At 42.2% G+C, this 123825-nt stretch overlaps 5 protein-coding genes across 6 annotated transcripts; 3 read left to right on the top strand and 2 right to left on the bottom strand.

The window, feature by feature from the left end:
- Window positions 1-41815: 41815 nt before the first annotated feature.
- LOC141014865 (protein NLRC3-like) lies at window positions 41816-76006 on the bottom strand. Its single transcript, XM_073488837.1, has 13 exons — window positions 75877-76006; window positions 62981-63117; window positions 61425-61566; window positions 61065-61128; window positions 59629-59754; window positions 59443-59496; window positions 53852-53941; window positions 46243-48139; window positions 45679-45852; window positions 44442-44582; window positions 43846-43878; window positions 43216-43262; window positions 41816-42981 (listed from the first exon to the last, which is right to left on the bottom strand). The coding sequence occupies exons 3-13, from the start codon at window positions 61479-61481 to the stop codon at window positions 42401-42403; spliced, it is 3264 nt and encodes a 1087-aa protein (XP_073344938.1). The 5' UTR covers window positions 61482-61566; window positions 62981-63117; window positions 75877-76006; the 3' UTR covers window positions 41816-42400.
- Window positions 76007-78219: 2213 nt separating this feature from the next.
- Window positions 78220-82032, top strand: LOC141014681 (E3 ubiquitin-protein ligase TRIM39-like). Its single transcript, XM_073488608.1, has 2 exons — window positions 78220-78285; window positions 79367-82032. The coding sequence occupies exon 2, from the start codon at window positions 79376-79378 to the stop codon at window positions 81020-81022; it is 1647 nt and encodes a 548-aa protein (XP_073344709.1). The 5' UTR covers window positions 78220-78285; window positions 79367-79375; the 3' UTR covers window positions 81023-82032.
- Window positions 82033-82380: 348 nt separating this feature from the next.
- On the top strand, window positions 82381-84666 carry LOC141014774 (E3 ubiquitin-protein ligase TRIM39-like). The gene is made up of 2 exons (XM_073488721.1): window positions 82381-82563; window positions 82694-84666. Exon 2 carries the CDS (start codon window positions 82703-82705, stop codon window positions 84332-84334), a length of 1632 nt encoding a protein of 543 aa, XP_073344822.1. The 5' UTR covers window positions 82381-82563; window positions 82694-82702; the 3' UTR covers window positions 84335-84666.
- Window positions 84667-85750: 1084 nt separating this feature from the next.
- On the top strand, window positions 85751-96891 carry gtpbp2b (GTP binding protein 2b). Of its 2 annotated transcripts, XM_073488418.1 has the most exons (12): window positions 85751-86117; window positions 87056-87082; window positions 87733-87917; window positions 89041-89152; window positions 90051-90248; window positions 90778-90952; window positions 91740-91959; window positions 92071-92206; window positions 92466-92524; window positions 93153-93324; window positions 94223-94387; window positions 94469-96891. In XM_073488418.1, exons 1-12 carry the CDS (start codon window positions 85926-85928, stop codon window positions 94661-94663), a joined length of 1836 nt encoding a protein of 611 aa, XP_073344519.1. In that variant the 5' UTR covers window positions 85751-85925; the 3' UTR covers window positions 94664-96891. The 2 variants fall into 2 exon arrangements, with proteins under 2 accessions (XP_073344519.1, XP_073344600.1); XM_073488499.1 differs by lacking the exon at window positions 94469-96891 and having other exon boundaries at window positions 85795-86117; window positions 93153-93319; window positions 94223-94363.
- A 1078-nt stretch (window positions 96892-97969) lies between these two features.
- Window positions 97970-121018, bottom strand: tp53bp2b (tumor protein p53 binding protein, 2b). The gene is made up of 18 exons (XM_073488297.1): window positions 120996-121018; window positions 110540-110687; window positions 110314-110427; window positions 108425-108495; window positions 107861-107962; window positions 106809-106989; window positions 105067-105263; window positions 104380-104544; window positions 103454-103673; window positions 103225-103347; window positions 102876-102982; window positions 102249-102645; window positions 101327-102114; window positions 100812-100949; window positions 100429-100562; window positions 100101-100267; window positions 99245-99444; window positions 97970-98704 (listed from the first exon to the last, which is right to left on the bottom strand). Exons 1-18 carry the CDS (start codon window positions 121002-121004, stop codon window positions 98663-98665), a joined length of 3303 nt encoding a protein of 1100 aa, XP_073344398.1. The 5' UTR covers window positions 121005-121018; the 3' UTR covers window positions 97970-98662.
- Between the last annotated feature and the right edge of the window lie 2807 nt (window positions 121019-123825).

Below are 123825 nucleotides of genomic sequence, written 5' to 3'. Positions count from 1 at the left end.
ATTGTCACCTGACACGCGTCTCCTCCTGTTTATTGTAATGTGCTCCACTGGCCACATGATGGAGACAGAGAACCACATATGGCTCCAACACAGGGTTGTAAATGAAATGAAAGTTTGTAAACTCCTTCATGCTTCACTAATTACAGAACATATATCCAGTTATTAATATAGAAATATACATAAACATGAAGAGCATCTTTTGACTCTATCAGATATCAGATATATCAGAGTTAGCCCACTTACAGTATGATCATGTATGTGTCTCACTGTGATGTGATCCTTAATAAACATCATTAATATGTAGAGTTTGTAATCACTGTGGCATCTTTGAGCGCACACACATTGAAGAGGCACTCGACAGTCAGTGTGAGTCAGTCAGTTACTTTGAGGCTGTCTGTAGCTTCATGGACCCACAAACAGACACAGACACAACAAGGTGGAGGATGGTGGAGGGTTATTAATAGAAACTGGAGGAGGTGACGCAGACATCAGGTATGTGGCAGGAAAAGTATAAATCATTCTCATTTTATATTGATACTGATGCACTTTAGAAATTGAGTAACACTATTTGTCAGCAGGAGCAGATTGAGTCATCTTGGGTCCAAATGCAAACAGAGTTACCTCCACATCCTGTTCCCCCTTTTTAAATCCTGATTAACACCCACCTGTAACGTCGTCTCTTCAAGCTGGATCTTCTCTTCACCGTCACTGACACAGCCGTCATGTCCGCACATCTGGAGCTGCATCTGTGAAACAAACCCAACAGAACATCTTCATTTTAACAAAGACAACCACTGTAACAAAGAAAAGATGTTCTGCTGTAGATTAAACCAGCCAACAGGATATAAAGGAGTTAAAATGAGCTCCACCTGAAACATCTACAGCAGTAAAATGACACATTCACATTAATGCAACAGGAATATTAATCCAAAAACATCAGATTGTAGCGTCCTCAACACATACATGAAATATTACTAAGCACTCGTTAGAAGGAGAACCACCTCTATTGATTAATTAATTAGGAGGAAAATTAATCACATCAAATGAATCAGTCTGTCAAAGTTGTAAATTCTGATTACATTGACCTGGGGCCGGCTCTTGACAGGCCATATAGGCAGTCTCCTGGAGTACCACATGCTGGAGGGGCATTGTCGATTGGGGTGTCGTGTCAGGTGAGCACTGACTGACCTGAAAGTGGGGGGGTTATTCTGAGGTCAGAGGAGAGAGAGGCAGGTTATAGGTTTCTAATTTTACATGTCAAGGTGCGAGGCCTTCAGATGTGCAATTTAGGAAATGGAGAAAAGAGGAGGAGGAAAATAAATCCCACTATAGAGATAGTCTTCTTTTATATCATTAAAAATAATACCATGTTGTATAAAGACGTTTCATTTGTACTAGCTAGCTTAAATTAAAGTAAAGCAAAACTAGCTAATAATGCTATATAACCTCTTTTATTTTACCAATGCATAATCACAAGTAGGTAATAATGTGTTATGTTGAACCACTGGTGTAAGTAGTAGTGTGCAGGCTGCAGCAGCTGTTTGTCCGTCTCTGTCTGCTGCAGCTACATGTTTTTGCTTGTACAGTAATAATCAGGCTGATCTACTCTATAACTGTCCAGATGCACTCAGGACAGCTGCTGGAGAAGGGTCTTCTAATGTGCCATCTACTCTCTGAAGCATGCAAGTTCAGAAAAATGAGTTGTGGTCTCTGATACACTGCAGTGTTATTATTTTTATTGTTGTTATTATTTTTATTATTGCTGAATGTTACAGTTCAACCGTGTTACTAATTAAATGCCGTCTTAGTTGAATTGAATAAAGCTTATTTGTACAGTCCTGACTTTATATGTGGTAGAATGACACAACAGACTGAATGCAGTGGTGTAACAGCATGGATGTACTGTATGTTTGAATACAGCTGCAGGTCAGGCAACAAACAGCAGCAGCAGCACCACATCCAGTACGCCACCTACCTTCAGTGAAACACAGACTTCTGTTAATTGTATGTTACTGTGGGCATTGTCAAGTGCGCTGTATTATTCAGTGTTTTTGTTTGAGAAGTAATTAAACTGTTGATGTTTCTGATGGCTATTGTCCGTATATTGTGGTGACAAATCCTAATCTAACCTAGGGCTCTGTCATAAAGGAATACACAAATACAACTACTTAATTCAATATATTTATTGAGCAACTAAGGGATATGGATGATGAATAAGGACCACTAAAAATACATACATACATACATGTACATATACATAACAAGAGTGGAAGAATGATAATGAATGGCAAATGTAGGTATTAAACTATTGCAGACAGAATCAATAAAAGCAAACATCATTTAAGAATTTGCTCTGCATCAACTCTCAGCCAGAACACATGAGGATGGTTATTTCCTACTTTTCTGTGGTGATGGATGAGCTGATGGTGAGGTGAACTTCCCGGAAAGCGCCGGAGCAGGCTAAGACAAGGCCTATCTGAGGCCACAGAGGAGACACACAGCATGTGTTCTCCGGTCAAATAATTAACTAACAATAAAGGAGGATTTCTTCAGCTCTCAGTAAAAGGTTAAAAACACAAGCCAACACCTGATCATGCCTGTTGTCTGTATTGCCAAGCAGGGGTGCAAGATGTAAGCCGTAAGAGACAAGAGGGCAGGACAGCATTTGTTGTGAAGTTTTATAGTGTAGGGGTGTGTTTTGGTAGTAATAAGATCCTTGGCGCTCTTTTCCCGATTACTAATGAATTCCTTTGTTTGGAAAAAGAACTGGCCTCTTCTTAAAGGGGAGTAATTTGATTGGTTTGACTAAATAATATTTGAATCATGCACGCTGGCAATTTGTAAACTGTCATCAATTTATGTGACATATCTAAGAACCAGTGTTGGGGAGACTTAAACTACATGTAGTTGAACTACATAGCTTAACTACAATTTGCTGTAACTTGCTGGTAGTTAAACTACATTCATATTTTGTGCTGCGTCAAGTATTTCAACTACTTTTTGGGTCATGTTTTGTAGTTTAACTACTCAATTTACAAACTACAATTTTGGCCAATAACATGAAATATTTTTTTAATTAAAAAAAGACCTATATAATATCAATTTTATTTTATTTTTCTTTGAAAAAAGGCATGAAACATGTCATGACATGCTAAGCCAACACTGCTTCTGATTGGCCCTGGCAGCACTCAAATGCTTCACAGAGTGGGTGGGTCTTTGTGCCAAGGAAGGCAGTGCTCATATGGCACAAGCACGTCATGGACAACCCTCCCGCTGCCTCCGATGCCCCCCGAACGTGCCATCCCAAACATGGCCATATTTGAGCATGTACATGTTGGATATAGATGGCTTTTTAGTGTTGGTAAAGATGTTTTTAGTGCCAAACGGAACGGGCTGTCTGATAAAAACTTTGAGAGACTGCTCATGTGTCGTGTGTAACCCACATTTGCCGCTATTGTAGCCGTAGTCAACTGCCTAGCCCATATTCATTACATGTGTGGCGAGCTAGCCAGGAGACTGTTATTGTGAATGTTTTTGTGTCTGTGTGTACTTACCGATGTGTTACACTTAAGAAAAAAAGGGTGAGTTGAAATATGGATCCCTTTGAGGAACTTGGTATCAATGTTGCTCATTCTGTTATCATTACTGATGTAACAAACACTCAAGCGGAAAATGAGATTATTGATCATTTACGTAGTTACAGTGAACTTAAAACATTGTTTACTGTTACAGAACGTGAAAGTCCATTTTACAAAAACCTGGCCGTCGAATTTATTAACGCTGCTGCCTTGGCACAGCTAAAACTGCATTTGCCATATACTTACACATCTCGTGTAGCTGCAGATGTTGAATTTGTTGTTTCATTACTTTCGAGTGAGCGCGCTGCCACAGTCACAGTGGGGACTACCCCATCCCCTGACTAACTCCAAAGAAGCAAATGTTAAAACTTCAGAGCCAGATGTCCGCCCTGCTGTCAAAGAACTCCACCTCTGCAAAACCAGAACATCAGCAGAAAAAACAAAAACCAAAACCTGGCCAAACCAACAAGCCAAAGCCCTGGTTTTGTTTCAAGTGCGGACAAGATGGTCACATCTCTCCCAACTGTTCCAGTCAGCCGAACCCTAGCCTGGCCGAAGAGAAACGTCGCCAGCTAAGACACAAGCAGCAAACCTGGGAAAACAGAAAGCCATCAAACTAGAAGCAGCTTCTGCCAAGGGACAAGTGGGAGCTGCGATCTATGAGTGTCCCCACACCAAGCACCCATCACCACGACCCCCATTGCCAAAGGGATTAGTGGGTACAAGAAGCACCGGTGAAGTAAAAATTAAAGGAACCAACTTCCACTGCCTTTTCGACACGGGTTCCCAAGTCGCGACAGTTTCACATTCTTTTTACAACACCTACCTGTCAGACCATGAAATAAAGCCATCAGATGATCTTCTGGAGGTAGAGGGCGCAAATGGACAGAGCGTGCCATACATCGGATATGTGAAACTCAGTTTGACTTTTCCACCGGAATTCATAGGAGAAGAAATGGACATTGACACCCTTGCCTTGGTTGTTCCTGACCTGTGATCTTCACAGCCCTCCGTTTTAATTGGCACGAACACTCTGGATGTTGTCTACGACTCGGATGTGCGAGAGAGCTAACGTGAGTACTAGCGAGATTATTAGACAAGAGGATATATAAAAATGGTGCGGATTTGCGATTATCCGGGTTGCAACAACAAAGATCACACCAAGTCACCGTATATATTTCACCGCTTTCCTGTCACGGACATTGCTATATGCTATATAGCAATGCTATGCTATGCTATATAGCAATTCTATGCTATATGCTATATGCTATATGCTACACCAGCATTCAGGATTGCGGGAAAGTCTTGATGATTTGTGATGCAGACAGAAGCTGGTACGCTGGCCTCCTCATCAATTGAGAGATCTTGCATCTGTGGCATGACAAGTTCCCATTCGTGGCAGCAGTAGCTCTCCACCTCCGTCGGCATTAATTCACACTTTGAACAAGTGCACCACCATTTCTCGCTCACTCTGTCTCTCATCCCTACAGCTGCAGGTCCAACTTCAGCTCGGACCGCTTCTCTGTCTCTCTCCTCTCTCTCTGCCCGTTCTAACTCCATTTGACGAAGCTCGGTGTCTGTGTATTCGGGTTCATAAAGATATCCCTTTGGCTCTGTGGTAAAAGGAATGTCTTCATCACTCGTTTTGTAGTCAGACATATTTACGTTTACCATCCGAGCATGTAAACACCGTGAAACAGCTGACGGAGCGGTGCCGTGTGTCAACAGGCGGAAGCGCGCAGTGATACGAAGGGAGGGTAGTGCTAGGTGATCGTGAGGTCTGACTTTTTGTCGTAAACGATTTTGTGATGTAAATGTTTTACTCTTTTGAACGGATATTGTTTTTTGAAGCAAAACGCTTTATCTTCGTGACCCCGCAAACTAGCCGTAACTACTTTCTTCAGCAACAACAGCGGGACAGACTTCGGCTCACAGGATGCAGTGGGGGGAAAGTCACTGCTGATGCACGACACTGATGGTGAGGATGTCATACAACTTCATGTCAAAAAATCCGAACTATCCCTTTAATGGTCCATCTAAGTGGATGTAGTCTCTGTCTAAAGAGTGAACGAATCCGTTTCGATCTGCTACACCTGAGATCCCAAACTGATGTGAAAAGACGTTATTTCAGTCAGGAGAGACACGTGAATGAGAAAGTCAAATGTTTATTCTGACAGATGATGTGAGATAATGAAGTGTTGACAGAAAGTCTTTGGCTCTTCGACTCTACAGGGAGATTTTGTAATGGAGGTCCGTCTGCACGTAGCAGCAGCTCTATCCACTCATATACACATATTTACAGATAATAACTCAAAGAAGACAAATGAGAAACTTCAATGATGAACCACAAATCAACTAAATAAAAGCTGTCTGAACAAAGATCATAATTATGATGATCTATATGCATGTGTGTGTGGAGCCTGATTTTATTGTATATACAGGCTGATTGTTGTGAGAAAACAATCAGATCACAAAGTTCAGAAAACTGAAATCTGAACGTTCAAAACATATTTAAAGAGATTTAAAACCACTGATGTGCAGCACATTGACCAAGAAGAGACAACACAACTAACCCATTTCTGTTACTGTGATTTACAGAGAGAGTGTGTGTGTGTGTGTGTGTGTGTGTGTGTGTGTGTGTGTGTGTGTGTGTGTGAGTGAGTGTGTGTGAGTGTGTGTGTGTGTGTGTGTGCGTGTGTGTGTGTGTGTGTGTGTGTGTGTGTGTGTGTGTGTGTGTGTCTCCTACAGAGACACTGAGGAACCACACCTGAACCAGAACCCAGGATAAAGAGGTTGAGTGAATGTGGTGTTGAAGGTGTGGAGGTGGATCAGTGAGTCAGAGGAGACTCTGTAGAAGGACAGAGTGCCAGCAGGACAGTCCACATACACTGCTACTCTGTTAGAGACAGAGGAGGAGGAGGAGGAGGAGGAGGAGGAGGAGGAGGAGGAGACGACTGTTCTTCTCTTATTGTGCCAGACAGAGTAACCATCATCATCAGAGCAGTTCAGAATCCAGGACTGATTATTCAGTCCAAACCAACAGTCCTCACTGTTTCCTCTCCTCCTGATTCCTCTGTAACTCACTGATATATGAACCCCTCCTCTCCACTCGACCTCCCAGTAACAGCGACCAGTCAGACCATTTCTACACAGCAGCTGAGTCCACCAGTCAAACCTCTCTGGATGATCAGGATATGGCTGCTTCTGTCTCACATGTGTCACCTTCCTGTTGTTGTCAGACAGTTTGAGGTCTCTGTGCACTGTGTTTGTGTCCACTGTGAGTTCACAGACATCTGATGGAGAGAACAAGACACAATACAGCAGCAGTTTATCATCTAACACAGCTGATGGTTTATTTGTTGCTTTATTAACAGACTGACTGTTAATTAGATCAAAACTTCACAATGACTCATCTTTTTGGATCTTCTTTCAAACTGACAGTTGAATGCAGATACACAAGCTTTAGATTTAAACTACTTTAACATGTGCTGCCTTGTTTTCATCAGTCAAAGTTAACACACACTTACACTTCCTCACACCAGGTTTCAGCCACTGCTCTCCACCATGTTCCACCCTGGAGGAAGAAACAAAGTCAGAATGAACCTTCAGAAGCTTCCTCATCAATGATCTTCATAAAGCTTCACTCAGATCACCATGAAGACAAAACAGCTGCATTTATAAAACACACTTCATACACACACTCAAACTTTACATCAATATATTCACAAACAACCACTAAATAACAAAATGGTTGGACCAAAGCAAACATCCAAAAGATAAAATTTTATTTACAGTGTTGAATGTAAAATCAAAAAAGTCAACTTCATTGATTTTGCCCAATATGACAAATAACAGTTTGTCTCCAGGCTCTTTACAATCTATTCAGCAGATGACTCCCTCTCTACTGAGAACCTTTTGACTTGAATTGTCAAACACAGTGTGTTATAGTGTCTTTAAATGATCAACAGCAGATGGAGGTGTGATGTTAGTCAGGAGGTCAGTCTCAGTGTGGACAGGGACTCTCAGCACATCAGTTACTGTCTTCACTGTTATCAGCAGTGCTGCTGGTTCAGACTGTGAACCAACAGAGAAACAGTGTGTGAGCTCTTGTTGTCTGTTTATACCTGAGAGTGTCCAGTTTCCAGTCTGGATCCTCAAGTCCAGCCGACAGCAGCTTCACTCCTGAGTCTCCTGGATGATTGTAGCTCAGGTCCAGCTCTCTCAGATGGGAGGGGTTGGATCTCAGAGCTGAGGCCAGAGAAGTACAGCCTTCCTCTGTGATCAGACAGCCTGACAGCCTGGAGACACACACACACACACACACACACACACACACACACACACACACACACAGATTTATATATCATTTATTTTCATCTACTATTTCCTTGTCAGAATTCCCACATTAAATTTTGACCAAGCATTGTGCTGTTACTGCTATCACCTCAGTTACTAAGGATATTATATCTGCTGTTGATAAAAGGAAATAATGTATGAAACACATATCTAACAAAAGCTTTTGATACTGTTGACCATGCTTTCCTGATACAGATGTTAAGTGATGTTGGTTTTGATTGTAATTTCTGTAATTGGTTCAAGGACTACCTGTGTGCCTGTGTGACAACAATGTGTAACTGTAGGAAATTATCGTTCTGTGTTTTTACCATTGTCTAAAGGGGTTCTGCAAGTTTCAATACTGGGTCCTTTCCTATTCATAATCTATATTAACAATATTACATCCTCTATAACAAATTGTAACGCCCATCTAAGCTGATGATACAGTCCTGTACTGCTGCGCTAAAACTGCACATAAAGCCATTACAATTCTCCAGCAAGCTTTTGACAGACTGAGAGATTCTCTTTTTAACCTGAAATTAGTCCTCAATGCAAACCAAACCAAATTCATGATATTATCAAGAGCCAGAGATATTGCAGACATTGGCCTACATGATACCAATCTAACAGGATACAGTATTGAAAGGGTTTCTGAATAAGAACATGTGGGTATCTGGTTGGATCAGAAACTCACATTTAACTTTCATATTAACACAGTTGTTTGCAAGTTAAGACAAAAAAAATGGTTATTTATTGCAGTTTCTTATCATTTTCAAGCAATTTTTTCCACTTTATATGCTCTGTTTATTCGCTCTGTGATTATGTTCATTGTTTCTGGTTGTTCACATTTTTGCACCTAATCTGCTTTTTTATTTGTGCTTTCGACTTCATTGAAAATGAGAGCTTGCCCTCAATGATTTTTCGGGACTTAAATAAAGGTTGAATGAAAAAAAGTTTTTCTCTGAGAAACTTTATGGAAAAAGAAAAGTTAAAGGACAGTAAAGCTCATTTGTGTTCTTGTATTGCATTTTTGTATTGTATTTTCTTTTTTTTGTGAAAAGTGTTTTTCACCCTATTTCACACAGAAAAACATGTTTTTAGAACTTAGAAAATATAGCAGAAATTTGGCTACAGACTGCAACAATCAATCGAGACAGTGTGAGTAAACTACCTAAAAACAAGTAGTGACGGGTCTCCAACTGATAATAAAACCCAGCCTTAATGGTTTTTTTGTGATAGAGTCAGTATCACAAGACTTAACAATATTTAAACACAGTTTAAACTTTAACATTTAAAGTGTTCTCTCTGAAACAAAAGCTGAATCCTGACCTGAGAGTCTCCAGTTTACAGTGTGGACTCTTCAGTCCAACAGACAGCGGCTTCACTCCTGAATCCTGCAGGTCGTTGTTACTCAGGTCCAGCTCTCTCAGACTAGAGGACTGGGAGCTGAGAACTGAGGACAGAGCTTCACAGCTTCTCTCTGACAGATTACAGCCACTCAGCCTGAAGGAGAGTTAGTGACAAAGACAAACACTGATACTGTTTCTGTCTTATACAATATAAAACACATCACATTTCTATGGTTTCCCTGAATATAGTTTCCAGTATGTTACTGGGATCTGTCAACAATTAATAACATGTCCTAAATTATACTCATATCTCTGGGATTGAGCCTGACATGAACTACAAATTGAGTTTCCTTCTATTTCATGGATGTATTAATCTGTAGAGGCACGATAAATCTAAAGGAACATTGTGCATGTTTTTCAACTGATCAATCTGATGTCTAAATCTTTGGACTCTTATTTGATTGATACTTGATATTAGGAGATTCAATAGTGGAGAAAAACCCTACATGTGTGATACAGTATTTGTTCACTTACAGAGCTTTGTTGGAGGCTTTGACCACTGGCAGCAGCCTCAGAAGAGCCTCCTCCGAAGCACAGTATTTCTTCAGGTCAAACACATCCAGATCTTCTTCTGATGACAGTAAGATGAAGACCAGAGCTGACCACTGAGCAGGAGACAGTTTATCTGTGGAGAGACTTCCTGATCTCAGGTACTGTTGGATCTCCTCCACTAGAGAACCATCATTCAGTTCATTCAGACAGTGGAACAGATTGATGCTTCTCTCTGGAGACAGATTCTCACTGATCTTCTTCTTGATGTACTTCACTGTTTCCTGATTGGTCTGTGAGATACTTCCTGTGTGTGTCATCAGACCTCGTAGGAGAGTCTGATTGGTCTGCAGTGAAAGACCCAGGAGGAAGCGGAGGAACAAGTCCAGGTGTCCATTTGGACTCTGTAAGGCCTCGTCCACAGCACTCTGGTAGAGATGTGTTGGTTCAGGTTTGTCTCTGAATAGTTTAGACCACCAGGAGGTTTGTTTTCCTTCTGCCAGCAGATTGACTCCAGAGTTGATGAACGTCAGATGGACATGAAGAGCAGCCAGAAACTCCTGAACACTCAGATGGATGAAGCAGAACACCTTGTCCTGGTACAGTCCTCTCTCCTCTTTAAAGATCTGTGTTAACACTCCTGAGTACACTGAGGCTGCTCTGATATCGATGCCACACGCTGTCAGGTCGGATTCATAGAAGATCAGATTTCCTTTCTGCAGCTGCTCAAAAGCTAGTTTTCCCAGAGACTCAATCATCTTCCTGCTCTTTTTATTCCAGTGTGGATCTGTCTCAGCTCCTCCATCATACTTGACCTTCTTCACTTTGGACTGAACCACCAGGAAGTGGATGTACATCTCAGTCAGGGTCTTGGGCAGCTCTCCTCCCTCTCTGGTCTTCAACACATCCTCCAGAACTGTAGCAGTGATCCAGCAGAAGACTGGGATGTGGCACATGATGTGGAGGCTTCGTGATGTCTTGATGTGGGAGATGATTCTGCTGGCCTGCTCCTCATCTCTGAATCTCTTCCTGAAGTACTCCTCCTTCTGTGGGTCAGTGAACCCTCTGACTTCTGTCACCATGTCAACACACTCAGGAGGGATCTGATTGGCTGCTGCAGGTCGTGTGGTTATCCAGAGGCGAGCAGAGGGAAGCAGTTTCCCCCTGATGAGGTTTGTCAGCAGCACATCCACTGAGGTGGACTCTGTAACATCAGTCAGGATCTCAGTGTTGTGGAAGTCCAGAGGAAGTCGACACTCATCCAGACCGTCAAAGATGAACACAACCTGGAACTCTTCAAAGCTGCAGATTTCTTTGGTTTCAGTGAAGAAGTGATGAACAAGCTCCACCAAGCTGAACTTTTTCTCTTTCAGCACATTCAGCTCTCTGAAAGTGAATGGAAATGTGAACTGTATGTCCTGGTTGGCTTTGTCTTCAGCCCAGTCCAGAGTGAACTTCTGTGTTAAGACTGTTTTCCCGATGCCAGCCACTCCCTTTGTCATCACTCTTCTTATTGGTTCGTCTCTTCCAGGTGAGGCTTTAAAGATGTCTTCTTGTCTGACTGTTGTTTGTGGTCTGTCTGGTTTCCTGGATGCTGCTTCAATCTGTCTGACCTCATGTTCATAATTGACCTCTGCAGTCCCTCCCTCTGTGATGTAGAGCTCTGTGTAGATCTGATTCAGAAGGGTTGGGTTTCCTGCTTTAGCGATCCCCTCAAACACACACTGGAACTTCTTCTGAAGGTTAGATTTGAGCTGACGTCGACAAACTGCAGCAACAGTTCCTGAATGAAACACAACACATCAGTGAGTGGATGTTAGTGTGAAGAAGAAAACAGTTTATTGAGGAAAATCCTCTTACTGCTCTGCAGACAGTCAGCCAGCTCCTCCTGCTTCATTCTCCTCAGGAAGTTCAGTGTGATCTTCAGAAATGCCTCTCTGCTGCTCCTCCTCTGCTCCTCCTCCTCACCGTCCAGCACCTCCTCATCCTCACTCTGCCTCTCTGAGCATTCTGGGTAATCTGGACTCAGAACCTTCTGGAACTTCTTCAGCTCGTTCTTCACAAAGGTGACAACGTTTTCCTCAAGATGCTGCAAAAGAGTAAAACTTCAAATGTAAAATGAGACATTTCATTTCATTTGCAGCTGAAGTAAAGTTGTTGTTGGACATTTACACACCTTAAATATGGAGTCCAGGTCTGTTGGATGCTGCTGGACAGACTGACCACTGAGAACCTGCTGAACTCTGCAGAGAGAACATAAAGTATGATGATTTCAACCATCAACAGCTTCACATTTTACATCATCTGTCTGCTTCTGGGGGCATTTGATGGATTGGGTGAAACAGTTTTCTGGTTTTAATGATGAAGCCTGAGTTTCTAGTCGTCTACCCTGTTATTTACGTTCCTACCTATAACATGGTGTAATATAGTAATAAAGACTGAAGACTTCTTCTGTGAACACAAAATAATTGTTTCTCACTTTTTGAGCACAAATTAGTTAAAATTGTGCTAGTGAGCTCTTCTCCTTTGTCATCTATCCACCTGACAGCTGTGGTATATGTCATGACTCTGTCTGTTTTGGTTTAATATTGTCATGATTCAGTGTTTTGTTTATTATTGTCATGATTTGCTGTCTGTTTGTTTATTACTGTCACGATTCAGTGTTTTGTTATTGTCATGATTCTGTGTCTGTTTGGTTTAGTTCCTGTTTTATTTTGAAATTGTTCCCTTGTGTGTCACAGTTACTTGTCACTTCCTCCTGTGTTTTTCCCACTGATTCCCTCACCTGTCCGTGTCCGTGCTGACTTCACCTGTACCTCGTCTCGTCATTAGTGTCTGTGTATATAGCCTTTGTTCACCCTAACGTCTTCGTCGGATCGTTTCGTTTCACTCCTGAGTCCATGTGCTTCATGTCTTGTGCTTCGATGTCCCGCTCCTGTTCCAGTGCCTTCGTTAAGTTAGCCTTCGTGTTTGTTTGTAGCTTGTGTTAGCCTGTTAGTCTTCCCCCGTGTTTGCCTCCCAATTTGGTCCTCAGTGTTTCCTCGTGTTTCCAGGTCCTCATGTTTCCAGTTTTGGTATGTTTGTAGTTTTGGTATGTTTGTAGTTTTGGTTTCTCTGTTGATTTTGTACTTTGCTTTTGTTTAAACTTTGCTTAGCCTTTTTGTTTGGTCTAGTGAGTTCCCCGTGTTTTTCTCTGTTGGTTTTTTGCATGCAGCTTATTTATTAAAGAAGCTCGCTTTTTGTTTCCCCTATTCTGCCTCCTGTGTGTGTCTGCATCTGGGTCCTCTCTTTAATAAATATCCCGTTAAAAAAACGTGACAGTATATCAGACTCTGATTAAACAGCATGATTACTGCACAGCTGTTCCTGAGACTGGTCACAATGAAAGGCTACACTAGTGCAGTTTGTATGAACCATCAAACATTAACACTAAAGCCCAGGACTCTTGACATTAACCATCCAACTTCCTCCCAACAGACTGAATCTATGGGCAACAACAAAATATGTTGTCATGGTCCACCTGCACTGATTCACACTTCCTCCAGTCAGAGTACTGAGTCCCAGGAGGAACCAGAGAGAGATCAACATCTTCAGTCCACAAATGATTTGAACAACTGATATCAAATCTGGAGGGAAATCATTTGCTCTCATTTGGTCACTTGCTTCATGTATTAACTGTTGATTCCTGGAAAATCTTGAATACTAAATGTTCCTCTTTGAAGAAAACATTAAATCAGTGGAGTGTGAAAGTTGAGACCAGCTGACAGATCATTTTATGTCAAGACTTGATAGAAGGAGAGCTGCAGAACAACAAACTCTTCTGGTTTACATTCTTACCTTTCTTCAGCAGAGTGGTCTCCATCCTTGAAGAAAATAGGCTGATTCATGGACCGGTCACTCTTCATGGACACTCTGCTGGGTGCAGGAGAGTCTGGTCTCTGCTGCTGAACCCTGATAGAAACAGACAGACAAACCAACGCACCTCTCAAACCTTCAACCACAAATTAATGTTCAAATGTATCAAAATCTAAAGTTAAAGAGAAGAAGTCCAGAAAAACCATCAGAGTTTGATGATCCAGTTTGGGACAATAACCAAAGTTCATATTATAAGTCAGATAAACTGGTTCTAGTAATCGTGTCATGTTGCTGATCATTCCTTCAGTTTGAAGCTACAACCCTTTTTAAAATGTGACATGATGAGATCAGAGGAAGTGGACAACATTACAGGATATTACTAAAGCACCTCTTGGTTCCTAAAACCCACTGGCACTTTCACATGTGTCCCCTGTAATCAATGTAATAATCAACAGAGACAAACCTTTGTGGATGTGTTCAGCCAAAAGACATTTCATTATCGAAGCTTCACTGATTCCAACAGTTACATATGTTGTCTTCAGACTTGAATGTGACTTTGGCTTCTTTTACATCAGCCGCACAAAACCTAAACTTCTGAAGAGATTGGCTGAATACAAATATGCCATCAGGACCCACGATCGCGAACTACCCCATGACATCACTACAATGTGACCACACCAACCTGAACACTTTAAGAGCCATGACCAGTGAGGTCATCCCAAAAGCCACACAGGGAGGTGACATTAAAACGTGTCCTGCAGTGGGAGAGCCTCTGGATATAAACCTTCAGGGTCACTTCCTTCTCAGGTCTAAACAAGGACACTGACTTCTCCCCCTTTCTATAACTTTTTCTGTTTTGTCTGGAGGTTGATGGTTTGTGATTTTCTACACTTAAGTTTCAACACGACGTTCCACGAGAAACACTGTGTCTTTAATATTGTGATGTTAAATCATACTGTCGTGAACTGCCTGACTTATTTTTTATACTGTGTTATTCAATTTCCATATACTATCATTATATCTTCATCTTCAACACAGAATATCATGTTTGTAGGAACTGTTAGTTCAGATTCATGACAGTGACAGTATTGCCACTTTTGGAGATATACTGTTGATTCTGAGAGTATAGATCCAAAGAGGCAGAATTAATGTGTCATGTGACAACTTGATGAGCTTTATTTAGAGGACCAGTCTTCATTCCTTGAAGAGCAGCTCATTTTTTACTTCTTTATTACTTTTTCTTTCTTCCTGACCCATTGCAGCACTCGCCATGTTGTATTTGAGATTTTTAAGTAATCGACTGTGAAATGTCAGAAACGACTTTTCATCACATTTGAGAAGATGGAACCAGAGAGAGATCAACATCTTTAGTCCACAAATGATTTGAACAGTTGATATCAAATCTGGAGGGAAATCATTTGCTCTCATTTGATCACTTGCTTCATGTATTAACTGTCGATTTCTTGAAAATCTTGAATACTAAATGTTCCTCTTTGCAGAAAACATTAAATCAGTGGAGTGTGAAAGTTGAGACCAGCTGACAGATCATTTTATGTCAGGACTTGATAGAAGGAGAGCTGCAGAACAACAAACTCTTCTGGTTTACATTCTTACCTTTCTTCAGCAGAGTGTTTGTCACTGAAGTCTAAAGGTAAAATCATGGACCGGTCACTCTTGATGGACACACAGCTGGGTCCATGTCCAGGTCCAGGTCCAGGTCCAGGTCCAGGTCCAGGTCCAGCAGAGTCTGGTCTCTGCTGCTCTGGGCTTCAACACAACACACACAGAGCTTTGAGTGTGAATCATGATGGTGGAGTGATTTGAGTGCTGAGCTGTGACATGGAGAAGAGTCATGGACAGTTAGAGATCCTCATCTCACCTCTGAGCTTTGGTCTGGCTGTCATGTTGCCCACACAGAGTGGTTTTAGAGGGAGGGCCTCCCTCCTCTGTCTCCTCACACTGATTCATAGCAGAGCCCACACCTTCACACAAACACAACAACATGATTTATCAGCATTCCTCTCAGTCACATGACAAACATACAGAGTCTGACTGGACACCAGATTCATACAAACACTAAATACATCCAAATCTGACTTCAGTCTACACGACAGACATGTTGACACTTTCAGCTGCAGTAAAACTGAATGTAATATTTTCAGCTCCTTTCAGACTGTTTAAAGATTTGAGTTGAATGATGCCAGTAAAAAGCCGCAAAATAACCCAGTTTAAACAACAAATAACTTGGGATGAGCTGAAACACTGGAAATGTTCAGTTTGTATCAAATAAAAGTGTCTGTCTCTTTAAAAAGGACCGTGTGGACTGAACTAGTTTACAGTAAAAACACCAAAACAAGAATAAACCATGATCACAATCATTTTGCTCCACATTAAACACTAAACTAAAACTCATGTTGAGTCCATGTTTGAATGGTTCAACAGAGAATCTGGTCCCTGCCTCTCAACTAGTTTCTTATTAATAAAGACAGAAGTTGTGTCCAAATGAATTCACTGTTTCTACACAACTAAATCTTTCCTGAGGAGACAAACGGGACGTTGAGTCTGACTGAACATTTTACAATTCACATGAAAATGTGAAAACAATGAAGAGCCTCGTTGTTCTTCCTTATTTGCACCGGTTGATCCTGTCGACCAACGAGCTCGACACCTCTCACACATTTCAACAGTTTTTACTGCGATGATTGTGTCAAACTAATGAAGACATAAACAGTCTGATAACACGAGTCTTTACAGGAGAAAACACACAAATCACACATGAAAAATTGACAGTAAAAACACACATTTACCTTTTTGTCTGGAGGCAGAAATCATGTGAGTCTCACCGAGACAGGAACTGAAAGTTAGAGAGAGTTAGTTAGTTACAGAGAGAGAAGAGAAGCTGGTTTACTGCCAGGGCTGTTTTCCTGAAGTCAGCAAAAGTTCTGTCTGTATAATCTTTTTTAGTTCCTTATTTTTTTTTTCGTCTGTAAAACAATTAAAGAGAAAAAAGTGTTTTTCATGAGTGAAAGTTTTGATTTCATACGATTTTTCTTTGTCCTGGAAAATAAAAATTCACTTGGAAAATAATTTAGATCAGACAGAAAATGGATCACCAGAAATAATAAATTAGCTGACTCCAGACACCAAAATTAAACTAAATGAATAATCTGAATATCTTAATGACAACATGAAGTGTAGTTCTTCATCCTCTGAACACCAGACGGTGGCGCTGCGACATACAAGCTGCAAAAAGAAGCCTTCACACGGGGCTGCAGTGAATTAAAAGGGTTTGAGTTAAGTGGGAACCAAAGGTGTCTGAGCTCCCATGAAAGTAGTAAAATCACACTAATACATCACCAACAACTGTTATTTTAATCACAAATAATGATTTTCTCAATGTAATGAGTATTCTTTATATTAATGATATAAACAGGTGAACAGAGACATTTTTCCAGAGGAACTACGCTCCATATTCTCTCTGGATGACAGAGACCACGTCAGTCTCTCTCCGAGCCGTCACACCTTTTCATGATTACATTAAACAACTGTTGTTGGTGGACTAAGAGACTGGACTGTCCGGCTGCACAACTCTTCAGATTAACAGAGAAAACATGTCAAATTCCCAGAACAATGAAAGACTCAGCAGTTAAATGTAAAATGAAAGCATGCAAGTTCAGAAAAATGATTTGTGGTCTCTGATACACTGCAGTGTTATTATTATTTTTATTGCTGTTATTATTTGTATTAATACTGAACTTAAACCTTGTAACTTAGATAAATTAGATAAAGCTTATTTGTACAGTCCTGACTTTATATGTGGTAGAATGACACAACAGACTGAATGCAGTGGTGTAACAGTATGGATGTACTGTATGTTTGAATACAGCTGCAGGTCAGGCAACAAACAGCAGCAGCACCACATCCAGTACGCCACCTACCTTCAGTGAAACACAGCCTGAAGCAGGTGACTTCTGTTAATTGTATGTTACTGTGGGCTTTGTCTAGTGCCCTGTATTATTTAGTGTTTTTGTTTGAAAAGTAATTAAACTGTTGATGTTTCTGATGGCTATTGTCGTATATAGTGGTGACAAATCCTAATCTAACCTAGGGCTCTGTCATAAAGGAATACACAAATACAACTACTTAATTCAAGATATATATTGAGCAACTAAGGGATATGGATGATGAATAAGGACCACTGAAATTACATACATACATGTACATAACAAGAGTGGAAGAATGATAATGAATGGCAAATGTAGGTATTAAACTATTGCTGACAGAAAAAAATAAAAGCAAACATTATTTAAGAATTTGCTCTGCATCAACTCTCAGCCAGAACACATAAGGATGGTTATTTCCTACTTTTCTGTGGTGATGGATGAGCTGATGATGAGGTGAACTTCCTGGAAAGCGCCGGAGCAGGCTAAGACAAGGCCTATCTGAGGCCACAGAGGAGACACACAGCATGTGTTCTCCGGCCAAATAATTAACTAACAATAAAGGAGGATTTCTTCAGCTCTCAGTAAAAGGTTAAAAACATAAGCCAACACCTGATTATGCCTGTTGTCTGTATTGCCAAGCAGGGGTGCAAGATGTAAGCCGTAAGAGACAAGAGGGCAGGACAGCATGTGTTGTGAAGTTTTATAGTGTAGGGGTGTGTTTTGGTAGTAATAAGATCCTTGGTGCTCTTTTCCTGATTACTAATGAATTCCTTTGTTTGGAAAGAGAACTGGCCTCTTCTTAAAGGGGAGTAATTTGATTGGTTTGACGAAATAATATTTGAATTATGCACGCTGGCAATTTGTAACCTGTCATCAATTAATGTGACATATCGAAGAACCAATGGAGGCTCTAAGAGCTTGTAAGATGAATTAATCAAATAACACAGAGTAACAAAATATAACAAATAAACATGTTCTTATCTGTAGCTAAGGATTATAGAACAGAGGAGCACATCTAAAATAATAAATGATAATAGAAATCAAACCATAAGTAAACCATACTGGTTAACATCAAATACACTCATGTGATACTGACATTATATCACTGTGTTAAAAGTTACTACCAAAACTCATCAGATAGCAAAGTGGAATCCTGTAAATCAGCAGATTTTAAAGCTGAGGTTCATGGATATCAAAATGATTAGATGATCTGAAACACAAGATAAATATATTTACACATTAGTAGATAGAAAGGGACCATTTCAGACACTTGTGGTGAGGAAAGGAGAGGAGCAGGACGAAACAACTTAAAGAGGAATGTTGGTCACCCCACAATTTACAGCCATAGAGAGGTTTAATGGTCCTTTTATGTGGATGTAGTCTCTGTCTAAAGAGTGAACAAATCCGCTTTGATCCTCTACACCTGAGATCCCAAACTGATGTGAAAAGATGTTATTTCAATCAGGAGAGACACGTGAATGAGAAAGTCAAATGTTTATTCTGACAGATGATGTGAGATAATGAAGTGTTGACAGAAAGTCTTTGGCTCTTCGACTCTACAGGGAGATTTTGTAATGGAGGTCCGTCTGCATGTAGCAGCAGCTCTATCCACTCATATACACATATTTACAGATAATAACTCAAAGAAGACAAATGAGAAACTTCAATGATGAACCACAAATCAACTAAATAAAAGCTGTCTGAACAAAGATCATAATTATGATGATCTATATGCATGTGTGTGTGTGGAGCCTGATTTTATTGTATATACAGGCTGATTGTTGTGAGAAAACAATCAGATCACAAAGTTCAGAAAACTGAAATCTGAACGTTCAAAACATATTTAAAGAGATTTAAAACCACTGATGTGCAGCACATTGACCAAGAAGAGACAACACAACTAACCCATTTCTGTTACTGTGATTTACAGAGAGTGTGTGTGAGTGTGTGTGTGTGTGTGTGTGTGAGAGTGTGTGTGTGTGTGTGTGTGTGTCCCTCCTACAGAGAAACTGAGGAACCAGACCAGAACCAGAACCCAAACCAGAACCCAGGATAAAGAGGTTGAGTGAATGTGGTATTGAAGGTGTGGAGGTGGATCAGTGAGTCAGAGGAGACTCTGTAGAAGGACAGAGTGCCAGCAGGACAGTCCACATACACTGCTACTCTGTTAGAGACAGAGGAGGAGGAGGAGGAGGAGGAGGAGGAGGAGGAGGAGGAGGAGGAGGAGGAGAGGACTGTTTCTCTCTTATTGTGCCAGACAGAGTAACGACCATCATCAGAGCAGTTCAGACTCCAGGACCGATTATTCCGTCCAAACAAACAGTCATCACCGTCTCCTCCCCTCATGATTCCTCTGTAACTCACTGATATATCAACCCATCCTCTCCACTCGACCTCCCAGTAACAGCGACCAGTCAGACCATTTCTACACAGCAGCTGACGCCAGAAGTCAAACCTCTCTGGATGATCAGGATATGGCTGCTTCTCTTTCACATGTGTCACCTTCCTGTTGTTGTCAGACAGTTTGAGGTCTCTGTTTACTGTGTTTGTGTCCACTGTGAGTTCACAGACATCTGATGGAGAGAACAAGACACAATACAGCAGCAGTTTATCATCTAACACAGCTGATGGTTTATTTGTTGCTTTATTAACAGACTGACTGTTAATTAGATCAAAACTTCACAAGGACTCATCTTTTTGGATCTTCTTTCAAACTGACAGTTGAATGCAGATACACAAGCTTTAGATTTAAACTACTTTAACATGTGCTGCCTTGTTTTCATCAGTCAAAGTGAACACACACTTACACTTCCTCAGACCAGGTTTCAGCCTCTGCTCTCCACCATGTTCCACCCTGGAGGAAGAAACAAAGTCAGAATGAACCTTCAGAAGCTTCCTCATCAATGATCTTCATAAAGCTTCACTCAGATCACCATGAAGACAAAACTGCTGCATTTATAAAACACACTTCATACACACACTCAGACTTTACATCAAATATTCACAAACAACAACTACATAATAAGTTATAATATAATAAAAAGTTGAGACAAAAAGAAAACATCGAAAAAAATCAAGACAATAAAATAGTAATAAAATCAGCAGAAGACTAACTATCTAACTAACTAATGAGAAGAAAAGGTATAAACGTCAGAAAGATTTTTTCTCTTCATTGTTTAGTGTGATGTCAGTGGCTGCTGTCAACACATCAGTTATTAACTGCAGTCAGCTTGTTTTAATATTATTGAGTATTTCACATGCTGTGGCTGAAATTGTCGTCTTGACTGAGACTGCTGTGATATCAAACTGAAATTCACTGCACAACAGATCAGACTGTCGGCATCTTCCAGATCCATGTTTTAATTTTTCCTTCTTAGCAGAACGCTGCCTCTCTCTCTCTTTCAGTCAACACTGAGGACGCAGCCGTCCTGTTTGAATCAACGTCATTATGGTTGTCATTGGATAAAACCGTTCAGTTTGAGCTGCAGGTCGATCGATTGATCCAAACAGAAGTCGTATGATTGAATGAAGGCTGATAAAACATGTGAATTGTTACATTTGAACTATTTTTGTGTTTTTTTGGGTGGTCTTTCTGTGCATATGAGTTTCAGAGGTACTGTGGAGTTGCTGGGCGTGGCTTTCTGGTGACCTGAGCCATGGCTGATCACACACCTGCAGCAGATTGAGACAATCAGAACCAGGTTAAAAGCTCTGGCCTCCTCTACTCACGCTGCCAGATTATTTCGTCAACCAGACATGGAATATGGTCTCCATATACCCACTGGTGAGCCTGACTTCTTCCCCATCTGGCTCTCTTCGTCATGTCAACCTCTCTGCCTCCCTCCTGTAGTCACATGAGTGCTGGTGGATTCTGGAGCTGATGACAGCTTAATTGATACAGCTCGAGTAGAGCAAGCTACAATCCCTGTCGAGCCCCTAGAGTCCTAAGACTGTTAATGCCCTTGACAGCAAACTGCTTGCGACCAGTGCCGGATTGGGAATACGGGCAAACCGGGCATTGTCCCGGTGGCCTGCGAGGCTTTCTGGCCTACTGGCCTACTGGCCTGCGTTATTTTTATTTATTTTATTTATTTTACGACGTGAAATATAATAACAATTTAACATACCGTTGTAGGCGAATGACGGTATATAAGCCCTCCTATTGGTGCATAAACTGGTAGCTCGGCCCATTGTTCATGACTGATGTAGCTGCTGGACCAATGAGCTGAGGGCAGGGTCTGCCCGGCAGGTCCCCTCCCTCTCGGGCTACAAGGTGCCTGTAAAAACAGCTAAGACCGAGCGTGATAAAAAGTAGTTTATAGTAGCTTATCTGACCATGGATGGCAAAAAGAGAAAGGGTGGCGCTGAAAGAGCTAGGGACCAAAAGAGAATGGCCCTCCAGGTGGATGCTGCAAAATGTAGAAAAATATTCGATATGTTTACATCTTCTGGACGCGGAGATTCAACATCTGCGGCAGCTTCAAGTGGCGGAGAAGGTCAACAGGTGGACCCGGGGAGCAGTACGGCCATGATCACTGTGAGTATAATTGATAAACTGCAACCTAACTGGTTCATAAATCAGATATCTGTGTAAGACAGAGATGGACATCTGTCACACCTGTCTCTGTCATCACTCAGATATGTATTATAATTGGATATTAATTTCATTGGTGCTAACTCTGCCAGTCATGTAACCTAGCCATTAAGCAATGCAACCTGGGCAAATGGTGTGCATGCTAGCTAGCAGGCAGGTTGTTTCATCATGGCTAGTTGGACTGGCAGTTTGATGGATTTATTTCGCCTCTGACCTGAAATTAAGTTCTCTCGCACATCTGTCATTAAGAGGGGGTGAAGTGTCGTCTACCGGGGTCACTCATACATCTGTCATTAAGATGGCAGAGGTGGGGGTGTTGGAATATTTGTACTTATGGCTGTGAAGTACTGTGTACTCATATCATTACTACTGTCTATAGTGAACATACCTACCATAGTACTATACTGTCAATACCCTAGTGCACTCATATCATTACTACTGTCTATACTGTACATACCTACCATAGTACTATACTGTAAATACCCCAGTGTACTCATATCATTACTACTGTCTATACTGTACATACCTACCATAGTACTATACTGTAAATACCCCAGTGTACTGTGACAGTAGTAATGACATGTATGGTATACAGTGTTAATATAGTACACATTATTATATAAATTTAATTTATGCTTACATTTAAGTAACCAGGCTGAATGAAAGGACTTATGTCTAAAAGTAATGTGACCTACTGCCAATAGATGACATCGCCATGTATTGGCGTTTTTGTGTATTGCAGTATCAAATTTCCACCTTTTGTTTCGAGCCATTTCTTGTTTTATGATGAATTGGATTGCAATTATATATCATTTATGGTATACAGTATTTATATATAACCAATGTTATTATATAATTTCTATTTATTCTTAGATGTAAGTATCGAAGCTGAATGAAATTACCCACCCCGAATAAATGAATGAAATAAATAAATAAATACCCCCCCCCCCCAAAAAAAAAAAAAAAAAAACAGGTGGTGGCCTGGCCTAAGTAAAAAATGCCCGGCCTAAAAAAATGGCCCAGTCCAGCCCTGCTTGCGACCATCATCCACCACACACTCCCTGTTACCCTGATCATCTCAGGTAATCACAGACAACAGATTCAACTTTTTGATATACCCTCTTCTACGTCCCCTGTTGTGCTCGGACTCCTGTGGCTAAAACTCCACAACCCACACATTGACTGGTCCGCAGCCTTCATTTCTGGTTGGAGCATTTTTTTGCCACTCCCACTGTCATCATTCTGCTGCTCCCATCCACAAGCCCCATGTTATCACCCCCTCTACACCACCAGGCCTATCTCTAGTGCCACGTGATTATCACAATATCACCCAGGTTTTCAGCAAAGAGTATCATCTAGCTGATTCTACAACCTGGCTTGCCCCGAGAGAGAGGCCATGGAGACCTACATTAATGACTCCCTCACTGCTGGGTGAATCAGACCATCATCTTCACCACTTGGAGCAGGCTTCTTCTTTGTGCCAAAGAGGGACAAGACCCTTTGTCCCTGAATCGATTATCGCGGTCTGAATGGCATCACCATTGAGAGTAAATATCCACTTCCTCTCATCGACCCATCCTTTGAACCCCTCTGTCATGCGAAATTCTTCACAAAGCTGGACCTGCGCAACGCCTAACACTTCACTTCGAGTACCTACTCATGTCTCATGTCCTTTTGACTCACTAATGACCTCAGCAGGTTTTCAGACCCTCATTAATGACATTTTCCAAACATGCTAAACCATTTTGTGTTTGTTTATCTGGATGATATTTTGATCTTCTCTCGCTCCATGGAGGACCACAGACAGCAGGTGCGGCTGGTGTTACCTCTCATACCTACGCTCTGCTAAACATCCTAACCCCGTTGGTCCCTATTTCTGAGCAGGTTCAACTACATCCTCTCCTTCCACTGTGTCACCCGTCATCCCTCCTCTCGGTGTTCCCATCTCCCCTGGATTGAAATACTCACATAACTCCCTCACCAGTGCAGCTACAGGTATGACACCTTTTATGGCAGCCAATGGCTTTCAACCCCCCCTTTTTCACGCTCAAGAGGTAGAGGTAGTGGTCCCCTCCATCCAGGCTCAGTATTGTTACATTCATTATGTGTTTCAGAGGTACTGTGGAGTTGCAGGGCGTGGCTTTATGGTGGCCTGAGCCATGGCTGATCACACAGACCTGCAGTGGATTGAGGCAATCAGCGCCAGGTTAAAAGCTCTGTCCTCCTCTACTCACGCTGCTAGATTATTTCGTCAACCAGATGTTGTACGTCTTCCAGTGCTAAGAGTCTTTTTTCTAGAGTTATGAGCGTCTTTGCCTTTTTGTCTCCAGTGAACCTAAACTGTTGTTTTCTTCATTTTCACCAGTGATCACTCTCCACCTGGATACTCTGGCCACACCACAACCCAGCCTCCCGCAACTATACCACTAGCTTGCATCACCATCTTCTATGCTCGCTGACCCGAGCCTCTACCTGTGCAGTCTTGGGTCACTCATCTCCCTGGCGGAGCCTCCAGTCACCTACTCAGCCCTCCTCCACTGCCATCTTCTCACTGTGTTAAATAAATGTCTTCTAACTCAAACCCCTGTTTCTGGTGTCTGCTATTGGGTCATATAACCTCCATCTACCAAGTGTAACATGAGTTCACACAATGTAAAGGATAAATAGAAACTTCTGCTGTCTGCTCAGCTTCAGTCTCTCTCTTCTCTCTCTCTCTCTCACACACACACACACACACACACACCTGTTACTACACAGGCATTTTCTAGAGAGCTCTGTCTCCCTCTGAATATGAGTTACTTTCTTTTTTTTTCTGTACTGCAGTTCAGGACATATCTGTACTACCTTTTCATCTGTTTTCAGCAAACTTAAGTTTATTCAGGTACTTCTATTTAAATGTGTTAAATAATAGGGATCAGGGTGATTTTTCATGAGTCTAGACATCATCTCATAATTTAAGACCATTCACAATTAAAAATCAGACTTTGTAAGGACCCATGGACATACTGAAGATGTCAGAAAGCTCCAGAACAACTTTTGTTTCCACGATCAAGAATCAACTTAAAACCTTTCATAAGTTTGTATTCTGGTTAATAAATAATGTGTTAAAGTGTCATCAAATGATCAACAGCAGATGGAGGTGTGATGTTAGTCAGGAGGTCAGTCTCAGTGTACACAGGGACTCTCAGCACATCAGCTACTGTCTTCACTGTTATCAGCAGTGCTGCTGGTTCACTGTGAACCAACAGTCCTCAGCTTGTCAGTGTGGCAGAGAAACAGTGTGTGAGTCTTGTTGTCTGTTCATACCTGAGAGTGTCCAGTCTCCAGTCTGGATCCTTGAGTCCAGCCGACAGCAGCTTCACTCCTGAGTCTCCTGGATGATTGTAGCTCAGGTCCAGCTCTCTCAGATGGGAGGGGTTGGATCTCAGAGCTGAGGCCAGAGAAGTACAGCCTTCCTCTGTGATCAGACAGCCTGACAGCCTGGAGACACGCACACACACACACACACACACAGAGAGAGAGAGAGAGAGAGAGAGAGAGAGAGAGAGACACACACACACACACACACACACAAGCTGTAACTCACATTGCATTAATCAAAATACATCATCCAAGGAAGAGCCACAAGAAGGAACTTGGCTCCAGACTGCGACCATCAATAGAGACAGTGCGACTAAACTAACTAAAAAACAAAACAAAAAATATCACTGTGAGACATCTACAGCATGTCTATCTGTCCTGGGAGAGGGATCCCTTCCTCTGTGGCTCTTCCTGAGGTTTCTTTTTTTTCACCCTGTTAAAAGTTTTTGTCTCTCAATATGGTGAGATTTTCTTCACTTGAATCAAGGGTCCAAGGACAGAAGATGTCGTTTCACTGTACATTTGTGGAGCCCACTGAGGGAAGTGAAGTGATTGTGATTTTGAGCTGTATAGATAAAATTGATTTGATTTGATTTGACATTTAAAGTTGTCTCTGAAACAGAGGCTGAATCCTGACCTGAGAGTCTCCAGTTTACAGTGTGGACTCTTCAGTCCAACAGACAGCGGCTTCACTCCTGAATCCTGCAGGTCGTTGTTACTCAGGTCCAGCTCTCTCAGACTAGAGGACTGGGAGCTGAGAACTGAGGACAGAGCTTCACAGCTTCTCTCTGACAGATTACAGCCACTCAGCCTGAAGAGAGTTAGTGACAAAGACAAACACTGATACTGTTTCTGTCTTATACAATATAAAACACATTTCTATGGAAGTCTTGACTGAGTCTTTATATTCTCAAGTACATAACTGGGATCTGACAACATTAATAAAATGTCCTACATTATACTTATGTATGTTTCCTTCTATTTCATGGATGCATTAATCTGTAGAGGTACAATCAAACTAAAGGAACAATATGCAAGTTTTTCAACTAATCAATCTGATGACTTAATCTTTGGACTCGTATTTGATTGATATTTGATATTAGGAGCTTCTTTAGTGGAGAAAAACCCTACATGGGTGATACAGTATCTGTTCACTTACAGAGCTTTGTTGGAGGCTTTGACCACTGGCAGCAGCCTCAGAAGAGCCTCCTCTGAAGCACAGTATTTCTTCAGGTCAAACACGTCCAGATCTTCTTCTGATAACAGTAAGATGAAGACCAGAGCTGACCACTGAGCAGGAGACAGTTTATCTGTGGAGAGACTTCCTGATGTCAGGTACTGTTGGATCTCCTCCACTAGAGAACCATCATTCAGTTCATTCAGACAGTGGAACAGATTGATGCTTCTCTCTGGAGACAGATTCTCACTGATCTTCTTCTTGATGTACTTCACTGTTTCCTGATTGGTCTGTGAGATACTTCCTGTGTGTGTAATCAGACCTCGTAGGAGAGTCTGATTGGTCTGCAGGGAAAGACCCAGGAGGAAGCGGAGGAACAAGTCCAGGTGTCCATTTGGACTCTGTAAGGCCTCGTCCACAGCACTCTGGTAGAAATATTGAATTTTAAATATTTTAGACCACCGGGAGGTTTGTTTTCCTTCTGCCAGCAGATTGACTCCAGAGTTGATAAATGTCAGATGGACATGAAGAGCAGCCAGAAACTCCTGAACACTCAGATGGACGAAGCAGAACACCTTGTCCTGGTACAGTCCTCTCTCCTCTTTAAAGATCTGTGTGAACACTCCTGAGTACACTGAGGCTGCTCTGATATCGATGCCACACTCTGTCAGGTCGGATTCATAGAAGATCAGGTTTCCTTTCTGCAGCTGCTCAAAAGCGAGTTTCCCCAGAGACTTAATCATCTTCCTGCTCTTTTTATTCCAGGGTGTATCTGTCTCAGCTCCTCCATCATACTTTACGTTCTTCACTTTGGACTGAACCACCAGGAAGTGGATGTACATCTCAGTCAGGGTCTTGGGCAGATCTCCTCCCTCTCTGGTCTTCAACACATCCTCCAGAACTGTAGCAGTGATCCAGCAGAAGACTGGGATGTGGCACATGATGTGGAGGCTTCGTGATGTCTTGATGTGGGAGATGATTCTGCTGGCCTGCTCCTCATCTCTGAATCTCTTCCTGAAGTACTCCTCCTTCTGTGGGTCAGTGAACCCTCTGACCTCTGTCACCATGTCAACACACTCAGGAGGGATCTGATTGGCTGCCGCAGGTCGTGTGGTTATCCAGAGGCGAGCAGAGGGAAGCAGTTTCCCCCTGATGAGGTTTGTCAGCAGCACATCCACTGAGGTGGACTCTGTAACATCAGTCAGGATCTCAGTGTTGTGGAAGTCCAGAGGAAGTCGACACTCATCCAGACCGTCAAAGATGAACACAACCTGGAACTCTTCAAAGCTGCAGATTTCTTTGGTTTCAGTGAAGAAGTGATGAACAAGCTCCACCAAGCTGAACTTTTTCTCTTTCAGCACATTCAGCTCTCTGAAAGTGAATGGAAATGTGAACTGTATGTCCTGGTTGGCTTTGTCTTCAGCCCAGTCCAGAGTGAACTTCTGTGTTAAGACTGTTTTCCCGATGCCAGCCACTCCCTTTGTCATCACTCTTCTGATTGGTTCGTCTCTTCCAGATGAGGCTTTAAAGATGTCTTCTTGTCTGATTGTTGTTTCTGGTCTGTCTGGTTTCCTGGATGCTGTTTCAATCTGTCTGACCTCATGTTCATCATTGACCTCTGCAGTCCCTCCCTCTGTGATGTAGAGCTCTGTGTAGATCTGATTCAGAAGGGTTGGGTTTCCTGCTTTAGCGATCCCCTCAAACACACACTGGAACTTCTTCTGAAGGTCAGATTTGAGTTGAGGTCGACAAACTGCAGCAGCAGTTCCTGAATGAAACACAACACATCAGTGAGTGGATGTTAGTGTGAAGAAGAAAACAGTTTATTGAGGAAAATCCTCTTACTGCTCTGCAGACAGTCAGCCAGCTCCTCCTGTTTCATTCTCCTCAGGAAGTTCAGTGTGATCTTCAGAAACGCCTCTCTGCTGCTCCTCCTCTGCTCCTCCTCCTCACCGTCCAACACCTCCTCATCCTCACTCTGCCTCTCTGAGCATTCTGGGTAATCTGGACTCAGAACCTTCTGGAACTTCTTCAGCTCGTTCTTCACAAAGGTGACAACGTTCTCCTCAAGATGCTGCAAAAGAGTAAAACTTCAAATGTAAAATGAGACATTTCATTTCATTTGCAGCTGAAGAAAAGTTGTTGTTGGACATTTACACACCTTAAATATGGAGTCCGGGTCTGTTGGATGCCGCTGGACAGACTGACCACTGAGAACCTGCTGAACTCTGTAGAGAGAACATAAAGTACGATGATTTCAACTATCAACAGCTTCACATTTTACATCATCTGTCTGCTTCTGGGGCCTTTTGATGGATTAGGTGAAACAGTTCTCTGTTATTCATGATGACACCTTTAGTTGATATAAAAACCTGCTCACCGTCATTTGTGAGACAGTTATCACATAATTCTTGGATTTTCATTGTTTTAAGACACTCTTTGAAGCAGGTAGCCCAGTTGTGGAGGAATTGCAAAATCCTGGCTGTGCCGGGCTGCTGAGCCAAGTCAAACTGAGTAGAGCCAGGCCGCCAGATGTAATGGAACAACGGCAAGAGTTCATAGTTTTTTGCTCGTCATTCACAGTCAAGGCTTCAGATCTGCCATTTGACATCCATCTTGATGGGCCAAAGTCGTCTCCATCTGCTGAGGAGACTGAGGTCCTTTGCAGGACACTGTTAAAAACTTTTTATGACTCTGTGGTAGCACGGGCGGCAATAGCTCAGTCCATAGGGACTTGGCTTGGGGACTCAAAGGTGGCCGGTCCCACTTGGACCAGAAAAACTGTGATGTGGACTAGTAATGGAGAATGCTAGTTCCTGGGCATTGCCGAGGTGCCCTTGAGCAAGGCACCGACCCGTAACACTGCTCGTTGGGCGCCGTGCATGTGGCAGCCCCTTCATTGATCTCCTCTATACTCTGCGTGTGTGTAATGTGAGTGATAAAGAGATTTTCCCCATTGACTAGAAGGGATCTTAAATTAAAAAAAAAAAAAACTCTGTGGAAGCTCAGAGAGGGACAGGAAGAGACTGGTCAAAAGGGCTGGTTCAGTCCTCTGGACTCCATTGAGGAGGTGGGTGAGAGGAGGATGTTAGCCAAGCTGACATCAATTATGGACAACCCCTCTCACCCCCTACATGAGACTGTGGAGACCTTCAGCAGCTCCTTCACCCACAGTGTAAAAAGGATGCTAGCGCAGGTCATTCATTCCATGACAGACTGTTCAACACCAACACCCTTAATGTAGCACCATAAGCACCTAATTATCTTGCACTACTTACCACTTCTACCTCCGCCATTTTGTGCAATTATCCTGTGCAATAATACCATTTTTTTTACATATTTATATTTTCTTTCTCTTATATAATTTTTTTTTAGTATTTTTAAATCTACTTGTTTAATGTTCCTTGTACTTATTGTATGTCTGTTCACCTGCTCTTGTACTTATTGTATGTCTGTCTACCTGCTACTGATTTCTATCATAAGCAAGCAAGTAACTTCTGCTGTGTTTAATGAGGTCGTCCACACGGCACATTAACATCCAGACTGTGGAGGTCAGACAGAAGTGATATGTTCATATTATCTTTTCTCTTTTTAATTTCAGAGCAGTGTTTGGAGAATGACTTACAAACTACCTTCATCTGTCAGAGGGGGAGACTGCCGACTGCAATTAACTCAAACATCTCTGCTTCCACTGTCTGTATGAATGGGTTCAGTTGAAGTCGGACTTCTCAGTAAAGGCGGCAGCATTTGAGAGACACAGTCATTGGACTGGTGTCAAAGATGCAGAGGGACTAATGAAACTTTAAATCTTAAACCCAGGACTCTTGACATTAACCATCCAACTTCCTCCCAACAGACTGAATCTATGGGCAACAACAAAATATGTTGTTATGGTCCACCTGCACTGATTCACACTTCCTCCAGTCAGAGTACTGAGTCCCAGGAGGAACCAGAGAGAGATCAACATCTTTAGTCCACAAATGATTTGAACAATTGATATCAAATCTGGAGGAAAATCATTTGCTCTCATTTGGTCACTTGCTTCATGTATTAACTGTCGATTTCTGGAAAATCTTGAATACTAAATGTTCCTCTTTGAAGAAAACAGTAAATCAGTGGAGTGTGAAAGTTGAGACCAGCTGACGGATCATTTTATGTCTGGACTTGATAGAAGGAGAGCTGCAGAACAACAAACTCTTCTGGTTTACATTCTTACCTTTCTTCAGCAGAGTGGTCTCCATCCTTGAAGTTATTAGGCAAAATCATGGACTGGTCACTCTTCATGGACACTCCGCTGGGTGCAGGAGAGTCTGGTCTCTGCTGCTGAACCCTGATAGAAACAGACAGACAAACCAACGCACCTCTCAAACCTTCAACCACAAATTAATGTTCAAATGTATCAAAGTCTAAAGTTGATTTAAAGTTCATATTATAAGTCAGATAAACTGGTTCTAGTAATCGTGTCATGTTGCTGATCATTCCTTCAGTTTGAAGCTACAACCCTTTTTAAAATGTGACATGATGAGATCAGAGGAGGTGGACAACATTACAGGAGACGTCTTTGAAATGATGAACATCAGTAAAACGTTGTCTGAATGTTACAGATGAAACGTTCCTACAACAATAACATTGTTAGAACATGTAGAGAACATGATGAAATGTTACAGGAACGTTCCTGCTGGCTGGGACTATGTTGACTTACTGAGTCTCTGAAGGACGTTTCCCTTTAAACGCTAATGGTGGATCCATGGACCAGTCACTCTTGATGGACACACAGCTGGGTCCAGGTCCAGGTCCAGGTCCAGGTCCAGGTCCAGGTCCAGCAGAGTCTGGTCTCTGCTGCTCTGGGCTTCAACACAACACACACAGAGCTTTGAGTGTGAATCATGATGGTGGAGTGATTTGAGTGCTGAGCTGTGACATGGAGAAGAGTCATGGACAGTTAGAGATCCTCATCTCACCTCTGAGCTTTGGTCTGGCTGTCATGTTGCCCACACAGAGTGGTTTTAGAGGGAGGGCCTCCCTCCTCTGTGTCCTCACACTGATTCATAGCAGAGCCCACACCTTCACACAAACACAACAACATGATTTATCAGCATTCCTCTCAGTCACATGACAAACATACAGAGTCTGACTGGAGGAAACTAATGAAGCTTTCTGACACCAAATGATAAAAACACAAATCTGACAGTTTAGAATGAAGTTTAAAGTGAAACCAGCTCAACATTTAGTTTCTGACCACAGAGACCACAAAGAGCAGTTAAGACACTTCAACAAGCCAAAATGAATATTTCAGCTCAGCAGAAGCTGCTGAATTCACGTCCACATCAAGTCACAGAGACTTTCTACCTTCATCTGTAGGAAACACTGGAGCAGAGCTCAGACTGTCAGTCCATTCATTGATCAGCTGATTGACAGATCATTACAGGACAGCAGTTTGAATGATTTACACTCATTTTTCCTGCAAAAATAACAAACATGAGCTTCAGACTTCTTCACTGTCTTTATAATTTAAACCTTTGTGCTGCTGGATGTCAGACTTATTAATAGTCGAGTCTAAACAGCTGATGGATTGTTAGAAAAACTGATGAAACTAAGTTGATAATGAAGATAATGGTCAGCAGAATCCTGAACTGAGAGAGAAGAAGCTTCTTATTGATCCATCAGGAAGAATCAATTGAGTGGAAGCTGCAGCCAGGAAGCCAATCACAGAGCAGCTGGTGTAGTTCTGCTGTCAGTCCACTAGATGTCCTCAGTCATCTACAGTCACTACAGAGCTGCTCAGTAAACACATAAATGTCTGCAGGAGGAGAAACTCTGATCTCTGTAAAATCCACTGACAGACAGAATGAGAGTGAAGATCTGGAGCTGAACTCACAGAAGTTTCTCACGTCACCACTCAGCTTCTTCACATTTACTCATGTAATTTGGACACAGCCACAGTTTCCCAGCAGCCTTCAGTCTGTACAGGAAGTCACAGAAACACTCACTTCCTGTTAGATCTGATTGTGATGTATTAAAATGTGATCAGACCCAGATATCAGATTATAAACAGTCTACGGTTGTTTTAATTATGACAGGGTCGTCTGTTTAAACACTTCACAGACAATCTGTGAGTCTGTTTGTGGTTCAACCTCCATTTTACATAAACTCTCATCATATCAGTGTTTTGCTGTTTATGAATCAGCTGAGCAGACATGTTGCTCCTAAACTACATCAATACATTGAACACATTAACAGTCAAACAGGAGAAAGAAGTACAAAACTTCATTATTGATCTGTCAGATCTTTAGACTGTCAGGGATTCACATCTGTGCACATGACATGTTGTATTTGATTCACTGTTGTGTGTGTAGATCAGAGAAGTCAGAGAATTAACAGCTGATCAAGGTTCAGTCAAAGAATAACAAGTTTGTTGTGACATAATAATAAAATCACAATCAGCTGATCAAACGTTGATGAGCACATGATTCTGGCTCGGTGTCTCTTGTTGAAACTAAATTTCTCTCCACAAACATGTCACATTTAGAATAATGAGGTCGTTCTCTACAAAAATGCATCTTTATTTTAAAACCTGCTTCAGAAATAATATCATTCTTGTTGGTGGACTAAGAGACTGGACTGTCTGGCTGCACAATTCTTCAGATTATTGGAGGAAACAGAACCATGAAAGAATCAGCAGTTGTTGATGTGATTCTTCTGGATCAGAACCCTGCTGAGGAGTATTAACCTCCCATGGCCGCTCACTCACACTGTCAGTTTGTCTCATACTGCTGTGGCTGCTTTGTGCTTTTCAGCAGAGCGTCTGGATCATAATAGAAACATCAGAGCTTCAGTTCTTCATGTGAGTCCATGTTTGAATGGTTCAACAGAGAATCTGGTCCCTGCCTCTCAACTAGTTTCTTATTAATAAAGACAGAAGTTGTGTCCAAATGAATTCACTGTTTCTACACAACTAAATCTTTCCTGAGGAGACAAACGGGACGTTGAGTCCGACTGAACATTTTACAATTCACATGAAAATGTGAAAACAATGAAGAGCCTTGTTGTTCTTCCTTATTTGCACCGGTTGATCCTGTTGACCAATGAGCTCAACACCTCTCACACATTTCAACAGGTGTTACTGCGATGATTGTGTCAAACTAATGAAGACACAAACAGTCTGATAACATAAGTCTTTACAGGAGAAAAGACACAAATCACACATGAAGAAGTCACGTTAAAAACACACATTTACCTTTTTGTTGAGGCAGAAATCATCTGCGTCACACCGAGACAGGAAGTAAAATGGAGAGAGAAGAGAAGCTGTGTGCGTGTGTGAAAGTCACGGACTAAGTAATGAAGTGAAGTCACTAGTAACGGCCATATCCCAGACTCCCTTAACAAAGATTTGAACTGATGTCATCTGTTAAACTAAATGTATTAAAGAATATAACACACTGACAGATAACATGTCACATTTTACAAATACAGTAAACAGTAACTAATACAGGCTACTGCTCTGCAGAGAGAAGAAAGTGGAGAAAGTCACCAGACTCCCTTAAAAAACACTCAATTCTGAGACTTGTGTCAGGAGAAACTGTATGAACTTTGTGAAACACTCCACAACACATTCTGAACTATTTGGGTCGACTTGTTCATTCTGCAAACGTCACACATGAAGATCTTTCTTTGTGTAATAAATACATTTCTTCCAGTGATGTCTGTATATTTGTATGTAGAGCAGGAAGTGAGATCAGACCTCAAGTGGTCACAAGACAAATGTCAAGACACGTTTAAGGTCAGGTGTGAACTGACGGGCCTGAAGCTGTTCACTAATGATCGGATCACTGAGGACGGAGGGTAAAACCAACCAGTCTGTCTCTCAGGACGCACCTGTCTGTCTGCGTCCTAACGTTGGTTAGAGTTAGTTCATCTAGAGACCAACAAAGCTCAGATTATAACTCGACCCCTGGGTCCACCCACTGAACTGTCCATGACAGGCAATGGATTACTCATAAAAAGGTACCTATCACGTTACATACATTGTAATATCCCTTTAACAAATTAAAAATATTTATTGTATTTGCAAAAATCCCCTTTTATAAACTCGGGCCTCTTTAAACTTGCTCTGCATGCCCTGGTCATGAGCAGAGGAAGTCATGTGACGGAGGAGGACAGTGTGGAACCACCACAGTTTAACACCAGAGGCAGCTGCTCACTTCCTGCTTCCTGTCAACAGTCAACCTCATATCCATATATAACATGACCCCCATCATTCACTGACCATGTAACCATGACGATAAAGCTCTTCTAAACTTAACAGAGTCATGTGAACCCAAAACCCAGAATGATCTCTAAGCTTCACCAGGTTGTTCTCGTGGTGTCACGTCAGGAGGCAGTTTGATTCCTGCAGCGGTCGTGGTCTGTAATGTCGTCTTGCTGAGCTTGTTTGTCAAAGCATTTTGTAAAGGTGATATATAAGTAAAGCTCATCATCTTCTTATTATTAAAGAAAGAAGCACAGTGTTTGGACTGGAAGTTGATTTCTTTTTGTTACATTAAAGCTGAGCAGACTCTCGGCTCAGGATGAAAATCCGTTCAAATACTTCTGACTGCACAAAGAAATCCACCTGGACTACAGCTGTTATTAAAACAAACTGGACTGAGATCAATCTGTAAAATACTGAGAAGAAATGATTGTTGGATGTCAACCGGCTGCTTTAAGCAGATATTACCAATCAAAAGAAACAGAAACAGAACAGAGACATAAAATGTCTCAGCTGTTTGTTTCCTGTGACTGAGCTGAACGTCGAGCTGCAGCCTCGTCTTTAGCAATGATTGTGTCAAACTAATGAAGACACAAACAGTCTGATAACACAAGTCTTTACAGGAGAAAAGACACAAATCACACATGATGAAGTGACATTAAAAACACACATTTACCTTTTTGTTGAGGCAGAAATCATGTGAGTCTCACCGAGACAGGAAGTGAAAGTTAGAGACAGAGAGAGAAGAGAAGCTGTGTACGTGTGTTAAAGTCACGGACTAGTTCATCTAGAGACCAACAAAGCTCAGATTATAACTCGACCCCTGGGTCCACCCACTGAACTGTCCATGACAGGCAATGGATTACTCATAAAAAGGTACCTATCACGTTACATACATTGTAATATCCCTTTAAGAAATTAAAAATATTTATTTAATACAGTAAACAGTAACTAATACAGACTACTCGACTTGTTCATTCTGCAAACGTCACACGTGAAGATCTTTCTTTGTGTAATAAATACATTTCTTCCAGTGATGTCTGTATATTTGTATGTAGAGCAGGAAGTGAGATCAGACCTCAAGTGGTCACAGCGTTTAAGGTCAGGTGTGAACTGACGGGCCTGAAGCTGTTCACTAATGATCGGATCAGTGAGGACGGAGGGTAAAACCAACCAGTCTGTCTCTCAGGACGCACCTGTCTGTCTGCGTCCTAACGTTGGTTAGAGTTAGTTCATCTAGAGACCAACAAAGCTCAGATTATAACTCGACCCCTGGGTCCACCCACTGAACTGTCCATGACAGGCAATGGATTACTCATAGAAAGGTACGTATCACATTACGTACCTTTTAATGTCCCTTTAACAAATATTTATTGAAGTATTTGCAAAAATCCCCTTTTATAAACTCTGGCCTCTTTAAGCTCTGCACACCGTGCTCATGAGCAGAGGAAGGGACGGAGCTTCCTACACTGGACACTGTTTATGCTGCCATGCTGAAGAAAAAAGCCCTCAGCATCTGTAAGGACTGTACACACCCCAGACACTCCCTATTCGAACCGCTGCCTTCAGGCAGACGGTTCAGGAAAATAAAATCCACCACCAACAGACTGAGAAACAGCTTCTACCCCAGAGCTGTGACCTCCATCCACCCCCATAATGAACAATCCCACCCACAGAAACTGGTGACACACTTGCACTATTTTGCACCACCACTGTTTTGCACAATTACACTGTCAAAGCTGCTACCTCTGTCTACTGTATACAGTATATATTTATATATTTTTATTCTGTTTTTCTTATTATTTTTTTACTGTATATATGAGTATATTTAACTATATATTTTATTTGGTATAGTTTACCTTTCTTACTTTGCACTATTTGTTTCTATTGACCTGAAGAGGATGCCACATACAATTTCATGTACATGTGTATAGTGACAATAAAGAATATTCTATCCTATTCTATTCTATTTTATTTATTTTGTTGGATGTCAACCGGCTCCTTTAAGCAGATATTACCAATCAAAAGAAACAGAAACAGACAGAGACAGAGACAGAAACAAGCTGCTGACACAGCTGGAGGATCTAAAATCTCTTCTCATTTAACTTCAGTGTAACTCAGAAGCAACAACAGGTCAGACTGAGAGGAAGCTGCAGTGCTGTAGATTTAAAATGTCTCGGCTGTTTGTTTCCTGACTGAGCTGAACGTCGAGCTGCAGCCTCGTCTTCAGCGATGATTGTGTCAAACTAATGAAGACACAAACAGTCTGATAACACGAGTCTTTACAGGAGAAAAGACACAAATCACACATGAAGAAGTCACATTAAAAACACACATTTACCTTTTTGTCTGGAGGCAGAAATCATGTGTGTCACACCAAGACAGGAAGTAAAAGTTAGAGACAGAGACACTGACACAGGAGGGCGAGACATGAAAACAAACGTCCTCCTGATTCCTTCGTACTAGAATGAAGCTTGTGAAATATATTGTATTCTGGATGCTGGTGTACACAGTCTGGTCTTAGTTTTCTGTCAGAAAAACTGCAGCTACTCCTGAGAGTTCAGTTATAATCCTTCTTTATTGTTTCCACACATGAACATGTACAGGATGTGTTGAGTTGTGGTTTCCTTTAAAAGTGAAAATAAACAACAATAATATTTTGGTATGATATACAAATAAAGTAATATGACTGTAAAGTAAACAGACACATACTTGAATGCAGGAAGATAACAACTGAGGTCAAATAATACTCTCTAATGGCCGCATGGGGGCGCCTCAGACCGCATCATTACAATCTAACACACAACTGTAATAAACGTAAATACAGTCAGATGCAAAACACATCCACAGCACCAAACTCTCAATCAAACAGTCTTATATGTTTAGAACATGTATATGAATGAAGACAAACATATTAACCAGCCCATCGCAACATATTTCACATAAACAATTCACAACATGGTGGCCGGTCCGAATCCACACAACATACATAGGCAAACAGCATAAACAACAAACAACCGATGCAAACTTACTTTGTACTCACGCACAACAGACACAAGGCGACAACGTGGACAGCCACGATCCAGCTCTGCTCAACAATGTCACAACCAAAGAGGATGTGCGCAGCACTCCACAGGTACTTAGCTGCCTTCGGGGCTGGTCTGTCGTTTCATCGGGACTACTCGGGTCTTTCCAGTGATGCTCGGCTCTCCCGGTACACAGCAACGCGGGGAAGTTTGCACAAAGCTCATGAACAACAGGTCCAGGGTTTGTTTCAGTGTAAATCTTTACTCAGGATTCAGCTCCTGACACACAACAATGACTCAATCTTTGGTTTTACAAGTTTTCATATCCATAAAAATCTACTTACAAAACTTTGATTATTTTTATTTTAACCTTTGTCTACAAGTTCAAAGAAACATTTAAAAGCTTCAAACCTTCTCAGAGTAAAATTCATATTTTTACTTTCACATTTATTTTAACATTTGTTTGTATTTGGCTCAACACACTGTTCCCTGATATTGTACCTTAACACAGAGGCTATATGTCCTTCTGACTGCTTGGAAACATATACTTACCTTTTTGTCCCTCAGAGGTACTCATAGTTACCTTGAGGTCACATAATAAGACTTGTGCAGGTACATTAGTGTAGATTTGGGGATCAGAAATGGACTGCACTTCTGACAGTCTATCTATCAATCTATTTCTTAAAAATAATCTTTGTATCTTATTATTGTGTTGTTTCTCATATTCTTGTATTTTGACTTCACAGTGGAAAGCAAAGGAAGAATATCAGCTACTTCCCGTGGAGAAAGCCTCCAGACTCCCTAAAAAAATCATTACATTTTGTGAATTGTTGACTTAAGAGAAATTTTATAAACTTTGTGAAAGGCAGTTTACAAAAAAATCTAAATCATTGGTTCCTTCTTGTAAATTCAGCATTAAATGAAAACATGAAGTTGTTTGTTTACGTATAAAAATTGTCAGTTTGTGGCAGCATGGCTGTAATAGTTTATAATTCTTACAACTTCTACTGAGCACTTTCAACTTGAATCGGTAGCGGCAATAGCAAATGGCTAAAAGTGGCAGTTAATGACCTAAAACACTTTGGTTAATCACATTGGTTATAAATTTGATTGATAAATCAATTCTCGCCACACTGCAATGTTTCTAAGTGCAAATCAACGTCTACTCCTGTAGTAGACTAGTGTGGTTAAAAGACTTTTGGCTAAAAGGTTCAAGATGTGAATCTCAAATTTTAGCAATGTCCAAATTATGCTGAAATTAATATTGCACATTTATGAGTGATTGCCAACAGTACACTGCCTTACACGGGGCACCATTAACATTGTGCTCCTCACACGGGGCACCATTATGTAGTGCTTCATGCAGCAGTAATAGAACCATCTCTATTGATTAATTAATTAGGAGGAAAATTAATCACATCAAATGAATAAGTATTATATGTGAAAGTTGTAAATTCTGATAACATTGACCTGGGGCCGGCTCTTGACATAGGTCATATAGGCGGTTGCTTGTAGCACCACGTGCTGGAGGGGCACAGCAGATTGGGGTGTTGTGTCACGTGAGCACTGACTGAGCTGAAAGTGGGGGGGTGCATCTGAGGTCAGAGGAGAGAGGCAGGTTATAGGTTTCTATTTTTACATTTCAAGGTGCGAGCCTTCAGGTGTGCAATTTAGAAAATGGAGTAAAGAGGAGGAGGAAAATAAATCCCAATATAGAGATATGACGTCTTTTATATCATTAAAAACAATACTGTGTTGTATAAAGTAATTAATTATAATTACTCATATTGTTGGGCATGTGTAACTAATTGTAGTGCAACCTCTTTTACCAACCGATCGACCTAACGACCGATCGTCCGACCATGCAGGCTGCAGCAGCTGTTTGTCCTTCTCTGTCTACTGCAGCTACATGTTTTTGCTTTACAGTAATGATCAGGCTGATCTACTCTATAACTGTCCAGATGCACTCAGGACAGCTGCTGGAGAAGGGCCTTCTAATGTGCCATCTACTCTCTGAAGCATGCAAGTTCAGAAAAATGAGTTGTGGTCTCTGATACACTGCAGTGTTATTATTAATTTTATTGTTGTTATTATTTTTATTATTACTGAATATTACAGTTCAACCTTGTTACCAATTAAATGCCATCTTAGTCGAATTAAATAAAGCTTATTTGTACAGTCCTGACTTTATATGTAGTAGAATGACACAACAGACTGAATGCAGTGGTGTAACAGCATGGATGTATTGTATGTTTGAATACAGCTGCAGGTCAGGCAACAAGCAGCAGCAGCACCACATCCAGTACGCCACCTACCTTCAGTGAAACACAGCCTGAAGCAGGTGACTTCTGTTAATTGTATGTTACTGTGGGCTTTGTCTAGTGCCCTGTATTATTCAGTGTTTTTGTTTGAAAAGTAATTAAACTGTTGATGTTTCTGATGGCTATTGTCGTATATAGTGGTGACAAATCCTAATCTAACCTAGGGCTCTGTCATAAAGGAATACACAAATACAACTACTTAATTCAAGATATTTATTGAGCAACTAAGGGATATGGATGATGAATAAGGACCACTGAAATTACATACATACATGTACATAACAAGAGTGGAAGAATGATAATGAATGGCAAATGTAGGTATTAAACTATTGCTGACAGAAAAAAATAAAAGCAAACATTATTTAAGAATTTGCTCTGCATCAACTCTCAGCCAGAACACATAAGGATGGTTATTTCCTACTTTTCTGTGGTGATGGATGAGCTGATGATGAGGTGAACTTCCTGGAAAGCGCCGGAGCAGGTTAAGACAAGGCCTATCTGAGGCCACAGAGGAGACACACAGCATGTGTTCTCCAGCCAAATAATTAACTAACAATAAAGGAGGATTTCTTCAGCTCTCAGTAAAAGGTTAAAAACATAAGCCAACACCTGATTATGCCTGTTGTCTGTATTGCCAAGCAGGGGTGCAAGATGTAAGCCGTAAGAGACAAGAGGGCAGGACAGCATGTGTTGTGAAGTTTTATAGTGTAGGGGTGTGTTTTGGTAGTAATAAGATCCTTGGTGCTCTTTTCCTGATTACTAATGAATTCCTTTGTTTGGAAAGAGAACTGGCCTCTTCTTAAAGGGGAGTAATTTGATTGGTTTGACGAAATAATATTTGAATTATGCACGCTGGCAATTTGTAACCTGTCATCAATTAATGTGACATATCGAAGAACCAATGGAGGCTCTAAGAGCTTGTAAGATGAATTAATCAAATAACACAGAGTAACAAAATATAACAAATAAACATGTTCTTATCTGTAGCTAAGGATTATAGAACAGAGGAGCACATCTAAAATAATAAATGATAATAGAAATCAAACCATAAGTAAACCATACTGGTTAACATCAAATACACTCATGTGATACTGACATTATATCACTGTGTTAAAAGTTACTACCAAAACTCATCAGATAGCAAAGTGGAATCCTGTAAATCAGCAGATTTTAAAGCTGAGGTTCATGGATATCAAAATGATTAGATGATCTGAAACACAAGATAAATATATTTACACATTAGTAGATAGAAAGGGACCATTTCAGAAACTTGTGGTGAGGAAAGGAGAGGAGCAGGACGAAACAACTTAAAGAGGAATGTTGGTCACCCCATAATTTACAGCCATAGAGAGGTTTAATGGTCCTTTTATGTGGATGTAGTCTCTGTCTAAAGACTGAACAAATCTGTTTTGATCCGCTAAACCTGAGATCCCAAACTGATGTGAAAAGATGTTATTTCAATCAGGAGAGACACGTGAATGAGAAAGTCAAATGTTTATTCTGACAGATGATGTGAGATAATGAAGTGTTGACAGAAAGTCTTTGGCTCTTCGACTCTACAGGGAGATTTTGTAATGGAGGTCCGTCTGCACGTAGCAGCAGCTCTATCCACTCATATACACATATTTACAGATAATAACTCAAAGAAGACAAATGAGAAACTTCAATGATGAACCACAAATCAACTAAATAAAAGCTGTCTGAACAAAGATCATAATTATGATGATCTATATGCATGTGTGTGTGGAGCCTGATTTTATTGTATATACAGGCTGATTGTTGTGAGAAAACAATCAGATCACAAAGTTCAGAAAACTGAAATCTGAACGTTCAAAACATATTTAAAGAGATTTAAAACCACTGATGTGCAGCACATTGACCAAGAAGAGACAACACAACTAACCCATTTCTGTTACTGTGATTTACAGAGAGAGAGTGTGTGTGTGTGTGTGTGTGTGTGTGTGTGTGTGTGTGTGTGTGTGTGTGTGTGAGTGTCTGTGTGTCTGTGTGTGTGTGTGTGTGTGTGTGTGTGTGTGTGTGTGTGTGTGTGTGTGTGTGTGTGTCCTACAGAGAACACAGAGACACTGAGGAACCAGGCCATAATCTGAACCCAGGATAAAGAGGTTGAGTGAATGTGGTGTTGAAGGTGTGGAGGTGGATCAGTGAGTCAGAGGAGACTCTGTAGAAGGACAGAGTGCCAGCAGGACAGTCCACATACACTGCTACTCTGTTAGAGACAGAGGAGGAGGAGGACAAGGACCAGGAGAAGAAGGAGGAGGAGGAGGAGGAGGAGGAGGAGGAGAGGTCTGTTATTCTGTCATTGTGACGGACAGAGTAACGACCATCATCAGAGCAGCTCAGACTCCAGGACTGATTATTCTGTCCAAACACACAGTCATCACTGTCTCCTCTCCTGCTGATTCCTCTGTAACTCACTGATATACGAACCCTTCCTCTGCACTCGACCTCCCAGTAACAGCGACCAGTCAGACCATTTCTACACAGCAGCTGAGTCCAGTACTCAAGCCTCTCTGGATGATCGGGATATGGCTGCTTCTCTCTCACATATGTCACCTTCCTGTTGTTGTCAGACAGTTTGAGGTCTGTGTTCACTGTGTTTGTGTCCACTGTGAGTTCCCAGACATCTGATGGAGAGAACAAGACACAATACAGCAGCAGTTTATCATCTAACACAGCTGATGGTTTATTTGTTGCTTTATTAACAGACTGACTGTTAATTAGATCAAAACTTCACAATGACTCATCTTTTTGGATCTTCTTTCAAACTGACAGTTGAACGCAGATACACAAGCTTTAGATTTAAACTACTTTAACATGTGCTGCCTTGTTTTCATCAGTCAAAGTGAACACACACTTACACTTCCTCACACCAGGTTTCAGCCTCTGCTCTCCACCATGTTCCACCCTGGAGGAAGAAACAAAGTCAGAATGAACCTTCAGAAGCTTCCTCATCAATGATCTTCATAAAGCTTCACTCAGATCACCATGAAGACAAAACAGCTGCATTTATAAAACACACTTCATACATACACTCAAACTTTACATCAAATATTCATAAACAACAACTACATAATAATAAGTTATAATAAAAAGTTCAGACAAAAAGAAAACATCCAAAAAAATCAAGACAATAAAATAGTAATAAAATCAGCAGAAGACTAACTATACTCAGACCCTCAATTCAGATCAGAAAAACTCCCTAAAAATCCTTTAATGAGAAGAAAAGGTAGAAACGTCAGAAAGAGTTTTTCTCTTCATTGTTCAGTGTGAAATCCTGTCAGTGGCTGCTGTCAACACATCAGTTATTAACTGCAGTCAGCTTGTTTTAATATTATTAAAACAATGCTTCACTCAGATCACCATGAAGACAAAACAGCTGCATTTATAAAACACACTTCATACACACACTCAGACTTTACATCAAATATTCACAAACAACAACTAAATAATTAAAGGTCAGCTCAATTAAACTACGTCCAGTCATCCACCTGAGTCTCTGGCTGCAGAAGTGTGGATCAGGTCTGTTGTTGATTATTTGGTTGAAATTGTGTCTACAGATAAAGCTGCTCTCAGGTGGAAATATTTTCTGGTCACAACAAATAAAGACTTTGTGGGACAGCCTACATTAAAGTATTAAAGATCAAATATTCCAGATGTTGACATTAATATAGCAGCAAACGGCTAATATCGATGTGAAGATATAGTTCCTTAATGGCGTCCTGGACAGAGAATGAAGTGACACTGCTCTGTATGTGTGTTGTGATCTGAGCTTCTTTGTTATTGTTTAAGTAGCCAATACTGCTGCCATGCATGTCGGTGCTTGTGAGCCCCTGTCCTCCCCGCATCCATTTTCAACATGGCTGCCTAGTAAGAAACTTGAGGGGAGAAACAGTCAATGCAGCAGAATATTGATACATATTTGATCAGTACTGCCTCGTTTTACTGTTAGATTTGATTTTCATGATCAGTGTTTGTTCAGATGACACTGTCTTTTAAATTTTCTCATTTTAATCACAGAACAGACATTAATTTAGACAAAGGTCGACCAGACAGATTCTCAAGAGCTCTTGTTGTCTGTTCATACCTGAAACAGTCCGGCAGCTTCACTCCTGAGTCTCCTGGATGATTGTAGCTCAGGTCCAGCTCTCTCAGATGGGAGGGGTTGGATCTCAGAGCTGAGGCCAGAGAAGTACAGCCTTCCTCTGTGATCAGACAGCCTGACAGCCTGGACACACATACACACACACACACACACACACACACACACACACACACACACACACACACACACACACACACACACAGAGAGAGAGAGAGAGAGAGAGAGAGAGAGAGAGAGAGATTTATATTTCATTAATTTTCATCTATTCTTCTCTTGTCAGAATTCCCACATTAAAATTTGATCACTCAGGCAGCACAGGAAGTTGTTAAACACAAAACCTCAACATTGAGGAAAAGAAAACCTACACACATTTGAATGGCAGAACACAGGAGGACCAACTCCTCAGGTCAAGACTGTGCTGTCCACTTACATCTGACGGAGAAAAATCATTCCTTTGAGGACAACAATGTAAACAAGTGGCCTACGACATTACTTATCACCCGCCTACAATGCAGTACTGAGTTCCCTCCCCAGACGCCCCACAAGTGGCCCTAACGACTCTCAGACTCAGAGCTCACACGTGTCCTTAACGACTCTGTAAGGTCATTCCCACACAGAGTTTAAAAGCCTGCAACTCCCCTCCAGTTAGTAAGAACTGAAGAAGCCTATTGGATGAGAGGTGAAATGTCTTCAAGAAACTGAAACAAGTCCAGTTTCCTACGATACAGCACTTAGAGCTGAAAACCGTGTCAACAGTCTGAAGAACTGGTGTGTTTTTTAATAAAAACGACAAGCAATGTGGCTCTAGACTGCTACCATCAAAAGAGACAGTGCGACTAAACTAACCAACAACACAAAAAATGTGACTGTGCAGCTTGAAGAAAGACAAGACTCCGACTGATGATGAAACCCAACCTTAATGATTTTGTGTGATAGAGTCAGAATCACAAGACTTAACATTATTTAAACACATTTAAAATATTCGTCATTTTATAATTTCTGGTTAGTGCGAGTATGAGTGTGTAATGAGAATGAGTACTTGCTTGTGAATTTTGTTCTTGTTCTCCTAAAATTCAGTCAGGAGCACCAGAGCTACAAGTGGAAGAAGTTAGTCTGGAGCCCTGCTACAGATTTTGGATGTTGTATTTTAAATAGATTTAAACTTGTATATCCAGTAACATTTAAAGTGTTCTCTCTTAAACAGAAGCTGAATCCTGACCTGAGAGTCTCCAGTTTACAGTGTGGACTCCTCAGTCCAACAGACAGCTGCTTCACTCCTGAATCCTGCAGGTCGTTGTCACTCAGGTCCAGCTCTCTCAGACTAGAGGACTGGGAGCTGAGAACTGAGGATAGAGCTTTACAGCTTCTCTCTGACAGATTACAGCCACTCAGCCTGAAGGAGAGTTAGTGACAAAGACAAACACTGATACTGTTTCTGTCTCATACAATATAAAACACATCACATTTCTATGGACTGGGTCTTTAAAGTCTCAAGTATATTACTGGGATCTGTCAACAATTAATAAAATGTCCTCAATTATACTCATATCTCTGGGATTTATCCTGACATGAACTACAAAGAGACAGTTTTCTTCTATTTCATGGATGTATTAATCTGTAGCGGTACAATCAAACTAAAGGAACAATATGCATGTTTTTCAACTGATCAACTGATCAATCTGATGACTAAATCTTTGGACTCTTATTTGATTGATATTTGATATTTGGAGATTCATGAGTGGAGAAAAACCCTACATGTATGATACAGTATCTGTTCACCTACAGAGCTTTGTTGGAGGCTTTGACCACTGGCAGCAGCCTCAGAAGAGCCTCCTCTGAAGCACAGTATTTCTTCAGGTCAAACACGTCCAGATCTTCTTTTGATGACAGTAAGATGAAGCCCAGAGCTGACCACTGAGCAGGAGACAGTTCACCTGTGGAGAGACTTCCTGATCTCAGGTACTGTTGGATCTCCTCCACTAGAGAACCATCATTCAGTTCATTCAGACAGTGGAACAGATTGATGCTTCTCTCTGGAGACAGATTCTCATTGATCTTCTCCTTGATGTACTTCACTGTTTCCTGATTGGTCTCTGAGATACTTCCTGTGTGTGTCACCAGACCTCGTAGGAGAGTCTGATTGGTCTCCAGTGAAAGACCAAGGAGGAAGCGGAGGAACAAGTCCAGGTGACCATTTGGACTCTGTATGGCCTCGTCCACAGCACTCTGGTAGAGATGTGTTGGTTCAGATTCGTCTCTGAATGGAAACACCCACCACCACCACCACCACCACCACCACCACCAGGAGGTTTGTTTTCCTTCTGCCAGCAGATTGACTCCAGAGTTGATGAACGTCAGCTGGACATGAAGAGCAGCCAGAAACTCCTGAACACTCAGATGGACGAAGCAGAACACCTTGTCCTGGTGCAGTCCTCTCTCCTCTTTAAAGATCTGTGTGAACACTCCTGAGTACACTGAGGCTGCTCTGATATCGATGCCACACTCTGTCAGGTCTGATTCATAGAAGATCAGGTTTCCTTTATGCAGCTGCTCAAAAGCCAGTTTTCCCAGAGACTCGATCATCTTCCTGCTCTCTGGAGTCCAGTGTCCATCTGTCTCAGGTCCTCCATCATACTTGTCCTTCTTCACTTTGGACTGAACCACCAGGAAGTGGATGTACATCTCAGTCAGGTTCTTGGGCAACTCTCCTCCCTCTCTGGTCTTCAACACATCCTCCAGAACTGTAGCAGTGATCCAGCAGAAGACTGGGATGTGGCACATGATGTGGAGGCTTCGTGATGTCTTGATGTGGGAGATGATTCTGCTGGCCTGCTCCTCATCTCTGAATCTCTTCCTGAAGTACTCCTCCTTCTGTGGGTCAGTGAACCCTCTGACTTCTGTCACCACGTCAACAAAATCAGAATGAATCTGATTGGCTGCTGCAGGTCGTGTGGTTATCCAGAGGCGAGCAGAGGGAAGCAGATTTCTCTTGATGAGGTTTGACATCAGCACATCCACTGAGGTGGACTGCATAACATTAAAGTCTGTTTCTTTGTTTTTATTGGTCGAACAGTTCAGTTGAAGGCGGCTCTCATCCAGTCCATCCAAAACAAACACAAGTTTGAATTCACTTTTGTCATAGTTGTTGTTTCCTGATGACTGCAGAGTTGTAAAGATGTGATCTAGAGCCTCTTTCTTGATGTCTTTGGTCTCTCTGATACATTTATGGATCAGCTCGGTCAGACTTAACTTTTCATCCTTCCATAAGTTCAGCTGGCGGAAGGTAAAGGGGAATATGAGATGCACATCTTGATTGTTTTCTTTGTTAGTCCAGTCCAACACAAACTTCTGGACAAGAAATGTTTTGCCAATTCCTGCAATTCCAGTGGTCAGCACTGTGCTTATGGATCTTTCTTTTCCAGAGGGGGGTTTGAACATGTCACAGGGTTGAATTGATTTCTCTGTTGTTGGTTTCATGTCAATCTGATTGACCTCATGCTCTTTGTTGAGGTTTACGTCACCCCCAGCTGTGACGTACAGCTCTGTGTAGATATCAACCAGAGGTTCCTTCCTCCGTGCCCACCCCTCTTGTGCACAATTAAATCTATCCTCGAGGTTTGACTGAAGCATTTTTTGGTAACATGAGATGGGTTGTGGCTTTGGTACTGGAACAATCTCATCTGAGTGACAAATAGAAAGAAAAAACAACTGAAATGCAGGATTTTGAAGCAAGATGTCTTCAAAAACTATTCTAGCAGTATATTTGTAATTGAATTACAGTAAGGTCTTGTAGGCCCAGAAGTGCATACTCTTAATTTCTTTCACTTCCTCTCGTTTTGGAGAATCACTTGATGATGTTTAAATGCCAATATCATTTAAACCACCCCAATAGAGACCGGTAGTACTGGTACATTTTTTTCATTTAATTACAACTGAGCCTGGTGAAGGGGCTGCCACATGCACGGCACCCAACGAGCAGTGGTAGGGGTCGGTACCTTGCTCAAGGGCACCTCGGCAATGGCCAGAATGTGAACTAGCATTCTCCACTACTAGTCCACATCATACTTTCTTTTGGTCCGAGTGGGACTTTGGTCCGAACCGGCCACCTTCGCGTCCCTAAGCCAAGTCCCTACGGACTGAGCTATTGCCGCCCAAATTTCATGCTGTCTCTGTCACCCTTCCTTTCAAGTTCAACATTGTGGTGCCCTCACAGTCCTCTCTGTGACTTCTTTGATGAGATGGACACCCTCCTTTGCTGCTCCCCTGATGATGGCACACCACTCATCCTGGGTGACTTCAACATCCACCCAGAGAAGCTGCACTCATCTGAATTCATTGACTTCTTCTCCACATTTGACCTCACACTCTCCCTCTCTCCACCCACCCACCGGGCCGGGAAACAACCTCTTCACGAAGTCCTTTAGTACCTCAGCAATCTCTGTTACCCCGCTCACTGTGTCCGACCGCCACTTTGTCACTTTCTCTCTTCCCTTGAAGTCCACCACCTCCCTTGCCCCTACACCTCACACGGTCACCACCCACTGCAACCTGAAATCCCTCTCTCCCTCCACTCTCTCCTCAACTGTTCAACAATTCTCTCTAATGTCCACTGAGGAAGCCTCCTCCATTGTTATCCTCCCTCTCCTCCTCTTTAAACGCTCTCTGTCCCCTCACCTCCCGACTAGCATGATCCCCCCCCACCCCACCCATGCTGATGACCTCTCTGACTTCACCTCAACTGTATCAGCAGCCAAATCTGCCTTCTACCTGTCAAAGATCAACTCCTCCGCCTCCAACCCCAGGAAACTATTCTCCATGTTCTCTTCCCTCCTCACTGCTCCTACCCCTCCCCCTCCTTCCTCCCTCACTGCTGATGACTTTGCAACTTACTTTACGAAGAAAGTAAAAGACATCAGCTCCTCATTTACTCCTCTGCCGATCCAGAAAGCATCTCCCCAACCCTCACCTATGACAGCCTTACTTGCTTCAGCCCTCTCTCCTCTGAAGATGTTCACACACTAGTTACATCTAACCATGCCACTACCTATTCCCTTGACCCAATTCCCTCCTCTCTTCTCCAAAACATCTCGCACAACATCTTGCCTTTCCTCCCCACCCTGATCAACTCCTCCCTCACTTTAGGCCATATTCCAGCAGCTACAGTAAAGCCACTCCTAAACCCACCCTGGACTCAGCTGACATCTGAAACTTCAGACCTGTATCTCTTCTCTCGTTCCTCTCTAAAATCCGACTGTCCTCCTGTCTTTCACAAAACAACCTCCTTGACCCCAATCAGTCAGGCTTCAGGACACTCCACTGAGACGGCCCTCTTACAGTGACTGAATGCCTCCGTGCCGCCACAGCCTTGTCCCACTCATCTGTCCTCATTCTCCTTGACCTATCTGCTGCTTTTGACACAGTCAACCACCAAATCCTCCTCTCCATTCTGGCCGAACTTGGCAAATCGCACCTTTCAGGTCATGTGGAATGGCTCCTTGTTCGAACCCTGCTTTCCAGAAACTGGTGTCCCTCAAGGCTCAGTACTAGGACCACTTCTGTTTTCACTATATACTAGATCACTAAGCTCTGCAATCACATCACATGGATTCTCTTACCACTGTTATACAGACGACATCCAATTGTTCCTCTCTTTTCCCCCATTCTCTGACACCCACGTTGCAATGCGCATCTCTGACTGTCTGGCAGACATCTCCACTTAGACAACTGCAGTCACCTCAAGCTCAACCTTCATAAAACTGAACTCCTCTTCATCCAGGGGAAAGAATGCCGTCGCATTGACCTGTCAGTCACTGTCGAGGATATCACAGTATCGCCTTCATCGACTGCGAGGAACCTGGGCGTAATCCTCGATGACAGACTATCCTACATCCCCAACATCACTGCAGTGGCCCGATCCTGCAGATTTTCCCTCTACAATATCCGCAGGATCCTGTCTTTCCTCACAAAGGACTCAATGCAACTCCTGGTCCATTCGCTGGTTATCTCCTGCCTGGACTACTGCAACTCGCTCTTGGCTGGACTCCCAACCTCTGCAACTAAACCCTTGCAGCATATCAGAACGCTGCAGCGCGCCTCATTTTCAATCAACCCAAATTCTCCCATGTGACACCCCTCCACTGGCTTCCTGTTGCAGCCTGTAAGAAAATAAATAGTTTTGAATTCAGTCAAAATCAACTTTTAGACCAGGTAAAAGACCAAAATCCACTGAGCCCTTAAGCTGTTAAAGTCATTCCTACTGTCATTCAGTCTTTTATAAATCAAGGTGCCATTGTTGAATCACTAATTCACCATGTAACTCCCCCATCTTGCCTCTAAAGAAACCAAAAGGGGGATGAAGACCAGTAAAACACATTAGGGTAATAAATGAAGCTGTTCAGCATCCAGCAGATGTTGTAACACTAATGTCAAAATTTCTGTCAGACTGTGGGTTTTCAGTTATTTAGATTTAGCAAGTGCATATTTTAGCATTCCTGTTCATCCTGACTCACAGTTCTGGGTTGCTTTCACTTTCAATGGTAAGCTTTATTCTTGGATGCAGATGCCACTGGGTTTCTTCTCCAGTTCAGTCTCCTGTTTGCTGTGGAGCTGAGAACTTGTTGCAGCCATTGTGTGGTAGTGCTCTTGTTCAGTATATTGACAATTTGTAGTGTTTTCCTATACAGGGGCATTGTCAAAACGGAGACAGCATCTCCACTTTGTTTTCTGGCAGAAAACTGTCCTAAAGTTGCAACTTATTTCACACAATCAGGGTTGCGAATTGGGTCCCGACCACATCCAGACAATCTTGGATGTCCCAAAACTGTGAACGAGGAAAACAAACAGTTGCCTTATTGGATCTAGCAGGCTATTGTTGTCAATGGATTCTTAATTTTGTGGAGGTCTCCCAACCCTTGTATGGCATCACACATGGGTGAAAACATTTGACCATGACTGACTTTTACTGACTTTTGAGGCAGAGACAAACTCTACTGACTTAAATCTACTGACTTAAATCAAGCTTGATGCATTTTTTTTTGTTTAGGCCAACCAAACCCTAGAAATCCCTTAAAGATTACAAAATTGAAAGTCTAAAATTCTTCAGAGAATTAGCAACTCTCTACCTTTGCCCCATGGTGGCAAACAGGGACTAATAGGTCTTTAATCAAAATGACTTTCCACCACAGAGCCAACTATAGTAAGTTTGTCTAAGAGCTGTAGCAACCAAAGAAGTTATGACCATAGCTGATATAATTATGTGTCCTCTAACTGTTCATGTTCTGCATGCTGTCTACTATTTTAACCCCTCAGAAAAATTACTCACCTGATCATAGCATGAGTATTGCTGATGTAACAAATGTGCTACTAACAATGTCTCATCTCCACCTAAAATGTTGTACTGGCTTTAACCCATCAACTTTGCTCCCTACAGCTCAATACGGAGAACCACATCCATGTCTGGAAGTGGTTGACACTGTGTTAACACCACAGGATGCATTATTTGACACACCCCTCATTAACCCTGACTCTGCCATAGTTGAAAATGCTAAACTTCCTGATAACCTGTCTGTTCAGGCAGCTGAATATTTTGCAATAACACCCATGCATCACAGAAGGATGGCAATGGACTGTTATCAATGAGGGGGAGAGGAGAAAAGTGGCATTGGCATGCCGACTACACAGAGTCAAGTGACCCCAAAAAAGAAGATGAAATCAGAACAGCCACAATAGCACAGTTGATCAAGGAATACAACAAAAAAAGCAGCACTAGTTCAGACAAAATGATTACAGATCTTGGGGGTTCAATGCCGATGAACTAATTGATTTGTTTTAATGTGTGTTGTTGTATTTTCTATTTACTGTAATGAAGAGTCATAATTTTGATGTCAAATTAAATAATTTTTTGTTGTTGCTGTTGTTGTTGTTGTTGTTAATTGTTTTGCCTGAGGTGTTTACAGGAAAGTAGATAGGATGACATTTACTGTCCTAATAAAACACTGTCCTGAGTAATTACCAACTGTCGTAAAAGTATGTAACCCCTATTCTGCTGTATTTAAGTTGGAAACATTTGGAAGACTGCAGAGAACACTTCGGGTCTTCTCTCCATGCTGCATGTAATAAAGATATCTGATTCATCACACCGAGTCTAAAATTCTTCAGAGAATTAGCAACTCTCTACCTCAACAAGGAGAATTGCCCTAACAGCCCACATCCGATTCAAGACTATCGTACTGGCCCTCAAGGCCGTCAACGGAACTGCACCCATCTACCTACTGGTCAGACTACACGCCCCAGAGCAAGCACTTCGCACCACTACATCAGTGGAATTAAAAAAAAAAAACGTATATGCACTTGTATGTTCTTACCCTCAGCACTTAAATCATAGCACTTATGTACTTAAGGTATCCTTGATAAATAGCAGCTACTATGCTCAGGCGAGGGCTTGAAAATGGTCTCTATTTTTTAATTCTTACATTCCTAAATGTAAATGTAAATGTACTACGTAAGACCCGCCCTCTTAAGAAGAGCAGCTACTTGAAAATTACAAATGACCACCTGCAACTATGACACCATACTTCTATAAGAATATTAGGAGTTAGCCACAAATTCTCCTCTATGGTGCCAATAAACCACTGGAGAAGAGGAGCATGCAAACGATAGAAAACCATGTGAAAACATGATGAAGATATAATATTTGTGTTTGATGTATTAATGTGAGGAAGGTTACAGTCTCCTCATCACTACACACAGATCTGATGTTTTTAATCTCTTTCCTTGAGGCTTAAGTTTAAGTCACAGTCTGAATGTAAGTTATCATATACTGAATTCACTGAATTCAATTCACTTTTTCTTGTCATCGTTTCAGCAACTTTTCCTACTCTGACATTTTTGTGATGTTTTGCACCTTTATAATACGACACAGACTGAAATGTAAATTTCAATCACTATTTTGAGCTGATGAACTTCCTGGCTGCTGTAGCTGCAGTAGAGACGGAGTTTGATGCAGATCTGATGGTTAACTGCCTCCTGCAGCTCAATCCACTGTCACAACAGTCCCACTATAGTTTTAAATCCTCCTGACAGCTCACAACCACATACAAAATAATCTAAAAACTGATGTTACAGTCTACGGTACCCAAGGAAAAAATATTCAAGACCTTTGTAGATGGATTTTAAGACTTTTAAATAGCTTCTAGGGTCTTTTTGAAGAAACTGAATCAATGCTTCATATACAATGTCTTTCAGAGCTGCAGATACTCTGATACTGCTTCAAAAAAAGCTCATCAAGTACTTCTGTCTCTGCTTTCACTCAGTTATAATGCAGTCAGTCTTACTAACTTTTAACTTTTCCAAACTAAAAACTAAACTTTGTCTTTCAGGGCTTCCATACATACCAGAGAATACAGCAGCTTTACCTTCACTCTGAGAGGAAGAAGGTCCTCTGTTCTCTGAAGTCTCTCCAACATCACCAGCATTCACTAACACTGAGAGAGAGGTGAAGAGAGAGATTATGGCTGGTTGCACCAACAAGGATTCATTTAATCTAAGATTAGCTCTAATCTGAGTTCAGTAAAACTAGGTTTAAAATGAGTTCATCCAGATTTTAAATTAGGCAGAGCTCTGTTGTTTTCCTGTTTTCTTAATGCCCACGTCGACTCCGCTGTTTGAACAGCCACCGCAGGATGCTGCAACGCCTTTAATCCGCGCTGCGGAAGCGAGCTGGATTAAGGAAGACATTTAATTGCCCAGACACTTAATTAGTGTCTGGGCAGGTGCTAGAAGTTAGTGTGTGTTGTATGCGTGTAAGCTACATTCACTGTGAGTTTGTGGACCGCCAAGTCTTTTTTATTTGCTGTTTTTTTTTACTTTATTGCCATTCACAAACATTTACAGGCAATTTAGACAGATAAAAGAAAAATCAAAATCACCTTGAGGTTGGGCTTTCTTTAACACAACTTGTATACATGTAAAAAATAATAATAATTAAAAAAAACAAACATTTTTTTTTTAAAAAACACAAAGAAACAAAACACAGGGAAAAACAGACATCATCTCTGCTAGGTTTGCATCAAGGTAGAGAGTCACAAGAGTCCATCTTCTTATAAATATTGGCAGCTTTAGCTGAAGGAGGGCAGTCATATTTTCCATTGTGTGGACATGTCTAACTTTGTGTACCCATTGAGCTATTGTAGGAGGGTTGGGCTTCATCCAGTTGATAGTAATCATTGTTCTCGCAATCATCAACAATATATGCAATATGTATTTCTGGTCCTTGGTATACATGTGTTCTGGTGATATTTCCAGTATGAACAGTAGAGGGTCCAGTGGGATGTCAATTCCAAGATTTTCTCCAATTCGCTATTGATGCCTTTCCAAAAAAAATATCTCCATCTCTAGTCCCTCATGTCCCCACATGTCGCCATCTATCATCATGTTGAGCTCCAATTCCCACTGTCCTTTAATATGTAGTGTGTTATCTGATGTGTCCGTCAGTAACTTTTTGCAAATATTGGATATTTGTTTTCTGGTTGATGTAAGTTGTTCAGATATATATACAAAATGAGCCTCAAACTTAGTTGGTTTTACTTTGATATTATCCCAGTCTGCCTGATTTGTGATGTAATGTCTTATTTGTAGATATCTATACAGATTGCTCGAGGGTAAGGTAAATTTGTCTTGAAGTTGTTAGAATGATTTTACTACAATCCCATCAAATAGTTGATCTATTATTTTCAGCCCACTCTCAGCTCATCGTCTATAAACTTTATTAGTATGGGCATGACCTGCGACAGGGTCACAGTTCCCTTCAGGTGCTTTTGGACGACTGAAGACCAGACCTAGTGTGTTTTTGATCCACACATTATTTACTTTAATTTCTTTCCGGGTTTGTTGACTGAGAAATGGAAGACTAGATATTGATGTCCCTGGTAGAGAGTTCTGTTCAATAGATACCCACCCAATCTCCCTATCTCTGATCATCCAAGCCACCACCGCTCGAAGCTGGGCAGTCCAGTAGGACAGTTTTAGATTGGGTAGACCCAGACCTCCTTTCTCTTTAGTTGCCATCAATATTTTCAACCAAATTCTCGGTCTCTTATTTAGCCAAATAAATTTTGAAATATGTATTTCGAGCAACTTAAATGTGGATTGTGGTATTGGAATAGGAAGGGATTGAAATAGAAAAAGGAGTCTTGGTAAAACTTTCATTTTTACTGACTCTATCCTGCCAAAAAGTGACAAGGGCAGCACATCCCATCTGCTTAGGTCCTTATTGATTTCTTTAATCAGTCTGTCTCCTGAAAGAGACCAAGTCATCTAGTTGAGAAGGACAGTTACCAGCTATCATCATGTCTACAGATTTGGTTGTATTGATCTTATATCCTGACACGGCACTGTATTCATTAAGACTATCCAGGAGGGCAGGGACAGATGCTATGGGGTTTTCTAAGAATAAAAGTATGTCATCCGCAAATAGTGCCAATTTGTGTTGAACCTGTCCCTCATCAGATATACCCTGTATGAGGGGATTCGTTCTTATTAGTTCAGCCAGTGGTTCAATGCTCAGTGCAAATAAAGAGGATGACAAAGAGTCTCCCTGGCGCGTACCTCGTCCCAGGGGGAAAAAGTTGGAGCAGTGCCCATTAACTCTAACTAGATCTGGGATTTTTATAAAATATCTTAATCCATTTTACAAATGTATCATTAAAGCCCATGTGACAGAGGGTCTGTTGAAGGAAGGTCCAGTCGACCCTATCAAATGCTTTCTCAGCACCTAAGCTGAGAAGCATTGACAGGGTGTCTCTTTTAGCTGCAATTGCTTGCAGATTCAGTGCTCAGATTCAACCCCCTGCCGGTTAATAATGAAACCTGTCTGATCTGGCTTCACAAGTTTATTCATATGTTTTTGTATTCTGTTTGCTATAATTGAGGCCAAGATTTTAAGATCCACACATAGGAGGCTGATTGCGCAGTAGGACATGCATTGAGTTGGGTCTTTATTTTCTTAATGAATAACACTTATTACAGCTTCTGACCATGACCCCTTCTGTAAGAGCATAGTTATACACTCTGCGTAAAATTGGTGTTAATTCATTCAGAACAGTTTATTATATTCTCCAGGGAAGCCGTCTACACCTGGAGACTTGTTATTTTAAAGTTTTAAAATATTTTCTTTGATTTTATTCATCTGTAATTGGCAAAAACATCATTTTGGCCTCATCTGGTTCTAATCTAGACGATTTAATTGACTTAAAGAACAATTCAATCGTTTCTCTTTTGTGGGGATCTTCTTCCGCCTCATATAGCTTTTTATAATAAGTAGCAAATGCCTCTGTTATATCATTTGGTTGTGTTAGCATCTTATCTGGGTTCAGTTCAGTTCAGAACTGAAGTTCTGAGTTCAGTTCAGTTCAGAACTGAACTGAACTGATCTTATCTGGGCTTTTTTCTTATTTATTATCCTGTTGGATTGAGCTTTCCGCAGCTGGAAAGACAGCAGGCGGCTTGCTCTGTTCCCCATTTGATAGTATTTCCTATTCATGAATCGCAATACCCCCTCTGTTTTATAGGTTAACAAGTCATCTAGTTTTTGTCTAGTTTCTTTTAATAATCCCAATATTACCTTTGATTGTTGATGCTCTGTCTCTAGCCTCTTAATTTCTTTCTCTAATTTAACTTGTTGAGCTAGCCTTTGCTTCTTTAATCTCGAAGAAATGGCAATAATGTTACCCCTCATCACCACCTTAGCCCCCTCCCATAGGATGGAGGGAGAGACAGTGCCATTATCATTTGATGCAAAGTAATTTATTAAATCCTTCTGTATTTCTTGTTGAATTTTTTCATCATTTAACAGTGAGACATTAAGTCTCCAGTATTTAAATTGTTTACATGGTCCTTTCCTTATCTTTAAAGTGACCGGGGCATTATCTGATATGGTGATTGGTTCTATATTACAGTCACTGGTCCTATAGAGATCTGTTCCTGATATCAGGAACATATCCAGTCTAGAGTAACTGCCATGCACCTGTGACATAAAAGTAAAATCCTTCTCCCTGGGATGTAAGTGGCGCCAGACATCTACCAAACCCAATTCGCACATCATTGCCTCATTGACAGTGGACCTACTTCTGCTGGGAGCCTATCCATACTTTGTCTCAGAAAACAGTTGAAGTCCCCTCCTATAAAACTAATTCCCTCTGCTTTATCTGCTAGGAAAGTTGCTATGTTTTTGAAAAAATCTATACAATCTTCGCTTGGGGCATATAGATTAAGCAGTGTTATTGTAGTACCCCCCACAGTCCCCAAAACCATGACATCTACGCTCTACCATCCACTGCCTCCTTGGTTCTTTTCTCTAGTTTTGTCATTTCAGATTTTAGCTCAGCCATTGATGATTCCAACTTCGTTAGCGATACTTTGGTCTGGTTATGTCCCTCTCGATTTTCTGCCCTTAGCTTCTTCAGCTCGGCTAGTTTTGGATTCTGCGTGGTGGATGCTAGCAGCACTAGCCATGTCGTTAGCCTAGATTGGTTTTGTTTCAAATTTTTGTTCTTCTCTTTTGAGCTCTCCTGTTTATGTGAACCCTTGCCTCTGGAGGAAGTTGCCATTGTAAATTTACATTGTTTCGCAGAGTGTTTGGTAGTTTGTTAGGATATTAAACATTCAGACGGACGGAGCTCAACTTTTAGGCTGCTGCCTTCTGCATGACGTCACCGGAAGTCCTATTTGCTGTTAGTTTTAAGCTGTAAAACACAGTTGTAGTATGTAGTGTAGTCTTTTCAACAGAACACTGACACACACACACACCGCATGCTTGTTTGTTATTTGTGCTTGAGTTCGTCTCAGTGTTTTAGTTTCATAGTTTAGCTGCTGTAGTTGAATGATAGATTTCTGTTGATTGAAGTATTATTGATTTGATCAATTTGCTTACATCAATAAATTATGTTATATTGTACAGAGCAGTTTTCTGTGATTATTTTGTGCATATGTTTTGTGACAATTGCTGGTTGTGATGGTCAGTGCTCGGATTCATTTCCTTCCCTTCTTTGAGACTGTTTTTGGTCTGGTTATTGGTCCCTGATTCCAGGGCGGTGCCCTGTTTTAATGATTTGATTATTATTTTTTATTTAATTTTGATCAATTTAATTTTAACAATTACTATCAATAATTATTAATTTTTAATAACCACACCTGCCCTACAATCAATCCCAACACTGTCATCAGGATTCACACACTCTGCTGCCATGTAGCGGCGACAGTTATCAAGAGCAGCTCCCCCTTTTACCGCTGCGGCTTCACCGTGGTAACGCAGCAGCAAACAGGTCGTATGAAAGGAGAAACATCTGTATATATGTGTGCAGATGTGTGCTAAACTTTCAAACTCAAACAGATTTAACTTAAGACTTAAAGGGACAGTTAACCCCGAATCAAAACTAATATTTATTCCTCTGACCCGTCATGTTTGTTATACGTCTAGATTGTTTTAGTGTGAGTTGCCGACATATTGGCATCAGAGATGTCTGCTGTCTTTCCAGAAATCATGACCCAGTTACTCAAAATAATCCAGACTTTGTTGTGAGCAGTTTCATGTAAGAACTATGTGCGTCTGTGCATCTACTCGTGGTTTAAGCTAAGTAAGCTAACTAAGCTAGCTATCATTAAATCTCAGCGTGGTCAATGCCATTATTGTTTACATTCTGTGATGTCACAAACACGAGCCTATTGTCCAAGAGCAGAGACAAGCTTCTGCGTGACGGGTCGGTTGGCAAATTAACTTTGTTTGGCGCTTTGAGCACCATGAGCCATGATACAGCCTAGTTCAGCTTTAAGTGTGTCGTCTCCATAATATACTGTGTGTTCATAATATCTGAATCTAGTCATGTTTTAATAGTAGAAGTATGGTGAACTTTTTTATCATTTGGCTGTGACATACCTGTTTAATAAACAGGTATGTTGTATGTTTTTATGTGTGTAAACAGTCGAGTACCTTTGGTTTTGGTAGAAACATCAGTGGTCTCATCTGTTCTGTTGGGAGGTTGGACTGAAACAGAAACATACAACATCTTTTGAAAAATGCTAAATATTTAAAGGCATTTTGGTGGTTACATTTAAAGCACAAAAATCAAGTATAAAAGGCTTTAACTTGACGTGTTAATTCAGGGGGAACATTTACCTGCTGTGAAATAATTGGTGATATTGGTGATAATGTCTCTTCCAGTGTTGACACCAGTCAAATGAGGTGTGTAGATGACACTTCCAGTCTGTGCTGTGACTGTTGTGCTTCCCGCTTGAGTTTCAGCTGTTAGAAAATAGACAAAATAATTAGGAACCACAACTCACTTTCCTTTTGTCGATGTCTGAACTATGTTAAGATTCTACTTTGTTAGAGCAGATTGACCTGAAAGATTAACAACAAATAAAGTCTGGTGAAGCCGCTGGGTCAGGCCAGTTGTTGAAGCTACATTATTTTGAAAATCATAAATAAATAGCCATGCTAGTAGCTTGGTTGCTCCCCAACACTGACTGTAATTCATCTTAAGATGATGATGAAAAACTACATAACACCTTCCAATGTGATGCAATCCAATACTAAGACATACAAATGGTGAGGAAATTCTGCCTTACTAAAAACAACCTGAACACCACAGCCTCAAAAGATTAAAGACGTTTGTACTGGATGTGACGTACACTGGACTGTGAAGCGTGTCTGCTGGGTTCAGACCTGCAGAGGAGGTACATGTTTGTCCAGTTGAAAAGGGAAAACTTAAACCACAGAGAGGAAGTATGTCTTCTTTCACTCATGAAAACTGACAAGGCTTGCTTGGTTCTGATTGGCCAGTGAACCCAGTCCTGAAAAATGTCCCTCATGCCCTGAGAGGGCGAGTAAAGAGACTGGGCTGGACGGACGAAGAGACATCTTATCAACAGAATCAATATTCCTGCTCACACCAGGATAAGTTTGACACTATTTTATTAACAGTTACATTAAAAACATCAGATTTGCTCCGATCAGACCATGAATCTGATTAGATCGTGTCAATCCTGTGTCCTGGTGTAAGCAGGAATATTGATTATTTGATCTGCTGTGATTTGTCCTGTACTGGCTGCACCCAGAAGAGCAGCACTGCTGTGCACGGGGTATCTTCCATTTTCAAAGAGACATCTTATGTCCACATGTTAAACCTTTGACATGAAAGCTCATCATTCAAAGGAGAGCTGACCATGAAGTTAGCAGGACGACTACCAGGACCTGAACCTGAGAACTGAGGGAGAAGTTTCTAGGAGTTTTTATATGTCACATTATTTACTTGTTTACCCGTGTATTTGTATTCATGCATTGTTTTCACAAGCTCACATTAGGTGATACAGACACACAAACTGCAGAATCATTTCTGAACGTCTTTCCACAAACTGTTTGTTTCAGAGCGACACCTGTTAGACGCACAGACACAAGTTCGTCTGTTGGTTGGTTGTTGTCAGCTGTGATACAGAGCTGAACATGTCACAATTACAGCAGCAGAAATAAAAGAATTGATTCTCACAGTTGGTGTTTTGAAGCAAGTACACAAATCAGTGATACTTAATGAGGAAAGTAAGAAACCATCTTACCACCTCGTGATGTTTCTGGACCCACAGCCCGGCTGGTTGTTGACCCATTTCCATCTCTGCATTCCTTCACCATTAAGAAAATAAATGTAAAAAATAAATGTAAATACAAAGAACTAAAATTAATATAGATTTCATGTCACAAAACCCGTCTGAAGGTCAAAGGTTTGATTTGGATATTAGTGGTTACATAAAAGCCTCATCTAGAGCCTTATTTTAAAATATGGTAGAATAAACACTCGTAAAGGGTTTTTTTACACAATATTTTTTAACAATATGAACAATGAGGGAAAACGTATAGTTTGTTGAGTATTATTATTACTATTATTGCCGATTCTACACATTAAAAACTCAGAGACTTACACTTTTACTTGTTGTACAGTCGTCCTGAGAGTCAACCTTTCTTTTTTTGGCTTTCATCCTGACTGTAGGCAGAATGGTCCAGGTTCTGTTCTGGTGCACAAACACTGGAGACTCAAGTATCTTGTTGAACTCTGATTTATTCCTGTTTGAGTCAAGAGAGAGCAAATCTTCACAACAATATGCCTCTCACAGTCAAGTTCAATGTAGCCTGACTATTAACTTGAGACTAACACAACACATGTTATTTCTCTCTCTCTCTAATTCAACTATATTGTTATCAACATAACTGACTTCAGGTTTAGTCTTTATTAACACCATGAAATATGAAATAACTACTCTTAATATGTTTTTGTCATCAATTACCACAAAAATTCATACTCAGTGAAAACGGCTGTCATGAGGACTGTCCTTTATAAAATCACCTATAACAATAGATCTGAAATAAATAACACATTTGCTGAACATGGTCAGTAAGTATCTATCATCACAACAACATGCCTAAAATGAGAAAAGTACAAGCTTTAATTTCTGCAACTATCACTGCAAACTAGCAAAACGATTGGCCAACAGGTGACAGTCTGTAATCATTCCTCCTGTCCACACTGACTGAAGTGATCCCGTCAACACAACTACACTGTAAGAAATGGAGGATAAATCCACAGCCCTCATTCTGTGTCAAAATCTCTTCTAATGTTCAGCTCAAGTCTCACAGATCAAGTGGAGAATTACAAAGACAAAGTCTGTTTTAGAACCAACGTCCCTCTCTGAGTTTCTGTCCCTCCACTGCAGCTCAACAAGGAAACACAAACAGGGAAATTCAGGAATTCAAACATGTCTTGGGTCATAAATGTTTTGAATTTACTGAGTTTGTAAATGGAGAGAAAACTTAGTGAGTTCAAACTTTCTGACAGCACTGTGTCACATGACAAACAAACAGAGCTCTGATTGGAGGAAACTACTGAAGCGTTATGAAACAAAACGTATTAAAATAATATATACACACATCTCACAGTTTGAACTGTGAAATCTGAACTGTCTTTTCTCTGCTGGACTGTATCAGGGCAACACCAATATACTTTTGTTGTTTTTAATCATTTAGGCTTTTTAAGGATTCAAAGGAAAGAAAAAAACTTAAAAGGATGAAGTTTAGCCATTTCTTAATTTCAGTACTCAAGTCTACAAACATGAAACCTGTCTGAGCAATCAGTATACATGTTTCATGTGTCTTTGAGTCAAAGATTAAAAAGTTTGCAGGCTGTCAGACCAGTTCAGACACTCCCTCATCTCTCAGCAGTGAGTCAGATTACAGTCCAACCTTTTTTCCTGATGTTGATTAAATCAAACTAAACACAAACAGGCTCATTTTAGCCGAAAAGTAACATATCAGAGAATAATTAGTGAATTCATTCATGAAAACCTTAAAACAGTACTTAACAGTGTTGAAAGGATTCATCACTGCTCTCGTCTACAAGTTCATCATGTATCCACAAAATATAACAAATGACAGCAGAGTTTCTTCATCAAAGGTGTGTCATGTTTCCTGTCAGAGTTCTCACCTGTTAAAGTCCAGATGAGGTCAAAGAGTCATTCTTCCTTCGTCTGCAGTCACTGAAACCCAGAAACCCAGTGTGAGCTGTAGTGCTGCCAGTCAGCAGCAGGTGTCAGTGTTACAGAAGGTCTGTCAGTCAGCGCTCTGATGGGAGAGATTTCACAGCAGTTAGACACACTGACAGAGATCCAGAGTCCAAACTGCAGGAACAATGAAGCCCGAAAAGAAGAAGAGAAAGAAAAACAGGCTGATTATTGAATGAGGGAGAGAGAACAGTCTGTAAACTCATGACAACATGTGACAAACACAAAGTGCATCAACAAAGAGACAGAGAGGTGGACTGAAACCAACCAGCAGAGATCTGACACACATTTACAATAAAGCTGCCTCTTTCAAATGTTTGCTCTGTTTATTTATTCAGTAACAACACCATTAATGTTTGGTTCAGAAATAATATCATTCTTGTTGGTGGACTGAGAGACTGGACTGTCCGGCTGCACAACTCTTCAGATTATTGGAGGAAACAGAACCATGAAAGAATCAGCAGTTGTTGTTGATGTGATTCTTCTGGATCAGAACCCTGCTGAGGAGTATTAACCTCCCATGGCCGCTCACTCACACTGTCAGTTTGTCTCATACTGCTGTGGCTGCTTTGTGCTTTTCAGCAGAGCGTCTGGATCATAATAGAAACATCAGAGCTTCAGTTCTTCACGTGAGTCCATGTTTGAATGGTTCAACAGAGAATCTGGTCCCTGCCTCTCAACTAGTTTCTTATTAATAAAGACAGAAGTTGTGTCCAAATGAATTCACTGTTTCTACACAACTAAATCTTTCCTGAGGAGACAAACGGGACGTTGAGTCCGACTGAACATTTTACAATTCACATGAAAATGTGAAAACAATGAAGAGCCTCGTTGTTCTTCCTTATTTGCACCGGTTGATCCTGTCGACCAATGAGTTCAACACCTCTCACACATTTCAACAGGTTTTACTGCGATGATTGTGTCAAACTAATGAAGACACAAAGTCTGATAACACGAGTGTTTACAGGAGAAAACACACAAATCACACATGAAGAAGTCACATTAAAAACACACATTTACCTTTTTGTCTGCAGGCAGAAATCATGTGAGTCTCACCGAGACAGGAAGTGACAGGAAGAGACAGAGAGAAAAGAGAAGCTGTGTACGTGTGTTAAAGTCACGGACTTGGACTAAGTAATGAAGTGAAGTCACTAGTATCAGTCATATCCCAGACTCCCTTAACAAAGTGCATGATTTTACCAGTTGTTGCCTCACAAGGAGAAACTTAATACAGTTTGTGAAACAGCTGCAGCACATTTTAAATCTCTGGTGTCTTCTTGTAAATTCAGCTTTAAATAAAATACATTAAGGTGTTTCTTTACTTGTGAAACGTGTCATCGCTGTAAGAGCCTGTCTGTTGTTCATGTTTAAAGTGCATCTTACCTCCCAGCAGCTGTTTGAACTGATTTAATCTGTTACACTAAATGTATTAAAGAATATAACACACTGACAGTAAACATGTCACATTTTACAAATACAGTAAACAGTAACTAATACAGGCTACTGCTCTGCAGAGAGAAGAAAGTGGAGAAAGTCACCAGACTCCCTTAAAAAAAACACTCAGTTCTGAGACTTGTGTCAGGAGAAACTGTATGAAATTTGTGAAACACTCCACAACACATTCTGAACTATTTGGGCCGACTTGTTCATTCTGCAAGCGTCACATATGAAGATCTTTCTTTCTGTAATAAATACATTTCTTCCAGTGATGTCTGTATATTTGTATGTAGAGCAGGAAGTGAGATCAGACCTCAAGTGGTCACAGCGTTTAAGGTCAGGTGTGAACTGACGGGCCTGAAGCTGTTCACTAATGATCGGATCACTGAGGACGGAGGGTAAAACCAACCAGTCTGTCTCTCAGGACGCACCTGTCTGTCTGCGTCCTAACGTTGGTTAGGGTTAGTTCATCTAGAGACCAACAAAGCTCAGATTATAACTCGACCCCTGGGTCCACCCACTGAACTGTCCATGACAGGCAATGGATTACTCATAAAAAGGTACCTATCACGTTACATACATTGTAATATCCCTTTAACAAATTAAAAATATTTATTGTATTTGCAAAAATCCCGTTTTATAAACTCGGGCCTCTTTAAACTTCCTCTGCATGCCCTGCTCATGAGCAGAGGAAGTCATGTGACGGAGGAGGACAGTGTGGAACCACCACAGTTTAACACCAGAGGCAGCTGCTCACTTCCTGCTTCCTGTCAACAGTCAACCTCATATCCATATATAACATGACCCCCATCATTCACTGACCATGTAACCATGACGATAAAGCTCTTCTAAACTTAACAGAGTCATGTGAACCCAAAACCCAGAATGATCTCTGAGCTTCACGAGGTTGTTCTTGTGGTGTCACGTCAGGAGGCAGTTTGATTCCTGCAGCGGTCGTGGTCTGTAATGTCGTCTTGCTGAGCTTGTTTGTCAAAGCACTTTGTAAAGGTGATATATAAGTAAAGTTCACCATCTTCTTATTATTAAAGAAAGAAGCACAGTGTTTGGACTGGAAGTTGATTTCTTTTTGTTACATTAAAGCTGAGCAGACTCTCGGCTCAGGATGAAAATCCGTTCAAATACTTCTGACTGCACAAAGAAATCCACCTGGACTACAGCTGTTATTAAAACAAACTGGACTGAGATCAATCTGTAAAATACTGAGAAGAAATGATTGTTGGATGTCAACCGGCTCCTTTAAGCAGATATTACCAATCAAAAGAAACAGAAACAGAACAGAGACATAAAATGTCTCAGCTGTTTGTTTCCTGTGACTGAGCTGAACGTCGAGCTGCAGCCTCGTCTTTAGCAATGATTGTGTCAAACTAATGAAGACACAAACAGTCTGATAACACAAGTCTTTACAGGAGAAAAGACACAAATCACACATGATGAAGTCACATTAAAAACACACATTTACCTTTTTGTTGAGGCAGAAATCATCTCACCGAGACAGGAAGTGAAAGTTAGAGACAGAGAGAGAAGAGAAGCTGTGTACGTGTGTTAAAGTCACGGACTTGGACTAAGTAATGAAGTGAAGTCACTAGTACCGGTCATATCCCAGACTCCCTTAACAAAGTGCATGATTTTACCAGTTGTTGCCTCACGAGGAGAAACTTAATACACTTCTTGTAAATTCAGCTTTAAATAAAATACATTAAGATGTTTCTTTACTTGTGAAACGTGTCATCGCTGTAAGAGCCTGTCTGTTGTTCATGTTTAAAGTGCATCTTACCTCCCAGCAGCTGTTTGAACTGATTTCATCTGTTACACTAAATGTATTAAAGAATATAACACACTGACAGTAAACATGTCACATTTTACAAATACAGTAAACAGTAACTAATACAGGCTACTGCTCTGCAGAGAGAAGAAAGTGGAGAAAGTCACCAGACTCCCTTAAAAAACACTCAATTCTGAGACTTGTGTCAGGAGAAACTGTATGAACTTTGTGAAACGCTCCACAACACATTCTGAACTATTTGGGCCGACTTGTTCATTCTGCAAACGTCACACATGAAGATCTTTCTTTGTGTAATAAATACATTTCTTCCAGTGATGTCTGTATATTTGTATGTAGAGCAGGAAGTGAGATCAGATCTCAAGTGGTCACAAGACAAATGTCAAGACACGTTTAAGGTCAGGTGTGAACTGACGGGCCTGAAGCTGTTCACTAATGATCGGATCACTGAGGACGGAGGGTAAAACCAACCGGTCTGTCTCTCAGGACGCACCTGTCTGTCTGCGTCCTAACGTTGGTTAGGGTTAGTTCATCTAGAGACCAACAAAGCTCAGATTATAACTCGACCCCTGGGTCCACCCACTGAACTGTCCATGACAGGCAATGGATTACTCATAAAAAGGTACCTATCACGTTACATACATTGTAATATCCCTTTAAAAAATTAAAAATATTTATTGTATTTGCAAAAATCCCATTTTATAAACTCGGGCCTCTTTAACCCTCCTGTTGTCTTCGGGTCTTTTTGACCCGAAGACCCGCTTCAATACGTCAGAACTTTGGTTTTCTTCCATATAATTGCCTCAAAATTACATGGATGGTTCCACACTATGCTCTTTGCAAGTAAAATTAATTATGACTATTTTTTTTAAATTATGTGTGTTTTATTAAAATTTATAGCATCTGTGGTCTTCCCGGGTCAATTTGACCCGGCCACATTTAGTGGTGCAATGGGTCACACTATTGCGCTTTCCAGCACAATGAACATACACACACACACATACATGCACACACACATGTACACACACACACACAATGACCTCTAACACTCACTCTCACTCTCTCTCTCACACACACGCACACACACACACACACACACACACATGCACACACACACAGATACACACAACTTCAAAGCTACAGATGTGTAAACCTAATTTCATCACAACTTCTGATCTACCTACATGGGGCTACACACACGCGCGCACACACACACACACACAATGACCTCTAACACTCACTCACACAACACACACACACACACACACAACTTCAAAGCTACAGATGTGTAAACCTAATTTCATCACAACTTCTGATCTACCTACATGGGGCTACACACACACACACACACTCACACACATGCACGCACATGCAGATACACACACAATGACCTCTAACACTCACCCACACAACACACACACACACACACACAACTTCAAAGCTACAGATGTGTAAACCTAATGTCATCACAACTTCTGATCTACCTATATGGGGCTACACACACACGCACACGTACATGCACACACACACACACACACACACACACACGGACCTCTAACACTCACTTTCTCTCTCACACACACACACGCACACACACACACAACTTCAAAGCTACAGATGTGTAAACCTAATGTCATCACAACTTCTGATCTACCTACATGGGGCTACACACACACGCACACACTTGCACACACACACACACTTGCACACACACACACTCAATGACCTCTAACACTCACACACACACAGACACACACACACACACACACACACACACACACACACACACACACACACAACTTCAAAGCTACAGATGTGTAAACCTAATTTCATCACAACTTCTGACCTACCTACATGGGGCTACACGCACACGCACACATGCGCGCACACACACACACACACACACACACACACACAAGCGTGCATGCACACACACACACACACGTTGGACATTGCATTGGGCCTTGATATGCCTTCCTCCAATTTGGGACAAGATAACAATAAACACAACACTGAGTTTACAGCATCCTTGGGGCATTTTATATTTCACTATGCAGCACAATGAACATACACACGCATGCACGCACGCACACACACACACACACACACACTTGCACACACACACACTCAATGACCTCTAACACTCACTCACACACACACAACTTCAACGCTACAGATGTGTAAACATAATTTCATCACAACTTCTGATCTACCTACATGGGGCTACACACAAACACACAAGCAAACACACGCACACATACACACGCACACAATGACCTCTAACACTCACTCTCACACACACACACACACACACACACACACACGCACAAACACACATGCACACGCGCACACACACGCACGCACAAACACAAACACACACACAGAACTTCAAAGCTACAGATGTGTAAACCTAATTTCATCACAACTTCTGATCTACCTACAGAGAGAGGAGGACAACAGAATTTTTTTTTAATGGTTTCAAAACAATATCCTGACTAAACTTTGACATATACCAGTCTGTGCATCAACATATGTGCCTCTGATCCTAACTAGAGTCAAAATAATTCATAATTCCTGCTTTTTTACTCAAAAATTAGGTATAATTCCATGGAAATTAGGTATATTATACCATACATTACAAAAATGTATGTAAAATTTGTGGTAATGTGTTGGAAACAAGTTGACTAAAAGGTATAACACAGAATTGTGTTATCATTTTATACTTCATGCTTTATAAACAGTCAAACAAGACCGGGTCAATTTGACCCGGGAGGACAACAGGTGTGACTATTTGCTGCCATTCAAAAAAATTAAGTGGTTTCAAAAAAATATCCTGACTAAACTTTGACATGTACCAGTCTGTGATATTCCATCTACTTGTGTGCCTGTGATCATAACCATAGTGAAAATAATTGAGAATTTCTGCTTTTTTTAACTCAAAAATGAGGTATAATTTTATGTAAATGAGGTCTATCATACCATAAATTACAAAAATAAGTGTAAAATATATGTTAGATATGTAAGATATATGTTCACTAAAAAGTTGAAACAAAAAAATTTGGTGACCATTTCATACCTCATGCTTTATAAGCAGTCAAAACAGACCGGGTCAATTTGACCCGAGAGGACAAAAGGTGCATAGTAAATGGGAAGACAATACGAGGGTTAAACTTGCTCTGCATGCCCTGCTCATGAGCAGAGGAAGTCATGTGACGGAGGAGGACAGTGTGGAACCACCACAGTTTAACACCAGAGGCAGCTGCTCACTTCCTGCTTCCTGTCAACAGTCAACCTCATATCCATATATAACATGACCCCCATCATTCACTGACCATGTAACCATGACGATAAAGCTCTTCTAAACTTAACAGAGTGAACCCAAAACCCAGAATGATCTCTGAGCTTCACCAGGTTGTTGCTCTGTGGTGTCACGTCAGGAGGCAGTTTGATTCCTGCAGCGGTCGTGGTCTGTAATGTCGTCTTGCTGAGCTTGTTTGTCAAAGCACTTTGTAAAGGTGATAAATAAGTAAAGTTCACCATCTTCTTATTATTAAAGAAAGAAGCACAGTGTTTGGACTGGAAGTTGATTTCTTTTTGTTACATTAAAGCTGAGCAGACTCTCGGCTCAGGATGAAAATCCGTTCAAATACTTCTGACTGCACAAAGAAATCCACCTGGGCTACAGCTGTTATTAAAACAAACTGGACTGAGATCAATCTGTAAAATACTGAGAAGAAATGATTGTTGGATGTCAACCGGCTCCTTTAAGCAGATATTACCAATCAAAAGAAACAGAAACAGAACAGAGACATAAAATGTCTCAGCTGTTTGTTTCCTGTGACTGAGCTGAACGTCGAGCTGCAGCCTCGTCTTTAGCAATGATTGTGTCAAACTAATGAAGACACAAACAGTCTGATAACACAAGTCTTTACAGGAGAAAAGACACAAATCACACATGATGAAGTGACATTAAAAACACACATTTACCTTTTTGTTGAGGCAGAAATCATGTGAGTCTCACCGAGACAGGAAGTGAAAGTTAGAGACAGAGAGAGAAGAGAAGCTGTGTACGTGTGTTAAAGTCACGGACTAGTTCATCTAGAGACCAACAAAGCTCAGATTATAACTCGACCCCTGGGTCCACCCACTGAACTGTCCATGACAGGTGATGGATTACTCATAAAAAGGTACCTATCACGTTACATACATTGTAATATCCCTTTAAGAAATTAAAAATATTTATTTAATACAGTAAACAGTAACTAATACAGACTACTCGACTTGTTCATTCTGCAAACGTCACACGTGAAGATATTTCTTTGTGTAATAAATACATTTCTTCCAGTGATGTCTGTATATTTGTATGTAGAGTAGGAAGTGAGATCAGACCTCAAGTGGTCACAGCGTTTAAGGTCAGGTGTGAGGACGGAGGGTAAAACCAACCAGTCTGTCTCTCAGGACGCACCTGTCTGTCTGCGTCCTAACGTTGGTTAGAGTTAGTTCATCTAGAGACCAACAAAGCTCAGATTATAACTTGACCCCTGGGTCCACCCACTGAACTGTCCATGACAGGCAATGGATTACTCATAGAAAGGTACGTATCACATTACGTACCTTTTAATGTCCCTTTAACAAATATTTATTGAAGTATTTGCAAAAATCCCCTTTTATAAACTCTGGCCTCTTTAAGCTCTGCACACCGTGCTCATGAGCAGAGGAAGGGACGGAGCTTCCTACACTGGACACTGTTTATGCTGCCATGCTGAAGAAAAAAGCCCTCAGCATCTGTAAGGACTGTACACACCCCAGACACTCCCTATTCGAACCGCTGCCTTCAGGCAGACGGTTCAGGACAATAAAATCCACCACCAACAGACTGAGAAACAGCTTCTACCCCAGAGCTGTGACCTCCATCCACCCCCATAATGAACAATCCCACCCACAGAAACTGGTGACACACTTGCACTATTTTGCACCACCACTGTTTTGCACAATTACACTGTCAAAGCTGCTACCTCTGTCTACTGTATACAGTATATATTTATATATTTTTATTCTGTTTTTCTTATTATTTTTTTACTGTATATATGAGTATATTTAACTATATATTTTATTTGGTATAGTTTACCTTTCTTACTTTGCACTATTTGTTTCTATTGACCTGAAGAGGATGCCACATACAATTTCATGTACATGTGTATAGTGACAATAAAGAATATTCTATCCTATTCTATTCTATTTTATTTATTTTGTTGGATGTCAACCGGCTCCTTTAAGCAGATATTACCAATCAAAAGAAACAGAAACAGACAGAGACAGAGACAGAAACAAGCTGCTGACACACAGCTGGAGGATTTAAATCTCTTCTCATTTAACTTCAGTGTAACTCAGAAGCAACAACAGGTCAGACTGAGAGGAAGCTGCAGTGCTGTAGATTTAAAATGTCTCGGCTGTTTGTTTCCTGACTGAGCTGAACGTCGAGCTGCAGCCTCGTCTTCAGCAATGATTGTGTCAAACTAATGAAGACACAAACAGTCTGATAACACGAGTCTTTACAGGAGAAAAGACACAAATCACACATGATGAAGTGACATTAAAAACACACATTTACCTTTTTGTCTGGAGGCAGAAATCATGTGTGTCACACCAAGACAGGAAGTAAAAGTTAGAGACAGAGACACTGACACAGGAGGGCGAGACATGAAAACAAACGTCCTCCTGATTCCTTCGTACTAGAACGAAGCTTGTGAAATATATTGTATTCTGGATGCTGGTGTACACAGTCTGGTCTTAGTTTTCTGTCAGAAAAACTGCAGCTACTCCTGAGAGTTCAGTTATAATCCTTCTTTATTGTTTCCACACATGAACATGTACAGGATGTGTTGAGTTGTGGTTTCCTTTAAAAGTGAAAATAAACAACAATAATATTTTGGTATGATATACAAATAAAGTAATATGACTGTAAAGTAAACAGACACATACTTGAATGCAGGAAGATAACAACTGAGGTCAAATAATACTCTCTAATGGCCGCATGGGGGCGCCTCAGACCGCATCATTACAATCTAACACACAACTGTAATAAACGTAAATACAGTCAGATGCAAAACACATCCACAGCACCAAACTCTCAATCAAACAGTCTTATATGTTTAGAACATGTATATGAATGAAGACAAACATATTAACCAGCCCATGGCAACATATTTCACATAAACAATTCACAACATGGTGGCCGGTCCGAATCCACACAACATACATAGGCAAACAGCATAAACAACAAACAACCGATGCAAACTTACTTTGTACTCACGCACAACAGACACAAGGCGACAACGTGGACAGCCACGATCCAGCTCTGCTCAACAATGTCACAACCAAAGAGGATGTGCGCAGCACTCCACAGGTACTTAGCTGCCTTCGGGGCTGGTCTGTCGTTTCATCGGGACTACTCGGGTCTTTCCAGTGATGCTCGGCTCTCCCGGTACACAGCAACGCGGGGAAGTTTGCACAAAGCTCATGAACAACAGGTCCAGGGTTTGTTTCAGTGTGAATCTTTACTCAGGATTCAGCTCCTGACACACAACAATGACTCAATCTTTGGTTTTACAAGTTTTCATATCCATAAAAATCTACTTACAAAACTTTGATTATTTTTATTTTAACCTTTGTCTACAAGTTCAAAGAAACATTTAAAAGCTTCAAACCTTCTCAGAGTAAAATTCATATTTTTACTTTCACATTTATTTTAACATTTGTTTGTATTTGGCTCAACACACTGTTCCCTGATATTGTACCTTAACACAGAGGCTATATGTCCTTCTGACTGCTTGGAAACATATACTTACCTTTTTGTCCCTCAGAGGTACTCATAGTTACCTTGAGGTCACATAATAAGACTTGTGCAGGTACATTAGTGTAGATTTGGGGATCAGAAATGGACTGCACTTCTGACAGTCTATCTATCAATCTATTTCTTAAAAATAATCTTTGTATCTTATTATTGTGTTGTTTCTTATATTCTTGTATTTTGACTTCACAGTGGAAAGCAAAGGAAGAATATCAGCTACTTCCCGTGGAGAAAGCCTCCAGACTCCCTAAAAAAATCATTACATTTTGTGAATTGTTGACTTTAGAGAAATTTTATAAACTTTGTGAAAGGCAGTTTACAAAAAAATCTAAATCATTGGTTCCTTCTTGTAAATTCAGCATTAAATGAAAACATGAAGTTGTTTGTTTACGTATAAAAATTGTCAGTTTGTGGCAGCATGGCTGTAATTTTTTATAATTCTTACAACTTCTACTGAGCACTTTCAACTTGAATCGGTAGCGGCAATAGCAAATGGCTAAAAGTGGCAGTTAATGACCTAAAACACTTTGGTTAATCACATTGGTTATAAATTTGATTGATAAATCAATTCTCGCCACACTGCAATGTTTCTAAGTGCAAATCAACGTCTACTCCTGTAGTAGACTAGTGTGGTTAAAAGACTTTTGGCTAAAAGGTTCCAGATGTGAATCTCAAATTTTAGCACTGTCCAAATTATGCTGAAATTAATATTGCACATTTATGAGTGATTGCCAACAGTACACTGCCTTACACGGGGCACCATTAACATTGTGCTCCTCACACGGGGCACCATTATGTAGTGCTTCATGCAGCAGTAATAGAACCATCTCTATTGATTAATTAATTAGGAGGAAAATTAATCACATCAAATGAATAAGTATTATATGTGAAAGTTGTAAATTCTGATAACATTGACCTGGGGCCGGCTCTTGACATAGGTCATATAGGCGGTTGCTTGTAGCACCACATGCTGGAGGGGCGCAGCAGATTGGGGTGTTGTGTCACGTGAGCACTGACTGAGCTGAAAGTGGGGGGGTGCATCTGAGGTCAGAGGAGAGAGGCAGGTTATAGGTTTCTATTTTTACATTTCAAGGTGCGAGCCTTCAGATGTGCAATTTAGAAAACGGAGTAAAGAGGAGGAGGAAAATAAATCCCAATATAGAGATATGACGTCTTTTATATCATTAAAAACAATACTGTGTTGTATAAAGTAATTAATTATAATTACTCATATTGTTGGGCATGTGTAACTAATTGTAGTGCAACCTCTTTTACCAACCGATCGACCTACCGACCGATCGTCCGACCATGCAGGCTGCAGCAGCTGTTTGTCCTTCTCTGTCTACTGCAGCTACATGTTTTTGCTTTACAGTAATGATCAGGCTGATCTACTCTATAACTGTCCAGATGCACTCAGGACAGCTGCTGGAGAAGGGCCTTCTAATGTGCCATCTACTCTCTGAAGCATGCAAGTTCAGAAAAATGAGTTGTGGTCTCTGATACACTGCAGTGTTATTATTATTTTTATTGTTGTTATTATTTTTATTATTACTGAATATTACAGTTCAACCTTGTTACCAATTAAATGCCATCTTAGTCGAATTAAATAAAGCTTATTTGTACAGTCCTGACTTTATATGTAGTAGAATGACACAACAGACTGAATGCAGTGGTGTAACAGCATGGATGTACTGTATGTTTGAATACAGCTGCAGGTCAGGCAACAAGCAGCACCACCACCACATCCAGTACGCCACCTACCTTCAGTGAAACGCAGCCTGAAGCAGGTGACTTCTGTTAATTGTATGTTACTGTGGGCTTTGTCTAGTGCCCTGTATTATTCAGTGTTTTTGTTTGAAAAGTAATTAAACTGTTGATGTTTCTGATGGCTATTGTCGTATATAGTGGTGACAAATCCTAATCTAACCTAGGGCTCTGTCATAAAGGAATACACAAATACAACTACTTAATTCAAGATATTTATTGAGCAACTAAGGGATATGGATGATGAATAAGGACCACTGAAATTACATACATACATGTACATAACAAGAGTGGAAGAATGATAATGAATGGCAAATGTAGGTATTAAACTATTGCTGACAGAAAAAAATAAAAGCAAACATTATTTAAGAATTTGCTCTGCATCAACTCTCAGCCAGAACACATAAGGATGGTTATTTCCTACTTTTCTGTGGTGATGGATGAGCTGATGATGAGGTGAACTTCCCGGAAAGCACCGGAGCAGGCTAAGACAAGGCCTATCTGATGCCACAGAGGAGACACAGGCTGTGTGAAAATTCAGGGGCTACATCAAGTGGCGCAGACATGACATTCAAATTTGAGTAATAGTTCATACTCGGTTTTTTGCTCATGGTAAACGCAACCAGGAAATACTCCGAAGGCTGGACCATCCCATTTAACAACAGTGGACGTGGCCTTCAAGGTCTCTCCGACGGACCTGGCCTTCATGGGCCGCAAAGGCCGCGTCCTTGAAGGATGCAGCCCCTGAATTTGGACACAGCCACACAGCATGTGTTCTCCGGTCAAAAAGTTATAACAAAAAGTTATAACAATAAAGGAGTACATGTACATGCAATAAAGGAGTACATGTTGCACAGCGAGCACATGTTGATGATTACAACACAGAAACAAGCTTTGTTTGAGAAAAGACTGCTGATAAAAAATATTCAACATCATCAATTCTTCATGTTACCTGTCAGAGTTCTCACCTGTTAAAGTCCAGATGAGGTCAAAGAGTCATTCTTCCTTCGTCTGCAGACTCTGACAGACGCTGCTGGTGTCTGTGTTCATCTGACCGACAGCCGTCACATCCTCATACCTTCAAATACAAATCCAGACACGTCAATGACATGAGAGCAGATCAACAACCCAGTGTGAGCTGTAGTGCTGCCAGTCAGCAGCAGGTGTCAGTGTTACAGAAGGTCTGTCAGTCAGTGCTCTGATGGGAGAGATTTCACAGCAGTTAGACACACTGACAGAGATCCAGAGTCCAAACTGCAGGAACAATGAAGCCCGAAAAGAAGAAGAGAAAGAAAAACAGGCTGATCATTGAATGAGGGAGAGAGAACAGTCTGTAAATTCATGACAACAGGTGACAAACACAAAGTGCATCAACAAAGAGACAGAGAGGTGGACTGAAACCAACCAGCAGATATCTGACACACATTTACAATAAAGCTGCCTCTTTCAGATATGTACAAATTAATTCACTGTTTCTACACAACTAAATCTTTCCTGAGGAGACAAACGGGACGTTGAGTCCGACTGAAAATTTTACAATTCACATGGAAAGGTGAAAACAACGAAGAGCCTTATGAAGGACTGTTTCTCATATGGGCAACCGCAAAAAACATTAGTCTGTGGAAACAGGTAGTTTCCTCTCAATGTCAATCTGAATTAAGAGAGAAATTAGGAATATCTGACATTTAAGAGGGCTTTTATTTTTTAAATTCCACATCAGAGCTTCCTGATATTACATGAGTGAGTCTCTGAGGTGGGGTGCTGTCATTCTGAAGTAAAATTAGTCTGTGGAAACAGGTAGTTTATTTTTAATGTCAATGTGAATTCATATGGAAATATTAACATTTTTTTTACTTTTAAGAGGGCTTTAATTTTGAAATTCCAAATCAGAACTTCCTGGAATTACCTGAGTATAACTCTGATGTGGAGTACTATCAGTCTGAACTGAAATTAGTTTGTGGAAACAGGTAGTTTTCCTTTAACATAAATCTGAATTTGAGGGAAATATCGAAGATATTTTACCATTGAGTGGGCTTTTATTTTGAAATTCCTCATCAGAAGCTCCTGATATTGTGTTTATCTTTATATTGGACTAATTATTCACACAGATGAAATGCCATGGCATCCATCTGCTAAGGCTTCAATGTGATCAGAATTAGGCTGGGAAAAAGATTTATGTCAATAATCAATGGATGAATTCCTTAAAATGCTCTTTAATTAATCAATTAATTAATTAATTAATTAACTAATCGTTCAATTAATTAAACAGTTAATTAACAGAGTGACTGACTGAAGTAATGTAAAATTGCAAACTGCGTTCATAGGTCCGTGCTTTTATTTTGAATTCTGTTCTCGGACTGCATTACCGTAACATGTAGTATATACAGGCACCACAAAATGACTGGGGACTAGTTTGACCGTGGTTCGGAGTGGAGGCGGGCTTGAGTGCAGTCCGGTTCTTGTATTGCTCATTTACACGTCAAATCAATGATGTCATGTCACCATGTGGGGAGCGGTATAAGCAATAATAATAGTAAGAAATAAACAATATAATGAAAAGGTAAGAAGAAGAGCTGGAGCAGAAACAGAAACAGAATCGTATAAACATAAAATGTAAGTAAGGTAAGTGTAATTATAAACAGTGTGGGCAGTGTATTGTTATTAATAAATACAAGAATGAATGAAAATTGCCCAGTTAGTGCAAACCAAGATGAGAAATGATCATCTAATAGTCCAGCTAATGCAACCAGTAGGCTAAAGTCAATCACATCACGAATGTCTTCCGAATAAAGCACATTTCAGTCATAATAATATCGTGAATATTAGTTTAAGTAAGTCATGCTTGGACCGCAACTGGGCCTCATTGTTCTTACCTGCACCGGTTGATCCTGTCGACCAACGAGCTCGACACCTCTCACACCTTTCAACAGGTGTTACTGCGATGATCGTGTCAAACTAATGAAGACACAGTCTGATAACACGAGTGTTTACAGGAGAAAACACACAAATCACACATGAAGAATTAAAAACACACATGTACCTTTTTGTCTGCAGGCAGGAATCATGTGCGTCGCACCGAGACAGGAAGTGAAACAGGATCTGAATTTGTTTTTAACAGAAACACCCTAACTGTCTCTGATTACACTCATCTTGTGCCAAAGTTTATTCATGGCTTAACCAGGAAACACAAGCTCCCACACAGTCAGAGCTGCTGTCAGAGGCGGAGCACCACAGGGAGGAGGGCTTCAACGTCACACTCCAGAAATGAAACTTACAGTTTGTGAGAGTCAGCAGAGCTGCAGAGTGTCTGTGTTTGTGTCCGAGGGGATATTAAGCCGAGTTCATCAGGTCTTTCTCTACAGCGGACTGAAAAACTGGTGAGTGCAGCCAGCAAACAGCACGAACACACAACTTTAATCAGACAGGAAGTTGAACTCTTTTCTTTTCATAAACTTACCAGACTGACATCTCAGTTAAGTTTTACACATCTGTGGGTCTTTCCATGCCAACTAACCCGGGCCTCAGGACATTAACAAGCTCAAAAAGAAAATTAAATCACCCTGCAAACTCCTACAGCTGCTTTTTAAGTTAGGATATTTTGACAAATTGGACCTTGGAGCTGAATTTGAGTGATTTTGTATTCTCAGCCTCTCCGTCGTCTTATTTTTCACTGGATTGGGTTGAAAATTGTCCTGAACATCCAAAAAAATCCTGAGCATCATCTTCATTCATGTGCTCATTTAAATAGTTGTTGCAGAATGTTTACAGTCGTTAAATGAATTACAATGAATCATTTCTTACCAACAAAGAATCTTTCATTTTCAAAACATTTGGAAAAAATCAAAACATTGCATCTTTATGAATAAATCAAAGATGTTATATTTGTCCATCATTTAATCGTTTTAAAAACTAGCTAATGTTTGGTACTTTTCAGTGGCTGTATTCACATTCAGTGGTTTTATTGCATCAGTAGATATTTGTACTGTGTTGCCTTCAAGGTTTTCTCTCTGTGTGATACCTGTTGAGCCTGTTTTTCATTGAGTTGAGGAAGTTATAGCATCTTTGTCGTCTCTGTGGACAAAATAGCTATCTTAGTTCCTTACCTTAATACATGAATACATTATTTCACACATTCAAACTTGTCTGAAGTATTTTCTGACATCATCAACTCAATTTTAACCCAGTCAAGTAAAAAGAAAGCGACAGGTGAGAATAAAACACACAAAGAATCACAAGAATTATTGAATTTAGCTCCAAAGGCCAAATTAAAAAAATTCAAAGCTTAAGTATGTGGAGTCCAGCTAAAGGTTTTTGTTTTAACATTATTATTATTACAAGGAAATCCATGACATGAACTAGGATGGCTTGGTGAACTGGTATGGAACTTAAAATGGTTTAATCTAAATCAAAATACATCTAAAACAAAATGTTTTATAAAACTTTGTCTTCTGTCCTCAGACTGTAAACATGTCTGCTGCCAGCAGTCTGTTGACCGAAGATCGGTTTCTGTGCTCCATCTGTCTGGATGTGTTCACTGATCCAGTCAGCACACCATGTGGACACAACTTCTGCAAAAACTGCCTCACTAAAGACTGGAGTATTAATTACAGGAGTCGGTGTCCCATGTGTAAAGAGGTTTTTACCACGAAGCCTGATTTGAAGGTCAACACTTTGCTCTCTGAGATGGCTGCTCAGTTCAGACAGTCAGCTCAACAGAAAGCCAGCTGCAGCAGCTCAAAGCAACGAGCGTCCAAACCAGGAGAAGTTCCCTGTGACGTCTGCACTGGACCCAAACTGAAGGCCCTGAAGTCCTGCCTGGTGTGTCTGGTCTCCTACTGTGAGACTCACCTGGAGCCTCACCTGACAGTGTCAGGACTGAAAAGACATCAGCTGATCGACCCTGTGAAGAACCTGGAGGACAGGATGTGTCCGAAGCACGATAAACCTCTGGAGCTGTTCTGTAAGACCGACCAGATGTGTGTCTGCACACACTGCCCTGCTTTAGACCACAAGATGCATGAAGTTGTTCCTCTGAAGGACGAATCTGAAGGAAAGAAGGCCGAGCTGGGGAAGACAGAGGCTGAAGTTCAGCAGATGATCCAGAGGAGACGACTGAAGATTCAGGAGATCAAACAGTCAGTGAAGCTCAGTAAGGAAAATGCACACATGGAGGTAGCAGAAGGTGTTCGGGTCTTTACTTCTCTGAAGGAGTCAGTTGAAAGAGGCCTGAATGAGCTCATCGATGGAATACAGAAGAGCCAAAGAACAACACAGAAACAGGCAGACATCTTCATCAGAGAGCTGGAACAAGAAATCTTTGAGTTGAAGCAGAGAGGCACTGAGCTGGAGCAGCTTTCACACTCTGAAGACCACGTTCATCTTCTACAACGTTTCCCATCCCTGAAGGATGTCCCACCCACCAAGGACTGGACCGAAGTCAGCACCCGTCCTTCGTCATATGAGGGGACTGTGGTGAGAGCTTTGGTTCAGCTGGAGGAGACACTCAGTAACAAGATGAAGAAACTGTTTGCTGAGTCAGAGCTGAGGCGGGTCCGGCAGTATGCAGTGGGTCTGACACTCGATCCTGACACAGCACATCCTGAACTTTTCCTGTCTGATGACGGGAAAACAGTGAATCATGGTGATGTGAAGAAGAATCTCCCAGACAACCCAGACAGATTTTCTCATTATAATTTTGTTTTAGGAAATCAGAGTTTCTCTTCAGGCAGATTTTACTTTGAGGTTCAGGTTGAAGGAAAGACTAAATGGAATTTAGGAGTCGCCAGAGAGTCGATCGACAGGAAGGGAGAGGTCAAAATGAGACCTGAGGAGGGTTACTGGTGTCTGTGGTTGAGGAATGGGAAAGAGTACAAAGCTCTTGCTGACCCTTCGGTCCGTCTCTCTCTGAAGTCTCGGCCTCAGAAGGTGGGGGTGTTTGTGGATTATGAGGAGGGTCTGGTCTCCTTTTATGACGTAGATGCTGCAGCTTTTATCTACTCCTTTACTGGCTGCTGCTTCACTGAGAAACTCTTCCCGTTCTTCAGTCCGTGTAGGAATGATGGTGGTAGAAACTCCGCCCCTCTGATCATCCTTCCTGTCAATCAAACTATCTGACTTTTTTATGACCAGCAATTTATTGAACAATGAAGCGCTGCCAACAACATACATCAGAGTATTCATACGTCAGCAGACAATCCTGATGAAACCAAACGACGAAGGAGTGATTATTTTATTGTCATTGCGATTGTACAGCGTAAACTTGTTTTCATCTGAATATGATCGATCATTATACGTCATTGTGTCTCTCATGTGTCATAAAGCTTCAGGGGTTGAACATGTACAGAAAGAGGACAGTATGCTGCAGTAGAAGCAACGTGGTGAGACAAAGCTTAGCCGACCTAAAAGATGGGGATTTATAAATTGAGTGGTTTTGGAGCTGTTGTGATATATCACACGAAGCCTTTAGATGCAGCTTCTGTTGCTTTGATGACTAATTATTATTATTATGACGTACTGAATCATTATGTTGTCAAAGGTGTTAGTTAAAATGACTTTCAGGGTTTTTTTTCATCACATGGAAGTGGTTTCTATCCTCTCATTTACAAAATAAAAAATCTGTATGTTCTCAAAATTACTTAGTAGCTCAAAATGACTTAGTGTTGCACAATGATGAGAAACTTTCTCAAATTAATGACTTGTGATTTCTGATTTCTTTTTATTCATAACATTGGTAGAAATTAACTTCCATGGATGAGATTGTACTGTCATACTGTTCTTCTTTAAGATCTTACATATTGGGCAAGACAATGTTGTTTAAAAACATTTTTAAATCTGCATAAATTATATTTCAGCCTTTGTAGTAATTCACTTTTTGACCTTTATGTCTTTGGCTTGTTATTCTGTCATGATTTTATTTGTGATGTTTAATATTAAGCACTTTGGATGGCTGCTCGGCCTGTGTTTGATCGCCATGGTTATCAGACAACATTAAGTCTCAGCCTCGTTCCTCAGACAAAAAAAATATGTTGATATATACTGTACGTATATGAGATGCTGTGGAGGGAATAAAACATACCTTATGGTAACTACCCTCCTGTACAGTGTGACTGCAATAAAATCTGCACAGAAGAAGAAGACTGATGTTTTCTGCATCTGGGAACATTTTAAAGGTGGCTGCAGAAAAACTCACAGCAGTAAAAAGAAGGAAGTAGAAGAACAACAAGTCTCCCTTAAGATAAAACTCACCTTGTGCTGAATGTATATGACTATAATCATGTCTACACCTGGAGGAGGAAACACAATCTGAAAACACACAGGACAGATAAAGAGTTGAACTTTGGACTGGTTTCAGAGCTGCAGTGGACTGAAAAGTGACCGTTGTTTTTTCCTGCTTAGATATATCCTCACATGTTGGATTGACTTTTATTTGAGATCGTCTTACAAGATTTAACTCATCTAGTGCAAAATGTATGCAACTGTCCTCATGTCTAAACCTGTAGGAGGAAACACAACCTCCCAGTCAGAGCTGCAGGAAGAGGTGGAGCTTCAACGTCACACGACAGAAATGAAACTTAACATTTCTCTGAGTTGCAGCCTCGCAACAGTCAGAGTGTCTGAGATCATCAGGTCTTTATCAACAACCAACTCAAACTCTGGTGAGTGCAGCTGATGATACTTACTGTGTTTCATCAAAACTTACAGCTGTAATCAAACAGGAGGTTCAACTCTTTCATGTAACTGTGTGTGAAAGCAAACATTTGATATTACTTTGTCTTCTGTCCTCAGACTGTAACCATGTCTGCTGCCAGCTGTCTGCTGTCTGACGATCGGTTTCTGTGCTCCATCTGTCTGGATGTGTTCACTGATCCTGTCTCCACATCATGTGGACACAACTTCTGCAAAACCTGCATCACTGAACACTGGAATAATAACGACCAGTACCTGTGTCCCATGTGTAAAGAGGTTTTTACCACAAGACCTCAGCTGCGAGTCAACACCTTCATCTCTGAGATGGTTTCTCAGTTCAGACAGTCAGCTCAACAGAAAGCCAGCAGCAGCAGCTCAGAGCAACAAGTGTCCAAACCAGCAGAAGTTCCCTGTGACGTCTGCACTGGACCCAAACTGAAGGCCCTGAAGTCCTGCCTGGTGTGTCTGGCCTCCTACTGTGAGACTCACCTGGAGCCTCACCTGACAGCTTCAGGCCTGAAAAGACATCAGCTGATCGACCCTGTGGAGAACCTGGAAGAATGGATGTGTCCGAAGCACGATAAACTGCTGGAGCTGTTCTGTAAGACCGACCAGACATGTGTCTGCGTTCTCTGTCCTGTTTTAGACCACAAGATGCACGAGTTTGTTCCTCTGAAAGAGGAATACGAAGAAAAGAAGGCAGAGCTGGAGAAGACAGAGGCTGAAATTGGGCAAATGATCAAGAGGAGACGACTGAAGATTCAGGAGATCAACGACTCAGTGAAGCTCAGTAAAGCAGATGCAGACAGAGAGATAGCAGAAGGTGTTCAGGTCTTCACTTCTCTGAAGGAGTCTGTTGAGAGAAGTCAGGCCGAGCTCATCAAAACAATAGAAGAGAACCAGAAGAAGACAGAGAAACAGGCTGAAGACTTCATCAAAGAGCTGGAACAAGAAATCTCTGAGCTGACGAAGAGAAGGACTGAGGTGGAGAAGTTCTCCCACTCTGAAGACCACGTTCATCTTCTACAAAGTGTCCAGTCTCTGAGCCCTGCTCCACCCACCAAGGACTGGACAGAGGTCATCTTCCGTCCATCACATGAGGGGACTGTGATGAGAGCTGTGGCTCAGCTGGAGGAGACACTCAGTAATGAGATGAAGGAGGTGTTTGAAGCTGAGCTGAAGAGGGTCCAGCAGTATGCAGTGGATGTGACTCTTGATCCTGATACAGCAAATACTCAACTCATCCTGTCTGATGATGGCAAACAAGTGAATCATAGTGATATCTGGAGTTTTGCTGCAGACAATCCAAAGAGATTTTCTCCGTGTGTCTGTGTTTTAGGAAAGCAGAGTTTCTCTTCAGGCAGGTTTTACTTTGAGGTTCAGGTTGAAGGAAAGACTAAATGGACTTTAGGAGTGGCCAGAGAGTCGATCGACAGGAAGGGACAAATCACAAGAAGTCCTCAGAATGGATACTGGACAATACATCTGAGAAATGGATACGAGTACTTTTCTGCTGCTGGCCCTGATGTCCGTCTCTCTCTGAAGTCTCGGCCTCAGAAGGTCGGGGTGTTTGTGGATTATGAGGAGGGTCTGGTCTCCTTTCATGACGTAGATGCTGCAGCTCTCATCTTCTCCTTTACTGGCTGCTGCTTCACTGAGAAACTCGTCCCATTCTTTGGTCCTGGTCTCAATGATGGCGGTAAAAACTCTGCACCACTGATCATCTCTCCTGTCAGTTAAACTGAGTAGACTGATTCCCTCTGTCATGAAGGCACATGCACATATTTCTTTTAATGAACAATGTAAATGTTTTTGTCTTCTGATTATGAGTGTATCAATTAAATGTATCTGATTACTAACAACGACGGATCAATCACGACAAACACATTGTACAAGTCACGGAGGTGTATTTTAAAGAAATCAAGAAGAGATCGCACTGTTTGAAACAAAATTCACATTTAAATGAATCACTGTTGTTTTAAATCCCTGCGTACTTTGTGTTCAAACATTTGAAATTGTAAAGTGACTTGTGACTAAAGCTGTTCAATAAATGTCGTCAAAAGTACAAGAATTCCCTCTGAAACATGGTGGAAATGTATTCTCCTCTGAGAACAGCTTGTTTATTCACTGATGGAGACAGTTTGTGTTATTACCTCATTAATTTTGTAAATATTAAACTTCTGAGATTTTATTTCTTCTAAAAAACTACACAGTGCAGCTTTAAGTACTGCAGTGTAAACACAGTACAGCGAATACTTTGTGTACTACTTGGTATCTAAATGCATGATAATACATTATAGTTTATTGGCTGATTTTTATTTTGTATTATTAATAAATTATGCAGTGGAGTATAAAAGCACAATATTGGATTACATACATACAATAATACTCTCAAGTAAAGTACAAGGCAAATGTATTGTGCGTGTGTGTGTGAGTGTATGTGCGTGTGTGTGTGAGTGAGAGAGAGAGAGAGAGAGAGAGAGAGAGAGAGAGAGAGAGAGAGAGAGAGAGAGAGGATAAAGTTATGGACATGGAAAAAGTAAGGAAGTGAAGTCACTAGCAACAGCAATAACCCAGACTCCCTTAACAAATCGCGTAATTTTAAGAGTTGCTGCATCATGAGTTGAAACTCAACAAACTCTGTGAAACGGCTTCGGCAAAGTTTAAATAGTTGGTGCCTTCTTGTTAAATCGGCATTAAATACAATACATTACGATGTTTCTTTACTTGTAAAAAAAAATGTCAGTTTGTTGCGGCATCGCTGTAAGAGCGTCTTACCTCCCAGCAGCTGTTTCAACTGATTTCACCTTTTACACCACATTTATTGAAGAATACAACATATTGATGGCAAACGTGACATTTTACAAATCCAGTAAACAGTAAATAATATTGGTAACGTATTTGACGAACACAGCGGAGAAAGTCACCAGACTCCTTTAAAAAAACAAACAATTTTAGGACATGTTGCGTTAGGAGACACTGTGTAAACTATAAGAAACGCTGTATTCAACACATTCCTAACTATTTAGGCCTTCTTGTTCATTCGGTAAGACAAAATGAACATTTTACTTTGAAATTTAAACTAGTTTCCTATTCGAAAAAGCTGCCCTCTGAGATTATTTTGAAAGTCACATCCGGTCGCCGTGTTGTTGTGTGACGCAGTTTGACGGCGCTGACGATGCTGAGGAGAGCGCATCCTCCGCCGCGGCGCTTCGCTGCTGCGGTGTCACACACAGGAGTGTTTTATTAATATTATCACATGTTGTTGTTGTTGTTGTTGTTGTTGTCGTCGCCGTGAGTTCGGGCCGCCGGTGAAACCCTGAGCTCAGCGATGGTGGATCCGTCCGAGAGCGGCGCGGTGTCGCCCGGACGCCACAGACACGGACCGGGCTCCGGCAACAACGGGAAGAAAACGTCGAAAAAGTCGCGGACGAGAAGAAGCAAACGCGGGAGGAGGAGGCGGAACAAGAAGAACAACAGGAGCAACAAAACGCCGCCGCCGCCGCCGTATTTCCCTCCGGAGGTAGCTCCCGCTCTGCAGCCCGGGGATTAACGGGACGTCAGCCCGCTAAAGTAGCCAGCAAGCTAGCGCTGCTGCAGCAGACCCGAGCTTTAGCTGCAGGCTCGGTTCCGACACATGCAGCTGCACCGCAGCAGTAAAGTATCTGCAGTCTGTCGCGATGCTGCTGCTCGTGTGCGACGCTCTCGTGCAGGAGCTGTCACCGCCAGCGGCCGCTCTGCTGTCGTCTTGCGACAACGTCACACCAAACTGCACTCAAATATCTGACGATTAAGAACAATGTTGTCGAAATGTTTATGTTTCAAAGACCATAGAAGTTGCACTGGTGTCTTTTCTGAAAAATTAAAGACTAATTAATAATTCGGCATATTCTTCAACAATAAGAAGCAGTGTTTTCTTCACTATTTTTCAGCTTCAAGCTTGCAGCATTATTTTAAGGCTTCAAGCCACCGCTGGTTGAAGAAACCAGGGGGAACAGACGTGTAAACAGACACTCAGGCAAAGCAGCTGAATGCCGAATAGAAAGGTTTATCCTCAAGATACAGGAAAAGGTCAGAGTCAGGCTTTATAGGTCAATTTCCACTTCCTTTAATCAAAACAAACTTTAAATTGCGAGAATAGTTAATGGAATTCGGTTGACATTTTCTGCTTGTCAGAAATGGGCGTGCAGCAGGAGGAGGTGCTTCCTACTGCTGCCATGAGGGGCTGTGGTGTTTCTACAGTTAGTAACAAGCCAATCTGTCTCCACTCACCATCACTCACTTCATCATATAAGTTCAGGAATCAGTTTCATCTGTGTCCAGCACAGAGTCAGCATCAGACGGGTGGTATCCTCCAGTATATGTGGACAGAAAGATCAATATTTGTGGTCATGTCAAGTCTTTTTTGACATTAATCTGTCCTTCAGCGTCCTGATCTGTCTTCTCTGTCTCTGTTTCCAGGCTGAGGAAGGAAACATTGAGTATAAGGTAACCGACTCTTCATTTCCTGCTCCGGTTTGTCACAACACAAACTTCTACGTCAGATTTCTATTTTGAGTGTTGAGATGATGTTTTTGTGACCGTCAGTGTTTTTTCCTTTACAAAGATATTCAAACTGTATTTTGGGGAGAAAGAATCTGCTCAACCATCTATTTTTTTCTGCTTATCCAGATTTAAAGTCACGTTAAATGATAATTAATTATACAGAAATTATTGTTATGTTGTTATTATTTATATATAAGTTTTTGACTTTGTTATGAACCAGTTTGAAGGGATGACAGTTATTGTGCTGTGTACATTTGCTTATCTACAGTGTTGAATATGAATGTATTAGTGTTAATAACAATACATATATTTCAAGTTTATATCGAGTTTCATTCCAGTCAGGCCATAATATTAACAAAATATCATATAAGCAAACATTGTCCAGCTGTTTTTGTTGTCAAACATAACAATCAGACTGAGAACGTTTGGGTTTTGATCTGTTGGATCGACAAAAAAGTTAAAAAAAACCTAATATTTTCCAGACAAACTGATGAAACTATCTTCTTTGTGTATATTCTGTGTATAATCTGTGTGGATTGTTTTACCTGCTCCTCCATCACGTTTCTGTTGCTCCGTCTCTGCCGTTGTCGTAGCTGAAGCTGGTTAATCCCACTCAGTACCGCTTCGAGCACCTGGCCACGCAGCTGAAGTGGCGTCTGCAGGAGGGCCGCGGCGAGGCCGTCTATCAGATCGGAGTGGAGGACAACGGCCTGCTGGTCGGCCTGACCGAGGCCGACATGAAGGCCTCGCTGAAGACTTTGAAGAGGATGGCAGAGAAGTAGGTCACCTCGATTCAGAGTCTGGACCAGCACATCTGCAGAATATAGACGTCTCTGTTTTTAATGAAGTCTGAAAGGTTTTGTGAGCGTTAGAGAGACTTTGGGTCTCATTTAAGGATATTTACATATTCTTAAACCTCTTTCTTACTTTCTTCTGTGAGGATTGTTCGTGTTTGAACTCTCTTCACTGGACAAACTCGTTGTTATTTGCTTGTTTCAGCCCCGATGAAAGTCACCTGTTCATGAAGAGGTGATTGTGAGATAAATGCCTGTAAAAGTGCCACAAAAGGCTGCGTGCTTCACTCCAGTAGTGGACGTGTACCTCACAAAAAACACTGCCACAGAGTAAAAACAAGAATCGCTGTCTGTGGTAGCAGAATCTTTTTAACACACGAAACATTTAGAAAACATTCAAACAACTGTCAGCAACGTGTCATCAGAGCGTCGTTGTGACAGAAATACAGAGAGAGTGTTTGAGATGAAGTTAGTTACTGAAAAACATCTTTCTAAAGCAAAATGTTCAGATATCAGACAGGATGGTGTTATAACACAAGATGATCCTGGACCTGCAGAAACACTGAGACAACTTTACTACAATAAGTACAATAAAATCAGGAAATTAAACAAAGCATCTGTAAGTGGAGACACGGTGAACAGAATATTAAATCAGCCTCAGTTATAGATGTCATGTCTCAGATTCTCTCTCGCTCGCTAGGAAAGAATAAACATACGTGCACGAGTGCTTCCTGCACGAATACAGGATGAATATCAGTATGAAAGGACGAAGCTACGTTATCATCATGTGAGGGACCATCTGTTAAAGCTGTGACGCATTCGCTCTCTGTACTTCAGAGCAGTTTACCTGTGAGGGAAATCATTTCCTTTCCTGTGTAAAGATGATGTGAATTTTAAAATGTTCAGTGAGCAAAACAAAACAAAAAAACTTTAAAAGCAGCGCCTCTTCTCCGCTGCAGCACCACATGTCAGTGAGATAACTGCAGAAACAAGAAACCATTTTCATAAAACGCTGAAATAAACTGAAACCACGAGGTGAGAAATCAGTAATGTTGTGAAATTGTGTCGTGAATCTGTCTGATCAGGTTTTTCTCTGTGTGTCATCAGAGTCGGTGCCGACATCACCCTCCTCAGAGAGCGGGAGGTCGACTACGACTCGGACAGAAACACCCGCAAAATCGCAGAAGTCCTGGTTCGGAAAGTTCCTGACGATCAGCAGGTGAGAGTCCGTCCTCCAGGTCCTGGTTCTGCTGCCGTCAGTTTGTCTGAATCAGTTGATGAGTTCACTGCAACTCTGTTATTTGTCTAATTACGTGTCAAAATATCTCATTAATATCAGTTTTATTTTTTTTAACTTATTACAGTTCAGAAACACCTTGTTTTTATTATTTTCAGCTCATTTTTAAAGTGGGATTTTCCCAAAGTTGTGTTGGTTTTGTTCCTTTTCACCTTAAAAGAAACAAATGAAAACAAACCAGAACGCATCACTAAAGCCCAGAGAAGAAGAAGATCCTGAAGAAACTTGCAGTTCACCTTGTAGTCCAGTCAGATCATCTCAGATCACGTTCCCCACAGTTTCCTGCCAGAACTGGACTAACTGAGCCTGACTCTGACCTCCACAGGTGTTTTTTACGTCCAAACCCTCCACAGCTAATATAAAGCTGAATGAATGTTTGCTGCCTTTTGTGTTGCATCACGTAAATAACAAACCCCAGGACCAAACAGGACACGCAGCTCCAACACAAGCAGTAGGTCCATCACTGATCGTCAGTAATCGCTTAGTTTCTATAATATATTTAATTATGTTTACGCTACATTTTCACTAAAAGAACTTGAATGCACCGTGTCAGGTGACGCGACTGAACCCGGACATCATTTTAACATCCTAACACAAACAAACCGCTCCACACTTTGTTTGTGAATAGACAGAGATCACTTCCTCGAAAGGGTCTTTGTGAGGTTGTTGTGGTCCAAACTCAAGTCTGACGGCTGTTTTCAGACCAAGAGAACAACAGAGGGTCTGAGGACAGTAAATAGCTCAGCGGGCCTTTTGTAAACAAGTGCCTATCAGAGATTATGATCCCTCTCCTCCCTCATGTTGTTTTGGACTGGGACAGTTCCTGGACCTGCGGGTGGCGGTTCTGGGGAACGTGGACTCGGGGAAGTCAACGCTGCTGGGCGTCCTGACGCAGGGCGAACTGGACAACGGCCGAGGCCGAGCGCGACTCAACCTCTTCAGACATCTGCACGAGATCCAGACGGGACGCACGTCCAGCATCAGCTTTGAGATCCTGGGCTTCAACAGCAAAGGAGAGGTGAGCGCCGACTACAGACAGACAGGGAAGACGTCAGCTTCATCAACATGTCAGAGAGAAGGAGAGAAGATGTCAGCTTTCGTTAAACACAAACAGAATCTGCAGATTTTCAGCTTTGATCCAGAATCAGCAGAGTTTGAATTTCTTATCCACAAACTACATCGTAGTTTGCAAATAAATTAAAACAACCCAAAAATGATCTCAAGCAGGTCGAAGTGAATATTTTGCAGTAAATTACATTTTTGACATACTGTGATGACTGGACTTGACTTTTTGGTTGAACTGTTCCTTTAACAAAATTAAAAAATGTCGTAAACACCAGAACAGTTTAATATAATTCTGTATAATAACTTTTAACAGGCCTGTCTGTTAAAATATTCCCTTTTCCTCAATCTCAGTAATGAGCACTTTAAATTGACGATCAGCTGATGTCTCATCGGTCCAATCTGATCAATATATTTCAAGATGTATAGATTTTTGAGACCGGTATCGATACGAACATTTGTAACGGTTTCTCGTCGTGGTGCAGGTTGTGAACTACAGCGAGTCTCGGACGGCCGAGGAGATCTGTGAGAGCTCCTCTAAGATGATCACCTTCATCGATCTGGCCGGACACCACAAGTACCTGAAGACGACCATCTTCGGCCTCACCAGCTACTGCCCCGACTTCGCCATGCTGGTGGTGAGCGCCAACACCGGCATCGGTGAGCAGCAGCGTCACACACAAAGTTTAATGTCTTAAATATGGAGTTTATATTCAATCTGTAGCTTTTTATTCTATATTATTACTGTCACCTTGCTCTGCTTCGCCACTAGAGGTCAGAAGTGATCAGTGCTGAGTTGAGACTGGACCGTCCACAGAGTCAGAGCTGGTTCATGAGACAGTCTGAACTCCAGCTGTGACTGATGGACTTCACACTCTGTCTCTGTTTGACTTCTGTAAACTGAAAGTCAGATTGTTGTGACGGAGGATTGTTCTGCATTGAAGAAATCACGAGAAACTCAAAGTCCATCCATCTAGGTTGCATCAGTTTAATTGATCATATGATCAGATGTTATTGTCATCTACTGCTGAGACGAACTGAAAAAACTGTGATATAATAAAGCGTTCGTGTCCGTATCATCCCGACTGTCTCTCCATCACACGTTCATACTTTGGCCAGTATTAAAATATGAACATGGATTCTAGTTGGTATGAATTTGAGCTCAGTGAAACTAAAACTTACAAACCTTTTAAAACATTTTAAATCTTTTGTGTCTCGTTTCAAATCTCAGAAGAGAAAATGTCTTTTTATTCAGATTCCTGCTGTGCACACGAGGAACTGTCAGACGATTTAACAGTAAATAAACAACGAGCAATGAAACTGTTCAATAATAAAGGTTGAACAGAATCACTGAATCTCTCCCAGGACCTGCCAGGTGGCTTCTGGGTAATGAAGTATTGTTTTTTGATCAGCATACTCACAGTGTTCCTGCTCTCTCCCCGTTCAGCCGGTACGACCCGGGAGCACCTGGGCCTGGCCATGGCGCTCAAAGTTCCCATCTTCATCGTGGTCAGTAAAGTGGACCTGTGCTCTCGCGGCACCGTGGAGCGAACGGTCCGGCAGCTGGAGCGAGTCCTGAAGCAACCGGGCTGCAACAAGGTTCCCATGGTGGTGTCGAACCCTGACGACGCCGTGACGGCCGCACAGCAGTTCACTCAGTCTGCGTGGTGAGTTAATATACTTAAGAGACGCAATCAGCCAAAAATAAGAAACACCTAAAGTTTCCATGGTTGTGTGTGTGTGTGTGTGTGTGTGTGTGTGTGTGCGCGTGCGTGCAGTATCACGCCCATCTTCACCCTGTCCAGTGTGTCTGGAGAGAGTCTGGACCTCCTCAAGGTGTTTCTGAACATCCTCCCTCCACTGAGCAACAGCAAGGAGCAGGAGGAGCTGATGCAGCAGCTCACCGAGTTCCAGGTACACACACGCACACACACACACACGCACACACGCACACACACACACACACACCACACACACCAAGGCACACACATGCACGTCATTTGCAAAATTGTTCAAATTGTTCAAATCTCATAGATTTCCATTGTGTGTGTGTGTGTGTGTGTGTGTGTGCGTGTGTGTGTGTGTGTGTGTGCGTGTGTGTGCCTTGGTGTGTGTGTGTGTGTGTGTGTGTGTGTGTGTGCCTTGGTGTGTGTGTGTGTGTGTGTGTGCGCAGGTGGATGAGATCTACTCCGTTCCTGATGTTGGGACGGTGGTTGGAGGAACTCTGTACAGGTGAGATCAGGGAGAGTCTGGATCAGTTCACAACAGTCTATAACTATAAAGAGCGTCTGGACTCGACTGCTCGGGTGCAAACTGGATTCTGATTGGCTGCTGGGTGTCGATTGATTGATAACTGGAAACGTCTGTTCTTAACGAACGAGCTGCAGCCTGTTTCTAAAACGAGTAACGAGTGAAGTCGTCCAGGTCGTCGTCCTCTGAGCTGAAATATCAACACTTAAACGTAAACTAATAAATCACCTTTTCACAAATGTCTTATAATTTTAAGGTTTTCGATTTTTATTTAATTTTGCTTTTGTTATCATGAGATTTTATTCACTTTTTGCATTAATCTCTAAACCTGTTTGTTTTCTTAATATCTTGTTCATTTTGATTTGTTTGTAGATTTATAAAGTTTCATTGTTTGATCCTAAAACACATGAAAATATGAATTAATGTGTTTAGTTTTTCTCTGGGGGATAACGTCCCTTTGAGGGGTTTGAGGTGTCCACGTCGTCCACTAGTTCCTGATAATGGACCCCTCATCGGCCTTTATCCCCCACATGTAGTTTAGTTCAGTCAGCAGTCCTGAGAGTTGTCTGTTGTGTAGCTGCAGTAATAATACTGACTGTGTGTATTTCAGTGGAGTGTGCCGGGAGGGCGAGCGGCTGGTGGTCGGTCCCACTGACGAGGGCCGTTTCCTGCGCCTGAAGGTGGGCAGCATCCAGAGGAACCGCTCGGCCTGCAGGGTGCTGAGGGCCGGACAGGCCGCCACGCTGGCTCTGGGAAGCTTTGACCGCTCGCTGCTGCGTAAGGTCAGAGGTCACATGACCTAAAATGTCCACCCCTCAGAACAGACGTTGCATTTTATGCCTCTGAGATCTGACAGTAGTAAAGCTGTCTCACAGTTTTTGGTCCGTACAGATTTGCTTTCTTTCCTGGTGGAGAGAGAAAAGATCTTTAAAAAGCCTCTTCGACAGTACAGATATGCAGCTGGTGTCAGTGTGTGTCGGGGCTCCAGGCTGTTTCACTGTCGTCCCTGAACCGTCCTGAAAATAATCTGCCCAGACTGAATTTAAATCATCCAAAATTAAAATGTTGTTTCTATCGGGAGCCGGCGTCGTCTTTCAGTTGTTCCCACTGAGGGAACTGGCCGAGACGATAATATTCACCATGTTTTTGTCTGCTATGGATGATGTCATCACCCACATCCTCCTCGCTCTGATGTCCCGTTATCAAAGCAGGATCAGTGTCAATCAAGATGTTGTTGTCATAGAGACAAGACGCAGTCCAGAGAAAAACTCTGTGTGGCCCTTCCTTTATCAGCATCATCATCTGTAGTTGTTAAAGTATCAGCATTCAAAGTACTGCTACCTCCAAACTGTACTCAGCTTCAGTACATCAACAACTCTGAACAGGAACTCAGTCCTGCTGTGTGTTCAGCTGTTTTATTAACGCCAGCGTCTGTGACAACGTTGTAACGATGTTCATTCGGGAGCTAGAATTAACGTTTTTCAGACATTCAGCATTCGTCAGGTTTGCTAATATTCCAGGGTCGGATGATTAACAGCGTCTCTGGCTGCTGAGGTTTGAAGCCACCCTGTAGTTTTTTGCTGCATGGAGTAAAATTTGTCAAGTTCTTTAGACGTCTGTAACAGAATTGGTCTCAGGCCCTGACACGTGGTGACGGTGGTTTCTGATTGGTTGTTGCAGGGTATGGTGATGGTCAGCCCCAAGATGAACCCGACCATCTGCTGTCAGTTTGAAGCCGCCATCGTCCTGCTCTTCCACGCCAAGACCTTTCGCCGGGGCTCACAGGTCACCGTGCACGTCGGCAACGTCCGGCAGACAGCCACCGTGGAGTGCCTTCACGGGAAGGTCAGTTATAGATTACAGGAAGCTTTTGATCAGGGCGCCATCTTGTGGCCGGTTGTGTGTAACGCCTCCTCTGTGCTGCAGGACGAGCTGCGTACAGGTGAGAGAGCCGTGGTTCGCTTCTGCTTCATCAAACACCCAGAGTACCTGCGGCTGGGCGCCAAGCTGCTCTTCAGGGAGGGCGTCACCAAAGGCATCGGCCACGTCACCCGCCTGCTGCCCCCCTCCCAGAACCACGACCAGAACCAGAACCACGACCAGAACCTGCAGGAGCACTGAAGACCTCCGTCACAAGAGGGTCGACAGATGTTGAGCTCCGTGAGAACTTTGACCGATCAGACGTCATCTGACCGGGTTTAATGTCCCGCCACATGTCGGCGTATTAATCCTCCTGTCATGGATCTATACTTCTGACCTCATTCGCCCCCGCTGTGATGTCAGAGAGTCCATCATCATCATCATCTTCATCATCTTGCTGCCAGCAGACATTCGTGTGTTGAGTTAAAGCTGGCTGACCTCAGTGGATTTAAGCCTGGACGGTTAATCTGATGCCAAGCCACAGTTTGATAATTTAAGACGCTCGTTTTTCTCACGAGAAGACAGCGGGATTATTTTGAGGGATTTGAGGAACGGTCGTCGTGCGTTCAGACGAGGAAGGACGGCCTCTCCAGAACACAACATCCCTACACACTCAGACTTAACGTGACACGTGAGGAGGAGGAGGGATTATTTCCACAAGGAGTTGTAGTTTCTGAGGTGGATCTCTTCAAACATTTAGGACCAGAACGCTGGTTTTGCATGTTTCCGCTCATAAACTTCAAAATGTTTTACAGCACTGCTGAGGTGTTTTCCACGGAGCACGGTGGCTGTTGAGGGTCAATTTTTGTCAAAGTATGCGCCCTCCAATCAGCACCAAGTTATTGTAGGACTGAAGGAACAAAAAGTTGCATAAATATTGTCTTAACCCCAAAAATATTCAGTTTACAATGATATAAAACATTGAAGCAGCATGGGAGGCTATGAAAAAAGCATTTCACGATTGGAAGAAGAAGCCAGTTTTCTAAAACGCTGCTCTCTGAGTACAAACTGCTCCAAAACAAATAATTACAGCACACTCTGCAGTCGCATACCAGGAGTTAAAGGTACAAATACTCGTCAGTGAATGAGGCAGCCAAGCTAGCTGGGCTGCTAACTGCTAGTGAAAAAACTGGCTTTTATGGCTCGCTAGCACGTTACCCAGCTTACTTAGCATGTTAGCTCGGCAGCTGCAGGGGAGCTCATAAAGATGTGATGAATTCTGCTGTGCACAGGTTTTTAAAAGATGACTCTCGACGCCTCCGCGGCTCCACAAGAGTTTGGACTGATCTGATTGGACCGAGTTATATTGTTTAAACTTTTAATCGCAGTTTAAAAACACAGCAGCTCGGTTCTGTTTTACTCCGTTCTTTTGCACTTTATTCACTTTTAATCATTATGACGAATCCGTTCTGATCTGGATCATCTGCAACATCCACTTTTTCTTATGTTTGTTTTTTTTTTCTTAATTCACTCATCTCCTCCCTCCATGCTGATGGGAAACCAGGTGAAGTCTCGTCGTCCACAGAACATTTCTGGAGCTTCACAGTAAAACAGAGTTGCAGCGTTCTGCTGAACAACTGAAGCAGCTGGAGATGATTTAAAGTCTCCAGCTGCTTCAGGTGTTTAGCACGAATCATCATGGAGGGAGGAGATGATGACTGAATCTACATTTTGGGCTGAACTGTTCCTTTAATTAGCAGTCGAGTCAGATGTTGGTACGTTTTGTTTGTCGCTGCTCAGTTTTTGAGGTTGATGTATCGATGAAATATTAAAAGGACGCTTCGGTGACTCTTTGGGGGACTAAAACGATGTTTTTGTACAAAAATCGGTGGTTTTCTAACTTTCCGGCCTTACATTCAGTCTGTTGAGATTCATGTCGTCTGTTCGGATCTTTTACTCGAGTTGCTTTTAAACTGTTGAAGCCTTGTACATTCAAAATATCTGCATTTTACAGACTGACATGAAGCAGTTGCATCTTCCAGTTTGTTCTGTCTGTTCCTGTTCAGTGGTGATATAAAAAGCTTCCTGCAGCTCAACATAACCCGCATGCTCTTTGACTGGCAGAAAAATATGTATCCGGTGTTGAAACAGTTTTTATTTTCATTTCTTTCGGAGGTTCTGTGCAATTGTAAACCTAAATATCGAATGTACTTTCCATGGATCCTGTGTAGCATTTGAAACTGCTTACTGTTCAAATGGAGTTACTGTTGACTTTGCACTTTGTATTCTGACTCTGCATGTGTGTTGATGCAGCGAGGAGGTCTGCCGAGACCTTCGCCGGCTGATTCTGCAGAACGCTGAAGACGTGGACGCCGAGCTGAGACGACCGTCTGACACAAACGCTTCAGCCGAACGTTCAAAGAGTGGATTTATCGGCTTGTTTTCTCCTGACCGTCCCTCTAGATAATAAATAAACTGTAACACCATGACTGAAATATGTTCCTGCTCTTACTTCTAATTACAACTTCTGCAGAAAGTGGAACATTAAGGAAGGAAGGTGATTTTATTTTGGTTCTCCTCAGATATCATCTTCATATCAGCAGCAGAAGGCCGGAGGAGGTCTGTGTGAAAAATAAAATAATTTAGGGATTTACATGAAAAATACTGAGTTTCTATCGGCGCTGTCACAATAAAGAAATCACAAAAATGAAATTGCAAAATCTAGAGAAAATTTGGAAAAAGAAAATTCCTCTTTAAGAGTAAAAAAAAACCATAACAGAAAAAAGAATTAAAGATATAAAATGTAAGTGTTTTGTTTGGAAGTGTCTAAAAACGACTAGATGTTTAAACAATGTTGAAACCAGATCAAGCTTCAGGAGAGTTGGATTTCCATCAGCAGTGGAGGCTGTTTGCTGTAGACGCTGTGTTGTTCCTCTTCCAGGTGCTTCACTGGGTGGAGCCGAGCAAATGAGTTAACTGGGAGCACCTGGCAGGTGTTTCTGAGTACTTCAGCCCACTGACGGTCAGTTCATTATTTTGTGTATCACACCAACAACATGCACCACACATCCACACACCTCTGTGTAGTGTTTCCCACAAATACACTTTACTTTGGCGGGACACCAGGTTGTTGATGGACAGAAACAAACAAACACCTCTGCAGGACTCATGTTGGCTGAAAGGTCTGAAAACCTTTCTGAAGAAATACATGAGATACGTGGGATTGTTGTCAGTGAGTCTGTGAATGTTGTAAGTCGAGCCACACTGCATCTGTAAAGTGATGTACAATTCTACCTCCAGGTGGCGCCACAGACACAATACGACGTGATATTTCTGCAAATCTTGCCGCCATATCTCTTAAACTCATGATTCAATCAGCACCAAATTCTGGTGGTACCATCAGACACGTACCGCCAAGAACCACCTTTAAGAAGTGAATGAAAAATGACACAAACTCTGAGCTGCAGCCGAACAGGAAGTCTTGTAAATAAACTTTATTAACTTAAAAAAAAAAAACCAAAAAACTTTCATACTCTTCAAAACAAGTGCTTCTCCTTCACACAGGGATCCAAACCAACATTAACAAACGGCAGCTTGTTCACACACGAGTCTGTCTGAGCGACTACAAGTTATTAAGAAATAAATCAATGCTCCAACGAATGACCTGACGAAACTTAATCTCCTTTTGATTTTGTTCCCAGAAGTTTCCATTTTTGGGACAAATCTCAAGAAAGTAAAAATCAGAGGCTGTTAGAACTTTAAGACAAAATCCAAATGTGGTAAAAACTCCCTAAAATGTATGTTTTAATTTCAATATTTGCTACATTTGTTGTTGGACCTTTAAATACCTTAATTACAACAATAAAATCAAAGATGGTGGCCTCGTGTCTCCGTACCGTCGCTTCCTCTCGACACATTTTCTGTCCTCATGTCAGCCGTCACTACTCAATAAAACAACAGAAAACCCTCAAAAGAAAACAAACAGAATTATAAAAAGGACCTTAAAGAATGATCAAGTCTGCCTCTTGAAGGAGAAAATCACCGAATCGACTCGTCGGTGGAGACAAATATCTGCCGATGCGTGTCGGTGAAGTGATCATCTGTTTGTTGTGACATTCTTCGCGCTGAGGTCGAAAAGGTCCGATGGCAGTTCAGAAAACATCTGTCCCTCCTTTCTTAACCCGGTCCAGAGGGTTTTTTTCTCGACGGCTGCTCCTCCTCTGAACATTTTTGTCGTCTGTAGGATTTGTCAGCCGACGGTTAAGCCAGGCTCCTCTGTCGCGGCTTGATCCTCAGATACAGCTGGGAAATAAAAGAGAGGAGAGTTTCTCATTAAAACATCATTAAGATACTGACTCTTCTTACATAAGACTGTTGAGTAACGAGATCCTCAGAGCCGCTTTAAACCCGATTAAAACAGATGAGATTTAGGGGGAAAAAAAGGAAAAGTGACACAGGCACGGTCGACGGTTCAATTCCCTGTGGCGCTCAGAGAACAGAGCAGGACGTCAGACTGTCGCTGCTTCAGAAATAAATGCTTGGTAAACAAACTGGGTTTGTTTGTGACCTCTGCTTCTCTTACAGTCACACATAACGTGACCTTCACCACAAACTCCTGATCAAACTACACCTTGCGTAGGCGACTTTATTCAACAGCAGGTGATGAAACACACCTTCATTTCTTTCTTTCTGTCTTTGATAAAATCTCAAAAGTTCAATCAACTTTGACCGTTAGATGGAATCACGACTGTGGTGACTGCTCACAGGGATAATTGGTAAGAAGCTGTAGCTGACGAGCATTATGTCTATGAGCAGTCAGATAAAGATAAACAGTCAGCTCACCCCCAGCAGGTTGCGGGGGATGTAGCCCTCCCGGTCACCACATCTGGCCCACCACCACTCCGTCTCCACCTCGTCCTCCCGTCTCAGCACCGTCATGCAGTCGCCCTCGCTGAAGCCGAGCTCGTCGTCGCCCTGAGGCTCGTAGTCCCACAAAGCGTACACCACGCCACGGTTCATCACGCCCATCTTCTCCTGAACGCCTGCCGGGACACAAACAGAGAGGAACCGTCTAGAAACTGGATCCTGTCAACAACATCACAGACAGCCGAGTGGAAAGTTCGACCCATGAAACATCTGAAGGGAACGTCTGCATGTTCCCACAATACTTCACTGAGACTCCTCAATGACCCCTGAAACCTTTTCAATGGCTCTTAAATGTGCAACATGTAAGAAATTTAGTTTAGTTTAAAAATTAATGCATTACAGTGCATTTTTGTTGTTGCAGAGATATCTACTAAAGTTAGCATGCTAACCAGTCTGTGGGTTCTTTGAGGAGGTTCCAGCAGATCATTTCAAACGTTCTCAAGGTTTGTTTCACTGGTTTTTGGGAGTCTCCATGATTCCATCGGAGGATTTTGGATAGACTTCAAGGGCCAAATGTTGATTCCAGTTTAAAGCACCCACCCTGGGTTTTTGGTTCACCACCTTCACCTCCAAAACCCACAGAATCACAGAACTTTCTTAAAAACACCAAGGACTCCTTTAAACTCTTTCAAATGTCTCCTTATGGACTCTGGAGCGCCACTGTGGTTTCCCTGCACTCCCTCATGACCTTCAAAATCCTCACTGACTCCTAAAACTCACAGAAGGATCTCCAAACATCCTCTACAGTGTGCTGCTCAATGTTTTGTCTCACCGTAGAGGAACTGAGAGCACTGGGCGTAGCCTTCCTCCATCTCCTCACATTTGTCGGCGGCTGTCTGCATGTCGCTGTACGTGGTGGCGAACACCGCCGCCCCCGACTCCACCAGGAACTTACAGACCTGAACGTTGTTACAGGAGGCGGCGCAGTGGAGCGGCGTCCTGGAGGTGAGGACAGAGGAGAGGTTTGAAAGACTTGGTCGATCTGATGAGCCTGCACCAATGTGGATGTCATCGTGCTACATAGCTAGCCACAAAAATGGTGACTTCAACATGACGTCACGTTGGTGAAACTGGGCCACGATGTTCTGACTCGAACTCACCAGCCGTCGCTGTCTGCAGCGTTGGCGTTGACACCGTACTGAACCAGAAACTTGACGATCTCGGTGTGACCGGCGCAGACGGCGTTGTGCAGCGCAGTGATGCCCTCATCGTTCGGCATGCTGGGGTCGTCCACCTGCAGGACGGACATGTGATCAGCTGTTCTTCATACAATCTGATTTCAAGCATTTAATGTCTTTACTGTTAATCTCAGTTGTAATGTAACACTAAAAAACTTAATTTACCGATTATAGCACATTTGAAATGTCACATTTGAAAGCAGCTCTAATATAACATGATACAACATCATTTATTCCTTAAATACGATCAAACTTCATGCGTTTGTAAAAGTAGTTATGAGTTGTGTCAAACTGGTGCGACTCACATCGTAGATGACTCTCTGAACCAGGTCGTACTCGCCTTCCAGAGACGAGTCCAGCAGCAGAGCCAGAGGGTTGAACTTGACCCGCATGTTGTGGTCGATCCGCTCCGAGCCGACTTTACGGAGGATGGACTTCTTACCCTGCGACGAAAAAACCAACAGAGAGAGAGAGGAAGTCTTTTATAAATCATCTCGGTGAAGCAAACATACTTCCTGTACGTGATGTCACTGAACCCGAGTTCTTAAAGGTAACAGGACGCTGATCCTCTTTCTGAGAGCGACTGGTATCGTTCATGAAGATCTACGTCAGAGACTTTATAGAGTGGACATGACTTCACTAACTTATGATACGTCTTAACTTATTCATTTATTTATTTATCCATTTCTAAACACCTTCATTTATTCAGGGTTGGTTCACTGAGAGAAATGCTCCTCCTCCCGCTGAGCACAGGAAGTATCACCCATTATCATTTCCTCAGTGACCTTAACAGGAAGCTGGTGGATGCCGTGACACTCACCGGCGGCACTGTGACCTGTCCTGTGACCTCCGGCGGCTGCAGGTTGACGACATCATCTCCCTGCTCCACCTCAGCACAGGTGGGGTAAGGCGGAGGAGGGTAGGGGGGGAACTCATCTGCAAAGTAGTCATGAGGGCCGGAGGTGGAGCGACACACCTCTTCCTCCTCCTCCTCTTCCTCGTCCTTGTCCTCCAGAGGGGGGGGCAGGGAGCGGCAGGAGGCGGGGTCAGGGATGGGTGAGCGGGGGGGCAGAGGGGGCGGGGTCAAGCTGTCCTCTGGACTCTCAGCGAGCGGCTGGTTGTAGCCAGCTCCGGTGCTGTCGTCGACCCTGAATGTCATGTCTGCAGCGCCGCCTCCGTCCTCGTGACCCCCAGGACGAGTCCCTGCTGGACCGGCTGTCTCCATGGGGATGGTTTCCATGGCAGCCAGAGTGGTTTTCTGATAGAGCAGCTTCTGGATGTTGGGTCCAGCCGGGCCCTCGGGCTCCGTGATGGAGCTGCGTTTCTTCAGAGGCCGGGGGGCGTGGTGCAGCCGGCGGCGCAGGGCCTCCAGGTCGGCGTCGCTCGGGTTCCTGTGAGGGTTGGACAGGAAGGGGAGGAGCTTGGTGGGGCTGAGCGGTCGTGGGGTGCCGCGTTCTGCCGTCTCTGCTCCAACACCTTCGCCGTTACCAAGGCAACTGTTGTCAGCCTCGCTCCCGTCAGACACACAACAGCCAGAATACATGACGCCGCTGTCTGAGCCGGCAGACTGATGCCCCCCGCTGGCCGAGAGGACTGGCTTCCCGTACACTGTGAGGGGACAGAGACGCTGACGTCAAAACCAAAACCAAAACCAACGTGTGTTATCCAACTGAAACAATCAATCAGTTCATTAATCAGTCAGCAACTATTTTGATAATCGATACAGACTGCAGCTGTATTACCTCTGGGCTGGCTGCGGGGCAGTGTGCCCTGGCCGCCTGGCTGGTAGCCCTTCCCTGGCGTGGCCTGCTGGGTGTACATGGAGTAGATGGACGAAGCCGCCAGAGTCTGAGGCTTCTGCAGCACGGTGGGGGCAGCCTCCGAGAGGTCGGGGGTGTACGGTCGTATGGCGGCGGCCGGCGGACTCTCCTGTTTGTTGGGCAGAGGGAGGGTGTGGCTGTGGCTGGAGAGGACACCCGGAGCCCTCAGGTGGCCACCAACCGGACGAACCTTACCAGGAAAGGTCCCGGTGCTGTAGGGGGGTTTGGAGAAGGTTGGCGGGCCAGACGAGGAGAACGGTTTGGGCTTACTGGGAACTGGAGGTGGTACCGCCATCTTGGACAGACCTTTACCCGAGGCCTGAAGGTGAACACAGAAATAAAGAGCATGAGACTGAGAGGAAACTAATAAAATCACTTAAACAGAAACCGACACAGCAGAGCCTTTCCTTTATAGCCCCGGGACATCCATCAGTTTTAGCTTCTCAAACAAAAGTGACCGAGGGGATTCTGCTGACATGAGGATCTGATTTTAAGTTAATTATTTCACCTCATCAAAGATAAATGAACATGAAGTTTGTCCACTGATACCTTATTGTCCCTGAGCAGGCTCTCAGTGGTGTGATTGGTCCGTGACGGGACAGGGGGCGGGACGTCAGACCCGGAGAGGCCCTTCTGGTCTGTGGGGGTTTTACCACCTACAACAGGGACAGTCATCAACACAACACTGACATCTTCCACTGTTTGACTTTCCCAAACAGAGAGTTGCTTCGTTCATTCTGGGTTTGGTTTTTTAAAGTAGAATAAATTTCCAGCAGCCGTATCTGACACTTTTCAAAACAGTCCCATCACGAAAAGTAACAAGAAAGGCAAAGAAATGTTCATCTCTCAACAAAGACGTGTGAAGCCTCCCTGTAACCAAAATGGAGCCGTGACTGACCTGAGCTGTGGCAGCTGAGGCTGGACATGCGAGGCAGGGTGGAGGCGTGGCTGTAACCTCCACCAGATTCAGAAAACGAGCCGCTCCAGTCGGAGAGTTTGGTTGTTTTTGAAGCCATGAAACCTATAAAGAGCAAAGAAACAGTATATCCAGAACACTGTGGGACGCTTCAGCTTGGACGGAGGACACAGCGTCAAAGACATTAAATAAATGAGGTCATCCTCAGTACCTGAGGCTGGTTTAGCTGGTCTGGGAGGCGGCTTCAGGGACGAGTCGGGCATGGGCAGGGTGGCGGTGCCGTCCGGGTACGCCGGCTTCACCAGAACCTCCTGGCGGGCCGGCACCGGAGGCCCCTGAGAGCTTGTTGTGGAGGACGACTGGATGTACGGCCCCACCGCCGCCACTCTGGAGACCACTCCGTGCTGAGGGGCCGCTCCGTCTGAAGCCACCTGGAAGGAACAGAAATATTAATTCAGAGTTATGAACAGCTGCAGCAGAAAACAGGAACAGGAGAAAAGTTTGAGAAAGTTATCTTCACTGTTGATACACTGGTTACTTTAAGGTAGCTAATTCAGAAAATGAGGCCTGATTTGGCCGCTAATATCCCGTTTAGCCCTGCGCTAACTTGAATGAGGATAAAATGATTGAAAAGAGTGATTGAAAAATTTAATCTGTCCACTGTTTTACAGCTGCTTCTTTCACAGTGTAAACTTGGGCCCAGTGTCCACATAAGAGTTTTTTTAGAGCGCCACTGCCTTTTTTTCCTGTTCCCAATGAGGAGCAATGGATGATGGTCATCACTCTCATCCTCCTCGCTCTGATGTCCCTCAAATAAAACACAAACAGGTAGTAAACCACAGAGGATCAGTGTGGATCGAGATACTGAATCATGTGCAACGTTTTTTCTCTCAGCACACAAATGCATGTGGACATGAACCCTTATGGGAAAAAGTCTTTTTTGGCCTCACGTGATAATGTAATTACACAGTTTGGCCACTTTGTCAAACTGGCTTCAGAGGCTGGCGCTCCTCCAGAGGGGATTTTAGATCCATGTAGAAAATAACTAAAATACTTTAAATAACTTAAACTAACTCCAACTTAAATGAAATCATGTATATTTTCCTGGTGTATTTCTGTCTGCTTGTGTTCACTCACCGGCAGGTTCTCCTTCTGCTGCAGGGCAGCTTTCTTCTTCCAGAGCCGCTGCCGGAGCTCGGCTAGCCGTCGGTCCATGGCTGCCACCTCCAGGTTCCTCTTGTTCAGGCTGTCTCTCTGCTGCTGCAGCCTGCCGCTCTGATCCTGGTTCAGCTTGTTCCTCAACTGGAAGTCGGGCAGGAAGCTCAGTGAAAAACAGGTAAGAAGGGAGGAAGCTAATACTGCAAAGTCTATATTAGCTAGTTAGCTTTGCTGTCCTGCTTAGTTCAAGCTAGCCACACTGGTTTCTTGCTGTACAGTAAGCTAGTTAGCCAATGTGCAACTTTTGTCAGTCTTTCTTGGTGAGTAAAGCCTCGTGTTGAGGCAGAACTTTTACCACTGGACAGTCTGATCATGAACTTTGTTTCACATATAAACTCAGTGACACCTTGTAGGCAGCTGGACTTGCGAGATCAGGTGGTCATCTGATGTCCAGGCTGATTGAATTGATTGAACCAATCAGCATCCTCTGAGGAACTACCGGCAGCTACAGGTGTGGTTCAGGCATGCTATTACCTTTACCTTTTATCAGCTCTTTTGGTTGTAACTGTCTGTCTGTGTCTAATTGCAATGGAGGATTACTGAAGGTGTCTTGAACTTTTTCTCAGTACCTAATCAATACGATGTTGGAGGTCTGATCGATCTCACCTGCAGCTCTTGATAGAGGCGCTCCAGCTCAGCCGTGGAGGAGGTGTTGTGGTGATGAGGAGGAGGAAGAGGATGCTCCAGCCTGTTGCTCCTCAGCGCCTCCAGCTGGTCGCTCAGCTCGTCCACCCTGGACACGGCGACCAGCAGCTCCCTCTGCTTCTGCTGGAACAGCCCGGTCATCTGCTCGATCTCCTCCACTGACACACAACACACACACATGAAGGCGAGGACTCGATACGAGACCTGACTTTCAGTACTGATACCAAAACAACAATCAGCTGTCAAACCTGGAAAATATTATTTAAATCAGGAAGATTATAAAAGTGAAGCTTCACGGAGCTGAACAGATGTTAAAGGATGAAACCGTTACAGTTACATCTGACATGACAAGCATCGTGTCATCTGCATAATAATGACCCCGAGTCAGGGTCAGCTCTGATCTCATGTGGTCTGACGTGATCTCTGCTGTCTGTTTCATGGATATACTAGATGTACACTGAATACATCGTGCTGGTACACACAGGACAGTTTGCTGCTGTGGTGACTCAGTTTAATTACAAACTGCATGTGGTAACTCTGTTTTTAGCAGCTCTAAAATTCATTACCAGACACCCTGCGAGGTGACAGCACTGAACCGTTCACAGCAAGTGTTTAAAGCCACAATGGTGTTTTAAAAGCAACATAAACATCATGTCTGTTACTTTGTGTGTTGCAAACTGAATCTGCTTGTTTGAATATATTGTTTCTGTCTCTTTAATCTCCCACTTTCACATTTTTCTTCTTATAACTTTTGTTTCGAAAAAGCTGCAAAATGCTAGTTTGCTTGCTAGCTAAGGTGCGCCTTTATTTCATTCTAGATAAGATCTGATATTTTGCAGTTCTCGTGACGTGTTTGTGGAGGTAGACTTAATAAATCACACATTTTCTTGTCCTTGACTATTTTGTTTACACCAATTTTTCAGATGCAGAAATATTTTCTTACAAATCAAATCCAGTGGAATATAAAATCAATGTGTGTTACACGTCTCCTCCTAATGTTTGCACAATCATCCCATAAAGGAAAAGCAACTGAAGCAGCTGGAGATAAGTGGTAGCTCCGAGATCCCAAACTGATCTGAAAAGAAGATGTTTTAAAGCTGAAGCCTTCACTGTAGCTGCTGAGATAAAAACTCGATGCTCGAGCTCGACCGCATCTCGAGGATGTAAAAACATCTCTTCAGATCAGTTTGTGATCTCGGGGCTTCTGCAGACTGTGATTACAGCAGATGAGCTGTATGGAGTCATTTACTTTATTTTTGGTCTCCAGCTCCTTCAGTAGTTTTGTGGACTACCAAACTTCACCTGACTTTCATCAGCATGGAGGGAGGAGATGATGACTGGATTTAACCTGTTGGCTGAACTGTTCCTTTAAATGCATACACAATCAGAAAGGTCACAAACACAAATGACTTCATTCTGTGCGTGTTTTTGAGGAGGAGCGTAAAACTTGTTCTGCTGAGAACAGACTCAAAGATCTCCCTAAATACGGCCTCATGTGCTGGATGATGTAATTCCTTTGACGGCCACTAGATGCTTCTTCAAGAAAAGTCAGTAACTATCAAAGATGACAGTGATGAACACAAACTTCAGATTTCAGGATGTTGTTTCTGCAGCCACAATTTAAACTGATATAAATGTGACTTTTAACACAGAAATCCTACAAAATGTAAAAAACAAGTCACCCAGACCTCCATCACACTGACCTAGTTTGCTGTTACTGAGGCGTTTCTGCTCCACCTGGCCCCTGAGGGCCCGGACCCGCCTCAGTTTGGCCTCCTGGTTTTGTGCGTTCTCTCTGAGCTGCCGCAGTCGCTCCTGTTCAGACACCTCCTGCTGCTGCTGCTGCCGCTGATCATGCAGCTTCAGGTAACGCAGCCGCTGCTCCTGAGATGCCCAGAAACACAACATTCGCACGTCTAGATTACAACCAAAGTCAATGAATAGACGGGAATGAGCATTTATTTTTGCCAGGTGGCAGATTTAGAAGATTTTGCGTTAACGTCGCTGTCTGGACATTCATGAACAACAGTGGAGGAGAGAATAATAATCACTGATTGTGGCTGTTTGCAGACACCCAGAGCTGGACGATCACACGTCTACTCGTACTGAGACAGGACAAAAAAGGTGCTGCCGTGGAGGAAGTGAGTGAGGAAGTCAGACTACCTGGTAAGTCATGGAAATATGTCTCAGCACAGCATAGCTCTGATCGATCCGAACTCCATTCAGGAAACAAACATTTTACAAGTAGTTTGCTTGTCATCTGGCCGACAGACCTGACGCAGCATGAATTCAGACTTTTTAACTGATGTTGTTATTTCAGCTGATTATTCAGCTTGTTATTTCTGATCCATTTAATGCAGAGAAATCTCTTTGTTTTGGGTTCATACTGATGTGGTGAGACAGATTCATTCAGTCTACGTCTACTCGCAGCTGAGATCTGGGCACTGGTCAGCCTCAGGTAGAGTGACGCGTGAGTAACCTGAATTAATATTCACTTCTCGTTTGGTCCGAACGCACCATCAGTCATTCAGTCAGTCAGGTAATACGTCTGTATCAGCAGTTCGAGGTGTCGCACTCCAAACAGCAGCAGCCACAACATAATACTGGTAATGTACGCTGGTAGAAACAGTAGAACAAGCGTTTGGAAAAGCAGTGGAAGATGAATTCGATGGGTTGTGTGTGTTTGTAGGGAAATGAGAGTGATGGTATTATTAGCAGTAGCAGCGTTAGCAGCAGTGAGTTGGGTGTGTTGTACCTTGGAGGCCAGCAGCTGCTGCTGGGCATCGATCTGCTGCTGCTGTCGGGTTGCCAGATCCTGCAGGTCGCTCAGCGTCACGTCCAGACGAGGAGCTGAGACCTGCAACACACACACACACACACACACACACACACACACAGAGAGAGAGTCAGAGTTCACCTTGTAATGAACAAACTTTCAGAGATGCAGTGCAGCCTTCACTCTCCTGCAGTATTCAAAGTCGCAATACGCAACTTTCTGTGGAGTCAAACTACAGCGCAGATGACGAAGACTCTGACGTGCTGTTTGCAGAGATGTTTCACTTCACTGTTGTTAGTTTGCAGTGAAATTTTGTTAGCATGCACGTCTGCAATCCATCCAACAACAGCTCAAAGCTATCTGCTGCTAATGTGTCCTTTTTACATTTATATTTCAAGAAAACAAATGATAAACCAAATATAACAAACAGACTTGGAGGTGGATTTTGTTTCTCTTTGGATTGAGCTAGGCTAGCAGTTTCCCCCTGCTTCCAGTCTTTGTGCTAAGCTAAACTGGATGCACAGACGCGGATGTGACTCTCACCCCGTTCTCCAGACATCTCTCCGTTTTCCCCTGGCTCCTCTTCATCAGCTGATCTGCAGCTCTCGATCCACCTGGACGAGAAAACACAGTCAGTGTTGATGCTGAACTTTTACATTTCAAACTACTGGATGGATCCAGTAAAAGTTTTAATTTGCTTCGTTGATGATATCGTGTGTTGGATTTTGGGGGATTGATTGGCAGAAACAGAAAATGATAATAATGTTTTCATTGCCATATAATCACCTGAAACTAATAACTGTTGTGTTTTCGTCACCTTAGAAAAAATGACGTTCAATCATTCCTTCGTTAAAAAACACAGATTTCAACAGTTGGAAAAATGTGCTTTTGTGTCCATATCAGTGCAAACCATCCAGCAACATTACTACTTGTGTCATTATTTAACCATTTGAATGCAGAAATGTTAAATATTACAGATCACTGCTTGAATCACAGATACAGACTGAAGCAGATATCTCACAACTTCTTGTAGCTCAGCGAGGAAAAAACAAAATGTTTGTTGCTGGTGTGAAAACTGTGTGGGAGGATCTGTTTTCACATTCAGCCTCTTTCTGGAAGGTACCACAGAAACATGGACGCTCGGTTCTGACCAGGCATGAAAATATTAAGTCATTTCTTTAATCAATAGTCGGCTGCCTCAACAATCAATCATCCATTCATCATTAATAACATTCAAATATAATATCAGTCTGTGAAAAATGTCTGTTTGTAGTTTTTAAATGACAAATTACTTTTATTAAATACATTTGGATTTATTTGAAAAACAAGTATCAGTCATCTGTTATTGTCAAATACTCGAATACTTGATGTGTATTTGTGCTCGTCTGTCGATTAAGACATTTGTAATCGGTTAAATTCTTCACGGTGATTAAATTAAATGTGGATTCAGCCTGAGGGACGTTTGCTAAAAGCTACAGCGAGGAGCTGGTTTATGAAATGAATCTGTATCTTTTGTTTCTTCAGTCGGATCAGTGGGTTTGGAGCTGAAAGGGTCACAGAGAGAACAGGCGTCTGAGCACGTTGTTGGTTTGATGATTTGATTTGAGGTTAAAACAATATATTTTTTAAAATTGAGCCTTTGTGACCGTCCAGGTTGAAAATGATCCGACGGAACAAACTGTGCGACTCGGACTGTTTATCAACCGACAGAAAGCTCGGAGAGGATTTCCTTGTTTTTAGGACAGAAAAACAAACCAATGACAATCCATGAAAAAAGCAGCAGCTGCACACTCGACTCGCTTCAGTCATAAGCTGATTACAGTCTGTCATCTACTGTGGTTACACACTGAACCTCCTCTGTTACTGTACAGCTGATCCTGCTGTTGATCTGCCCCACGCGCTGTCAGAAACTACTCCATTACTGCGAACACTGCGCCGCAATTTGATTCATGTTTTCATACTCAGTGATTTCACTTCCTCATCAGTCAGAGATGATTCTGTTTCATTCTTCCAGCAGTTTGTTGCCTCTTCACAGTTTACTCTTTGTTTACGACTTCACCGCTGCTGACGAGCACTTTTCACATTTAGTAACATCAGTTTACAGTTTCTACAGACAAATTAAACGTCCCTGAGTTTTGTAGTTGATCACTTAAATAATTCAGCACCTGTTGAATCATTTCTGTTTCTTTCTGGTCGGCTTGGTCATAACGCAGTAACGCACACGCCGTGAATCAGAAACAAAGAAGAAGACGACTGTGTGGGAGTTTTTGGATTATGTTAATATCATGTTAATATCATCATCGTGTCTACTGTTGCCCTTCCTGCCCCCACAGGACTTCTGACCGACCCGAAGGAGTCCCAAGTGCAGCAGCATTGACATGATCCCTCACTGATCCCGCCCCACCCTGCCGCGGTGTCCAGGTGTTTCTTACCTGACTCTCGGCCTGGAGCTCTCTGGTGATGCAGGAGGTAACGAACCTCCCCCCTCTGCTGCCCCCATCGCTGCAGCACCTCCAACATCCGCTCCCCGTCTCCAACCACGCGCTCTTATTGGTTAAAAAAACAGAATACAGACGTGTGATCATGAGACAAAGGATGACGAGCTGTGATCTCAAGGTAACAAGCTCCAAAATGCCTGGACGCCTTTTGGAAACTCACCCGAGCCTCTCCACATCTCAGCGAGGTAACAGTCGCCCTCTCCGGGCTCTTTGCAGAGCTCGACCACATCTCTGCACAGCGTCTCCGGCGTGATGGGAACCTCGCTGAAGTGCTGGTCGTTGTTGCTGAGGTACACGGTGAGGAACATCTACAAAAACAGACATAATAAGAGCCGTTATACATATTTTCCTCACAGATGATGTCGGCTGGATGTAGGAGCATCACTAGCAGCTGAGAACACCGAGCTCAGGTCTGTGTGATCAGTTCATGGTGGATATTTCATCTGCTGATTCGTGTATTTTTAGACTCTTCAGCTTCTAAGTCTTTGTCACTGGTTTCACCTGTAAAAGTCCTGGACTGTCACTTCCTGTTAACACTGATGAGACTAATGACGGTCAGTCACACAGAACAGGAGATGCCCAGGTGCAGCTGAACAACATTAAAACTAGAGCTGTCAAAAGAACGACCTTCAATTATTCCTTCTCCAAAACAAACACAGATTCAAACCACCGAAATATCTGTTGCTCTGATCCGGAGCCGTTCACCGACGGGAGGAGAGCTCAGAGATTACTTTGTAAGTTCTGGGATTAAAAAGTGGATTTATCTTCACTCCTGTTTATCAGCCTGACTGCAACGGTGATCTGGAGCTGACTCTTCACTGGTTTGAACTTTCTTTAGTTTTGCATGTTTGTAGTTCTCTTGTGTTGTTTGGACTATCAGTTTCTTATCAGAGCTCACTTTTGTTCCATCCTAACTGCCTTTTTGTGTCTTATGTTTATATCCTTTTGTGTTTCACCTCAACATTTTCTTTCACAGTGTATGAGTGCTTTTTCTGTTTACAGTTTGATTATTGAATTGAGAGTATTTATTGGCAGCTTTTCGTCTGACCAAGTGTCTGAAACAGGAAATACAGACACAACATTTCTGTAAAACGCTGACATGTCTGTTAACAGATTGTGTTGACAGTTAAACCAGTATGAAACCTGCCCTCTTCACCTTATTGCAGCTTCTTGTGCTATTTAAGACTAAAACAGATATTTGTGGACACACTGTAACTCCCATGATGCACTGGGCCATCTGGTACTCCAGCAGGGTATCTGTTGCCAGGCCCGGAGCCAGATCGCCTCCCACAGCCCGCCAACCTGCACGGAGGCAGCGCTCAGCCTCCACCAGTCTTTATTTATCCTGCAGGGTGGTGCTGAGCGACGACTCGCTCAGAGGCTCGCCGGAGGGCGCCGAGTTTGAGGATCTGAATCTTCATCCTGACAGCCCCGAGCTGGTTTCAGTCCTCATCTCCTCGCCGTCTTCACACCGCTCCTCTCAGTGTGACGTGAAAAATGAGCTGCCGTCTTTGACCTTTCTGTTTGGTTTTCATAAACGCCGCTCGCTGCAGAGCAGAGACTGACTGCAGCATCATTTACATGCAGATGTTGTCGGCTGTTGCTGAGGTCGAAATGAAGCTCAGGTAAAAACACGAGTGAGAAGAGTCTCCCCAGAAAAATCAAGTCACGCTGCTTCTCTGTGGTAGAAAACCAGCCCCTGATGTTTCACAGGGTCAGTAAACTGTGATTCGTCCTTCATGGTTTCACTGAGCTGTGTCTTTGTGTATCCAGCTTCCTCCTCTGTCCTCATTCTGTTTTTCAGCTGCATCCATCAACAGAAATCTGTTGTCTTTTCACCAAACTGAAGCCAGTGTCAATACTGTGAGGAGACAAGTATCTACAGCAGGGTAAAGAGCAGCTGACTGACAGTCTGACGCCTTAATAAACCACCTTATACTGGAACAGGTGTTTGTTATGACCAATCAATCACTGGTCACCACATGACATCATTCGGCACTGTGGTCCATTAGTTGGTCTGCACAGGTGGCTGCTGGGAGATTTCTCATGCTACTATCAGCTCAAGCACTTTAATCAGCGCTCTTGTCAGAGGAACAACTAAGTAGGCTAATCAAGAAACCTTTTAGTCTCCCCTTTAATAAAAATAATCATAAAATCAAGGGAGCGGCTCAGCGACAGAGATGAATTAGCCTCTGTGAGGAGCAGCCGGCCTGCTGTCCTACATTCAGCGCTGAAGGAAACTGGAGCGCCGAAACTTCCTTCAGGTTCTCGCAGATGAAGTGGGTCACTGCTGTCAGTCGCCGAACCGAGGTCCACCAGGAAACACTGCAGCCAATCGGAGAGGAGAGGCTGTCCGTCCCTCAGGACGACAACAGGGAGGTGGAGTGAGACCTCCTGCTGACAGCGAGGCTGGTTATAGAAGCTCAATACGTCCTGAGTTCAGACTGAAGGTGTCTGTGCTGAAAATACTGATCGTACTCAGTGAAGGGTGTCGACAGAAAAGCTGCTGTGCACCGACAACACCCAGCTGCAGTTATTAGTGTCACAGGACCTGAGAGACGCACATACATGTAGATAAAAGTGACTTAAATCTGATGTGAGTGTGTCCCAGATACAGCACATTTTAAATGAAAGGTGTAACTGGAGCCTTTTGTTTCAGCGCACAGAGTCCTTTTCCCACACAGGACAGGTTCTGGTCAACACTGGTATTAACACTGAACACTTAAAAACAGGAAGCTGCAATACAAGTGACAAGACGTCTGCCTGTCTGTCTGTCTGTCTGTCTGTGTGTCTGTCTGTCTGTCTGTGTGTCTGTCTGTCTGTGTGTCTGTCTGTCTGTCTGTCTGTCTGTCTGTCTGTCTGTCTGTCTGTCTGTCTGTCTGTCTGTCTGTCTGTCTGTCTGTCTGTCTGTCTGTCTGTCTGTCCGTCAGCAGGCCGGGGCCTCGTTAGACTCCCGGGGCTGCAGCTCTTAATCCGGGCCAGGAATTAGCACAGCATCACGCTAGTTAATACCACCGGCCAGCCCATAAACCCCCCACTGCTGCGAGGGAGGAAATTAATGACCCGCGACCGTCTGAAAGACGTCAGCAGCTTCTCCAAAAAACAATGAGGAGTCATCAGCGTGAAGCTGCAGCCTAATCCTGAGCGACCGGTCGATGACGAGACGCCACAGCAGCACGTGTTCACAGTTAAACTCTTCCAACAACCGACAAAAGAAAACATTCTTCGTCTGTGACATCTGGCGTTTTATTGTTATTGTACACTTTGTGTTACTCTCAGGATCACGTCTTTGTATTGAACCTCCACACTTTCTCTGTGCGGACTGAAATGTGTCGGAGTAAATCAAGTGACTACCGCCAGAATAAACCCAAAACAACTGACGAGACGTGAACGTTATCTTCATCTTAAAATCTGAATTTTATCAATTTGTCAAACATTTGCTTCTTCTGATAAAAAGACAAATATAATTATGTTTGTTAAAGCGCGACGCTGACGAACAAACATTAACATTTGGGTATCTGAACTAGGAGTCGACAGATTATCGGCGTAGATATTCAGCATTATTCAGATTACCAGATTGCAGATAAAATAAACTAATTAAAACACTATCTGATTGGTTACACGTCACGATAAACAGCCGATAAACACTAAGTAATCTGAATCTGTAAGTCACTAGAAACTAAAGTTATCAAATAAATGTAGTGAAGAGAAAGAATAAAGTAACAGAACATGGAAATACTCAAGTCAAGTACCTGAAAATTGAGAAAAGGTTTTCATTTTTACTGCAAATCGTTCCCAAATATCAGTTTTCAGTCTCCTTGATTTCTTTTTTTTTTTAATTCTATAATATTCAGATCAACATAGTTTACATAATGTATTAAAACAACCACATTACCCCGCCCGTCCCACCTCGTACCCAGGAGGGATCAACCTACGTAAAGAGTGGCCTTAATCTCAGGCCAGCAGACAAATCATGAATGAACCAAACATGTTATCAAAGAGAGAAACGACAGGACAAAACATATAAATACATACAATCCTGTAAGTGCACTAAAAGAAAGTGTGTCCGAAGAAAATAAAAGAGAAATAATGATACTTATTATAAATAAAGACACATCAGAATCACAGCCCCGTCATAGAAACGCTTCACGAGATATATTTCTGTTCTGTCTGCATCCTCTCCTTCATTTCTAATAATCGACCCCAAATCTGAACTGACAGCATCCAGGAGAGGAAGGAGGGCTTCCTTGTGTTTCTCAGTGCTTCCCCTCCATCTGGTTCCTGGTTGGCTGCCTGTCTTTGTGTGTCTTTGTGTGTCTTCTCCCTCAGTGTTTGTGTGTCTGGCCGAGGCCTCGTCCAAGCGACGTCAAAACGACGTTTCTGAATATCTTCACCCTGGCAGTTTTCCAAAAGCGCCGTTCTCACTGACCTGAAACGCCGTTTACTTTTCTACAGAAGCCAAAACGCATAGAAAAAGTTTTGTTTTAAGAAATACCGGGCCTGACGCTCCTCCTGCCCGCTGCAGCCAATCATCCTGCACACCTGCAGCTCATCCACCAATCAAGACTCGACACTTTAAACCCCTGATCCTCACTCCAGTCTTCATCAGTCAGTCTGTGTGCTGACGTTCACACAGTGTTCTGATCACCTGATTAATATTCCTGTGCCTCAGATCCACTTTTCATCTGCAGTCGTCAGCCTCCTGCCTTTCAGAGCCGTTCAACAATAAAATCAAACCTTAACCCTTTAACTTAGAAATACATCACTCCAACAGTGAAGCACAGCACTGTGTTAACTTTAGAGTTACAACAGCAAAGCTGATCCGGCCTCTCGTGAGACGATCAAACACATCCGGCAGCTGATCGATGGCATTATTATGATCTCACGTCACACTCAATCAGACAGGAGAGGAGAAAACTCAAATATGATCAGATCGTTATTGGAGTGAAGAGGCGACACATCAAACTGGGTTATAAATCCCCGTGTTCGTCAGAGCGACGAGCGGTTTGAGCCTCGTTCAGTCCCGGTGTGGCTGTGACTGTTTCTGCTCGAGGAAACGTGGTGGCAGCTGGCACGCTGCAGGTCACATCCCAAATGTTTTGTAGGCGGCATGGACGGCTGGAGCCATATGGTCGACAGCATCACGTGACGCACCAGTATTGGATTAACGACATGCACGCACACACACACACACACACGCCTGCTGTTCAGGATACCACAGTCAACAACATGAACACAGGACGCTTCACTGAACTACTGCTGACACTCTGACACCAGGGCTGCTCTCTGATTGGCCGCCTGCTGTGCAATTAAAATATATATATCAGGATAATTCACACACACATTTCCTCATCAGTGATTAGCCTTGATTAATTATTGGCTTGTCCCTGTGGCCTGTTCAAGCTTCACCATGAGGTCACTAACTAATACAATTAACCAGCAGTCAATAAAGACTCTGGACCCTGCTGCCACGTCTGAGGGCTCTGACCCAACAGTCGCACGTCAGCCAGGATTGAAAAGCTTTCTGAATACAGATATTTGGGTATCTGGTTGGATCGGAAACTCACATTTAAATTTCAAAAACACTTGTTAGCAAGCCAAGACAAAAAACAATGGTTATTTATGCAGAAACAGAAGTACTTTCCCCGTGTTCTGTAGGAAACGGATCACTGAGGCGGTCTTTTTATCTGTCCTGTCATCTATAGACCTGCTTCTCCACTCTTTACTCCACTAGACTCAGATTCATGGCTGTTATTCCACTCATCGTTGTATTGTATGTTAAAAACCTTTAACAGTGACAGCCATCGGTTTCTGTTTCCAGTGATTATATAATGCTCCACGTTCCCGGGATAAACTCTGACTGCTTTCAGGTTCAGTGCTCCGGACACACGGACCATTTTACACCGTGCGTTTAAACAGTTTCAGACTCTGATTACAAACTACTCTGCATTTAAAATGTAACTGTTTCTAACTACATGCTGTCATATATGGTTGTTTACCGTTTGTTATCTTTTAAGCATTTTTATTCATCCTCTGTTTCTTATCTGTTATGTTCATTTTCACATTTTAATAATTGTAATGAATTCAGTTTGAGGGCGTGGGTGTTATTATACCAAGAAAAATAAGAAATGGCAACTATTTTTGCAATTTCTGCCACAAAATCTGGAATTTCAGGTCGCAACAGCCCCAAAAAAGCCGGTGAAATCCTGGAGGGACGGATTGTTTGTCCACTGGACCTCAAACAGGACAGTGCAGTAATATTTCAGGTTGTGTGACTGACAGCTGAACAATCTGCAGGCCAACACATCAGAGCTGGTGTGAACCAAACCAAACAGGTGACGCGTGAAAGCACAGCGATGAGGATGGTGGTGATGGTGTGACGAGAAACCCGACGAACACCGAACAAACTGTCTGATTTACCGTCAGCATCCGGCTGTAAACGAACATGAAGGTTACAACTTCCCTGTTTCAGTTCCTCATCGCCTGAGGAACACTGAAATAATACTGTTCCCATAAATGACCTTGAGTGTGTGTGTGTGTGTGTGTGTGTGTGTGTGTGTGTGTGTGTGTTTCTGGTCTCTGTGGCAACAGTAACCAAGCAGCACGGCGAGCTCCAGCGAGCCCTGCCTGCACCACTGTGAGGACGGCGTATAATGAAGAGGGTGTGCTGCGTTTTAAAGGAGGCAGGAGGAAACAGTGCCGGAGTCAGTGATGAGCAGGTGAAGCTGCGGCTCAAACACCAACAGATCTGCAGCAGACTCACCTTCAGTCAGACCAGCCTGCTCTCTGACAGCAGCTGACCGTGGCCGGCGTCACACTCGACCATCTGAATAATAATCAGGTCTGCAAACAGGAGAAGTTCAGCTCTCCGTTTCCTCAAACACACCTTCCTCCTCCTCATCATGTTCCCGTATTAAATGTCATTTAATGTGCAGGAGGAAGAGACTCGATCGTACGTGCAGATAAAAACACGTTTACTGTTTCCTGACGGTTCACAGCTGATCGCCTCAGAGCTCACGTTCACTTTTTTAAATCCAAGCAAAGCTTTGGTGTGTGAGGCTCCTGCAGCCATTTTGAGTTTCACTGCTAAAAAATGGAAATTATAACAGCAGTTTTTCTTATTGAACATGCTGTGAGGTGGTGATGGAAATGATCTGGGTCCAGCCTGAACCTTAAAGCCTGATCTGAGGTTTAATTCATAAAAACTTCAGAGACAAAAGACACAGTCAGACCTTCATCCATCCACACATTTTGTAAGTAAACGGTATCATTATCTTTTAAAAATGTCTGAGGAAAGACACATTTTACTTTGATTTAAGATGTTTTACCATTGATTGATTCCATACTGAACAAAAGACGTCAACTCAACGTCTTTAATCCTACAGGGTTCAAAATTCAAAGGTTTTTATGGCGGCCAACTTTCGCACCTTGCAGCAGAAGCCCCGAACCCTGAGCCTCAACCTCAGCAGCCTGCATGAGGCGTGTGCTTTCCCTGGAGAGCTATAGTACATACCGTCATCCAAGCTTTTATTCAATAAGGCTTTAAACAGCTCTCCTGGCAAAGTGCAATAAACTGGAACCAGAAACTAAACTGGAACCAGAATCTCAGCTGGAGAGAGGATGATGGTTCACAGCCACAGTGAAACGTGGTGTTAGATGTTTTCAGACTGCTTCACAGAACTGACTCCACCCGGACCGAGCAGAAGCAGCACTCCATTCCTCGGAGATGTGCTCCGCCCTCCGGTTTGATCTTTGTGGAGGAGGATTCATCCTGCAGGAGGACAACAAGCCTGTACACCTCAAAGCTTTGACACAACTACTGAAGACCGAGGAGCCCTGGACTGTCCTCCACAGTCACCCGACCTCAACCACATTCATCATTTCCGGAGGCACCTGAAACACTGTCAGAATAATGCTGGGATAACATGAGTCAGCAGGTTTCACTCTCACTTGACTCGCGGTCTCAGACGTTTGGACGGACACATTGTTGTTTTACGTATGTTTATGTGACTTGTTGGCTTGAATCCTTTAAAGTAAATGTTTGGTATTACAGACGACGGCTCGGGGCGACGGTTATCGTGAGGGGGGACAGAAACTGTTAACACAGGACCTCTGATTTCAAAATGAATCAGTGAAGACTGAAACAAACATTTGATGCTTTCAGCTTCATGCAGTCGACTGCAGCCAGAACTGTATCTGGTGGGACTGAAGGTGAAAACCTGCGAGATCACTTCAGATTATATCAGCAGCTTTACTCACAATCTTGTCGGTGCGGCCGTAAAGAGAAACATCAACTTTTGTGACAGTTATTCTGCAGCCATATGTTGTCGTCATCAGGGGACGGAGCGAGGCCGAAGACTCAAACTCAAAATGTCAAACTGTTCAGCAGCAGTAAAACTGGATTTAGCTGCAACTGCAGAGTGGACGAACAGGTCAAAGCTCCTCTTTTCCTTATGAACCAGAGGAGGGACAGCGGGGTTGTATTATCAGTGGTGATCAGTGCTGATGTCAGAGCGGCAGGTCGTGACAGACGACGTCGAGCTCGTCTGTGTTTCAGTCACAAACAGAAAAACTGAAATCTCAGATCGTCGTCCCGTTCTCTGAGACGTGATGACGTCATCACTGACGAGTGTGATTACATGTTCAAACTGCTGCAGGAGACTCACAGGTAAATGTTTAAAGGTGCAATGTGTGAGAATTATTGTTCAAAACATTCAAATAACATCTACAGAATGTGAAGAAACAGCCGTGTTGACGTTCTGTCAAAGACGCCCGTGTGCTGCGTTCACATCCACTGAAGTTAGCATGCTAACCAGCTAGCCCCCGGCATGTAAACCTCTTTCTCCCTGCATGTGCTGACAGTATAAACACCACCACTGCCCTGGTAGTCGGGCTAGCTGCACGGCTAACTGAAGCTAAAAGTCGCTACAGATCATGGACGCATCAAACTAATACAGTTAGCAGCAGTTAGCTTTATCCTGCTGTTGGTGGCCATTTCTTGCATATCACACCTTTAAAATGTGACATTAGTGGTCTGACTCACTGGAGGACAACCCTTTTCCTTTTGTGTGCAGTGGGAATGTGTGAACTCTGCATTCACACCGGGTCAGTGGACTTTTATCACCTCGGCTCGTAACATCTTCACCGGCCTCCTCGCTGCCTCCTGCTCGCTTCTGCTTACTTTAGCTGGTGTTGTTTCCTGTTTCCGGCGCATTCGCTAGTGAAACACGTCGTCATCGACGGACAACGTAACGCTTCCGACAAGAATCACAGATGTGCTGCCTTTCCTGGATTTTTAGAGGGTTGACCCGTGTTTAAACAACCTGTGTAAACCCGCAAATGTTGGTGGGAAAGCAGGGTTAGATTCAGGCGTTACTCTCCTCCTTTCTGCTATCTTTGTGTTTGCATTTTGAAAATCCCCGTCGCTACAGAAAACAACGAGAACCTGCGAGCTAACAACCTAAACGCTGAAAATGAAGGTGATCAGATTTCTGAAACGAAAACCGGGAACATTCCCAGTTCTGTGGTTAATGCTGTTCACAGGCGCTTTCTCTAAAACGAGACGTTCAGTTTGGACCACGGAAAATATTACAACCTCCACTAACGAGGTTGTGTTTTTTCATCGTGATCGTTTGTCGGTTTGTCGGCAGGATTACACAAAAACTACTGAACGGATTTTATTAAACTACGATGGAGGACGGGTCCACAATCCGGCTGTGTGCTGACCCAGATAAAAGGACGGATGCAAGAATTTATTCTCACTTTCTTTAACACTGCGTTAAAACAGCGTTTTTCAACATTTCATTAATTTCTCTGGGAATAATTCATGAATCTGGATGAAATAACTCAGGTGTATTCAGGCGGCTGGTATCTGTGAGTGAGTACAATCCAAAGATAAATCCGGATAAAGTGGATTTAAATATGATTAATTTGATATCGGATCAGGCTTGATTGAATTAGAGGAGGCTGTCGGGCCTCTACTCAGTGCCGCCAGGTTTCATGTTTATGTTTTTAGTTAATTATAATAAAAATGATAATAATAATAATAATAATAATAACCTTATTTTTATAGAACATTTCATGCAAACATGCAGCTGAAAGTATTAAAACAAGAGGGAATAAAAACATTATAATAAAAATGTAGCAGAAAAAAAGCAGCAGTTGCAGTAAATTAGAGACAAACAAAAGAACAAATAAATGATATTAACTGATGCAGTAACTCCACATTAAAAGCCAAACTAAAAACATGAGTTTCTAATTCCTTTTTCTAAATTAATGTCCAATTCTGCTGCTTCACTTCCTGGTAGTGAAACAATAAATCACTGACACATTTATGTATTTGTGTTAAAAGTCGCCACTTTTAACTAAAATTGTAGAATGTAGATTATTTCAAAGACTCATAAATAACAGAATGATGTCACGATACATTGGAAATCATGTTGACGGTCCTTCGGGCTGCACTCGGAGCCCGAACCTCACGTTCACTTCACGTTAAAGCTCTGGGATGAAAAAATGAAACTCCAGCTCACAGCTGAGTGGTGCTGATGAGGATGTGTGTTACCATGGAGACAGTAACAGATGGAAACCAGATGAATGGATCATAAAAAACCACTCACCGGCATCATGTTGGCAGGTTTCAGCTCAGACCTTCACACCTTCACACCTTCATCCTCCTCCTCCTCCTCCTCCTCCTCCTCCTCCTCCTCCTCCTCTGCTGTCTGTCTGTCTGTGTCCTCTTTATCTCATCTGCTTTGTGACTCCGAGTCTTTATCTCGCAGCTGCTCTCAGACCTGTTGCAGTGCAGCAGGCCTCCCTCTCAGTCTGCTGTCCGACCTCTCTGCAGACACAAGAAGAGGATGAGCTGAGAGCAGCTCGTCATGAGGCGGACCGGAAGCAGCTCCCACAAACAAACAAACAAACAAACAAATAAACAAAACCCGCTGGTTGGTGCTGATGGAGCAGGAAGAGGAGCCGCTGCAGAGCCGTGATCCTCCCCCGGTGCATCCACCACCCGTCTGACTGAGCGCTGCTCGGATCACAACCGCTCAGTCAACAGACCGGACACCAGCACGTCCGGTGCGAGCTTTTCACAATAAAGGCGTCGTCTGGAGGAGCAGCGTGGATCCTGTGATGAAAAGAACCCAAAGGTCACATTTGAGTTAAAGTAAAGGTGTCATGTTTAAATATCCCGTTAGTAAAAGCCACCTGTACAAGTTGTACTGAGTAAAAGTCTTAATGGAGACATTTTCATGTCTATGTTTTATTTTGTTTTACTACTAGAAAACCTTAATGATCACAAAACACATGAGTGTTCTCGGACTGTCCTCTCTGTATTTATCCCCCCTCCGTCTGAAACGCTGTTTTTTAATTGTATCACCGCCTTTTTGCTTTTTAAAAGTAAATTATTGGCATAATTGTCCCACCATTTTCTGTTTTATTTTGAAGGACGATGTCTCCACGTTCCGGTGTGAATTTGTCCAACTTGACGCAGCTCATTACTGAGATCTCCTAGCAACGGGAATAAACTCCTCCTACTCCTCTCTCCTCAGTGTGTGTGTGTGTGTGTGTGTGTGTGTGTGTGTGTGTGTGTTACATGAATATTAAACAGCCGTCCTCATTAATATTAATTAGGTAGACCTGCAGAACCGGAGTAGAGCAGCATGAATGAACTGATCCTTCACTGTCACAGCAGCGACCTCTGCTGGCACAGATCTGATGTTCTCACTTCTTTTATTTAGCTGCTGTCACCTTTAATGTTTCTATTTAATACGGTCACATTAAATGTTCATTGATCCAGATGATGTCAAACCCTCCGTAAAGATGTTCTGCTGACGTCAGAGCCGGAGGAGGTTCTTCTAACAGGACTGATGGAAACAATAGATTCATTTTAAAACAAATTGATCTTAAAGGAGGAAGTAGAGAGACGAGGCCACGCCCCTTCCGGTGAACCCTATGGAACCTTATTTTGAAAAACCTTTGTCTGGTAGTGAATAAAGAGAGAAATACTGTATTGATCCTGTTTGAATTGAGTCATGATTCACACATATGAAGAGAAAGTCCAACAAATGATCTGTCGCTCGTATAATAATATAATGCAATAGATCATTACAATGAAGATAATCCAAACTTTCCCAAAAACAGATACATAAATCATGTGTGACAGTAGATTTTTTATACCAACTGAATTTTTATTTTCCATGACAAAACAAAAATATTTCACACATGAAAAACATGTTTTTTTTCCTGCTGAATATTTTTACAGATGAAAATAAAATAAAAATTAAGGAACTTGGAAATGTGGAAAACACTCCTGACAGCTTCACTTCTCTTTCTGTCTCTGTCTCTTTCACTTCTTCTGTGTGACACTCACATGATTTCTGCCTGCAGACAAAAAGGTAATTGTGTGTTTTTAACGAGACTTTTTCATGTGTGATTTGTGTCTTTTCTCCTGTAAAGACTCGTGTTATCAGACTGTTTGTGTCTTCATTTCTGTCTGATTGTGATTTTATTATTATAATGTCAATATTATAATGTCAGTGTCTTTCAACACTGTTTATTACTTTTTTAAGGTTTTCATGAAATAATTCATTAATTATTCTCTGATATGTTACTTTACGCCCAAAATGAGCCTTTTTGTGTTGAGTTTGATTTAATCAGCAGCAGGAGACAAGTTGGACTGTAATCTGAGCTGACTCACTGCTGAGAGATGAGGTTCTGTCAGAACCGGTCTGACGGCCTGGAAACTTGTTATTCTTTGACTGAACCTTGATCAGCTGTTAATTCTCTGACTTCTCTGATCTACACACACAACAGTGAATCAAATACAACATGTCATGTGCACAGATGTGAATCCCTGACAGTCTAAAGATCTGACAGATCAATAATGAAGTCTTGTACTTCTTTCTCCTGTTTGACTGTTAATGTGTTCAATGTATTGATGTAGTTTAGGAGCAACATGTCTGCTCAGCTGATTCATAAACAGCAAAACACTGATATGATGAGAGTTTATGTGAAATGGAGGTTGAACCACAAAAAGACTCACAGATCGTCTGTGAAGTGTTTAAACAGGCGACCCTGTCATAATTAAAACAACCGTAGACTGTTTATAATCTGATATCTGGGTCTGATCACATTTTAATACATCACAATCAGATCTAACAGGAAGTGAGTGTTTCTGTGACTTCCTGTACAGACTGAAGCTGCTGGGAAACTGTCAGCAGTTCATCTGGAAACAAGCCTGTTTATCTGTTTACTGAGCAGCTCTGTAGTGACTGTAGATGACTGAGGACATCTAGTGGACTGACAGCAGAACTACACCAGCTGCTCTGTGATTGGCTTCCTGGCTGCAGCTTCCACTCAATTGATTCTTCCTGATGGATCAATAAGAAGCTTCTTCTCTCTCAGTTCAGGATTCTGCTGACCATTATCTTCATTATCAACTTAGTT

Source organism: Pagrus major, chromosome 1, assembly GCF_040436345.1.
Source record: "Pagrus major chromosome 1, Pma_NU_1.0".
In the NCBI taxonomy this organism is placed as follows: domain Eukaryota; kingdom Metazoa; phylum Chordata; class Actinopteri; order Spariformes; family Sparidae; genus Pagrus; species Pagrus major.
The sequence above is the reverse complement of the archived record's forward strand: the minus strand, read 5'-3'. Positions and strand labels throughout refer to the sequence as shown.

Bases quoted from the DNA above. Each gene is read 5' to 3' on its own strand.
- LOC141014865 (XM_073488837.1), bottom strand. From the start codon at position 61,481: ATGAAAGCCAAAAAAAGAAAGGTTGACTCTCAGGACGACTGTACAACA. The intron at 43,879-44,441 runs GTATGAACAGAC...AATCAACAACAG, and splicing joins AAGCTGCCGGACTGTTTCAG to ACCTGATCCACACTTCTGCA. The intron at 43,263-43,845 runs GTGGATGACTGG...TTCTTCCTCCAG, and splicing joins TTCTGCAGCCAGAGACTCAG to GGTGGAACATGGTGGAGAGC.
- tp53bp2b (XM_073488297.1), bottom strand. The intron at 105,264-106,808 runs GTCAGTGTGATG...GTTGTGTGTCAG, and splicing joins CCTCAGTAACAGCAAACTAG to TGGAGGAGATCGAGCAGATG. The intron at 99,445-100,100 runs GTGAGACAAAAC...GTGTCCCGGCAG, and splicing joins GTGCTCTCAGTTCCTCTACG to GCGTTCAGGAGAAGATGGGC.
- LOC141014681 (XM_073488608.1), top strand. From the start codon at position 79,376: ATGTCTGCTGCCAGCAGTCTGTTGACCGAAGATCGGTTTCTGTGCTCC.
- LOC141014774 (XM_073488721.1), top strand. From the start codon at position 82,703: ATGTCTGCTGCCAGCTGTCTGCTGTCTGACGATCGGTTTCTGTGCTCC.
- gtpbp2b (XM_073488418.1), top strand. From the start codon at position 85,926: ATGGTGGATCCGTCCGAGAGCGGCGCGGTGTCGCCCGGACGCCACAGA. The intron at 86,118-87,055 runs GTAGCTCCCGCT...CTCTGTTTCCAG, and splicing joins CGCCGTATTTCCCTCCGGAG to GCTGAGGAAGGAAACATTGA. The intron at 94,388-94,468 runs GTCAGTTATAGA...TCTGTGCTGCAG, and splicing joins TGGAGTGCCTTCACGGGAAG to GACGAGCTGCGTACAGGTGA.